This window comes from Choloepus didactylus, chromosome 1 (assembly GCF_015220235.1).
Source record: "Choloepus didactylus isolate mChoDid1 chromosome 1, mChoDid1.pri, whole genome shotgun sequence".
Classification (NCBI taxonomy): Eukaryota; Metazoa; Chordata; class Mammalia; order Pilosa; family Megalonychidae; genus Choloepus; species Choloepus didactylus.
The window spans coordinates 108,362,007-108,506,185 of NC_051307.1; the positions used below are offsets into that span (position 1 = coordinate 108,362,007).

Below are 144,179 nucleotides of genomic sequence, written 5' to 3' on the forward strand. Positions count from 1 at the left end.
GGCTACAGTAACAAGTGCAAGCTCTCTGTATTGTACAGTTGCCAAATTAGCATTTGAAGAGGAAGTACCTCTCTCAAATACCTCTTCTGTTCAGAAACCTCCCCACATTCCCCAATGCTTCCCAAATATCTTAGCATGCTATTCAAGGCCCTCCATAATCTGACCTCTACCTACCTTTACAGCCTTTGTCTCTCTATCTCAACCTTCTATCTCCTGGCCAACCTGCTTGTTAGCATCTGCACACACCTTGTGTATTTCCACTTCACATTGTTCCCTTTACTCTAATTTTCAAATTTACAGAAGTAATATGTGTACAGATAATATTAAGAAAGCTTTTAACAACAAAAACAGCAGCCCCATCCCATTATCGTCTCCACTCCAGAAATTATCACTTTTTCCTTCTACCACAATTTCTTGATTTTATGCATTCCCAACATTGCCCATTGATTTCCAATTCTGATTCATTATGACTTATCTCTCTTCCACCTTGCCCCATACTACCTTTCTTAGCATAGTGAAGTCACTTTTTGGTTGTCAGTGTAGTACTTTGTATTGACATCATTTTTATTTTAACTATGAATGTCTACTGCTAAGCCATGTGTTCAATGATGCTTCCTTTCCAACTTTTCATTCTCTTGTCATTGTTGCCTTGCTGTTTCATTTACTTTTAAAAACATACTGTATCTATCATTCATTCTTCCCACATAATCTGTTTCTCAATACATATTTTGTTCACTGAGTCAAATCTGTTAGCTAATCCATCAATTCCACTTACCCCTGGAGCCTTCCATTCTCTTGCTCTGGTCTATACTGCAATTGTTGTCTTGGGATTTTTCTGCATCACCCTCCGAATTCCCTTTACCTCATCCTGTTGGTTCTGTTTCCTGGATACTTTACTCCTTTGATTTCACAAGGCATATCTTTTGCTAGCTTTCTTTGAGAGGACTCATGGGAAATGACTTTGTTTTCAGATCTTGCCTATTTGAAAATATAGGATTTTGAGTTAAAAATAGTTTTCCTTCAGAAGTTTGAAGGTATCATTTCATTGTCTTCTGCAGTGCTATCGAGCAGTTTGATCCTTTTATTTTCCTCAAAGCCTTTGTACACGAATTGTAAGGCTTATTAACTACACAAATTATTTTTATTCTTTCTTGAAGCCATTAGGAAGTTCACTTTATTCCTGGGGTTTTGAAATTTCATGATACACTCTGGTGAGCATCTTTTCTTTCACTGTGCTACGCACTCAGTTGGCTTTGTATCTAGAGATTCAACATTCTTTGAAATGTTTAATAACGCCCTTGCTGTCATTTTTCCTGTTCTTTTTCTGCAACTTCTTATGTCAGATTTGGACCTTCTGCATTGATCCTTTAATTTTCTTGTTTTTTCTCCTTTATCATCCATTCCTTACCTTTTCTTTTCTTTTCTATTTTTTTTTTTTAAATGATTTCACCTTTCACTTTTTTGCAAGACTTCCCTAGCATTATTTACAACTTTTCACCTATCCTATACACAAATGCACAGGATAAATACAATATTCACATGACTGAAAATTCAAGAGGTACCTAGGATAGATATACAGTGAAACATCTTATTTGATTCTCTAGTCTTCCAGTTCTCAATAGAAGGAAACAATTTTACTGATTTTTAATTTCTAAGAACTTTCTTGTTCTCCAAGTCTTGCTTTTTATAGCTTTTTTCATAGACACAATATCTTCCCTCTTTGCCAATAATTGTATTCCCCTGACCACCCCCCCTGAAGTTTCCAGAGTTCCCTTTGTCATTGTTTCCTTGGTTTTCTGTTTGCATTTGTCTCTATGTTTCTTGTTGAAAGATTCCTCAAATGTTTGATGGTCCTTGGCTGTCTAGTCACATTAGAATGAGACACTAAAAAGCTGACTGGAAGCTCTGTCCATGTTTAAGGCTACTAATGGGCTTCACTGTAGGGTGGTTAAGAGGGGGAAAGTGGATTTTTTTCATCGAGGAACACTACATCAATATTTGTAGGCCATTTTTTCCTACAGCTCTTCTATATATATATATATATTTTTGCCCAGGGAATATAAATCAAAGTACAAATATTCAGAGTCCCACTACTCATATATTCTCAATTAATCCCTCATTTTCAACCTAGCACCTTACCCCATCCACTGCTGTACCTGAGTCCAGAATGGCTCTGATAGTTTAAGTTCTGAGGTTCTGAAATTTCATGGGGCTTTTTCATTCATTATACTGGGAACTCATGGGCCCTTTCAATCTAGAAACTCAGGACCTTCAAGTTTAGGAAACCCTAAGTATTTCTTTGATTATTTCCTCCTCACCATTTGTACAGACTAAATCTCTCATTTCCTGCAGGGCAGAAGCAGTGGTAATCACCTGGCTCCATGAAATGGGGATCTGGGGGTCTAACTTTTTATTATATAGACCTTTATCTATACCGTCCCCCAACTTAGTTCTTGGCCCCACTCCTTACCCCTTCTGAGGCGCTGAGCATTTTCTGGGTTCAAGGGCATGTTGGCTTTGCCTTTTGTTAATAATGACCTCTGCAGTCAGACCCCAACTTATTCTGCATTGCCAAGTCAATTTTTTACTTTTCCATCTATTTTTCATTTTCCCAAGTGTTGCTGTCTCTTGTTCATTGTTGTTACTTCCTGATTTTGAGTAACATGCCTTCATTCCTTTACTGGCATTTTAATAGGGATTTTGGAAACAGCAAAAAGCTCCTATGTTTAAAATTTGCCAAAATTAACTGGAAATCTTTTGCTTTGCTTTTAATGTTCTCCTCTACCTTTTTCCATTTTTTAGGCCATTCAAGTGTTAAAATCCTGTAAAGCCTTCCTTAACCATCCCAACTGAAAGGCATCTCTTCCTCCTAAAAAGTTGTATAGGCCACTTCTGATCTCTACCGCTCATTTGACACAGACCAGAGATGACTCATAGTTACTTATATTTAACTTCTCCTAATAGGTCCATGCCATAACCATCTTTATGTTCTTTAAATACTAGGTACTGTATGTGATAAAAGAGAAACTGAAATTTACTGAACAAGAAAAGCAAATCAAGCCAAACCCTGGCCAGCCTGTTTTTTTCCTTTAGAAATATCCAATGCCTTTATGCCCTCCACCTGGAGAGTAGTATCCTCTTCCTCACCTTACTCTTTTCCTCCAACTGGAATGAAGAAAGAAAATTTTATCTGTGATGCCCAAGATGGTCACTTGTTATCACAGTGACACCTGCCACAGCTTAAGTGTCAACAGAGTCAAGAGTTACAAAAAAAGCAACAAACAGCTCAAAAAGAGGAGACAGAAGGGGCATGGTCTCGGGGTTGAGGTTAAGGGAAACAATAAAATGAACTGACTAAAATTCCACCTTGGGAGTCCAGTACCACATCCTGGCTCTCTCAATTACCAGTTATGGGACCTCAGATTAGTTACTTAACTTCTTGGAGCTTTAGGCTCCTCATCTGAAAATGGGATAAAACCAACTTTTGTAGGGCTAATATGAGGGTTAACTAAAATAATGCATGAAAAGAACTTAACAAAATACCTTTCACATAGTAAACAAACACTCAATATTAGGGAAACTCCATTTTATAGAGCCTTCATATGTTTTTCAGCATATCCATTGCCAGCTTGGGGTTATATTTGCCTCTGAGGGCAATTTCCCCTTCAATGAGACACTGAAAATGCGGAAGCAGAAAGTATACTTGATTGAAGATCAAGCCCTTAGCTTTACCCCTCAAGAGGCATGCAACCATAAGAAAATTACCTTATTTTTAAGATGGAGAGTGACCCAGCTTCCCTGACAGGACTAGTACTGGATCAAGTGGAGAAGGCATATGAGAGACTGGCAAGCACTAATGGGCCTTATATACGCTTGGCATCATCACTCAGTACAAAATACTAAACTTAACAGAAAAGTGCTATAGATACAGGCTCAGGCACACCTCCTCAGGACCACAAATTGGTCCACGGTGGCTAGAAAAGGATCTGGGCCCTCCACTACCTATAAACCATAGAATAGTCTATTAGCCAGGCACCACAGTACCACCTAGTGGCCACAATATCCCTCTTTTTCCTCTCCCCCAGATGTTAGGGAAACGCTGCCATGTCAGAGGTTCAGAACTCTTTGGTCACATACTTCAAAGCCTGGTCAGTTGGAAAGAAACCAAATACACCTCTCTCTCTTTTAATTATTAACAAATACAAGCAGCAGAGAGGCCAGCTGCTCTCTGCTGTTCCCTGAGGAAAAGCCAGAGCACAAAGCTGTTCCTCTGGCCTTCCTCCAATTGCAGCGCCTGCCTAGTTCCTCCCTAAACAGAAGCTTTGTTCCAGCCCATTTTCTCTCATTCCAACTCCTCAGTCAGGACGGGAGGCACATGGTTGCTGGAGGTGGGAAGAATACTGTAGTTCAAGCTTCTGCTCATTTAAGTCTCAGTTGGATGGTGGTTACTCATCCTTTGGCAAGTAGCTCCTCACTTGCCCTGGCTCAGGAGCCAGGAGGGCAATCACACCCACAGAAGCACAGCAGTGCAACTTCAGTCGTCTTCAGATGACTCCTCTTCTGCCTCTTTTAGCCATTGGATGAACCTCTGCAGCTGTAAGGAAGCAGAGTGGAGAGCTGCTGGGGGAGATGCACATAACCGTCCTGTCTCCCCTAGCAGATAAAAGCCAGAGTCCCAAGGAACAAACCACCCTGGAGCCTAGGGCCAAGGGTCAGGGAACCAGACAGCCTGACTCACCCGTTGATTCTTACGCAACTGCCGGCCCTTGTCAGTTGTATCCCTTTGGTTGAACCAGCTCAGGATTGTTTCCTCAGCCAGGATCTCCAGCTGGTAGAAAGCCATTAGCACCTACAGAAGGTCAGCAAAGGGGATCTCAGAGGCCTTGCAGAGCCCAGCAAGATATAATTGAGAACAGAGGAAGAGAAGTCAAGACCTTAACACTTCTCTACCTGGCCCTCAACCTCCTTCCACATATCCGGCAGCCTCCTCCAAAATGGACAAGAGTGGGCTCTTTACTCTGGTACCGAGACGTGTATAACTTCTAGAACTACTGCTAAGTATTGCTCCACACCATTTCCAGGCCAACCCCCAAACGGCTGCCTTACTAGCCTGGATCCAAGGCTGCATTTCCAGCAATAAGCACCATACTAGAGGTGTATGGTGCTGTTTACCAAACTCCATACTGGGTTCATGTTAGCCTCTGTTTTGTGTTTCCATAGGGGTTGCCTACACCTGTTTCAAAGCAGAAACAGTACTACGGGGCTTGAGATGGCATTCACCTTGGCCATGGAAGTAATAAGAACTTCATGCTCCAAGAAGAAGTCCTCAATGGCTGCCAAGGTTTCCAAATGGTCAGCTGCACGCTTTATGTAGTTCCTAAAAACAGGGCTCCAGGCCTTGAGCAGCTATGAAAGGAAGGAGGAAAAGGAAGCTGCAATACATTTCTGAGCAAGCACCTATACCTGGACAGTACACAAAATTAATACTGATTACATGAGATTTTCATAAACATGGGAAGATAAGGGAGAGATGACACAGGCCCTGTGCAATCATGTCAGAAGGACTTGAAAGTTGTTGGCAGTCGGTGTTGGGGAAAAAGAAAGAATTCTTGGGGAAGGTAAGGTGAAAGGGGGTCAGATGCTGAGCACTGCCTCAAAATACTCATTTTCAGCCTAAAGGATGATCTTGTTCTGGGCCAAATAATTTTCCATCAGAGATTTTGAAAGTCCAGGTCTATTCCAGGTATACTAAACCCAAACTCAGCAGTGAAAGCTGCTCTAGAACCTAATCAGCTTCTAGAAATAAGGATAAAGGAACCAGAAAGGACATATATCCCATAACATGACCTTCTACTCCTGATTTCCTTTAAAGTCAAGCACAAAAAGGAAGTGTATCTGCCTCCACCCAATCCCTTGTATGCAGCCCCAGTATTTGCTCACAGGAAGAAGCAGGGCACAATAGCGGTTACAGTCAAGCGAAGAGTCCATTTGCTGCAGGGGAAACTCCAGGACCACGTGGCTCAGCACCTGCATCACCTCCTTTAGGCTTATGTTGTAGGCATACCTGTGAGGAGATTGGGGTGGCACCAGAGTCCTTACTGGCCCTTTCAGCATGCTGCAGGACTATGACTTTGGCAGGACACTGGAGGAGAGGAAGTCAGATGGAACAATGTGGCTTTGGAAGGCTGCTGCTTAGGCTAGAATCTAATGCCTCCCTTCCTCCAAATGCTACTGGCCTTATCCATCTGGGATGTGGAGGAAATAGATTCCTATCTGGGGAAGAAACACAAGAGAATCTCTCCCTGCCTGAGGCTACCCCAAGGACAAGGGAACAGGGAGGGGCTGCTCTTACTTGAGAGAGTTGATTTCCAGGACTAGATTGTCACAAGAAATGTTCTCCTCTTTACCCCGCTGTAGTGTTCCCAGGACTTCATTCTGGAATACTAAAACCAAAGCAAGAATAAGTTCAAAGACCAACATCACTCCAGAATTCTTTAAGTCACCTAGAACTGACTTCACACAAATCCCTTCCTGGGAGGAACAAAAGTCTTTGGCTAGATGATTCGGGCAAGAATAAAGTGGAAGTTTTCCTACTTTGTCCCAGGACGCTGCTCCCCTGGCCACTCACCTTTGATGTCATCCATCTGTGGAGAGCATGCCCGGCTGTCTAGCTCCTCAGAATTTATACTTCGCTCACTTTCAGTTTCACTCTCTTCTTCCATGTTGACTGTGAGTCCTGAGAAGTCATAAAGGGTAAGAAAAAAGAAAAATAAGGAAGGAGTCACTGACAGGATAATATACATGCCCTATCTACATGAATAAAGGAATGAACAAGTTATCAGATTCTGAAGTATTAATTATCCTTTAACATAAGCAGATTCAGTATAAGGAGAATAATAGGAATGAGGCCTAGCTTACCCCAAAGATTCTGCCGTAGTTCTTCTTCTTCTTCCATGTTCATACCTGCAGTTTTCCAGAGGTAGCCCTGGCCTGCAACTCCGACTTCTGCTGGATTGTAACCTGGAAAAGGCACTGATTTTTAGGGATGGCCCAGCAGAAGCACAAATCCCTCCAGGAGGAAACACTGGTTTTCTTTGACGGGGCAGAGAGATACACAGATGCCCCACACCTGTTAAGCCTCACACCTTTCAGCTTCACCTTCTCCTTTTCTTGGTTGGTCCCAGAATCGTCACTGAACTGGCCATCATCCTCATCTTCCTCTGCGTCTGGAGGGTGCAAAGAGATCACCGAGCCCTCAGGCAGTGTGACGTCTGGACCCACTACTACCTACAGGAGAATAAAGCAGTGGGTGGTATAGACCCATGAGCTTGCTGGAGAAAACTATATCTGAAAATGCGAGAGACTTTTTTTTTTTTCACTAAGCCAAGTAGAAGGTAAATGAACCCACTGGATTTAGACTCTCAAACAGGATGGATTATGGCTGGAAACAAGGCCCCCCCTTTAACTCAGCATGACCACCACTCAATTTGGGGCCTGTATGCAGTATGGAACAGATCTCACCTGGGAAGTGAGAACACAGCGTGGCTCCAGTGTGACTCGTTCTTTGACCTCAGCGTTGTCACAGAGCAGAGACTGATGGATCTGTGCTCCATCTGCCACTCGGACACCCTGCCACAGGTAAGCCTGGTCCAGCACCACGTTATCACCTAGCTCACGATGGGAAGGAATCCTGGTTATTCAGGGCTCTAGCTCTAGATTAGAGCCCTTCATAGAGGACAGCGCTGACTGACATCAGCACAGCTCCTACCTAGCTCTATTATCCACCCCCCAATTCACCATAAACACCCTCTCCCATTCAAAGCCCAGGACTGAGAACAGGTCACTGCTCAGCCTGACTATCCTCTACCACATTTACAACAACTGCAGACTCTATACAGGGCTTAAGAACCTGAGAACCTACAGGATTGTTGGGGACTCCCTGAACTGAAGAACTTTATTGAGAATCACGTCTATGTCTACAAGTAGAAACAAATTATTCCACTTCTTCCTGTACATTTCAGAATTAGAAGTTTATTGTTTAGGAGGGGTAGAAACATCACAATCCTACAGCTATAATGGGTTACTAAGAGGCTGACCAGTTATGGTGAAGTGCAAAGAACACTAGATTCACAATCATTATACTCAGATTCAAGTCCCTGCACTGACTCTTATTAGCTATGACCTTTGGCAAACAACCACTTTGAGCCTGTTTACTTATCTGTAATTTGGGGATAAATAGTAACTACCTCACAAGGTTTTTGTGATGATTAAATGAAATAATGTACATAAAAGCCCTTTGTAAACTGTAATGTACTAAATAGAGATATTATTATTGTATGGTAATTATCCACTTAGTTCTGAATGTTAATATAGGGTCCCGGGGACCAATAAAAGGTTCTCAGACCAAATCAGGGGATCACTGTTTTCAAAACTCTGTTTTCTCCTTTCTTAAGGTAGCCACTCTAGTTCCTTATTCTCTTTGTATATCAATCCTTGTTTCTGGAAACACAGGTGCCCCCAGGTTCCTGCTCCTAAGGATAGCTGGCTTGATTTCTGTACTTGTGCTCACCAATATGGCAGCCAGGGCCAATGACACTGTTGGTGATGGAGCAATTGCTGCCAACGACAGTGCCAGAGCCTAGGAGCACATTTTCCTCCAGGATGCTGCCATGGCCCAGGCTGACCTCAGGCCCTCGGTAAATGTTGTGCCGGGAATGAGTGCAGCTCTGAGTTGTATTGTCAGCGAAGTTCGCCTCAGGAGTGAGAGGGTAGACCCATCGGCGGATGACGTCAGCGCAGACAGCTGCATACATATGTAGGTTGGACACCCGGGCACCGTATTCTCTAGTTGTTATGTGCATGTGGATCTGGTTCCCTAGGATCTGTGCGAGAAGGAAAGGGAGCTTACCTAAGCAAATAAGGCAGGAGGAAAACCCCAGGTACAACAACTTTATAACCTTCTTAAGTTCCCCTATCTCTTGCTGTCACAGCTAAATGGCCTGAGAGTTTTCTTTGTGTTATGCTTTCTCCCCCTGGGTTCTTTTCCTCCTTCCTAAGGCTCAACAAAACACAAAAGGGGACCAAAAGTTACCAGCATGAGATAAAATCATAGCCCTCTCATCTCTCCTGAAGAGACTTTGGAAGCCTTTTCTTACCTCCTCATTCACTAACAGGCCTCGCACAAAGTCATCTCGAGTTTGGTAGTCAAAGTTATCCGTAAAGAGTTGAGCCACCTGTGGGAGAGAGTGGGGTAGGACCACGGTTAAATGCTATTCTCTGGAGGCAAAGAAAAGTCCCCACAGACCTATCAGACCCTATCCAGCAGTACATGGACCAGTATCTCAAAGAAGCTCTTAATGGAATACTGGAAAACAAGATGATAGCACCTATTTTAGAACAGATTAAAAAAAGAGGGAGAAGAAATATACCCTGGCCTCCTCAGGGGGCAATAAAACCCTCTCTGAGTTCCACTCTTTGGATGTGCAGTCTTGGCCCTGAAGAGCTCACCTGAGGGGAGCAGATGCTGATATGACAATCCAGCAAATCATAGCGAATTTCTACCCCATCTCCACCGCCCTGGAACAAGCTCTGTGGGGAGAAGTTTCAAGACTTTAATCAGTCTCTCCTGCTGAAGTTAGTCACTTTCTGAACTCAAAGATCCCAGATATCTACATACCAGGGGAAAAGAGAAACGCCGGAGGCCTTGGGTCTTCTGGAAATGGAGAACCCGGTTTGTGGTACTATCTATAGCTACTACCATGTTGTCCTCATGGCAACGAGTTGGGTGGCTGGGGGATGACTCCTTGAAGATCATTGTCATCACAGATACATTTTTTTCTAGCTTCCGCCTCAACCTGTAAAAGATAGGAAAGAGAGCTGCAAAGAAGCAGTCTTAGGGCTCTGCTGGTCTCTAACCCTAGTCCCTACCATTTTTCCATCCTGACCTGTGTTCCTCCAGAGCTCGGGTAATATTGATATTGGAGACGACATCTCCATACACCAGAAGGAAGTCCGAGCGCACCAAGGCCTTGGCATCAACATCACGGAGGACATCTCCCAGTGATCGATATAGCTCTGATGTAATTATTCGAACCACATTGAGAGATGTAGGGTGGCACCACTTGGATTTCCTAAGGGAAGGGGTGAGGGGAATGAGTAAATCAGGCATAAAGATCATGAGGACCTTTCCTATTTTTCTCCCCTATTCAGCAATCACATTCCTTCTCTATGGCTTTTCTGGGCTCCTGCCAGCGTCCACAATTTCAAAGAGATGTTTGAACTATAATTAAGTCTTTCAGCTTCCTGTATCACCAGTCTTGTTTTATTGGTTAGAGAGTCATGGACATTTCCTGTCTATATCCTGACACCTGTACCCAAACATGGACTTGAACTTGCAACCCTGGGAACACAATTTTCATGCCACATTTTCCCTTCCTAAGTCCATACCAAATTTAGGAACTGTGAGATCATGCTAATATCCTAGCCTTTATTTCCTAAACTTCCATAAATTCTGAGATTTACTATTTTTCAAGAAGATTTCACCAAACATTTGTTAACTGCTTATTGTGTGCTTGGCACTAAGTTAGGCACTGGGAATACAATGATGATGAATTCATCCTTGCTCTTGAGGAGCAGAAAAAATAATATTTACAAGTTCAGTGGAAAAACAAAGATGTTACTCTTGTAACTTCCATATTGGAGCCATTAAATAAAAAGCAAAACCTCTGGGACCAAAATTTATGAGATTCGGAAAAAATACAGATGCAGTTCTTTAATCTTCATCACAGGAACCCCAAGATGGAATGATACTGGGTGTCTGTTGCTCACTTCCTCATAAGTGACGAAAACGCCTTTAGACCTTCTATTGGGATCTAAATAGACACTTCCCCCCCGCCTTAAAATTTCCCCTTAATTGCATCCTTCCTAAAGAAACTGGAAAAAGATGGTGAAACACAGAAAGAAAAGTTGCAGGGCCTTACAATAAATGCTCCTTGATTTGAGCAGCCTTCCAGCAACAAAAGACAAAGGTTTCCTGTACACCTGTGGCAGTCAGGAATTCCAGAGTGTAGTCAATTAGTGCCACATTTGCCAGTGGCAAGAGGACCTGGAGGGTAGGAGGGGAAAAAAATTTGAGGTCTTCAATCTGGGAGGGCCCTTTGGATACCATTCTTCTCCCCACTGCAACCACAATTTTCATTCCTCTATCAGTGTTTCCACATTCTATAGTTTTCCTTTATCTTTTGAATTCAAAAGTAATCAGGACCCTGCCTTTGATGTCATGGCATGCTCTAAGTATTAGAGTCTGAGGAGTTACAATTTGGACATAGCAAACGTGGTAACTTGCCCAGTATCAGACACAGAGCTGCTAGTAGAATAGAAGACCACCACTGGCAAAGAACGAAACAGGAAATCAATCGTTAAGTCCAGAAACTTAAGTAAGGTGCTATGGCCTTCTCCATAAAATTTCCTTCCTTGACCCCCTTTCCAAGAGTCAGGCTTTAGACAGGTCCAATCACTCGTCAAAAATGAACAACTATGAGGCCTTCTATGTAGGGGGTGGGGGTGGGGAGGAGGGTTTAGAGAGTAATTTTCCCTAAACCCAGTGCAGTTCCCTAACTTTGACTGGACCTGAGAATACTGAGTGACCCGGCAAGCCCCAGAACTAGCTCAGACCAATTCCCCAATGTCTAGACAATAAAGGGGCTGCTGGTAAGCAGCCACTAAACCCATTCTGGACTTCTTTCAACAGATGGCACTGCCTGCCATTAAAATCTGTTAGGAAATAAAGCACACTGCACGAGATCCAAAACGGCCGTTAATATAGGATCCGACCATCCCGCTCCATTTTATGCATATAACTTCATAGAGCATTGAACTCCCGTGTGAAGGCTTCTCTCAAGCGCTGCTTCTACATTCAGCCCTCTTCATTTCTCCCAAAGCTGACTGAGGTGACTCCAAGCCTACCAGTCCCCAAATCTGCCAGCCACTCACTTGGTCAGGCAATCATCAGAATTTTAGATGATCCCTCCGCCTTCCTCCTAATCAGATAAACCGGGTTTCAGGGAAAAGGGTAGACAAAAGGTCCTTCCAGAGCACGCCTCACTAGGCGGCCGAAAGGATAAGTTGTTCCAGCCCCGCTACCTCCAGGCCCTCTGGCTGGTCTCGTGCGCGGTGCTCACCCGAGGCTGGTCCTTGGAGATAGGGAAGAAGCGGCGGTCGAAGCTATCAGCCACCAGAACTGCTTGCAGGGGCGGCGGCGGTTCCTCCTCCGCAGCCCTGGCTCCTCCACCACCACTGCCGCCGCGCTTGTTGGCCCGTCCGGCCACCGCATCAGCCGGAACCACCACAGTGGCCGCCATCTTCTTCTCTCACGGCCACCACTTACGCACGAAAACTGCCACCGCACGCAGTAGGGGACAAAAAGGACCTGAGACTTGAAACGCGAAGGACTAACTAATGAAGGGAGGATCCAATAAGAGAGGAGTGCGCATGCGTCTTCCCTTGGCCTGGTCTCTGGCGGAGATCCCAGCAGCCAGGCGTGAGGCGTGGGGCGGGTCCAGAGGACGTCAGACTTGGTCTGCAGGTACAGTAGGCCTTCACTCCCAGGCGAATAATTCGTGATTCTTGCGGTATGATGGAACTTGTGGTTGCCTCCAAGGGGCCAGATTCATCCGGGATATGTAATCTTAAACAGTCCCCCCCCCCCCGAGCATGTTAGAAATTGTAGTTCTGCGTATTTATTCTAGTCACCTAATATAGTTATTACTTATTCCGGACTCCGCTCCGTGGGGAGTTCGGAGTCGAGTCAGACATCCCCTCCCCTCAAGGAACTCGCAGTCTAGACAAATACAAAATGTGGTATAGTAAGGAGAATAGTAATTCCATTTATTGAGCGCTTATTGTGGGCTAGACACTATACAAGTATTATTTCATTTAATTTGGTACACATGTCTGCAAGACACTTTATTCATTCGTTTAACAAACATTTCTGAAGTCCTTAGAGGTGTGAAGTTCACCCAGCTAGTGAGTGGAAGAACTGGTATGGAACCCAATTTGTCTGACTTCCTAGTCTCACAGTCTTTCAGCCAAGTTATATAGGTATAACGATTACTGTGTTATTTCTTCCTTTAACTCTCATTGATAGCAACATTTATTGAACGCCTACTCTGTGTCTCATACAGAGTGGAGGATTCAAAAACTACCGTAAAGTTGAGTAGGACTGGAGTTAAGCTTTCCAGGTAGAGGAACTGCGAGCGTAAAGGTGGGAGGCTGGAGAATGCGTCCTGCCTTTGGAGTACCAGCATGCAGAAATGCCTGGCCTTGGGGAAACAATCAAGGCGGGTTGGACCTTATTTGAAAGGCAAGGAGCTTCCCAGGAAGGCACCGCATCCTGTCTCCACTGGAACTGTCCGAATTCTAGGACCCACAGGGTGTTACAATTTCTGAAAATGCTATTTCCACCCACCCTCCGTTTTCACATGGGGATTTGGAGTCCACAAGGCTGAGATTTGTTGTTTCCATATAGCGATTCCGACTTGATTCGCCATACTCCGGTGCCCTTCTTGTGGAAGAGGGTCTGTCGTTTCTTCCTTCTACTAATTAATGATAGCACTGAGTGAAAACCATTTCTTAAGGATGTTGGAAAATTTAGCCTGTAGAAGGAAAGGCAGAAGGCAACTCAGTAAAAACTTTGGATTGTAGTACTTTGTAAATGAAGATGTTTGCCCTAAAAATCCATAGGCAGGAAGAGAAAAAGGGAGAATCAAACAGGACTGGTGATTTGCTTATATGTGCTTGCACACACTCTCAGAGGTAATTGTGAGGGGTATGAAAAGTAGGTCAGATTGTAGGGATTGTTAAATGACATCTTAGACATGGAGAAGTGGTGAATCAGCTGAAGGAGACTGGTTGTGGCAAATGTAGGCCTTACCATTCTGTAGACTGGTAGCTGGATGAAAACAATTTTAATAGATGGGTCTCAGAGATAATTTCTCTCTCTCTTAACCTGTTGTTGATTTTGTTTCAGAACTTTTTGAAAGAAACAAAGTGTAACTGAGAAGTTAGGATTTAAGGACTGATTATGATTACTGAATCATTTTATAGATATTCCTTTTTACTTTCTGGTATATTAGAGTAGACAGAGGGAAATACCTGAAACCCGAACTATAATCCAGCTGCCTTGATCTCTGATAATGATTGTATAGCCTTTATCTTGTGCCCTTGTGATTGTAAAAACCTTGTTACTAACCTTCACTTCTACCCATTTTATCTGATTTTTCAACTTTAGAGTCTTATGATCACTGAAGACAGCCCGTAATGTTTATTAATGAAGGGTCTTGGGACAGCCCAGAACAAATCCACCCCCAGTCCAAAGTTATCTTGATAACAGAAACTGGATCTGACCAAAAGGGGCCCACCTGACATGTGTATTAGCTTAGGCTTTAACCTACAAGTCACCTATACTTCATTATACTAAAAATCATGCCCATCATCATATTAAGGCCACCATTTTTTAACATATGTTCTGTGACTAAGCATGTAATCAGTCTGTGCATGCTCAATAGTTGAATCACCTTTAATTACATCATCTGGGGCCATTGTGCTCATTATCCTAAAACCCGCCCGCCTTTTGATACTATAAAACTATCAGAATTATTACAGTTTAGGGAGACAGATTTTGGACCGATAGGCCATCTGTTCTTCTGCTTCACATCTAGCCATAAAACTCTCTTTGAAACCCCAGTGTCTCAGGAATTAGTCACTTGAGTGCATCTGGCAAAAGAATCCACCGCCTTGGTCCGGTAACAAAAGCACACTCACATGATCACACACACAAACTACATAAAGAAGTGAAAGCCTCCTCACCCAATTCTGTCATCCCACCCAACTCTGGGAGTACAACCTTATGAATAATTTGGTGGGTATTCTCTCTGCCCCACCTAAATATGTATATCTTAATCTTGAGATGTATAATACACACACAGGCACACACTCCATACACAGACATCCAGACATCCATATATGTATATTCAACGGAATTATGTTTAGAGACAGAATATTTTATGATTATATGTTGCTATTCTGGAGCCAGACTGCCTGGATTCAATTCCAGGTTCTAGTCATTTAAGAGTTAGGTAACTTTGGGCAGGTTATTCAACCTCTCTATGCTTTGACTTCCTCATCCTTGAAACGGGGATAACAATTGTACTTACCTCATAAGTTGTTGGGAGGATTAAATGAGATAATGTGTGAAAAGCCCTTGAACATGTGTTTGACACATTGTAAACCTTATGTACCTATTAGCTATTATTATTGCGAGGATGCATTTTGTCTGCAATTTGCTTATTTAACTTATTATGGTGTAATGCAGAGAAACAGCTATTTTCAATTATTCCATAATATTCCATGGTATGAATATACCATTATTTATCTATCCATTTGCTTGTTGACAGACATCCAGATTGCTTGCAGTTTTGTAGTTACTAATAATGTCACAACAAGTATCCTCTTACATATATCTTTTTAAATTTCCATTTATTTCTGAGAATGCTTTCTTAAAGTGGAATGATAGGGTCAAATTGGATATAGTTCTGGTTGCAGGGAGCATGCTGTGAACTCAGTGGGAAGCTTGCTGAGGCACTGGCGGTTCTCACTGCAGTGGTGCTTAATTGCCACCCATGAGCAATACGCCATTAAACCCTTTCAGCAGGAATGTGTGAGAGTGCCTATTTCAACACATCCTCACCATCAGAGGGTGTTGGCAGGAGTTTGGATTTTCTGCTATTCTATAGGGAGAAAACTGTGTAGTTTTAATTTGTCTTTCTTTTGAGAGAGGTTGAACATCTTTTCGTACATTATGGAGCTATTTGTATTTTCTTCACATACCTCATATTTTAGTTTCCTTGGCTGTTCAAGCAAATATCTTGCAATGGGTTGACTTAAACAATGGTAATTTATTAGTTCATGGTTTTGAGGCTGAAAGAAAGTCCAAATTAAGGCATCATCAGGGCGATGTTTTCTTCCTGAAGACTGGCATTCTGGGACTGGCTGCCAATGATCCTTGGTCCTTGGCTCCTCTGTCACATGGCAGTGCACATATGGCCTTTCCTTGTCTCTCCATTCTCTTTCAGGTTCTGTTGAATTCCAGCTTCTGACTTCCTGTGGCTTTTTCTGTCTGAATTTCATTCTGCTTATAAAGGACTCCAGTAATAGGATTAAGAACCATCTTGATTGAGGTGGGCCCCACCTTAACTGAAGTAACCTCATCAAAAGGTCCTATTTACTATGGGTTCACGCCCACAGGGATGGATTAAGTTTAAGTACATGTTTTTCTGGGGTACACATAGTCTCAAACCATCACACCTCATATAAGCAGAATTGTACAGTTTGTCCTTTTGTGTCTGGCTTATTTCACTCAACACGTTATCTTCAAGGTTCATCCATGCTGTACCATGTATCGGAACTTCATTCCTTTTTATGGCTAAATAATATTCCATTGTATGAAATACCACATTTTGTTTATTCATTCATCTGTTGTTTCCACTTTTTGGTAATTGTGAATAATGTTGCTGTGCACATTGGCTTATAAGTAACCGAGTACCTGCTTTGAATTCTTTTGAGTATATACTTAGGTGTGGAATTGCCAAGATGTGGTAATTCTGTTTAACTTTTTGAGGAACCCACTAAACTGTTTTCTACAGCAGATGTACTATTTTACATTCCCATTAGCAATGTATTATGGTTTCTATTTCTCCTTATCCTTGCCAACACTTATTTTCCATTTTTTAAAAAATAGGAGCCATTCTGAAAATGTCCCCCTATTTTTTCTTCTAGGAGTTTTATAGTTTTTGTTATTATATTTAGGTCTTTGATCCACTTTGAGTTAATTTTTGTATACAGTGTGAAGTAGGGGTACACTTTTGATGTTTTGTATGTAGAAATCCAGTTTTCCCAGTACCATTTGTTGAAGAGACTATTATTTCCCCATTGAGTGGAAATGGCAACCTTTTCAAAATTCAGTTGACCATAGGTGTGTGCGTTGTGCATTTGTTTCTGAATTCTCAATTCTATACCTTTGGTCTTTAGGTCAATCCTTGTACCAGTACCACACTGTTTTGATTACTGTAGCTTTGTAATAAGTTTTAAAATAAAAAAGTGTGAATCCTCCAACTTTGTTCTTTTGCAAGATGGTTTTGGCTATTCAGGGTCCCTTACATTTCCACATGAATTTGATGATTGGTTTTTCTTTTAATGCAAAGAAGGCTGTTGGAATTTTGGTCTCCTTCATTCTTTTTTTTTTTAAATTTTTATTGCAATAACTGATATAGAGCATGAAATTTCCCATTTTAACCACATTCTAATGTACAATTCAGTGGTTTTAATTATATTCACAATATCAGGTTACCATCATCAAAATCCATTACCACTCCTTTTTCATCACCTCAAACAGAAACTACTCATCATTAAGCTATAATTCCGTCTTCCTACCCCATCTCCCATATTCCTGGTTACTTATATACAGATGGTGATCTGTCTTTATGAAGTTTGCTTCTTCTAGGTATTTCATATAAGCGATCTCATACAATAATTATCTTTTTTGTATCTGGCTTATTTCACTCCACATAATGTCTTCAAGATTTATTAATGTTGTAGCATGTATCAAGACTTCATTCCTTTTAACAACTGAATAATATTCCATTTTATGTATATACCACATTTTATTTATCCATTCAGTTGTTGATGGACATTTGGGTTCCTTCTACTCTTTGGCTCTTATGAGTAATGCCGCTATGAATATTGGTGAGCAAATTTTTGTTTTTAGTTCCTCATTTCAGTTCTTTTGGGTATATAATCAGAGGTGGAATTGTTGGGTTATATGGTAATTCCATTTTCAATTTTCTGAGGAGCTGCCAAACTGAATTCCACAGTGCCGAACCATTCTACTGTGCCGCAAACAATGTATAAGTTCCTATTTCTCTGCAATTGCAATAACTTACTATTTTCTGATTTTAAAATTATACTCAACCAAGTGGGTGTTGATTTGCATTTTACTGATGACCAGTTGTGTTGAGCATGTTTTCATGAGTTCATTGGTCATCTATGTATCTTCTCTAGAGAAATGTCTATTCAAGTCCTTTGCCCATTTTAAAAATTGGATTATTTGTCTTTCTGTTGCTGAGTTGTAGCAGTTCTTTATATATTCTGGATATTAACCCCTTATCAGATTTATGGTACACAATTGTTTTCTCCCATTCTGTTGGTTGTCTTTTCACTTTTCTTGATGATTTAACAGTTGGGTCCTCCATATTTCTCAGCCAAAACAGGGCCAAGTTTACATGCAGGGCATGTAGATCAGCTCCTGTTGTCCTGAGAAAGGGTCTGAAACATCTTTTTAAGTTTTTCAATTCCCTTGTGCCTTCCAGACTGTGCAGCAGACGGCGCTGTTCAGTAATTTAATTGATCTCAAAGCTGCTTTGCCTCCAAGCACAGGATGCATCTACAAAGGTGAGCTGAAACTGTGGAATTCCCATGCCCTCACTTCGCCAGCCAAAAGCTGGCTCAATGTGGGGCTCCACCTATGGCAAAGTACTCCCTCAGCTGACCCAGTACTCCAGCCATCCCCCAGGCAAGGAAATGACTGCTGGCTGCTTCTTCCCTCAAGGGTGGGGGAAGGGCTTTCAGACACAGGTCTGGAAACACAGTGTCTGTCCATGTCTTCTCAGTCTCTTTGTCCCTCACTGACCTGGGCCTTGAAATGTCCTCCCCTGTCCCCTGGGTCTTCAAACAGTGGGGTTATGTCTCACTGCTGTGAGAGATTTTGAAGCCTGTGTCTGTGGTAGGAAGAGTCCTGTCTGCTGATTCTGTGCCTTTCCCATATGACACTGAGTGAGGGGGAAGGGAGAGGACTGGCTGGTCTGGGACAGAAGTTTCCTACCTGATATTCTTCTCTTTCTTCAATTCAGCATTTTCAGGGTCCTTCTTCAGTCTATATCCTCTTCCAGAGTTTCAAACAATTCAGAGTTGTCCTTTTTTTCCATTGAATCCCTGGAGAGAAGTTTTCAGTAGCTGTTTACATGGTCATGTTGATGACTTCACCCCTTCCCTTCATTCTTGAAGTATAGTTTTCAACAATTGGACTATTTGTCTTGGTGTGGATCTCTTTGAGTTTATCCTACTTGGAATTCATTGAGATTCTTGGATGTGTATGTCTGTGTCTTTCATCAGAGCAGGAAAGTTTTCAGCCATTATTTCTTCAAATATTTTTTATGGGCATCTCTCTTTTCTCCTTCTACTGCTCCTATAATGCGTATGTTGGTATGCTTGATAGTGTCCCATAAGTCCCTCATGCTCTATTTATTTTCATCATTCTTTTTTCTTTCTGCTCCTCAGACTGGATAATTTCATTTGTCTTATCTTCAAATTTGCTAGTCCTTTATTTTGCCTGCTCAAATCTGCTGTTGAACTCTTCTAGTGAAGTTTTCATTTTAATTCTTGTACTTTTCCTCTCCAAAATTGTTTGGTTCCTTTATAAAATTTGTATCTTTGTATTTATAAATTATCTCTAATTTATTTGTATTCTCATTTTGTTCACACATTGTTCTCCTAATTTCTTTTAGTTATTTGTGCATGGGTTCCTTTAGCTCATTGCACATATTTAAGACAGTTGATTGAACATCTTTGACTAATAGTTCCAGTGTATGAGCTTACTCATGTATGTTTTCTATCAAATTCTGTTTTTCCCCTGAATGGGCCATAATTTTCTGTTTCTTTGTATATTTTGTAATTTTTTTGTTGAGAACTGGACATTTTGGGTATTATGTTGTAGTAATTCTGGAAATGTGATTCTCCCACTCCTCAGTGATTACTGACCTTTGTTTTCTGAGGGCTGGTGTCATATATTTGTTACTTTTTCAAACTGTTTTTGCAAAGTGTATATTCCTTGTTGTGTGTGGTCACTGTAGTTTCTGTTCTGTTATCTTTATGGTAAGTCAGTGGACAGACAAAAATCCCCTTAGATGTCTGACTCCCAAACAGGGAAAGAAAAAGTTACTGTCTCTTTAAATCTCCTCCGCAATGGGGAATCTGCCTTTGCTGTGGGGTTGAACAATGGGCACCCTTCAGACCAGTCCCAGTGATCAAAAGCAGCAATCATTAATCAAAATATACAGCCTTGGTTTTCTCAGGACAAGGCCTCTATTTTCCATCCTGGCTCCAGCAAGCTGCAACAGGATCATGGGCAGCAGTCCCCACAGACGGCTGCCACAAAGTTGGGGGTGGGGATAATAGCCACTATGGGAAAGGCAAAATTCACTGAAATTTACCAAAATTTACCAACCTCTTTACCCAACTCTTCCCTGAATGCTGCAAGCTTTCTGCTAGACTGCAGATTCCAAAATAATTGATTCAGACTATGGTGCCAGTACAATAGTTGTTTGGTAGAGGGACTGATTCTTGAAGCTTCCTACTCTTTCATTTTCTCACAATCCTTTCCCTCATTACCAAAAGATTTTTTATTGCTCTAAACAGAAACTCTGTACCCATTAAGCAATAACTCCCTATTCCCGCCAACCCCTTGTAACCTCTAATTGACTTTCTATCTCTATGAATTTGCTTATTCTGATATTTCGTATATGTGGAATCATACAATATTTGTCTTTTTGTGTCTAGCTGATTTAATTTATCATGTTTTCAGGGTTCATTCATGTTTTAGCATGTATCAGAACTTCATTCCTTTTTATGGCTAAATAATATTTCATTGTATGTTGTGCTGGTTTGAATCTATTATGTCTCCCACAAAAGCCATGTTCTTCAATGCAGTCTTGTGGGGGAAGACTTATTAGTCTTTTGATTAGGGTGGAACATCTTGATTAGGTTCTTTCCATGGAGATATGTCCCATATAACAGTGGGTAAGAACTTTGATTGAATTATTTCCATGGAGATGTGAACCTACCCATTCAAGGTGAGTCTTGATTAGTTTACTGGAGTCCTTTAAGAGAGCTTATGGAGAGAAGGAGCTCAGAGAAGCTGAGAGGAATATTTTGGAGAGAAGCTAAGGTATGTAATCCAGAGTTTTCCCCTTGAGAAGCTAAGAGTTGACACATACCAAGACACTTTGAGATGCAGACTGAAAGATGTTTGGAGATGCTAAGCTAAGAGATGAAGCCCAGAGTTTTCCCTGGAGAAGCTAAGAGAGAACCCCCAGAGGATTAGAGAGAAATACCCTGGGAGAACAAGCAAGAATGCACAGGAGCTGGTAGAGAGAGGCTGAGAGACAGAAGCCCAGAGACATTTTGGAGAAAGCCGTTTTGAAACCAGAACCTGGGAACAAAAGACCAGCAGACACCAGCCACATGCCTTCCCAGCTGACAGAGGTGTTCTGGATGCCATCGGCCTTTCTTTAGTGAAGGTATCCTCTTGTTGATGCCTTAGTTTGTACACTTTTATGGCCTTAGAACTATAACTTTGTAACCTAATAAATCCCCTTTATAAAAGCCAATCCATTCCTGGTATTTTGCATAACAGCAGCTTTAGCAAGCCGGAACATTTGTATATACCACATTTTGTGTATCCATTCATCTATTGACAGACACTTTAAATGCTTCCATCTTTTGGTTATTGTGCATAATGCTGCCATGAACATTGGTGTACATGTATCTGTTTGTGTCTCTGTTTTCAGTTCTTTGTGGTGTATGTCTAGGAGGGGAATTTGTATTCTTATGTGGTTTCAGTTGCATTTCTCTAATGGCTAATGATGTTGAACATCTTTTCATGTGCTTATTTGCTATCTGTCCTCTTTGGAGAAATGTCTTTTCATGTCTTTTGCCCATTTTCTATTTGGATTGTTTGATTTTTTTAACTGTTGGATTTTGAGACTGTAAATGTTAGATACTAGTCCTTTTCAGATATGTGGTTTTCAACTATTTTATATCAGTCTGTAGCTTGTCTTTTCATCCTCTTAAGATGTTTTACAGGGCAAAGGTTTTTAATTATGATGAATTTTTTAATTTATGTATCATGCTTTTAATGTCATGTCCATGAATTCTTCATCCAAGCCATAGGTCTCAGAAGTTTTATCTCATGTTATTTTCTGGTAGTTTTATAGTTGTAGTCTTTACATTTAAGTCCATGATCAGTTTTGAGTTAATTTATGTATAATGTGTGAGAATGAGGTCAAGTTGTTTTTCCCCTCCTATGGATATCCAATTGCTCCTGTACAATTTGTTGAAAAGGCTCTCTCTTCTCCATTGAATGCTTTTGTACCTTTGTGAAAAATCATTTGGGCATAATTGTGTGGATGTATTTCTGGGTGCTCTGTTGTGTTTCATTGATCTATTTGTCTATCCCACTACCAGTAACATATGGTATTGATTACTGTAGCTGTATAAATCTTGAAATTAGGTAGACTGAATTTTCCTACCATTTTCTTCATTTTCAGAGTTGTTTTTTAGCTATCTAGTTCCTTTGCCTTTCTATATAAACTTTAGAATAATCTTGTCTATATCTACAAAAATTCCTGTTGTGGTTTTGATAGGGATTGCATTAAACCTGTGTGTCAGTTTGGGGAGAACTGATGTCTTTACTGTACTGAGTCTTTCAATCCCTGCACACCACATGTCTTTCCATTTATTTAGATTTTCTTTGATTTCGTTCATCAGCATTGTGTGGTTTTTAATATACAAGTCCAATACATTGTTACATTCACATCCAAGTATTTATTTGAGTTTGATTGTAAATGATACTGCATTTTTAATTTTGGTGTCTGCACATTCATTGCCAGTTGTGCTGGTTTGAATGTGTTGTGTCCCCCAGAAAAAGCCATGTTCTTTGATGCAGTCTTGTGGGGCAGACATAATAGTGGGGATTAAGTTGGAACGTTTGGATTGGGTTGTTTGCATGGAGATGTACCCCACCCAGCTGTGGGCGATAACTGGTGAGATGTTCCCATGGAGACGTGGTCCCGCCCATTCGGGGTGGGCCTTGGTCAGTGGAGCCATATAAATGAGCTGACTCGGAGAGAGGGAACTCAGTGAGTGCAGCTGTGAGTGATGTTTTGAGGAGGAGCAAGCTTGCTGGAGAGGAATGTCCTGGGAGAAAGCCATTTTGAGGCCAGAGCTTTGGAGCGGACGCCGGCTACCTTCCTAGCTGGCAGAGGTTTTCTGGATGCCATTGGCCGTCCTCCAGTGAAGGTAACCAATTGCTGGTGTGTTACCTTGGACGCTTTGTGGCCTTAAAACTGTAACTGTGTAGTGAAATAGACCCCCGTTTTATAAAAGCCTATCCATCTCTGGTGTTTTGCATTCTGCAGCATTAGCAAACTAGGACACCAGTATATAGAAATATGAATGATTTTTCTATGTTTATCTTTTTTTATGTTTATCCTGTGACATTCTAAGTATTTTCCCCATATTCCTTATGATTTTCTACACTGACAGTCATGTCATCTATAAAGAGGAAGTTTTATTTCTTCTTTTCCAATCTTAATGCCATTTACTTACTTTTCTTGCCTTATTGCAGGGGCTAGAACTTCCAGCACTGTGTTGAATAAGAGTAGTGAGAGTGAACATCCTTGCCTTGTTTCCGATCTTAGAGGGAAATCATTCAGTCTTTCACTGTTAAATATAATATAAGCTGTAGGTTTTTGTAGATTTTTTTAAAAACAAGTGGTAGAAGTTCTCCTCTATTCCATTTTCTCAGAGAGTTTAAAAAAAATCATAAATGGGTGTTGAATTGTCTTTTCTGCATTAATAGATATGATCATGTGATTTTTCTTCTTTAACCTTTTAAAATGTTGGATTACATTGACTGATTTTCAGTTTTTTTTTGTACCACTTGGAATAAACTCCACTTGGTCATGGTTTATATTATTAAGATATATTGCTAATATTTGCTAATATTTTGTTAAGAACTTTTGCATTTATATTCATGAGGAATATTGGGCTGTAGTTTTTTCTTATGTCTTTGTCTAGAGTTGCATAGTATTCCCTCTTTTTCTGTTTTCTGGAAGAGAATGTATAGAATTGGTATAAATTTTTCTTTATGTGTTTGGTAGAATCTTCGAGTGACACTGTGGTGGTTAGTTTCATGTGTCAACTTGGCCAGGTGATGGTGCCCAGTTGTCTGATCAAGCAGGCAGTGGCATGTTACTGCAAGGACATTTGTAGCTGATTACGTCAATGAAGGGAGTGTCTTCCACAATGAGAGAGTACAGTCAGTTGGATTTAATCCAATCAGCTGAAGACTTAAGGGGGAAGAGAGAACTTTCATTTCTGCTTCAGCTAGCCAGCTTCTCCTGGGGAGTTCATTGAAGACCTTCATCAGAGTTGCAGTCCGCTGTATGGAATTTGGACTTGTACATTCCCACAGTTGCGTGAGATGCTTTTACAGAATCTTATATTTACAGATATCTCCCATTGGTTCTGTTTCCCTAGAGAACCCTGACTGCTACAGAGACCATCTGTGAATAGAGATTTCTTTTTTTGGGGAATTTTAAACTTATGAATTAAATTTCCTTAATAGTTATAAAGCTATTCAAATTATCTATTTTACAACTGACAGTATGAGTTGTGGTAGTGTGTGTGTGTGGGGGGGAGGTTTGAGTAATTGGCCTATTTCATTTAAGGCATTAAACTTATGTGTGTAGATTTTTAACAGTATTCCCTTACTATCCTTTTGATGTCTGCAGGGTCTGTAGTGATATCCTGCTTTTTTCTTGATATTGGTAACGTGTGTCTTTTTTGTCAGTCTTGGTAGAGTTTTGCCGATTGTATTGATTTTCTAAAGAATCAGCTCTTTGCTTCCTTGATATTCTCTATTGTTTTTCTGTTTTCAATTTCACTGATTTCTCCTTTTATCTTTATTATTTCCTTCCTCCCTCATCCTGCTTGCTTTGGGTTTATTTTTTCTTATTTTTCTGGGTTCTGGAAGTGGGAGCTTAGGTTCTTGAGATTTTCTCTCTTTTCAAATGTAAGCATTTAATGCTATAAATTACCCTCTTAGCTGCATTCCACTTCTTTTGATATGTTGCATTTTCATTCAGTTCAGTGTGCTTTTAAATTTCCTTTGAGACTTCCCACTTGAATTATGTTAATTTCCACGTGTTTGGAGGTTTTTGTATTATCTTTCTGTTTTATATGTAGTTTGATTCCATTGTGAATGGAGAACACACTGTATGACTTCTATTCTTTAAAGTCTGTTGCATTTTAAAAATTGCCCAGGATATAGTCTAACTTGGTATATTTTCTATGGGTACTTGAAAATAACATATAGCTTGCTGTTGTTGAGTAGATTGTTGCTTAATGTGTTGCTGACTTTTGGATCTTTGCTGATTTTCTGTCTAGTTACTCTATTAGTTATTAAGAGAAGGTATTAAAGTCTACAAATATATTGTGGGTTTGTCTATTTCTCCTTTTAGTTCTATCAGTTTTTGCTTCATATATTTTGCAGTTCTGTTGTTTGGTATATACACATTTAGGATTGCTAGTCCTTTTGGTGGTTAGACCCTTTTAACATTATATAATGCCCCCCTGTTTCTTTTAATTTTCTTTGCCTTGTAAGTCCACTTAACTGATATTAATATAGCCATTCCTGTTTTTCTTTAATATCTGCATTATGTATTTTTCTATTCTCTTACTTTAAGTTTCCATATATCATTAATTTGAAGTGAGTTTCTTACAGGCAGCATATTTTTTATCTACCCTGTTTTTTAATCCTGTCATGGTTTTTAATCCCCCAGCTCTGTCTTTTAATTGATGTATATTGACTATTTATATGTAATTATTGACATGTTAGAATTTGTCTGCTTTTTATTTTTCTTATGTTTATTCTGTTTTTCATTCTTTGTTTTCTTTTTCCTGCCTTCCTGTTGGTAACTTGAACATTTTTTTTAGAATTCTGTTTTGATTTATCAATAGTATTTTTAGTGTATGTCTTTGTATATATATTTGTGGCTGTTCTAGGTATTACATTATATATGCATATCTTATCATGGTCTACTGGTGTCATCATTTCACCATTGAATGAAGTGGAGAAACCTTACCTTCCTTTTTTTCCCTTTATCCGTCTCAATTTATAATTATCTTAAATATTTCCTCTACTTATATTTAGACTCACATAAGACAGTGTTATAATTTTTGCTTCAACTGTCAAACATAATTTAGAAAATTCAAGAGAAGAAAGCCTACTGTTTTTACCTCTATATTTGCTTTATGAGTTCTTTCTTCCTGATGTTCCAAGAATTTTTCTTTTACCCTTTTCTTTCTGTTTAGAGAAATTCATTTAGCTATTCTTTTAGGGTAGATCTGCTGGCAATGAATTTTCTTAGTTTTCCTTCATCTGAGAATGTCTTGAATTCTTCTCTGAAGGATATTTTCTCTGGGTGTAGGATTCTGGGTTGACATTTCTTTCAGCATTTGGAAAATATTGAGCTACTTTCTTCTATACTCCATGGTTTTTTATGAGAAATTGCCTGGCATTCAGATTGTTGTTTTTCTGTAAGTAAGATGTCATTTTTCTCTGGCTGCTTTCAAGATTTTTTCTTTGCCTTTAGTTTTCAGAAGTCTAGGTCTTGGCATGGATTTCTTTGGGTTTATCTGTTTGGTGTTCATTCGGCCTCTTAAATCTGTTGGTTTATATCTCTTCCCAAAATTGGGATGTTTCTGACCATCATTTCTTCAAGTACATTTTAAGCCTCATACTCTTTCTCCTCTCCTTCTCGTACTCCAGTGACACAAATGTTAGACCTTTTGTTATAGTTGCACAAGTTCTTGAGCCTCTGTTCACTTTTTTCAGTCAATTTTTTGTCTTTTGTTCAGATTGGGTATTTTCTATTGTTCTGTCCCTCAGTTCACTGATCATTCCTCTGTTTCCTCCTTTCTGCTGTTTAGCCAATCCACTGAGTTTTATATTTTGGTTATTGTGTTTTCAGTTCTAGGTTTCCGTGTGGTTCTTCTTTATAACTCCTAGATTTTTATTCTGAGACTGTTATTTCTTTTCTGAGATGTTCTATTTTTTTCCATGTATTTTAAGCATGTTTGTAATTGCTTGTTGATCATTTTTTCATAACTGCTTAAAAATCTTTGTCAGATATTTTTTAATATCTTTGTCATCTTGGTATTGACATCTATTGATTTTCTTTTTTAAAAAAGCTTTATCAAGATACAATAAACATACCATACAATTGACCCTTGTAAAGTGCATAATTCAATGATTTTTAGTATATTCACTGATTTGTGCACCAATCATCACAATCAATTTTAGAACATTTTCATTGTCCTGAAAAGAAACCCTATAACCCTTAGCAATCACCCAACAATCCCTTATACCCCTTTCCCCCAGCCCTAGGCAATCGCCTAGGTCTACATTTGCCTGTATGGATTTACCTATTCTGGATATTTCCTATAAATGTAATCATGCAACACAGAGTCCTTTGTTGCTGACTTCTTTCACTATCCATGTTGTAGCATACATCAGTACTTTATTCCTTTTTATAGCTGAATAATATTATCCATTGTTCTAGTTTGCTAATGCTGCCGGAATGCAAAACACCAGAGATGGATTGGCTTTTATAAAAGGGGGTTTATTTGGTTACACAGTCAGAGTGTTAAGGCCATAAAGTGTCCAAGGTAACACATCAGCAATTGGGTACCTTCATTGGAGGATGGCCAATGGTGTCCAGAAAACCTCTGTTAGCTGGGAAGGCACGTGCCTGGCATCTGCTCCAAAGTTCTGGTTTCAAAATGGCTTTCTCCCAGGATGTTCCTCTCTAGGCTGCAGTTCCTCAAAAACATCACTCTTAGTTGCACTTGGGGTATTTGTCCTCTCTCAGCTTCTCTGGAGCAAGAGTCTGCTTTTGACAGCTGTCTTCAAACTGTCTCTCATCTGCAGCTCCTGTGCTTTCTTCAAAGTATCCCTCTTGGCTGTAGCTCCTCTTCAAAACATCACTCACAGCTGCAGCTGCACTGAGTTCCTTCTGTTTGTCAGCCCATTTATATGGCTCCACTGATCAAGGCCCACCCTGAATGGGTGGGGCCACGCCTCCATGGAAATATCTCATCAGTTATCACCTACAGTTGGGTGGAGCACATTTCCATGCAAACAACCTAATCCAAATGTTCCAACTTAATCCCCACTAATATGTCTGCCCCACAAGATTGCATCAAAGAATATGACTTTCTGAGGGACATAATACATTCAAACCAGCACATCCATGGTATGGAATTAGCGCATTTTATTTATCCATTCATAAGTTGATGGACATTTGGGTTGTTTCCACTTTTTGACTCTTATTAATAATGCCACTGTGAATATTTGTGTGAAAGTTTTTTGTGCAGACATGTTTGCATTTATTTGGGATGGATGGATGTCAGTCTGTATGTTTGTCTATCTATCTATCTATCTATCTTTCTAAACACTAGAGAGTAGGTTGCATACATCATGCTTTTCTAACACTTAACACTGCCATGTACATTTCCATAGAAAAAGGACACTCACTTATGAAACCACCTTAAATACACTTATAAATTTTGAGAAATTTAACATTGATATAAAGCTTATAGTCCATATTCCAGTTTTTTTCAGTTGTTCTAATAATGTCTTTTGGGGCATTTTCTCCTCCATTATTAATTCAAGTCCAGGATCATGTCTTGCATTTAATGATCATTGTGTCTTTAGTCTCTCTCTTTTTAATTGTAGCCACATATATGTAACATAAAATTTCCCATCTCAACCTTTCACAAGAATATGATTCAGTGGCATTAATCACATTCACAATATTGTGCTGTGATCACCACCGTCCATTACCAGAACTTTCAATCACCCTGAACAGAAACCCTGAACTCATTATGCATTAACTGTCTGTTCTCCCACCTCCACCCCACACACCACACTGGTAACCTGTAATCTACTTTCTGTCTCTAATTTGTATATTCTAGATATTTCATATAAGTAGAATCATTTAATATCTGTCCTTTTGTGTCTGGCTTATTTCACACAACATGATATCTTCAAGGTTCATTCATGTTGTACCATATATCAGAACTTCATTCTTTTTTTTTTTTTTACCACTGAATACTATTCCATTGTATGTGTATACCATATTTTCTTTATCCATTCATTTTTTTTTTAAATCTTCATTTTATTGAGATATTCACATACCACGCAGTCATACAAAACAAATCGTACATTCGATTGTTCACGGTACCATTACATAGTTGTACATTCATCACCTAAATCAATCCCTGACACTTTCTTTTTTTTTTTTAATGTTTTTTTTAAATTTTATTTATTTTTATTTTTTATCTTCATTTTATTGAGATATATTCACATACCACGCAGTCATACAAAACAAATCGTACATTCGATTGTTCACAGTACCATTACATAGTTGTACATTCATCACCTAAATCAATCCCTGACACCTTCATTAGCACACACACAAAAATAACAAGAATAATAATTAAAGTGAAAAAGAGCAATTGAAGTAAAAAAGAACTCTGGGTACCTTTGTCTGTTTGTTTGTTTGTTTCCTTCCCCTATTTTTCTACTCATCCATCCATAAACTAGACAAAGTGGAGTGTGGTCCTTATGACTTTCCCAATCCCATTGTCACCCTTCATAAGCTACATTTTTATACAATTGTCTTCGAGATTCATGGGTTCTGGGTTGTAGTTTGATAGTTTCAGGGATCCACCACCAGCTACCCCAATTCTTTAGAACCTAAAAAGGGTTGTCTAAATTGTGCGTAAGAGTGCCCACCAGAGTGACCTCTCGGCTCCTTTTGGAATCTCTCTGCAACTGAAGCTTATTTCATTTCTTTCACATCCCCCTTTTGGTCCAGAAGATGTTCTCCGTCCCACGATGCCAGGTCTACATTCCTCCCCGGGAGTCATATTCCACGTTGCCAGGGAGATTCACTCCCCTGGGTGTCTGATCCCACGTAGAGGGGAGGGCAGTGATTTCACCTTTCAAGTTGGCTTAGGTAGAGAGAGAGGGCCACATCTGAGCAACAAAGAGGCATTCGGGAGGAGGCTCTTAGGCACAATTATAGGGAGGCCTAGCCTCTCCTTTGCAGCAACTGTCTTCCCAAGGGTAAAACCTATGGTAGAGGGCTCAACCCATCAAACCACCAGTCCCCTATGTCTCTGGTCATGTTAGCAACCATTGAGGTGGGGTAGGCCAATACCCCTGCATTCTCCACCGGCTCCTCAAGGGGGCTCTACATATTTTTTTCCTTGTTTTTTTTTTGTTTTTAGATCAACTGTATGAAAAAAAAAATACAATAAAAGAACATTTCAAAGAGACCATAACAAGGGAGTAAGAAAAAGACAACTAACCTAAGATAACTGCTTTACTTCCAACATGTTCCTACTTTACCCCAAGAAAGTTACCTAATATAGCAACATTTCTGTGAACTTGTTCCTACTATATCCATCAGAAATTAACAGACCATAGTCATTCCTGGGCATCCCCAGAACGTTAAATAGCTTATATGTTCTTCTTGGATTATTGTTTCCCCTTCCTTATTTGCTCTCTATTGCTAGTTCCCCTACATTCTACATTATGAATCATTTGTTTTACATTTTTCAAAGTTCACGTTAGTGGTAGCGTATAATATTTCTCTTTCTGTGCCTGGCTTATTTCGCTCAGCATTATGTCTTCAAGGTTCATCCATGTTGTCATATGTTTCACGAGATCGTTCCTTCTTACTGCCGTGTAGTATTCCATCGTGTGTATATACCACATTTTCTTTATCCACTCATCTGTTGAAGGACACTTGGGTTGTTTCCATCTCTTGGCAATTGTGAATAATGCTGCTATGAACATTGGCGTGCAGATATCAGTTCGTGTCACTGCTTTCCGATCTTCCGGCTATATACCGAGAAGTGCAATCGCTGAATCGAATGGTAACTCTATTTCTAGTTTTCTAAGGAACTGCCAGACTGACTTCCAGAATGGCTGAACCCTTAAACAGTCCCACCAACAATGAATAAGAGTTCCAATTTCTCCACATCCCCTCCAGCATTTGTAGTTTCCTGTTTGTTTAATGGCAGCCATTCTAATCGGTGTGAGATGGTATCTCATTGTGGTCTTAATTTGCATCTCTCTAATAGCTAGTGAAGCTGAACATTTTTTCATGTGTTTCTTGACCATTTGTATTTCCTCTTCAGAGAACTGTCTTTTCATATCTTTTGCCCATTTTATAATTGGGCTGTCTGTGCTATTGTCATTGAGTTGTAGGATTTCTTTATATATGCAAGATGTATCTTTTGTCAGATACATGGTTTCCAAAAATTTTTTCCCATTGAGTTGGCTGCCTCTTTACCTTTTTGAGAAATTCCTTTGAGGTGCAGAAACTTATAAGCTTGAGGAGTTACCATTTATCTATTTTCTCTTTTGTTGCTTGTGCTTTGGGTGTAAAGTCTAGGAAGTGGCCACCTAATACAAGGTCTTGAAGATGTTTTCCTACATTATCTTCTAGGAGTTTTATGGTACTTTCTTTTATCTTGAGATCTTTCGTCCATTTTGAGTTAATTTTTGTGAAGGGTGTGAGGTAGGAGTCCTCTTTCATTCTTTTGGATACGGATATCCAACTCTCCCAGCCTCATTTGTTGAAAAGACCATTATGACTCAGTTCAGTGACTTTGGGGGCCTTATCAAAGATCAGTTGGCCATAGATCTGAGGGTCTATCTCTGAATTCTCAATTCGATTCCACTGATCTATATGTCTATCTTTGTGCCAGTACCATGCTGTTTTGGCAACTGTGGCTTTATAATAAGCTTCAAAGTCAGGGAGTGTAAGTCCTCCCACTTCGTTTTTCTTTTTTAGAGTGTCTTTAGCAATTCGAGGCATCTTCCCTTTCCAAATAAATTTGATAACTAGCTTTTCCAAGTCTGCAAAGTAGGTTGTTGGAATTTTGATTGGGATTGCATTGAATCTGTAGATGAGTTTGGGTAGAATTGACATCTTAATGACATTTAGCCTTCCTATCCATGAACATGGAATATTTTTCCATCTTTTAAGGTCCCCTTCTATTTCTTTTAGTAGAGTTATGTAGTTTTCTTTGTATAGATCTTTTACATCTTTGGTTAAGTTTATTCCTAGGTACTTGATTTTTTTAGTTGCTATTGGAAATGGTATCTTTTTCTTGAGTGTCTCTTCAGTTTGTTCATTTCTAGCATATAGAAACATTACTGACTTATGTGCATTAATCTTGTATCCCGCTACTTTGCTAAATTTGTTTATTAGCTCTAGTAGCTGTATTGTTGATTTCTCAGGGTTTTCCAGATATAAGATCATGTCATCTGCAAACAATGACAGTTTTACTTCTTCTTTTCCGATTTGGATGCCTTTCATTTCTTTGTCTTGCCAGATTGCCCTGGCTAGCACTTCCAGCACAATGTTGAATAACAGTGGTGACAGCGGGCATCCTTGTCTTGTTCCTGATCTTAGAGGGAAGGCTTTCAGTCTCTTACCATTGAGTACTATGCTGGCTGTGGGTTTTTCATATATGCTCTTTATCATATTGAGGAAGTTTCCTTCAATTCCTACCTTTTGAAGTGTTTTTATCAAAAAGGGATGTTGGATTTTGTCAAATGCTTTTTCAGCATCTATTGAGATGATCATTTGATTTTTCCCTTTCGAGTTTTTAATGTGTTGTAATACATTGATTGATTTTCTTATGTTGAACCATCCTTGCATGCCTGGAATGAACCCCATTTGGTCATGGTGTATGATTTTTTTAATGTGTCTTTGGATTCGATTTGCAAGTATTTTGTTGAGGATTTTTGCATCTATATTCATTAGGGAAATTGGCCGGTAGTTTTCCTTTTTTGTAGCATCTTTGCCTGGTTTTGGTATTAGATTGATGTTAGCTTCATAAAATGAGTTAGGTAGTGTTCCATTTTCTTCAATGTTTTGAAAGAGTTTGAGTAAGATTGGTGTCAGTTCTTTCTGGAAAGTTTGGTAGAATTCCCCTGTGAAGCCATCTGGCCCTGGGCATTGATTTGTGGGAAGATTTTTGATGACTGATTGGATCTCTTTGCTTGTGAAGGGTTGGTTGAGGTCTTCTATTTCTTCTCTGTCAGTCAAGGTTGTTCATATGTTTCCAGGAAATTGTCCATTTCTTCTACATTATCCAGTCTGTTGCCATACAGTTGTTCATAGTATCCTCTTATAATTTTTTTAATTTCTTCAGGATCTGCAGTTATGTCACCTTTTTCATTCATTATTTTGTTTATATGGGTCTTCTCTCTTTTTGATTTTGTCAGTCTAGCTAGGGGCTTGTCAATCTTGTTGATCTTCTCAAAGAACCACGTTTTGGTGTTATTTATCCTCTCTATTGTTTTTTTGTTCTCTATGTCATTTATTTCTGCTTTAATCCTTGTTATTTCTTTTCTTCTACTTGGTTTAGGATTGGTTTGCTGTTCATTTTCTAGCTTCTTCGGTTGATCCATTAGTTCTTTGATTTTGGCTCTTTCTTCCTTTTTAATATATGCGTTTACTGCTATAAATTTCCCCCTCAGTACAGCTTTTGCTGCGTCCCATAGGTTCTGGTATGTTGTGTTTTCATTTTCATTCATCTCTATATATTTAGCAATTTCTCTTGCTATTTCTTCTTTAACCCACTGATTGTTTAGGAGTGTGTTGTTTAACCTCCAGGTATTTGTGAATTTTCTAAGTCTCTGATGGTTATTGACTTCTAATTGTATTCCATTGTGGTCAGAGAATGTGCTTTGAATAATTTCAATCTTTTTAAATTTCTTGAGGCTTGTTTTATGTCCCAGCATATGATCTATTCTGGAGAAAGTTCCATGAGCACTAGAAAAGTATGTGTATCCTGGTGATTTGGGATGTAATGTTCTGTATATATCTGTTAAATCTAATTCATGTATCAGATTGTTTAGGTTTTCAGTTTCCTTATTGGTCTTCTGTCTGGTTGATCTATCTATAGGAGAGAGTGATGTGTTGAAGTCTCCCACAATTATTGTGGAAACATCAATTGCTTCCTTTAGTTTTGCCAGTGTTTCTCTCATGTATTTTGTGGCACTTGATTGGGTGCATAGACATTTAGGATTGTTATTTCTTCTTGTTGAATTGCCCCTTTTATTAGTACGTAGTGGCCTTCTTTGTCTCTCAAAACATCCCTGCATTTAAAGTCTATTTTATCTGAGATTAATATTGCTACACCTGCTTTCTTTTGGCTGTAGCTTGCATGAAATATTTTTTTCCATCCTTTCACTTTCAGTTTCTTTGTGTCCCTGTGTCTAAGATGAGTCTCTTGTATGCAACATATTGATGATTCATTTTTTTTGATCCATTCTGCGAATCTATATCTTTTAATTGGGGAGTTTAATCCATTTACATTCAACGTTATAACTGTGAAGGCATTTCTTGAATCAGCCATATTCCTTTGGTTTATGTTTGTCATATATATTCTTCCCTTCTCTCTATTAATATCCTTTATTGTACCCATACCGAATCTCTTTAGTACTGAACCTTTCTCCATGTCTCTCTGTCCTTTCTTTGTTTCTCTGTCTGTAGGACTCCCTTTAGTATCTCCAGTAGGGCAGGACTCTTGTTAGCAAATTCTCTCAGCATTTGTTTGTCTGTGAAAAGTTTAAGCTCTCCCTGAAATTTGAAGGAGAGCTTTGCTGGATAACGTATCCTTGGTTGGAAATTTTTCTCACTCAGGATTTTGAATATATAGTGCCACTGCCTTCTCGCCTCCATGGTGGTTGCTGAGTAGTCACTACTGAGTCTTATGCTGTTTCCTTTGTATGTGGTGAATTGCTTTTCTCTTGCTGCTTTCAGAACCTGCTGCTTCTCTTCTGTGTTTGACAGTGTGATCAGAATATGTCTCGGAGTGGGTTTATTTGGATTTATTCTATTTGGAGTTCGCTGGGCATTTATGATTTGTGTATTTTTGTTGTTTATAAGATTTGGGAAGTTTTCCCCAACAATTTCTTTGAATACTCTTCCTAGACCTTTACCCTTTTCTTCCCCTTCTGGAACACCAATGAGTCTTATATTCGGACGTTTTATATCATCTATCATATCCCTGAGGACCGTTTAGATTTTTTCAATTTTTTTCCCCATTCTTTCTTTTATTCTTTCATTTTCCATTCTGTCATCTTCCAGGTCACTGATTCATTGTTCAACTTCCTCTAGTCTTGTACTATGAGTGTCCAGAATCTTTTTAATTTGGTCAGCAGTTTCTTTAATTTCCATAAGATCATCTATTTTTTTATTTAGTCTTGCAATGTCTTCTTTATGCTCTTCTAGGGTCTTCTTGATATCCTTTGTATCCCGTACTATGGTCTCATTGTTCATCTTTAGTTCTTTGAGTAGCTGCTCTAGGTGCTGTGTCTCTTCTGGTCTTTTGATTTGGGTGCTTGGGCTTGGGTTATCCATATCGTCTGTTTTTTTATATGCTTTATAATTTTCTGTTGTTTTTGGCCTCTTGGCATTTGCTTAACTTGTTAGGGTTCTTTTAGGATTTGTAGACCAACTGAAGTCCTTATCTCTAATTTATCAGATCTACAGCTTCATGGAGTACACTTTCTCTAAGTATCCAGCAGGTGGCGTCCACAAGCCACCTGTTCTCCACAAGCCAGTTCTCCCCTGCTTAGCCTTTTTGGTGAGTGGGGGAGTGAGTCTTGTGGGGCCCAATTGGTGTACCAAGCTTGCGTGTGTAGTTGGTGTTGCATGCCCTGTATATGGGGCGTGTTTCTGGGCAGTCAGGGAGGGGGTATGGCTCTAACAATCAAATCTCCCTGGTGATACTGGAGTTTTAAAGCTGCTGCAATAGTCTAATCCTTCAGTTCAGTCCTGCCACAGTTTGTCTCTGCCACTGACCCACAAGTCCTTGGTATTGGCGTATGGCTCCTGAGACTTGCGAGTGGGTCCCTCTTCCAGGCCGTGCACCCCCTGGTCCTCTGTTGAGGGATTACTGTGCTATGTCACAGGTGAGTGCCGTCCCCCCAGGGCGGTTCTGGGCTCCTGGGCTGTGTAGGGAGGCTCCCAGTCTGCTGAAATGATGGCTGAATGGGGCTTTGTTAATTCACACTGCTCCACCTTCCCAACTCTGGGACAATCAACTGAGGTTGCAGGGAAGGCTAATGTCCATGCCCAGTTTTGTGGTGTGTGCCTGTTATTTGAAGCACTTCCATCACACTGGGTTGTCTGGGGCAGCTCTGGTCTATGGGGCTGGTGATGGGCAGGAGTGTTTCCTCTCCACCAGGATGATGGCTGTGAGTGGACACCCCCCTTTTCTTGGGGAGTTGTGGTGTTTAGTGAATTTTCTCAGCCACTGGATTATTGCCTTTTGTCTCAGAGCTCTCTTAGTTCTGCTCTTGTCTTGACCTGACCAAATTGCAAGTCTTTGAAGCTTTCTGTATTGGGCTTCTTAGGGTAATTGTTTTAGAAAAAGAAAAAAGGATTAAAAAAAAAAAAAAAAGGCCCTCTTCACAGATCTAATGGGTTATTGAAATGCTAAGAGACAAAGCAATTAGGGCCATTAAGGAAAGGTCCACAGGGCAGAGAGATCAGCTTTTCTTTGGGATTTGCATATGTGCCTCAAGGCCTGAGCTCTGCCCTTCCCCTTTCTATGTTCACCAGAACTCCAAAAATCCTCCGCTTTTAATTTTGTAGTTTTTCATGCTGTTTTTTCCTATGCCTGTCTCCTCTCTGCTGGGCTGGCTGCTCTGAGATTCTCTGGTGTCTGGTCTCAGTCTATCTATGGTTGGAGTTTGGATCAGTAGAATGAGTTTCCGATAAGGGCTGCCACTGCAGTTCTCCCTTCTCCTTCCAGGAGCTGACAGCCCCTCCTCCCACGGGACTGAGCCTGGCAGGGAGGGGTGCGGGTCCCCTGGCCACAAAAACTTACAGATTTCGCTCATCTCAGCAGTTCCACGTTTTCATGAGTGTTGTATGAAGTATGCCCAAAGTCAGATTCCTCTGTGGTGTCCAGTCCACGCATTTCCTGGCTTTCTACCTACTTTCCTGGAGGAGTAACTAAAACATATAGCCCACCAGTCCGCCATCTTGCCCCGCCTCCCTCTATTCATTTTTTGATGGACACTTGGGTTGTTAACATCTTTTGGCTATTGTGAATAATGCTGCTGTGAACACTGATGTTAAAATATCTGTTCAAGTCCTTGCTTTCAATTCTTTGGGGTATATACCTAGAAATGGGATTGCCAGGTCATATGGTAATTCTATACTCAATTTCCTGAGGGACTGCTAATTGTTTTCCATAGTGTCTGCACCATTTTACATTCCCAACAAAAATGCAGGAGGTCTTATTTCTCCATATCCATACCAATACTTGTTATTTTCCATTTTAAAAGTAGTATCTTTTTTTGTTGTTGCCCATGCTTTTAGTGTAAAGTCTAAAAATCCATTGCCTAATAAAAGATCCTGAAGATACTTCCCAACATTTTCTTCTAAGTTTTATAGTTTTGGCTCTTATATTTTGATTCTTATATTTGATCCATTTTGAATTAATTTTTGCATGTGATCTGAAGTAGGTGTCCACTTTCATTCTTTTGCATGTAGATATCCAGTTTTCCCATCACCATTTGTGGAAGAGACTACTCTTTCTCTGTTGATTAGACTTGGCACCCTTTTCCACAATCAACTGGTTATAAATGTGTGGGCTTATTTCTGAACTTTCAATTCTGTTCCGTTGGTCTATATGTCTGTCCTTGTGTCAGTACAACATAATTTTGAGTACTGTAGCTTTGTAATAACTTTTGAAATTGGGAAGTGTGAGTCCTCCAACTTTGTTCTTTTTCAAGACAATTTTGGCTGTTTAGGGCCTGTTGCCTTTCTATGATGATTGACAACTAGCTTTTCCATTTCTGTAAAGAAGACTGTTAGAATTTTGATTGGGATTGCATAGAGTATATAAATTGCTTTGGGTGGCATTGACATCTTAATTATATTAAGTCTTCCAATACATGAACATGGGTTATCTTTCCATTTATTTAGAACTTATTTACTTCCTTTCAGTAACAATTTGTAGTTCCATGTAGACATTTATATCCTTGGTTTAGTTTAATTTTAGATTTTTTTCATTGGTATTATAAAAGGATTTTCTTTTTTTTTTTCCTTTTTGGCTTGTTCAATGCTGATGTGTAGTGTGCTGGTTTGAATCTGTTATGTACACCATAAAAGACTATATTCTTTAAATCCACTCTTGTGGAGCAGACCTAGTGTGGGTAGGATTTTTTGATTAGGTTGTTTTCATGGAGATGTGACCCCACCCATTCAAGGTGGGTCTTAATTAGTTTACTGGAATCCTTAAGAGAGCTCAGAGAGAGAGATAGAGCTCAAAGCCAACACACCCAGATGCTTGGAGAAGCAGACAGAAAGACGTTTGGACATGCTAAGCTAAGAGATGAAGCCCAGAGTTTGCCCTGGAGAAGCTAAGAGAGGACCCCTAGATGCTTAGAGAGAAATGCCCTGGGAGAGACAAGCAAGGATGCACAGGAGCTGAGAGAGAGAGGCTAACACAGAAGCCCAGAGACATTTTTGAGGAAACCATTTTGAATCCAGAACCCAGGAGAAAAAGGATTAGCAGATGTCACCATATGCCTTCCCATGTGACAGAGGAACCGTGGATGCCATCGGCCTTCCCTCAGAGAAGGTATCTATCTCTTGATGCCTTAATTGGGACATTTTCATGGCCTTACAACTGTAAATTTGTGAACCAATAAACCCCCATTATAAAAGCCAATCCACTTCTTGTATATTGTATTTTTGGCAGCTTTAGCAAACTGGAACACTGATTTTTGTGGTTTATCTTGTACCCTACCACTTTGCTGAATTATAGTAGCTTTCTTGTAGATTCTTCAGGATTTTCTCTATCAGGGAACATGTTGTCTGTGACAGGGATAGTTTTATTTCTTCCTTTCCTGTTGGGATACCTTTTATTTCTTTTTCTTGCCTAATTGCTCTGACAAGAACTTCCAGTACAATGTTGAATAGTAGTGGTGACAATGGACATCTCTGTCTTATTTCTGATCTTATGGCATAAATTTTTGTCTTTCATTGTTGAGTATGATGTCAGCTGTGGGTTTTTCATACATGCCCTTTATCATGTTGAGGGAGTTCCTTTCTTTTCCTAGTTTTCTGATTTTTTTTATCAAGAAAGGATGCTGGGTTTTGTCAAATGCCTTTTTTTGTGTGACAGTTGAGATGATCATGTGCTTTTTTCCCTTCATTTTATTAATGTGGTGTATTACATTGGTTGATTTTCTTTTTTTAAAGCAGTTTTACTGAGATATATTCACATACCATACAGTCCATCCAGAGTACAATCAGTGAGTTTTAGTATAATTACAGAGTTGTACACTCATCACCACAATTTTAGAACATTTTCATTACTCCAGAAATAAAATCCCCATGTCCCTTAGCAGTCACCTCTCAATCCCTCTATCCTTCTCCAGTCTTACATAACCACTAATCTAATTCTGTCTTTATAGATTTTTTAATTTGCATTTTGTATAAATGGAATCATACACTATGTACTACCTTGTGTCTGGTTTCTTTCACCTAGCATAATGTTTTTTTTTTAAATTACTTTTTTTTTTTAAGTTCGAGAAATTGTAGGTATACAGAAAAGTCATGCAAAAAATAGTGTTTCCATATACCTCCTATTGTTGACATACTGCATTAGTGTGGAACCTTTGTTACAAATAAATGAAAGAATATTAAAATATTACTAACTATAGTCCATAGTTTACATTAGGTGTATTTTTTCTATATACTACCTTATTATTAACACCTTATAATAGTGCTGTACATTTGTTATAATTCATGAAAGAACATTCTTATATTTGTACCATTAATTACAGTCCATCATCTACAGTAGGGTTCACTGTGTTATACAGTCCCACGTTTTACCTTCTAACTTTCCTTCTAGTAACATATACGACCCAAAACTTCCCCTTTCAACCACATTCACAAACGTAATTCAGCGCTGTTAATTATACTCACAATAATGTACTACCATCACCACTATACATTTCCAAACAATTACAGTCAACCTAAATGGAAACTCTGTACAAACTAAGCATCAGTTCCTCATTCTCTATCCCCATTCTATCCCCTGATAACCAGTATTCTAGGTTCTAATTCCATGAGTTTGCTTGTTATAATTATTTTGTATCAGTGAGATCATATGATTTTTATCCTTTTGTGTCTGGCTTATTTCACTCAATATAATGTTCTCAAGGTTAATCCATATTGTGGCATGCTTCAGGACTTCATTCCTTCTTACAGCTGAATAATATTCCATCATATGTTGTGCCGGTTTGAATGTATTGTGTCCCCCAAATGCCATTATCTTTGTAGTTTTGTGGGGCAGAAGTTTTGTGCTGGTTGGAGTTGCTTGGAATGTGCCCCACCCAGCTGTGTGTAATGATTCTGATGAGATGTTCCCATGGAGGCGTGGCCCCGCCCATTCAGGGTGGGCCTTGATCGGTGGAGCTATATAAATGAGCTGACTCACAGAGAGAAAACTGAGTGCGGCTGGGAGTGATGTTTTGAAGAGGAGCAAGCTTGCTAGAGAGGAACGTCCTGGGAGAAAGCCGTTTTGAGGCCGGAGCTTTGGAGCAGACACCGGCTGCCTTCCCAGCTAACAGAGGTTTTCCGGACGCCATTGGCCATCCTCTGGTGAAGGTGCCCGGTTGCTGATGTGTTGCCTTGGACACTTTGTGGCCTTAAGACTGTAACTGTGTAGTGAAATAAACCCCTGTTTTATAAAAGCCTATCCATCTCTGGTGTTTTGCATTCTGCAGCATTAGCAAACTAGGACATATGTATATACCACATTTTGTTTATCCATTCATTGGTTGATAGACACTTGGACTGCTTCCATCTTTTGGCAATTGTGAATGATGCCACTATGAATATTGGTGTGCAAATATCCGTTTGAGTCCCGCTTTCAGTTTTTCTGTGTATATACCAAGTAGCAGGATTGCTGGATCATATGGCGATTCTATACTTAGCTTCCCGAGGAACCACTAAACTGCCTTCCACAGCAGCTGTACTATTTTACATTCCCACCAGCAGTGAGTAAGTGTTCCTATTTCTCCATATCCTCTCTGTGGTAGTTTGAAGCTGTTATGTACCCCCAGAAAAGGCAATGTTCTTTTAATCCATTCCTATGGGTGCAGACCTATTGTAGGTGGGACCTTTTGATTAGGTTATTTTAATTGAGATGTGACTCACCTCATTTAAAATGGGTCTTAATCCTCCCCCTGGAGTCCTGTGTAAGAGGATACAATACATAGAGAAGTTTAGAGAAAAGCCCTGGAGAAGCTAAGAGAGGACCCACAGAAGCTCAGAGAGGAAGCCACTGTAACCAGAAGCTGAAAGAAACAAAGTCTGGGAGCAAATGACCAGCAGTTGCTGCCCTGTGCCTTCCCATGAGACAGAGATGTCCTAGATGCCAGCAGCCTGTCTTCAGAGTCCAGGTATTGTCCTGTTGATCCCTTGAGTTGGACGTTTTCTCAGCCTGAGGATTGTAAACTTGTAAGCTAATAAATCCCCATTGTTAAAAGCCAGTCCATTTCTGGTGTATTGCATTCTGGCAGGTTTAGCAAACCAAAACACTTTCTAACACTTATAGTTTTCTGTTTTTTTTTTTTTTTTTTCTTTAAAATGCATTTTTATTGAGATATGTTTGCATAAAGTTCCAATTTTAGGATTAGTGTCAATGCCATTTCCCCACCAATCTTGGGGAAATGTGAGAAAACCAACACAGAAACATCAGCTGTCCACCAAACCCAGAAGTGCAAGTATTCCTTGACCGGGAATCAAACTTGGGCTTCAGTGTTGAAAGCGCCTAATCTTAGCCACTAGACCACCAGGGAAGACTGTTTTTTAATAGGGGCCATTCTAGTAGGTGTGAAATGATATCTTGTGGTTTTGATTTGCCTTTCCCTAATAGCTAGTGTTGTTAAGCATCTTTTCATGTGTTTTTTAGCCATTTATATTTCCTCTTTGGAAAAATGTCTATTCAAGTCTTTTGCCCATTTTAAAATTTGGTTGTTTGTCTTATTATTGTTGAGTTGTAGGATTTCTTTATATTTTCTGGATATTAAACCCTTATCAGATATGTGGTTTTCAAATATTTTCTCCTATTGAGTAGGCTGCCTTTTTACTTTCTTGACAAAGTCTGTTGAAGCACAAAAGTTTTTAATTTTGAGGAGGTCTTATTATCTATTTTTATCTGTTTTTTGCTTTTGTTGTTTGTGCTTTAGGTGTGAGGTCTAAGAAACCATGGCCTATCACAAGATCTTGAAGATGCTTCCCTACATTTTTTCCCAGGGGTTTTATGGCCTTGGCTCTTATGTTTAGGTCTTTGATCCATTTTGAGTTAATTTTTGTATAAGTAGTGAGGTAGAGGTACTCCTTCATCCATTTGGATATGGATACCCAGTTCTCGCGGCACCATTTGCTGAAGAGACTATTCTGTCCTTGTCAAAGATCAATTGGCCATAAATGTGCGGGTCCATTTCCAAACTCTCAATTGAGTTCCATTGATCAATATGTCTATCTTTATGCCAGTACCATGCTGTTTTGACCACTGTAACTTTGTAATATGCTTTAAAGTCAGGAAATGTGAATCCTCCAAATTTGTTTTTCTACGTCAAGATGTTTTTGGCTATTTGGGGCCTCTTACCCTTCCAAATAAATTTGATAATTGGCTTTTCCATATCTTCAAAGTAGGCTGTTGGAATTTTGATTGGAATTGTGTTGAATCTGTAAATCATTTTGGGTAGAATTGACATCTTAACGACTTTTAGTCTTCCAATCCATAAACACAGAATGTCCTTCCATTTATTTAGAGCTTTGATTTCTTTTAGCAATGTTTTGTAGTCTTCTGTGTGCAAGTCCTTTACATCCTTGATTAAATTTACTCCTAGATATTTGATTCTTTTAGTTGCTATCATAAATGGATTTTTTTCATTTCCTCCTCAGATTGCTTATTTTTTTTTTAATCATCATTTTATTGAGATATATTCACATACCACGCAGTCATACAAAACAAATCGTACTTTCGATTGTTTACAGTACCATTACATAGTGGTACCTTCATCACCCAAATCAATCCCTGACACCTTCATTAGCACACACACAAAAATAACAAGAATAATAATTAGAGTGAAAAAGAGCAATTGAAGTAAACAAGAACACTGGGTACCTTTGTCTGTTTGTTTTCTTCCCCTATTTTTCTACTCATCCATCCATAAACTAGACAAAGTGGAGTGTGGTCCTTATGGCTTTCCCAATCCCATTGTCACCCCTCATAAGCTACATTTTTATACAACTGTCTTCGAGATTCATGGGTTCTGGGTTGTAGTTTGATAGCTTCAGGTATCCACCACCAGCTACCCCAATTCTTTAGAACCTAAAAAGGGTTGTCTAAAGTGTGCGTAAGAGTGCCCTCCAGAGTGACGTCTCGGCTCGTTTTGGAATCTCTCTGCCACTGAAGCTTATTTCATTTCCTTTCACATCCCCCTTTTGGTCAAGAAGATGTTCTCCGTCCCACGATGCCAGGTCTACATTCCTCCCCGGGAGTCATATTCTACGTTGCCAGGGAGATTCACTCCCCTGGGTGTCTGATCCCACGTAGGGGGGAGGGCAGTGATTTCACCTTTCAAGTTGGCTTAGCCAGAGAGAGAGGGCCACATCTGAGCAACAAAGAGGCATTCAGGAGGAGACTCTTAGGCACAAATATAGGGAGGCCTAGCCTCTCCTTTGCAGCAACCGTCTTCCCAAGGGTAAAACTTATGGTAGAGGGCTCAACCCATCAAACCATCAGTCCCCTATGTCTGTGGTCATGTTAGCAACCATGGAGGTGGGTTAGGCGAATACCCCTGCACTCTCCACAGGCTCCTCAAGGGGGCACTACATCTTTTTTTTTTTCCCTTGTTTTTCTTTCTTTCTTTCTTTCTTTCTTTTTTTTTTTAACTTTCCCTTCTTTTTTAAATCAACTGTATGAAAAAAAGGTTAAAAAGAAAACAAACATACAATAAAAGAACATTTCAAAGAGACCATAACAAGGGAGTAAGAAAAAGACAACTAACCTAAGATAACTGCTTAACTTCCAACATGTTCCTACTTTACCCCAAGAAAGTTACATAATATAGCAACATTTCTGTGAACTTGTTCCTACTATATCCATCAGAATTTAGCAGACCATAGTCATTTCTGGGCATCCCCAGAACGTTAAATAGCTTATCTGTTCTTCTTGGATTATTGTTCCCCCTTCCTTAATTGCTCTCTACTGCTAGTTCCCCTACATTCTACATTATAAACCATTTGTTTTACATTTTTCAAAGTTCACATTAGTGGTAGCATATAATATTTCTCTTTTTGTACCTGGCTTATTTCGCTCAGCATTATGTCTTCAAGGTTCATCCATGTTGTCATATGTTTCACGAGATCGTTCCTTCTTACTGCCGCGTAGTATTCCATCGTGTGTATATACCACATTTTATTTATCCACTCATCTGTTGAAGGACATTTGGGTTGTTTCCATCTCTTGGCAATTGTGAATAATGCTGCTATGAACATTGGCGTGCAGATGTCTGTTCGTGTCACTGCTTTCCGATCTTCCGGGTATATACCGAGAAGTACAATCGCTGGATCGAATGGTAGCTCTATATCTAGTTTTCTAAGGAACAGCCAGACTGACTTCCAGAATGGCTGAACCATTATACAGTCCCACCAACAATGAATAAGAGTTCCAATTTCTCCACATCCCCTCCAGCATTTGTAGTTTCCTGTTTGTTTAATGGCAGCCATTCTAACTGGTGTTAGATGGTATCTCATTGTGGTTTTAATTTGCATCTCTCTAATAGCTAGTGAAGCTGAACATTTTTTCATGTGTTTCTTGGCCATTTGTATTTCCTCTTCAGAGAACTGTCTTTTCATATCTTTTGCCCATTTTATAATTGGGCTGTCTGTACTATTGTCATTGAGTTGTAGGATTTCTTTGTATATGCAAGATATCAGTCTTTTGTCAGATACATGGTTTCCAAAAATTTTTTCCCATTGAGTTGGCTGCCTCTTTACCTTTTTGAGAAATTCCTTTGAGGTGCAGAAACTTCTAAGCTTGAGGAGTTCCCATTTATCTATTTTCTCTTTTGTTGCTTGTGCTTTGGGTGTAAAGTCTAGGAAGTGGCCGCCTAATACAAGGTCTTGAAGATGTTTTCCTACATTATCTTCTAGGAGTTTTATGGTACTTTCTTTTATATTGAGATCTTTGGTCCATTTTGAGTTAATTTTTGTGTAGGGGGTGAGGTAGGGGTCCTCTTTCATTCTTTTGGATATGGATATCCAACTCTCCCAGCCCCATTTGTTGAAAAGACCATTATGGCTCAGTTCAGTGACTTTGGGGGCCTTATCAAAGATCAGTCGGCCATAGATCTGAGGGTCTATCTCTGAATTCTCAATTCAATTCCATTGATCTATATGTCTATCTTTGTGCCAGTACCATGCTGTTTTGGCAACTGTGGCTTTATAATAAGCTTCAAAGTCAGGGAGTGTAAGTCCTCCCACTTTGTTTTTCTGTTTTAGAGTGTCTTTAGCAATTCGAGGCATCTTCCCTTTCCAAATAAATTTGATAACTAGCTTTTCCAAGTCTGCAAAGTAGGTTGTTGGAATTTTGATTGGGATTGCATTGAATCTGTAGATGAGTTTGGGTAGAATTGACATCTTAATGACATTTAGCCTTCCTATCCATGAACATGGAATATTTTTCCATCTTTTAAGGTCCCCTTCTATTTCTTTTAGTAGAGTTATGTAGTTTTCTTTGTATAGGTCTTTTACATCTTTGGTTAAGTTTATTCCGAGGTACTTGATTTTTTTAGTTGCTATTGAAAATGGTATCTTTTTCTTGAGTGTCTCTTCAGTTTGTTCATTTCTAGCATATAGAAACATTACTGACTTATGTGCATTAATCTTGTATCCCGCTACTTTGCTAAATTTGTTTATTAGCTCTAGTAGCTGTATCGTCGATTTCTCAGGGTTTTCTAGATATAAGATCATATCATCTGCAAACAATGAGAGTTTTACTTCTTCTTTTCCAGTTTGGATGCCTTTTATTTCTTTGTCTTGCCGGATTGCCCTGGCTAGCATTTCCAGCACAATGTTGAATAACAGTGGTGACAGCGGGCATCCTTGTCTTGTTCCTGATCTTAGAGGGAAGGCTTTCAGTCTCTCACCATTGAGTACTATGCTGGCTGTGGGTTTTTCATATATGCTCTTCATCATGTTGAGGAAGTTTCCTTCAATTTCTACCTTTTGAAGTGTTTTTATCAAAAAGGGATGTTGGATTTTGTCAAATGCTTTTTCAGCATCTATTGAGATGATCAATTGATTTTTCCCTTTCGAGTTTTTAATGTGTTGTAATACATTGATTGTTTTTCTTATGTTGAACCATCCTTGCATGCCTGGAATGAACCCCACTTGGTCATGGTGTATGATTTTTTTAATGTGTCTTTGGATTCGATTTGCAAGTATTTTGTTGAGGATTTTTGCATCTATATTCATTAGGGAGATTGGCCGGTAGTTTTCCTTTTTTGTAGCATCTTTGCCTGGTTTTGGTATTAGATTGATGTTAGCTTCATAAAATGAGTTAGGTAGTGTTCCCTTTTCTTCAATGTTTTGAAAGAGTTTGAGTAAGATTGGTGTCAGTTCTTTCTGGAAAGTTTGGTAGAATTCCCCTGTGAAGCCATCTGGCCCTGGGCATTTATTTGTGGGAAGACTTTTGATGACTGATTGGATCTCTTTGCTTGTGATGGGTTGGTTGAGGTCTTCTATTTCTTCTCTGGTCAGTCTAGGTTGTTCATATGTTTCCAGGAAATTGTCCATTTCCTCTACATTGTCCAGTTTGTTGCCATACAGTTGTTCATAATATCCTCTTATAATTTTTTTAATTTCTTCAGGATCTGCAGTTATGTCACCTTTTTCATTCATTATTTTGTTTATATGGGTCTTCTCTCTTTTTGATTTTGTCAGTCTAGCTAGGGGCTTGTCAATCTTGTTGATCTTCTCAAAGAACCAACTTTTGGTGATATTTATCCTCTCTATTGTTTTTTTGTTCTCTATGTCATTTATTTCTGCTTTAATCCTTGTTATTTCTTTTCTTCTACTTGGTTTAGGATTGGTTTGCTGTTCATTTTCTAGCTTCTTCAGTTGATCCATTAGTTCTTTGATTTTGGCTCTTTCTTCCTTTTTAATATATGCGTTTAGTGCTATAAATTTCCCCCTTAGCACTGCTTTTGCTGCATCCCATAGATTTTGGTATGTTGTGTTCTCATTTTCATTCGTCTCTATATATTTAGCAATTTCTCTTGCTATTTCTTCTTTAACCCACTGATTGTTTAGGAGTGTGTTGTTTAACCTCCAGGTATTTGTGAATTTTCTAAGTCTCTGATGGTTATTGACTTCTAATTGTATTCCATTGTGGTCAGAGAATGTGCTTTGAATAATTTCAATCTTTTTAAATTTATTGAGGCTTGTTTTATGTCCCAGCATATGATCTATTCTGGAGAAAGTTCCGTGAGCACTAGAAAAGTATGTGTATCCTGGTGATTTGGGATGTAATGTCCTGTAGATGTCTGTTAAATCTAATTCGTTTATCAGATTGTTTAGGTTTTCAATTACCTTATTGGTCTTCTGTCTGGTTGATCTATCTATAGGAGAGAGTGATGTGTTGAAGTCTCCCACAATTATTGTGGAAACATCAATTGCTTCCTTTAGTTTTGCCAGTGTTTCTCTCATGTATTTTGTGGCACTTGATTGGGTGCATAGACATTTACGATTCTTATTTCTTCTTGCTGCATTGCCCCTTTTATTAGTATGTAGTGGCCTTCTTTGTCTCTCAAAACATCCCTGCATTTGAAGTCTATTTTATCTGAGATTAATATTGCTACACCTGCTTTCTTTTGGCTGTAGCTTGCATGAAATATTTTTTTCCATCCTTTCACTTTCAGTTTCTTTGTGTCCCTGTGTCTAAGATGAGTCTCTTGTATGCAACATATTGATGGTTCATTTTTTTTTGATCCATTCTGCGAATCTATATCTTTTAATTGGGGAGTTTAATCCATTTACATTCAACGTTATAACCGTGAAGGCATTTCTTGAATCGGCCATCTTATCCTTTGGTTTATGTTTGCCATATTTTTCCCTCTCTCTATTAATATCCTTTATTGTACCCATACCGAATCTCTTTAGTACTGAACCTTTCTCGAAGTCTCTCTGTCCTGTCTTTGTTTCTCTGTCTGTAGGGCTCCCTTTAGTATCTCCAGTAGGGCAGGTCTCTTGTTAGCAAATTCTCTCAGCATTTGTTTGTCTGTGAAAAGTTTAAGCTCTCCCTCAAATTTGAAGGAGAGCTTTGCTGGATAAAGTATTCTTGGCTGGAAATTTTTCTCACTCAGAATTTTAAATATATCGTGCCACTGCCTTCTCGCCTCCATGGTGGCTGCTGAGTAGTCACTACTTAGTCTTATGCTGTTTCCTTTGTATGTGGTGAATTGCTTTTCTCTTGCTGCTTTCAGAACTTGCTCCTTCTCTTCTGTGTTTGACAGTGTGATCAGTATATGTCTCGGAGTGGGTTTATTTGGATTTATTCTATTTGGGGTTCGCTGAGCATTTATGATTTGTGTTTTTATGTTGTTTAGAAGATTTGGGAAGTTTTCCCCAACAATTTCTTTGAATACTCTTCCTAGACCTTTACCCTTTTCTTCCCCTTCTGGGACACCAATGAGTCTTATATTTGGACGTTTCATATTATCTATCATATCCCTGAGGTCCATTTCGATTTTTTCAATTTTTTTCCCCATTCTTTCTTTTATGCTTTCATTTTCCATTCTGTCATCTTCCAGGTCACTGATTCGTTGTTCAACTTCCTCTAGTCTTGTACTATGAGTGTCCAGAGTCTTTTTAATTTGGTCAACAGTTTCTTTAATTTCCATAAGATCATCCATTTTTTTATTTAGTCTTGCAATGTCTTCTTTATGCTCTTCTAGAGTCTTCTTGATTTCCTTTATATCCCGTATTATGGTCTCATTGTTCATCTTTAGTTCTTTGAGTAGCTGCTCTAGGTGCTGTGTCTCTTCTGGTCTTTTGATTTGGGTGCTTGGGCTTGGGTTATCCATATCGTCTGGTTTTTTCATATGCTTTATAATTTTCTGTTGTTTTTGGCCTCGTGGCATTTGCTGAACTTGATAGGGTTCTTTTAGGGTTTGTAGACCTATTGAAGTCCTTATCTCTAATTTATCAGATCTACAGCTTCATGGAGTACACTTTCTCTAACTAACCAGCAGGTGGCGTCCACGAGCCACCTGTTCTCCACAAGCCAGTTCTCCCCTGCTTAGCCTTTTTGGTGAGTGGGGGAGTGAGTCTTGTGGGGCCCAATTGGTGTACCAAGCTTGCGTGTGTAGTTGGTGTTGCCTGCCCTGTATGTGGGGCGTGTTTCTGGGCAGTCGGGGAGGGGGGGTGGCCCTAACAATCAAATCTCCCTGGTGATCCTAGAGTTTTAAAGCTGCTGCAATAGTCTAATCCTTCAGTTCAGTCCTGCCACAGTTTGTCTCTGCCACTGACCCACAAGTCCTTGGTATTGGCGTATGGCTCCTGAGACTTGCAAGTGGGCCCCTCTTCCAGGTTGTGCACCCCGGGTCCTCTGTTGAGGGATGACTGTGCTATGTCACAGGTGAGTGCCGTCCCCCCAGGGCAATTCTGGGCTGCTGGGCTGTGTAGGGAGGCTCCCAGTCTGCTCAAATGATGGCTGAGTGGGGCTTTGTTAATTCACACTGCTCCACCTTCCCAAGTCTGGGACAATCAGCTGAGGTTGCAGGGAAGGCTAATGTCCACGCCCAGTTTTGTGGTGTGTGCCTGTTATTTGAAGCACTTCCGTCACACTGGGTTGTCTGGGGCAGCTCTGGGCTTTGGGGCTGGTGACGGGCAGGAGTGTTTCCTGTCCACCAGGATTGTGGCTGTGAGCGGACACCCCCCTTTTCTTGGGAAGTTGTGGTGTTTAGTGAATTTTCTCAGCCACTGGATTATTGCCTTTTGTCTCAGAGCTCTCTTAGTTCTGCTCTTGACTTGACGTGCCGAAATTGAAAGTCTTTAAAGCTTTCTGTATTGGGCTTCTTAGAGTAATTGTTTTAGAAAAAGAAAAAAGGATTAAAAAAAAAAAAAAAAAAAGGGCCCTCCTCAGAGATCTAATGGGTTATTGAAATGCTAATAGACAAAGCAACCAGGGCCATTAAGGAAAGGTCCACAGGGCAGAGAGATCAGCTTTTCTTCGGGATTTGTATATGCGCCTCAAGGCCTGAGCTCCGCCCTTCCCCTTTCTGTGTTCACCAGAACTCCAAAAATCCTCTGCTTTTATTTTGGAGTTTTTCGTGTTGTTTGTTTTTTTCTATGCCTGTCTCCTCTCTGCTGGGCTGGCTGCTCTGAGATTCTCTGGTGTCTGGTCTCAGTCTATCTATGGTTGGAGTTTGGATCAGTAGAATGAGTTTCCGATAAGGGCTGCCACTGCAGTTCTCCCTTCTCCTTCCCGGAGCTGACAGCCCCTCCTCCCACGGGACTGAGCCTGGCAGGGAGGGGCGCGTCTCCCCTGGCCGCAAAAACTTACAGATTTCGCTGATCTCAGCAGTTCGACATTTTCATGAGTGTTGTATGAAGTATGCCCAAAGACAGATTGCTCTGTGGTGTCCAGTCCACGCAGTTCCTGGCTTTCCACCTACTTTCCTGGAGGAGTAACTAAAACATACAGCTCACCAGTCTGCCATCTTGCCCCGCCTCTCCAGATTGCTTATTACTAGTATGTAGAAACACTACTGATTTTTGCATGTTGATCTTGTATTCTGCCTTTGCTGAATTTGTTTATTAGCTGTGGTAGCTTTGTTGTAGATTTTTTGGGACTTTCTATATATAGGATCATATAATCTGCAAATAGTAGAAGTTTTACTTCTTCCTTTCCAGTTTGGATGCCTTTTATTTCTTTTTCTTGCCTAGTTGCTCTAGCTAGAACTTCCAGCACAATGCTAAATAACACTAGTGACAGTGGGCATCCTTGTCTTATTCCAGATCTTAGAAGGAAAGCTATCAGTCTATCACCATTGTGTACGATGTTAGCTGTGTGTTTTTTGTATATGCCCTTTATCATGTTGAGGAAATTTCCTTGTATTCCTATCTTTCAAGTGTTTTTAACAAGAAAGGATGCTGGATTTTGTCAAATGCCTTTTCTGCATTAATTGAGATGATCGTGTGATGTTTCCCATTCGATTTGTTAATATGGTGTATTAAATTAATTGATTTTCTTGTTTTGAGCCATCCTTGTATTCCTGGGACAGATCCTCCCAGGATTTGATGTACTGCTTCTTTCTTGTGACTCTCAGGATTATCTCTTTGTCTTTGGCATTTGACAGTCTGTATATTATGTGTCTAATTGTGGGTCTATCTTAGTGTACCCTGTTTGGGTTTTGAAGAGATTCTTAGATGTGTATATTCATGTCTTTTGTTAAATTTGAGAAGTTTTCAGCCATTGTTTATTTTAATATTCCTTTTGTCTTTTCTCTCTTTCTTTTTCTGGGACTCCCATAATGCATATATTGGTATATTTGATGATGCCTCACAGGTTCCTCCGGTTCTCTTCACTTTTCTTCATTCTTTTCTCTTTTTTCTTCTCAAACTGGATGATTTCAATTGTCTTATCTTCAAGTTTACTGATTCTTTCTTCTGCCAGCTCCAATGTGTTGTTGAACCCTTCTAGGGAATTTTAAATTTCAATTACTATGGGCTTCATCTCCAGTATTTATATTTGGTTCCTTTTTATGGTTTCTCTTTACTGAAATTCTCTTTTTGTTCATATATTGTTTCCCTAATTTCCTTTAATCCTTTGAACATAATTTCCTTTAGTTTTTTGAGCATATGTAAAACAATTTTTGAAAATCTTTGTCTGGTATATCCAAAATCTGGTGGTGTTCCTCATTATGGTTTCTAATGCTTTCTCTTGTTCCTTTTCATGGGCTGTCATTTCCTCTTTCTTTGCATGCCTGGTAATCTTCTGTTGCACACTGAACATTTTAATATTTTTAATTATTTTTAATATTTTTGAACATATTCTGTCCCCCAAAACACCATTATCCTTGATGTAATCTTGTGTGGGCAGATGTAGCAGTGTTAATTAGATTGTAATTCTTTGAGTGTTTCCATGAAGATGCAACCCACCCAACTGTGGGTGATGACTCTGATTGGATAGTTTCCATGGAGGTGTGGCCCCACCCATTCAGCATGGGCCTTGATTAGTTTACTGGAGCACTATATAAGCACAGACAGAAGGAGCGAGCTTGCTACAGCCAAGAGGGACACTTTGAAGAATGCACAGTAGCTGAGAGAGGAACTGCAGATGAGAGACAGTTTGAAGATGGCCGTTGAAAGCAGACTTTTGCTCCAGAGAAGCTAAGAGAGGACAAACACCCCAAGAGCAACTAAGAGTGACATTTTTGAGGAACTGCAGCCTAGAGAGGAATGTCCTGGGAGAAAGCCATTTTGAAACCAGAACTCTGGAGCAGACGCCAGCCATGTGCCTTCCCAGCTAACAGAGGTTTTCCAGACACCATTGGCCATCCTCCAGTGAAGGTACCCGATTGTTGATGTCCTACCTTGGATACTTTATGGCCTTAAGACTGTACCTTTGTAACCAAATAAACCCCCTTTATAAAAGCTGATCCATTTCTGGTGTTTTGCATTCTGGCAGCATTAGCAAACTACAACATTGTGTTATCTCTGGAATGAAGTCACTGAGGTATCTGTTCCTTAAACTTGTCTCCAGCTATTGTTATGACAGGGGTTTCCGTGAATGCAAGGAGGTAACAAAAATAAAAATAAAAATAATACCTTTTCCAGTCTTTACAGATTAGCTTGTGGGAGTACTGTCCTTCAGAGTTTAGGCTGCCTAACAATGTGTTTTAGTTTCCTAGCTGCTAAAACAAATACCTTACATTGGGTTGGCCTAATCACATGAATTTATTGATGAACAGTTTCAGAGGCCACAAGGCTTGCTTCCTCCCAAGTTCGGTATCTTCTGGCTGGCTGGCAATCTTTGGAGTTCCTTGGCTTTTCCATTACCTGGTAATGTACATGGAGATGTCTTCTCCTTCTCCTCCAGGTTCTGTTGACTTCCAGCTCTGGCTGCTCCCTGTGGCTTCTCTCTCCATTTGACTTTCACTCATCTTATGAAGGACTCCAGTAATCTATATTAAAACCCAACCAGGTTCAGTTGGGCCACACCTTAACTGAAGTAACAGCTTGAAGACATCTTATTTACAGTGGTCCCACACTAACCAGAATGTGAACCAAGACCAAGAACATGTCCAAATTTGGGTACACAATTCAATCCATCACACAATGCATTTGAGGAACAGCCTGAGGCAAAAGTGTAAGGTTCTTCCTGGTCTTTTCTGTGTATGTGTCTTGTCCTGGGCTTGTAACATGTGGCCTTAGGAATTCCCCTGTCCACACAGATGTGAACCACCCTTTTCCTGCAGGAAATAGTCTCTCTTCCAGGTCCTGGGTGCTGCACTGCCTGTCCTAGAGCCAGTACTCATTTGCTCCAGCTCTTCCACAGCATTCCAGCTGCCCTGCCAGCTACCTTCATGCACAGTGCAAGCTCTAGGATAGCAAGCCTGTGATGAGTGGCCTGACTCCATCCTTCAGGCTGCCACAAGACAGATTGGCACAGACATGTATGTGCTCAGGAGTTACTCTGATCCCTCCAGAACTGGAACTGGGACCAGGGAGCTGCACTAGGAGCATGGGCAGGCTGTATACTGAGCCCAGGAAGGGGTTGGGGAAGGACCTGAAAAAGGGCACAAGTGACTTTTAAAAAAATGGCTCCAAGGAGTTCTTTTTTTTTTTTTTTAAATACAGTTCTATTGAGATATATTTGCATACCCTACCATTATCTACAGTGTACAATCAGTTATTCACAGTACTGTCATATAGTTGTGCATTCATCACCAGAATCAATTTTTGAACATTTTCCTTACTTCAAAAAAAAAAATAATAAAAATAAAAGTAAAAAAGAACACCTAAAACATTCCATCCCTCCCATCCTACACTATTTCTCATTTAATTTTTGTCCCCATTTCATTTGGCCATACAGTGGATAAAGGGAATGTGCGCCACAAGATTTTTACAACCATACAATCACACCATGTAAGCCACATAGTTATACAGTCATCTCCAAGAATCAAGGCCACTGGGTTGCAATTTGACAGCTTCAGGTATTTCCCTCTAGCCATTCCAATACTAAAAACTAAAAAAGGATATCTATATAGCACATAAGAATATTCTCCAGAGTGACCTCTTGACTCCATTTGAAATCTCTCAGCCACTGAAACCTTATTTTGTTTCACCCCTCTTCCCCCTTTTGGTCAAGAAGATTTTCTCGATCCCTTGATGCCAGGTCCAGGCTCATCCCTGGGAGTCATGTTAGACAGTGCCAGGGAGATTTACATCTCTGGGAATCATGTCCCACATAGTGGGGAGGGCAGTGAGTTTACCTGCTGAGTAGGCTTAGAGAGAGACAGGACACATCTGAGCAACAAGGAGGTTCTCTGGGGGAGAGTCTTAGGCACAATTATAAGTAGGCTTAGCCTCTCCCTTGCAGTAACAAGCCTCATAAGGAAAAGCCCCCAGATTGAGGTCTCAGCCTACCAAATTGGTAGTCCTCAATGTTTGTGAGAATATCAGTAATAACCCAGGTGGGGAAGTCCAACATTTCTGCATTATGCCCCAGTTCATCAGGGGATCCCGCAAATACATTTTATTCTCTGCCCAAATCACTTTGGAATGTATTGGGGTTTCACCCCAACCTGTACAAACCCACCAGATCTCACTTCCCATTCAAAGCTCCATGTACTTATGGTGTTCAAAGAAACTGACCATAAAAATTAAATTATTCAGTGTGCTACAGAAAATACAGTTCCTGTACCAAAGAAACATCTCTTCCCTTGGTCTCACACAGAAGTTGAAGTTTTAAAACAGTCAGTATCGTCCTTTACTGTTTGCCCTGATTTGCCTTAGTCCTAATCAGGTCTGCTTCATTAATATCTCTAATTGAAGTCTGAACTCTTTTTCAGCTTTTTTTTTTTTTAACCAGTTGCCATATGAGGTAATACTGACATTTATAGCTGCTGAGCTCTAGCTCTGAGTTTCAGGTGTCACACTGATACTGTTCCAGAGACTGACCAGGTTATACATGAAGAGCTCAGCATCTCAGAATTTAAGGATAACCATTAAACTCAGAAATAGATGTGACTGCCGTGAGAGCTTACAATCTGTGGACCTTTAGATTAAGCCGTCCCCTGATAACCTTTCCTCTAAGATTCAATTCTCAGAGTTTGCACATTATAGTTAGTCCATATTAGATGAGGGGTTATAATGTTTCTCTTTTCGTTTCTGGTGTACGTCACTCAAAATGCTGTCCTCAAAATCCATTCAACTAGTTTCATGACTCACAACTTCATTCCTTCTTATTTCAGTTTTCTATTGTATGCATACACCACAGTTCACCATTCTGTTCATCGATAGATATACCCTTAGGTCACCTCTATCTATTGCAAATCATGAATACTGCCGCCATAAACACCAGTGGGGCACAAGCGATTTTCCCACTGGTTTTAAGTTGCTTTTTCTTGATTTGGTGCTTTCCTAGTTACTGCAACTCTGACTCTTTTCTGGAGCTCTGAAAAAGATGGTTGTGTGAGTTTTTGTTTGCTGTTAAAAAATTCTCTGGGGGATTGGAATCCCGGAGCATCTCACTCCACCATCTTGGTGATGTTACTTGGTATTTCTTTTCATTATATATTTTAGATACGAGTCTCTTATCAGACAACCTTTTTTTTTTTTCATTCAGTTTGATATATTTCTGGTTTTTGGTATGACAAATGATTTTCTATGAAACCTGAACATTTTTGTATTATGAGACTCCAGATTTTATTTGAACTTCCCATTTAATTGATTAATTTATTTTTTAACACCACTCTAGCAGAGGAAGGAGAGGTACTGCCTTGTTGCTGCCAGGTGGAGGAAGACCGGGTTCCTTACTTGACCTGTGTTGACTACTGCAGGCAGGGGAAACTCCTGGATTAGGTGGAATTTTCTAGTCCTGCCCTACTTCCCCTCAATCTCCACTGATACTGCCCATGTTACAGCTGGTGAGGGTAAAAGTCCTGACTCTCCACCAGGCCTCCTCTGATACCACCCCAGCCAGGAGAGAGAGGGGCACCTGATTATTTCTGGGTGGAGATGGAAGTTCAGGTTTCCAATAAGGTTTCTCCTGAAGGGGCGGGGCTCCCTACTTGATCTTCTCTGATACCACCTTTGGGTATTACAGCTTCAAGAGGGTGGAAATCTAAGGACTGTACTCAGCCTTTGCTGGCATATATGGGGCTCACCACAGGTTTTTGGTGTTTGGCTGGATTAGAGTGTTTATTGTCTAAGTTTTCTGTCTTTCTAGGCTAACCCCCTTTCTAGCTCTTTGGCTAGACAGAGCATGTTTTTGTTGGAGCTCATTTTTTTTCTTGCACCTGTAGGCATTTCCAGGTTGCTGGATTCCTCAGCTACAAGTCTGTGATATATGAAGTAAGGAGAAAACCCAGGAAACTTAGCACCATGTTGTTCCTTGGGTAGGTCCCTAGCTGATTTGTTTTTCCTTGAGTAGATCTCTAGATAATTTGCCTTCTCTCCACTTTTCAGTCTGTTTCTGTTTGTTTTATATATAATGTCCAGGATTTTTAGGTATACTTAGTAGGAAGAATAGGGAAAATATGTCTACTTCATCCTCCCAGAAGAGGATGTCTCTACTGTACTTTTGTCCAACCCAGATTCCACTGATGAAAAGTCAAAATAATGGTAGGATACCATCCCTTTCAGGGAACTTTGAAACATGTTTTACAGCTGGCCTTTTCTGGGCATTGCTAACCATGAATGTACTGGTGATTGCATGCATCAAATTGATGGACCAGAGAACTTTGAGGGTAAATTTTCAAGCTTTTTATGCTTCTCAGCTGGGGTCACTTGTTGTTCAGTGACCAGAACTGATTATTACTGCCATGAGTGTTGTTTAGTTTTCTAATTAATTTTGAGTCTGGAGTCATTGTTCTGAAAGTTGAGGTTCTAAGTATTCTTTGGGATAGCTGCGGTTTTTACTATCCATGTATTAGCTTGCTAGAAAATGAAAAAAAAATAAACTTAATTCTCCTCTGTTCTATTTTTTCTTGAGTCCACAGTACCACCTCCAGAGATATAGAACTCACCAGTCTCCAGAGGTATAACAATGCTCTCTGTTTTCTAGGATGAAGCTTGAGGAAAAAAAAGTCCTTTATATACTTCCTCCATAACTCAGTTGAAATATGTTGGGATTATTCAAAAGAAACTTCACTGAAAAACCTAAGGGAAGAGAAGAAGGGAGCAAAAAAAGAAAATAAAGTCTGTAACACAAGTACTGTAATAAATAACACCCTTCAGGATGGACCCAGGATGAGATGCTGGTTGGGTGGCTTGTGGAGTTAGGCAACACTGCCCCCTAGAGGTTATCACTATGCTCTGTGCCAAGCCACCCTCCAACTCTCAGAATGTTCAGAGAACTTTTGCCATAGAGCATTCCAGGACTGTACAGTGGGAGCCCAGCCACATCCATTAACATGCGTGGATCCCAGGAACCCTGTGGGAAAGAAAATGACTTGGAAACTCCAAGATGCAGACATGTGCAGATCAGCTCTCTTGAAGATAACTAGAGCTTCCTGGAAGGAGCTAGACAGGAGAGAAACAATAGGGTTCCTGAGAGAGAATTGCCAAGAGAGAAAAGTATGGCTAAGTGAGTCTGCCTGAACGTGAGGGCCTGGAAATCCAGGAATGAGGGATCTTAGGAACAGTGTCTGTGCCTGGCCTTCTGCTTAATCAGTCTCCCCAAGAAGCACATGTGTTCCAGGAGGGGGAGGACTGTGGTATGAAGAGGGGAGGCAGGCAGGGGGACCAATCTACCACTTTGTCCAGGACTGTTCTACTTTTATCGATTAAATCCCTGAAGTCTGGGAAACTTCTCAGTTCTGAGCAAACCAAAAAGTTGTTCACCACAGAGGCAGCTCACCAGGGGCCAAGTGCTCTGCTGTGGGAACTCCCTAGTAAGGAGCTGATCAGAAGAAATAGCCAACATTTCCCTGATGCGTAGACAGGAAGGAGACCCATGAGTCTGGTGGGCCAGAGGACATGAGCAACACTGCGCTGCTTACTGGTAGGCAGAACAAAAGAACACCAGACACACAGACACCCAAACATTCAGAAGAGCCAGACAGAACAGATACATTACCTAAGCAAAAGGGGGACAAAAATTAGACCGACAGCTGACTAATCTAGAGGAAAAGTAAAAGCTGGAAGATAATGGCATAATATCTTCAAATAGTTGTAAGAAAATAATGTCAACCTAGAATTGTCTTTCCGGAGAAATTATCTTTCAAGAACAAGGGTGAAATAAATACATGTTCAGATAAATAAAACTCAGAAAATAGATCATCAAAAGACTCTAACTAAAGGAAAGCCTAAAGTTCCACTGTCCAATATGGTAGACACTAGCCACATGTGACTATTTAAATTAATTAAAATAAAATAAAATTAAAAGTTCAGTAACTCAGTCAAATCATCACATTTCAAGTGCTTAATAGCCATACATGACTAGTGGCTACCATATTGAACAGTGCAGATATAGAATATTTCCACAATTGTAGAAAGTTCTTTTGAACAACACGTTAAAAAGTATATGTCAACAGAAGGAAACTGTTCTAGAAAGAATATCTGAGATGCAAAGTGAAAGGTCAAGTAAATAAAATGGTAAATGTGAGAGTAAATCTAAGCAAACACTGATGATGTAAAATAACATTTATGTCTGCTCAGTCTAGAATTACCATATGACCTGACAATCCCACTACTAGGTATATACCCGAAAGGATTGAAAGCAGTAAGTCGAACAGATATTTGCACACCAATGTTCATAGCAACATTATTCACAATTGCCAAAAGATGGAAGTAACACAAGTGTCCATCAACCAATGAATGGATAACCAAAATGTGGCATATACATACAATAGAATATTATTCAAATAGCTTTAAAAAGGAATGAAGTTCTGATTCCAGTGAAAACATGGATGAACCTTGAAGACATCATGAAATAAGTCGGACACAAAAGGACAAGTATTGTATGATCTCAGTTATATGAAATAATTAGAATAAGCAAACTCAGACAGTCAGAATTTGGCATACAGGTTACCAGGGGCTGGGCTGGGGGAAGGGAATGGAGAGTTAATGCTTAAATTGTAGAGAATTTCTATTTGGGTTGAATGTAAAGTTTTGGTAATGGATGATGGTGATGGTAGCACAACATTGTGAATGTAATTAACAGCACTGAATTATGGATATGAATGTGGTTAAAAGGGGAAATTTTAGGTCATATATAGGGTGGTATATGGGAATTCTGTATTTTATATATTTTATGCATGATATTTCTGTAAACCTGTAACTTCTCTAACAAAAAATTAATAAAAAAATGGTATCGTTAAAGGTTTGGGTTTCAGGTAGAAACCACTGAAGTGTCCATCAACATGAATGGATAGACAAAATGTGGTATATATATACATACAGTGGAATATTATTCCATCATAAAAAGGAATGAAGTTCTTACACATGCTGTAACATATATAAGAACCCTGAAAACATTATGCTGAGTGAAATAAGCAAAGCACATAAGGACAAATGTTATATGGTTCCACTAATATGAAATACCTAGAATAAGCAAATTCATAGAGACAAAGTAGATTAGGGGTTATAAGGGGGGAAGGGGGAGTGGGGAGTTATTGTTTAATGAGACTGATTTTCTATTTGGGATGATGAAAAAGTTTTCGTAGTTGATGGAGGTGATGGTAGCACCAAATTGTGAATGTAATTAATGCCACTGAAATGTACACATAAAAATGGTTAAAAGGCAATATATATGACATAACATAACATAATATATATATATTTGACATATATATGCTACCACCATAAAAATAGATTGGGTTTTTAAAATATAAAAAGCAACTTGAGGTATTGAAAAACAAATACTATTTATGAAAAGTATTATGATCCAACAGACATAGTATTGCACTGAATATCAAGAGAAGTAGTTGTGCCAGTTTGAATGTATTGTGTCCCCCATACGCCATTATCTTTGATGCAGTCTTGTGGGGCAGACGTTTTGGTGCTGATTAGATTTGCTTGGAATGTGCCCCACCCAGCTGTGGGTGATGACTCTGATGAGATATTCCCATGGAGGCATGGTCCCACCCATTCAGGGTGGGCCTTGATCAGTACAGCCATATATAAATGAGCTGACTCAAAGAGAAGGAACTCAGTGCAGCTGTGAGTGATGTTTTGAAGAGGAGCTACAGCCAAGAGGGACACTTTGAAGAAAGCACAGGAGCTGCAGATGAGAGTTTGAAGATGGCCGTTGAAAGCAGACTCTTGCTCCAGAGAAGCTGAGAGAGGACAAATATCCCAAGTGCAACTAAGAGTGACATTTTTGAGGAACTGCAGCCTAGAGAGGAACATCCTGGGAGAAAGCCATTTTGAAACCAGAACCTTGGAGCAGACACCAGCCACGTGCCTTCCCAGCTAACAGAGGTTTTCCGGACGCCATTGGCCATCCTCCAGTGAAGGTACCCGATTGCTGATGTGTTACCTTGGACACTTTATGGCCTTAAGACTGTAACTGTGTAGCCAAACAAACCCCCTTTTTATAAAAGCCAATCCATCTCTGGTGTTTTGCATTCTACAGCATTAGCAAACTAGAACAGTAGTTTTTAAAATTTTACTTCTGAGTCACAAAATTCCATTAATTAATTTTGATTTGTTTCCATTTTCTTCTATAAACTTAAAATATTATCCTTATATAAATGTCATAAAAATTATAAAATGTCTCTACTGCTAAATATATACATGTAAATTCAAGGCATCATTTCTATGTTTTCTTAAGTAAAATAAAATAAAAATGAAGTTAAAAAATGACATTTATGTCTAAATTGGGGGATTAAAAAAGAAAGGGCTGACAGAAGAAGATGGCAGCATAGAGAGGAGTAGAAACTACTTTGTCCCCCTGGAACAACTAATAAACAACCAGGAACAACTAGTAAATAATCTGGAATAACTGTGGGGGGGGGGCAACAAATGTGACTGTCCACTCATCATACACCAACCTGAATTGGGAGGAATGCCTGAGATCACAGCATAAAATCTGTAAGTGAAAACTGCAGACCCACACAAAGAGCCCCCTCCCTCCATGGCCCGAACTGCAAAGTGTTGCGATGCTAGAGAGCAGCACTCTCCCAGCAAGTGAATATAGCTCAGCTGAGCTCCAACTGGAAGTTTTAATTAACAAGCATGGACTTCTCAACACAAGCTATGAATCCCTAACAAGTAGACAGAGGCTTTTGGTGATGACTGACCTTGGAGAGCTGGAGGACCTCTCTGGGAGGGTGGGGGAGCCCAGAGGACCAGGTGCTGCCTTTGGCCAATGGGTGAAACTGAGAGTGGCTGTGAACTGCCCCTGAAGAGGGGATTTTTGTCCCTTTTTCAGTTCAGTGGAGAAAGCCCTAGCCATTTTCAGTTCCCAGTGCTCTGACCCAGACAAGAGTGGAGATAGCAGAGAAACTATTCAAATGTAAATGACCTCTCTCTAGGGAGTGTATTTTCCCTATGAGGAAGAAGGTGGTGCCAAGCTCTACTACATTCCTTCCATTCAGAACCAGACCCTAGAGCCTGGGGGAAAACAGCCAAGGGCCACACCTCCTTATACCAGTTGGGAGCTACAGGCTGACAGGAGCCACCTGCTGGGCAGAAAAGCACAGTGACTTGAGGTTTCACAGGGTGTACGAATCTTCTAAGACACTTTCTCAGGCCTCCTTCTGAGACCTCAGCCCATTCTGTTCTGGGAAAACCTGATTGGGGTAACCAAGGAAATCAGATGCCTAGACAACAGAAAACAACAACCTACATTAAGAAAAACGAAGTTATGGCCCAGTCAAAGGAACAGACTTTACACTTCAACCGAGATATAGGAATTTAAACAACTAATGCTAAATCAATTAAAAAAGTTTAGGGAAGATATGCCAAAAGAGATGAAGCTTATAATGAAAACACTGGGCATACATAAGGTAGAAATTGAAAGTTTGAAAAAACAACTGGCGGAATCTATGGAAATGAAAGGCAACACAAGAGATGAAAGACACAATGGAAACATACAACAGCAGATCTCAAGAGGTGGAAAAAAACACTCAGGAACTGGAGAACAAGGCACCTGAAAGTCTACACACAAAAGAACAGATAGAGAAGAGAATGGAAAAATATGAGCAATGTCTCCAGGAACTTAGGGACAGAATGAAATGCAGGAATGTATGTGTCATTGGTGTCCCAGAAGGAGAAGAGAAGGGAAAAGGGGCAAAAGCAATAATGGAGGAAATAATCAATGAAAAATTCCCATCTCTGATGAAAGACATAAAATTATGGATCCAAGAAGCGCAGCGTACCCCAAACAGAATAGATCTGAATAGGCCTACGCCAAGACACTTAATAATCAGATTATCAAACGTCAAAGATAAAAAGAGAATCCTGAAAGCAGCAAGAGAAAAGCGATCCATTACATACAAAGGAAGCTTGATAAGACTATGTGTGGATTTCTCAATAGAAACCATGGAGGCAAGAAGGAAGTGGGGTGATATATTCAAGATACTGAAAGAGAAAAACCACCAACCAAGAATGCTATATCCGGCAAAACTGTCCTTCAAATATGAGGGAGAGCTTAAAATATTCTCTGACAGAAAATGACAGAGTTTGTGAACAAGATACCTGCTCTAAGGGAAACACTAAAGGGAGCACTACAGACAGAAAGGAAAAGACAGTAGTGAGAGATTTGGAACACAGTTTCGGGAGATAGTAGCACAGCAATGTAAGTACACTGAACAAAGATGACTGAGCATGGTTGAAAGACGAAGGTTAGGAGCATGTGGGACACCAGAATGAAAGATGAAAGATAAAGACTGGGACTGTATAACTCAGTGAAACCTAGGGTGCTCAATGATTGTAATAAAAGGTACAAATATGTTTTTACATGAGGTAGAACAAATGAATGTCAACACTGCAAGGTGTTAAAAATAGGATGAGATGGGGGGAAATACAGTCAGTGCAAACTAGAGAATATAATTAACAGAAACATTGTATTATGCTTCCTTTAATATAACAATGGCAATATACCAAAGCTAAATGCATATTGGGGTGGGGGACTAGGGGCAGGTATGCCATTGGTGATGTTGTCTGACTCTTGATTCTACTTTAGTTTAATGCTGTCTTTCCTTTTGTTGCTTTCTAGATGTCATGTTTTTTTCTCTCTTTCTTTCTTCTTTTCTTTTGTCTCGCTACCTTCTTTGACTCTTCCTCCTTCTATGTGGAAGAAATGGAGATGTCCTTATATAGATAGTGGCAATGGTGGTGAATATGTAAATATGTGACTATACAGGGAACCAATGACGGTTTACTTAGGATGGAATGTATGGTGTTTGAACAAAACCGACTTAAAAAAAATGGGTTGATGAAGAAAACTTGAGGGCGCTAGATCGAATGAAATAAGTCGGACACATAAGGACAAATATTGCAGGGTCTCACTGATGTGAGCTAATTATAATATGTAAACTCATAGACATGAAGTATAAGTTGTCAGGATATAGAATGAGGCTAAAGAATGGGGAGCAGTTGCTTGTTATGAGCAGAATGTACAGCTAGGGTGAACTTAAACGTTTGGAAATGGACAGAGGTGAAGGTAGCACATTGTGAGAATAACTAACAGTGCTGCATGGTGTATGAAGGTGGTGGGAAGGGTAAGCTCAGAGTCACGTATGTCACCAGAAGGAAAGTTGGAGGTTAAAAGATGGGAATGTATAAAACAGTGAATCTTGTGGTGGACAATGTCCGTGATTAACTGTACAAATATTAGAAATCCCTCTCGTGAACTAGAACAAATGTATGACCCTATAACTAGAAGTTAATAATAGAGGGGCATATAGGAAATAAAAGTATACTTATTGCAAACTATATACAACAGTTATTAGTATCTTAACATCCTTTCATCAACATTAACAAATGTACTATACCAAAACTATGAATCAGCAATGGAGGGGGGATGGTTAGGGGTATAGGACGACTGGAATTTTCTTTTTTTGTCTTTATTTATTTTCTGGACTAATGAAAATATTCTAAAAATTGAAAAAAAAGTTAATTGTGGTGATGGATGCACAGCTGTATGATGGTACCATGGGCAACTGATTGTACACCTTCGATCTGTGGATAGTTGTATGGTATGTGAACAATCTCAATAAAACATAAAATAAAAAAAAGAAAGGGCTAAATTGCTGCATTATATATTTATGTTTTTATATATGTATGTATAGTTGTATTATGTGTATATAATCATTATGTGTATAATATATGTATAATTATGTGTATATAATTAAATTATAAATAAGAATGCACAGAAAATTAAGAAAATCTTCATATTTATAAACTTAAAACATAATTCTAAAAATAGACTATATACATTTGAAACATTGTTTATTCCATCTACAGACAATGCTTGCTACACATGTGCATTTGCCTCTTGTGAACATTCATGATAAAAGTCTTTGTGTGGACATACATTTTTATTTCTCTTGGGTATATACCTAGGAGTGGAATTGCTGAGTCATATGGTAACTCTATGTTTAATATTTTGAGGAACTGTCAAACTTTTCCAAAGAAGCTATACCCATTTTACATTCCTGCCATCAATACTTGAGGGTTCCAATTTCTCCGTAGCCTTACCAGCCCTTGTTACTGTCTGTCTTTTTTATTATAGCCATCCTTGTGAGTGTGAAGTGGTATCTCAAGTAGACTAAAAATAGGCTAGGATCTAGGATACAATCAACAAGCTCTATTTAATATATATACAGATAGAGAATATGTACTTTTTAATGTCCTGAGACAGTTACAAAATCAATCATATGAATGCAAAACTGTGTGATGAAACTGTGAGCCATTGATTATATACTTTGGATGGAATATATCTCATTGAAATTGCATTTAAAAAAATCAGTCATGTTTTCAGTCAGAAAGAAAGTTTTGTAAGTTCCAAAAGCATTTATTTTATAGGCTATGTTCTCTGATCATAAACCAAGAAACTGGAAATTAACAGTGAGAAGCTACCGATAACAAAACCCCCTTCTTCATAGATATTAAATAGCCTTTGGATCAAAGAGGAAATAAAAACTGAAGTTATGGATTATCTAGGAAGTAACGAAGAGGAGAACACCTCATTGTAAAACCTATGAGATAGAGCTAAAGCTGCTCTCAGTAAAATTTACAGAAAGACTGACAATACTTTAATGGAGAATTCAACTTAGAATATAAAAAATAGGAAAAAAAAGAAACAAAATATATTAGCAGAATTTTATTAACATGAAATGAGCACAGGAAAATGAAAAAGATGAATCAAAAGAATCTACTAAGCAAAAGGTTAAAATGGGAAATATGTTGTATATATGATACCACAATAAAAATAAAAAGGTCTATTAATAAGAAAATATGCCTTTGAAAACACCTAGGAGAATTAAAACTTCTCCAACAGGACAGCTGTCACATTGGACTTGAGAGGGAGAGGATCAAAGCTTTGCCACAATATCAAGTGATATTTTGAAACTATCAGATCCTGGTTAATTAAGTTTCTACCATATGACATGACAAAGATCCAGTGATTTCTGCAAATTATTTATTGAGGCAAGACAGTGAGCGAAGGAGATGGTGTCTACTCTGCAGAAAGAATAAGTGGGACCTAGAACCACATGGGACAACTGAGGGAAGCCAATAGAATGCAGGAACAAGAGGAAAAATAGTCTGCAATTGGGTTGAGACTGATTAGTGGGGCTGGATTGAATATCTACAATGCAATAGGGATCTTAGTAATCTCAGGGGCTATGACAGTTGTTGCTCAAGAAGGAGCAAAGACTTGACTGGCCTCTGGAGGCCAAAAGAAGCTCTGGGCTGGAGCAGGTAGACATCATGCCTAGGTGTTCCAGAGGACGATGACCATAATGGTGGAGGACGCCAGGAAGAGCAGATAGCGGTGGAAGAGCAGCATGTCCATCATGTGGCTGAACTGCACCCACAGGTCAACCGAGTGCTGCTTCTGGACCTCGCTTCTGCTGGTCCCATGTTGATTGAGGACCCCCACTTACCTCTGCCTCTCTGCGACCTGGCACCTTCCCCACCAACTCCACCGGCTCCTTTGGGCCTATGGAGGGGACAGAGTCTCAGCCATGGTCTGTCACCCTGGGAAGGGAGGGTGACAGGGAAGAAGGCAGGAGCAGAGAAGTGGAGGTATAGAGGAGGGAGCGTGGGCTGTGCTGACTTCCCTTACCAGGCAGGTGGGAGGGGGTGAGACCCAGGCCTTTGCTTCCCTTCTAGGGTGCAGTGGGACAACATTTCCATGGTTGGGTGCAGTGCAGCAGCATGGAGTGGAGCCACTGAAGCATGGGTGGGGGCTGGGTGGTGGCCAGGTGCAGCAGGTAGGTGATGATCATCATCAGGGACAGGCACAGGGCAAAGTAGACACCTGGAGGGAAGGCAGGCCTGTGGGGTGCCAGAGGCACCGCTGAGGATTCCTTCCCTCTTCTAATCCCACCCTAGCAGGCATAGAGCCTCCTTTTCCCAGTTTATCTTCCTTCCCTGGGCTAGTTCAGTCTGCCCTTCCCATCCTTCTCTTTCAAAGGTTGGAGGAGCCACACTGATGAGGGGTGTGCCACTGGTGGGGAGTAAGTCATTCATGATGAGAAGGAAGACGTTATAGCCCAGCAGAAGGTTTATCCTGAATGGGGCACGATTCCCACTTTCCGCTGGCAGGTAGAAGCTGAGGGCATTGATGGCAGCCAGAAAGCTACTGGGCACCAGAAGGTTTATCACATAGAGTCTAGGCCTGTGCCTCATGGCCACCTGGTGGGGAGGAGAGAGAGGAAGATGGGTATGGGATTCTGAAGATGCCAGGAAGAGCAGGGACTGTCTCTGCCTTTCTCATGGTCTGAGTCTACCCTGGGATCTGGAACTGTGCCAGATGCAGCTTAATAATTAGGTGTAAAACCTGCTGAGAAATAGTTAGGCCATAGCTATGAGCTTCAGGAAGAAGAGTGAGGCTGGGTAGCCGGGACAGAAGGTCTGATACTAGAAAGGATTCTGACCGAGAAACCCTAGGATGTAGGAGATACCCATTTGGTGGAGATTCTAGGCAAGAGTAGAAGCAAGGAAGGAAGGAAAAAGCAAGGGCCTCCGACCTCACATAGAACACGATCTGATCATACGGGTTGGCACCCATGGACAGACATCTTTGGAGTGGCATTGTTGCTGCCCAGGAGCTCCCATTCTCCGTCGGTAATAATGATGTCCTCAGACGCGTCCGCTATTTTCCACACTTCTTTGTCCATGCCCAGCAAAATGTTATCCACTGAAAGGTAGAAGCATCCAAATTATTTTCCAAGATACAGTGTCTTGGTGGCTCAACTGCCCTCTTCTTTTCCATCTTTTATTCAACAAATATTTATTTAGTGCCTCTCATATGCCAGGACTTTGCTAGAAGCTGGAGAGATTAATGAACAAGACAGACATGGGTTCTGACTTCATGGAACATGTTTAAGCATCCATTGAGCTTTATTCTTTGCTCCACCCATGCCCCTTGTCCATCATTTACTTAGTTTCTTCATATTTTATTTATTTTCCTTTTTTGATTGCTCTCATTTACCCTATTCCTGAGATGCCACTGCAACTTACCTGTGTAGAGGAATGAGCTGAAGAGTATGCAGTTCTGGTCAAAGGGGAAGTAGATGTCCAGGTTGGTTTCTTGTACTTGATGCAACCTTCATTACTTACATATGCTGTGAGGCCTTTTGGGGTCTTATCCACATCCATGTTGTAAAAGATGAGGTGGGAGGCAGGTGCAATGGTTTTTCTTCTCATCTTTCTAGTCATTTCTCAGCCACCTCAGACCACTTATGTAGTGGCCTCAATGGTAGATTGTGAACTCTACTGATTCCAGGAGATGGGGCTTCCCTCTGGCTTTCCTCTGCTTTCCTCAGCCGTTGATACCTACAATTCAACAATGAAAATATCTGGAAGCCACAGGTTCTTGGTTTCCACACTGATCTTCATGATGCCCTCACACTCTTCTGGGTTCCAGCTGATAAATGGGTTATACCAGACCTAGAGCCCAGGTTGGGGACAGGTAATAGCCTGAAATAATTTGGAGTTTTCTCCTGCCCTTTGAGTTCTTAAAAAAAAAAAAAGGTTATGAAATATTTCAGGCATGTAGAAATGTGTATAAAACAGTATAATAAATATCTTTGTATCTACCACCCAACTTTGTGAAGTTTTAATATTTTGAAAAATTTGTTTGTTTTTTTTTAAGAAATAAGAATTACAGATAGAATTAAAGTAAGTGTGTTTATTTTTTCATAAACTTAGATCCTTCTGCTTTCCCACTTCTGTGGGAAATTACTGGTTATCAGGGAAATGCTCTCCCTTCTGCAGTAGGAATGAGATTCAGAGTTGAAAGGTTAGTAACTCATCCTCTCTGAGCTACAGCACTGGCTGATAACCCCTCCTGGAGTACTCTAGATGCGGCTCAAGATCAAGTGCATGTCTAATAAGCTCCAGGTGGGGCAATCAGCCAGTGCTGCTGGTCTGAAAACTACTCTTTGAGAGCAAGGTTGTATGTCATTACTATTCTTTCCTGTCTCCCACACTCCTCCACCTTTTCAAATTGGAAACTTAATTCATTTGCTTTTATTTTTTTCTTGTTTTCTGATCAGTGCTCTTAGGGTAAAAAATTTCCACTGACTTATGCTTTGGCTACATTCCATAGATTTTCATGTGTAGTGCTCTTCGTTTCTAATTAGCTCATAATTTCTATTTAGTTATTTTATTTCCTCTTTAGCCTGAAGTATTTGGAAGTTTAATTTAAAATACCCAAGTAATAAGGTTGGGGGAGAACTATCCTTTTGTAGTTTAGTTTCCATTTTGTTGTATTGTAATCAGAGAATGTGGACTAGATAATGTCTGCTTTCTTAATTTTGTTGAAATGTTCTTTGTAGCCAAAATTATGGATAGTTTTGGAGAATATTCCATTCCTTGGTACAGAGTTTGATATGTTTATTAGAGCAAGCTTCTTAATTGTGCTTTTAAACATCACTATGTGCCTACTCTTGTTATACCTGATTTTTGAAAGCAGTGTTTTGAAGCCTTGCACCATAGTTGTAGATTTTTCAATTTCCCCTGCGGGTCTTTCAAAGCTATTTTATTAGGTACATAAAGGGTCATAATATTGTATCTTTGTTTAAAGTCCTTCCTGACTCTAAATGAAGGGAGAGAATAAGCAGCATTCACTATACCATTTCCAGCCACAGGAATGACAAGAGCTGAAGCTGTTCATCCTGCTGAAAGAATTTCCTGTTTCCAGCATGTTGCCAGTAAGAAGTGTGTCCATCCCCTGCCCCCCATATAGCTCAAGGTATATCAGAGTGATGCCATGATCAAGGCCAATATTATAGGTAAAGGACCAAAGCTTGAGCAGAACAGATGTATCAGGCCATGGCAGGAGAGGTTGCAACAGGAATGGATTAAAGAAAAGTGTTTTCAACTTTGGCTATATATTATAATCACTGGGGAGATTTAAAAATTCCAATGCCTGGGTTCCATCTAATCAGAGCCTCTGGACATGATATGCAGACAGGATAAAGAATCATTGGGTGAGAAGAAAAGAGATTCTCTTTCATGCATGTTATTCCTCACCCTGCTGAACTGTACAGGTCTTCTTTGAGATCCCCATGCAAGGCAAATGACATTTAGTGACAGTGGAGGAAGATGCAATGTGGTTAAGTGCTTTGGGGGTTGCCTTGCCAGGGGCTGAGAAAAGTTAAGGACACCAAGGAGGGGCCAGAGGGATCAGCACTCACCACGACTAGGATGGCAGACATCGTGAAGGAGATGTTGACTCGGATGGGGACGCTGACATTGGTGACTGGGCAGAAGGCTTTCTGTCAAACACTGAATCCAAAGCAATGGAATCGACCCCATCCTGAGCAATTGATGGTGAAAGTATTGCCCCTTCCTGTAGTGTACGCGGAATATATGAGTTGAGGGAGAGAACTCACATTTTCCTTATATGAGAGGTATCTTGCAGGAGCCTGGGCAGTGTGTGAGAGTAATGATAGTTAACATATATTGAGTGTTTACTATTGCCAGGTATATTCTAAGCCCCTGAAATGGCTTACCTCATTAAATCCTCCCAAACCTTGTCAGGTAGATACTATTTTTATCCCTGTGTAATACATGTGTTAACTGAAATGCAGAAAGATGAAGTAACTTCCCAAGGTCACATAGATAATGAGGCAAAAGCTGGAATTGGTCTGCACCCAGGTTTGTCTGCTGCTGCTGTACTATACACCCTGAGTGATGGAATGAAGAATGGGAGAGGGGGGTCCCTGAAAGGGGCCCAGATGCTGGGTCCTTCCTGGCAAGGCCTGGGAGGATGGGCTGAGCTGGGAGGCAAATGACGGAAGCAAATGTTGTAAGCTGAGTTAGGGCTCTGGCCTCCTTTCTAATGTTTCTGTCTCCATGCAAAGCCTGCCCAAATCTGTATGCAAACTGAGCCCAGGGGCAGTGATACCCATTAGATAGGATTACAGTGCCAGGGCCCCAAAGAGAGCATACCTACTTTCACCTTAATTGCCCTAACCTTCCTTCTCCCTATTTTGGGGCTCAACCTTATTATCAGCTTTCTTGTTTGAGGCTTCTGAGAAATTGCCTTCTCCCCTTTTCTGACTAATAAAGATGATATTTTTCATCCAGAATTTTTTTGGAGGAGAACAACCTGGAGTGAGAGAGACGGCTGATAACTTCTGTGCCAAGAACATAGAGTCTTATCCATTCCCAATGTCACAACACTCTCCAGGCAAATCCTTGAATCAGTCTATGAACGGTGAGCGCTCATTTGTCAATCACTGTCTGTGTGTGCCCAGAAGAGCATTTATAATGCTTTCTGCTGCCTAGACTAGGTGTATAATTTGTGCCCCTTCCCTGTACTGGTCTCTAAAGCCACCTCCTCTGGTTTAGTCCTCTTTTCCAGAAGCCGTGTCACAACCTAGTAGGGATTTTTGGCCTCTACCAAATGACAGACAGTGTGTGCTACACATTTTCTCTCATTGAGTCCTTACAACCCTGCAAGGTAGGTCTTATTTTACAGATGAGGAAAATGGAGCTCAAAGAAGTCAAATCACTCTCCCAAGATTACCCAGCTGGCAAAGTGAGGGTCCAAGTTCCAACTCATGTTTATCTGGCTTCCTCTATACCTGAGAGAGAAGCACACTCTATTTTCACCCTCGATCTATTCCTTTTGGCATCTTACCTAACCTGGAGCATTTAGATCTAGTAAGTGGATAGGGAAGTTACAGCTAAAGTATGTGGGCACTTTGCTACAATGGGATGGGTTTCATACCTGTAGAGAGGAAGAATTAACACCTGTGGGTGGAAAGATGAATGGACAGAGAAAAATGGCTAAATGAAAGAGAAGACAATTGGGGATGGTTTGTGGGAAGAATAATAGAAGTGCCCTTGTGTGGCAGGTCACTGTAAAGGGATTTTCTGTCTTTCAGAGAAAAGATCTATTTGGGGATTATGGTGGCATAGATACGGAAAACTCTAACTGTGTCCATTTTAGATAATCTCCAGGAGTTAGAGATTTGAAAGAAGGTCTTAGGTGTTCCACCAGAGGGGGTTCTCCCTTCTTCCCCTGTTGTTGCCCCTTTCTTACCTTGAAGCAGAAGACTGAGAACAAGGTGGAATGGGAATTTTTCCTCATGGAACCAATTTCCTTCCATCTTCTTTGTCTGCATTCTTTCTCTGAGCAGGTGCCAGGACCTCAATAACTCCCAGTTTAAACAGGACACACCTAGAGTCTAACTTTGAATATGGGTAGCATCGGTTGACCACTGACATTTGTGACCTTCTTGGGTAGAGTGCTTTGGACGGCCAGAGAATACTCTTGCCTTGTTCTTGCTCATGCTTGAGGTTCAATTTGCTTTTAAGACTTTCTCTCAATCCCTGATATTTCACTAAAATGTGCATAGTTGTGGATTAATTTATATTTATTATGCTCAGACCTTGGTTTGATCCCTCAATCTGAAGATTCATCTCTATAATTCTGGAAAATTCTCAGCCATTTCTAAATTACTGTATTTCTTCTCTTTCTCTTATTAGACATATATTGGAACATTTCATTCTATCTTACATGCTTTAAGCCTCTTGTATTCATTTCCTATTGTTGCTGTAACAAATTACCACTTTCATTTAAAACAACATGGATTAATTATCTTACAGTTCTGGAAGTCAGAAGTACAAATGGATCTCACTGCCTAAACTCAACATGTCAGCAGGGCTGCATTCCTTCTAGAGGCTCTTGGGGAAAATAAATATCCTTGCTTGATTTCAGCTTTTAATGGTTGCCCACATTACTTGGCTTATGGTCTTTCCTCCATCCTCAAAGCCAGGATCACTGGGTTGAGTCTCTCTTATATGGCTATCTCTCTGGTTCTCACGCTCTTCTCTCTCTTTCTTACATTTATCAGAATGCTTGTTCTGAATACCAGGATAATCTCATTTTAGTCAGATGATTAGCAATCTTAATTCCATCTGCAACTTTTATTCCCTCTTTGTCATATATCCTAACATATCCACAGGTTCTGGGAATTAGGATGTGAGCATCTGTGGGTGGTGGTTATTCTGCCTGCCACACTTCTCTTTCTTATTTCCCACTTCTTTATCTGTGTCCTGAGTGATTTCCTCAAATCTAGCTTCTAGGTAACAAACTGCTCCACTGTGTTTAAACTTCCATCTAATCTGTCCATTGAGTTTTTTATCTCAATGATTATGTTTTTTCTTTCTAGAGTCTATTTGGTTCTTTTAAAAATCCATTTGTTCCTTTTCTATTTTCTTTATTTGTACTTTTCTATTCTGGTTTCTTTCTGTTTTTATCTTTTGTTATTTTGATCATATTTATTTTGTAATCTCTTTCAGGTTGTTCTATTACCTCTGGTTCTAGGTATGCTACCCGTTTTGCTAACATGTTTTCATTGTGGTTTGTTCTTGATATTTAATTCTTGATTATAAAGTCATCTTTAGTAGATTATTTCTGTGGGAGACACATGCCTTGGGTTGTAGAAAATTTTCATTTGCTTCTGCCATAGCCTTTGGGGTTTTACCAGTTATAGGTATTTATTTGTTTGTTTGAGAGTCCCACATTATGTGGCTAGTGTAAATTCAGTCTCCACTTCCATTTGTGACATAGGCTTTTTTGTTTCAATTCCTTGCATAAGACTTTTTCTTCTTCCCTCTGGCCCTGAGTCTTTTCTGCATTTTAGACTCTGAAACTGGGGGAGTAGTAGATGGCCAACTCAGAAACTGGTTACTAATAATGTCACAAGATATGTGATAAAATCTCTTTCTGAAATAAAAGGCCAAGATAATCTGTATTTTTAGGTAATTTTGAGATCACCTATTCCAGTCTTTCAACCCTTGTAGTCTGTATGTCCATGGTCAATGGTCATCTAGCATGTGGTTTAATATTAATACTCCAGTGACAGCATCCCATCACTGCTTAGATTATTCCATTCCATCATTGAACATCATTGATAATAACTTGAAAGTTATTTTGTAAGTCCAAATTTGCCTTCCTGTAACTTATACCAATTGTTCCAATTTCTGTCTAGTAGAGAACAAATGATAAGTTTATGGTATCTTCCACATCATACCTTTCAAATATTTTAAGACAATTATCATGTGTAATGGAGTATTGTATGAAAATATTAAACCTATGAAATTTTCAATCCTCACTGTTCCCTCCCAACATACATATACTCTATCTCCCTGCAGCCCCACAAATCAGTTTCCTCTGTCACCCTTCTGCCATTGTAGACCTGGGAGTGGGCAAATACTACCCCCAGAAAAATATGTGCTTATGGAAAATCTCTGCTGCAGCAGGAGGGGGGGGGAGTAAATCCTTCTTGTTCTGGCCTGATGGAATATGGGAAAAGGAAGAGAAGAGAAAGAGGGAGAGAAGGGAGTAAATGATCACACTCACATAATCTACTTTGTGCTGAAATGTGTGTGTGTGTTTGTGTTGGAGGGGGTGTTAGATAGGTTGGGAGAAAAGCCAAAAGCAAAGGGGACTTGTACCTCTTACTCGTTTGTGTCCCTGGAAGGAGACCACCATGCTTGTGACCCCATACTGTCTTGTGGAAACTGCTGCAAAGCAGAAACAGTATGGCAGAGTGGTTAGGCAGAGAAAGGGCCTGAGCTAGCACTCTTGAACCTCCTTTGGTCACCGTGAAAGGCTCAGAAATTCCTCTGTGTTCTGTGTGGAAGATGGAAGAAGGCTGCACCAAAAGCCCACGTAGCTGCTGTAGGGCTGAAGCAACTCTGCAGCGGAGGCTGGGGGTAAACTCTCAAGGCCAGAAGGAAGCTCTGAATGAGGTTTCAAGGGGTCTGCAACAACAGTGATTGCTGAGGTGGATCCAAGCCAGCAAGGGAAGATTCTGTCAGTCAAGAGTCAAACTGAGAATTCACCAGTGACTGACTTTAGCAGCAGTTGCCAGCAGGGCACCCAGTGACCAAGAGACCAAGGATTATCATGGGGATGAGAGCATACAAAGGACTCACAAAGGACTGCACGTGATGATCATCCTCTACCCTTTAGTCTCTTCTACCCCAGTCTCAACTAAGTCCATTTTGTTCATATCTCCAATTGAAGTCTGATCTTTTCAGCCTCTTTAACAGTTGCTTCATAGGGCAATGCCATCACTCTCCACTGCCACAAGGTCACAAATGTGCCCCATGCAATCTAATGAAAGTAAAGACCTTTCACTCGTCAGAAAAATGTATACGTGTGCATTAAATTTTGCAAACAATTTCAACAGTTTCATTGGCTATGGACTCCAGCTTAATAATCTTTTCTCAAAATCAGTTAAGGAGTCATATCAAAAAAGAATAAGGCAGCAGGTCCACCTGCCAAGTTGGCTTAGAGAGACAGGTCACATCTGAGCAACAAAAGAGGTTCTCTGGGGGTAACTCTTAGGCACAATTATAAGTAGGCTTAGCCTCTCCTTTGCAGTAACAAGCTTCATAAGGGCAAGCCCCAAGATTGAGGTCTTGGCCTTCTAAACTGCTAGTCCCCAATATTTATGAGAATATCAGGAAATCCCCAGGTGGGGAAGTTTAATATTTTCCCCCAGTCCCTCAAGGGGGTTTGCAAATAACTTTTTATTCTGTGTCCAGATTACTCTGGGATATATTAGGGCTTCACACTAACCTGTACAAACCAATCAGATCTTATTCCCTATTTAAGGTTCCATGTAATTATGGATTTGAGTAAACTAACCATACAAGTTAAATTATATAGGGTGCTACAGAAAATATAGATTTTGCACCAAATAAATATCTCTTCCTTTGGTCCCACATAGAAGCCAAAGCTTTAAAACACAGTCAATAGCATCCTCTACCCTATAGTCTCATCTACCACAGTCTCAACAAAGTCCATTTCGTTCATATTTCCAATCGAAGTCTGATCTCCTTTTCAACCTCTTTAACAGTTACTTCATAGGGCAATGCCAACACTCACAGCTGCCAGACTCTGGCTCTGAGTCCCAGGTACCAGACAGACACCCGAAGCTCCAGGGACTGACTAGGTCACACACAAACAGGTCAGCATCTCAGAATTTAGCAATAACCATTATGACTCAAATGTGTGACTTCTGTAAGAGCTTACAATCTAGGAAACTTTTTACAATAGCCTTCCCCTGATAACCTATGCTCTAAGATTCAATTCTCAGAGTTCACGCTATAGTTAGTCCATATTAGTGAGGCATTATAATGTTTGTCCTTTCGTTTCTGGCTTATTTCACTCAACGTACTGTTCTCAAGGTCCATTCACCTAATTGTATGCCTCACAATTTTATTCCTTCTTGTCACCACTCAGTATTCCCTTGTATGCATACAGTACAGTTCACTGTTCTGTTTACCAGTCGATGAATGCTTAGGCCACCTCCATCCATTTCAAATTGTGAAAATGGCCACAAACACCAGTGTGCAAATGTCCACTTGTGTACCCGCTCTCAGTTCCTTGAAGTATACACTCCCAATAACAGGGTTGCAGGACCATATGGCAACCACATACTTAGCTTCCTGTGGAACCACCACACTGCCCTCCAGATGGGCTGCCCTCCCCACTATGTGGGATATGACTCCCATGAGTATAGGTCTCCCTGGCTACATGTGAGTTGACTCCCAGGGATGAGCCTGGACATGGCATCGTAAGATTGAGAAAGACTTCTGGACCAAAAAGGGGAAGATAAATGGAACAAAAGGAAGTTTCAGTGGCTGAGAGATTTCAAATGGAGTTGAGAGGTCATTCTGGAGGTTATTCTTATGCATTATATAGATACCCCTTTTTAGTTTTTAGTTTATTAGAATAGCTAGAAGGAAATACCTGAAGCTGTTGAACTGCAATCCAGTATCCTTGATTCTTGGAGATGAGTATATAACTACATAACTTATACAATGTGACCGTGTGATTGTGAAAACCTTATGACTTACACTTCCTTTATCCAATGTATGGACAGATGAATATTGAGGTCTTTAATCCACTTTGAGTTAATTTATGTATAGGGTGTGAGGTAGGGTTCCTCTTTCATTCTTTTGGATATGGATATCCAGTTCTCCCAGCCCCATTTGTTCAAGAGACTGTTGGGAGCCTTATCAAAAATCAGTCGACTAGATCTGGAGTTCTATTTCTGAATTCTCAATTTGATTCCATTGATCAATATGTCTATTTTGTGCCAATACCATGCTGTTTTTGACCACTATAGCTTTATAGTAGGCTTCAGAGTCAGGAAGTGTAAGTCCTCTCACTTTGCTTTTCTTTTATAGAATGTTTTTAGCAAGTCAAGGCCCCTTTCCCTTTCAAATAGATTTGATAACTAGCTTTTCCACATTTGCAAAATAGGTTGCTTGGATTTTGATTGGAATTGCATTGAATCTGTAGATCAGTTTGGGTAGGATTGACATCTTGATGTTTAGCTTTCCAATCCATGAACACAGAATATATCTTTCCATCTCTTCAGGTCCCCTTTTGTTTCTTTTAGTAAAGTTATGTAATTTTCTGTGTAGAGGTCTTTTACATCCTTGGTTAAGTTTATTCCTAGGTATTTGATTGTTTTAGTTGCTATTGTGAATTCAATCTTTTTCTTGAGTGTCTCTTCAGTTAGGTCATTTCTAGTATATGGGAACATTACTGACTTAGTGCATTACTCTTGTATCCTGCCACTTTGCTGAATTTGTTTATTAGCTCAAGTAGCTGTGTCATTGATTTCTCAGCATTTTCCAAATATAAGATCATATTGTCTGCAAATAATGAAAGTTTTACTTCTTCCTTTCCAATGTGGAATCCTTTTATTTCTTTGTCTTAGCAGATTGCTCTGGCTAGAACTTCTAGCACAATGTTGAATAATAGTGGTGACAGCGGGCATCCTTGTGTTGTTCCTGATCTTAGAGGGAAAGTTTTTGGTCTTTCACCATTGGGTACTATGCTGGCTGTGGGTTTTGCATATATGCCCTTTGTCATATTGAGGAAGTTTCCTTCAATTCCTACCTTTTGAAGTGTTTTTATTAAAAAAAGGATGCTGAATTTGGCCAAATGCTTTTTCAGCATCTATTGAGACAATCATTTGATTTTTCCCTTTTGATTTGTTAGTGTATTATATTACATTGATTGATTTTCTTATGTTGAACCATCCTTGTATGACTGGGATACACCCAAACTGGTCATGGTGCGTGATTTTTTAAATGTGTCTTGGGATTTGATTTGCAAGTATTTTGTTGAGCATTTTTTCATCTATATTCATTAGGGAGATTGGCCTGTAGTTTTCCTTTCTTATAGCATCTTTATCTGGTTTTGGTATTAGAGTGACACTGGCTTCATAAAATGAGATAGGTAGTGTTCCATTTTCCTCAATTTTTTGAAAGAGTTTGAGTAGGAATTGTGTCAGTTCTTTTTAGAAAGTTTGGTAAAATTCCCCTTTGAAGCCATCTGGCCCTGGGCATTTATTTGTGGGAAGCTTTTTGATGACTGACTGGATCTCTTTACTTGTGATTAGTTTGTTGAGGTCTTCTATTTCTTCTCTGGTCAGTCTAGGTTGTTCATATGTTTCCAGGAAATTGTCCATTTCCTCTAAATTGTCTAGTTTGTTGGCGTACAGTTGTTCATAGTATCCTCTTACGATTTTTCAAATTTCTTCAGGATCCACAGTAATGTCCCCCCACCATTTAGTATTTTGTTTATTTGGGTCTTCTCTCTTTTTGACTTTGTCAGTTTAGCTAAGGGTTTGTCAGTCTAGCTAAGGGTTTGTTGATCTTCTCAAAGAACCAACTTTTGGTTTTATTTATTCTCTCTATTTTTTTTTTGTTCTCCTTATCATTTATTTCTGCTCTAATCCTTGTTATTTCTTTTCTTCTACTTGCTTTAGGATTAGTTTGCTGATCATTTTCTATCTTCTTCAGTTGTTTATTAGTTCTTTAATAATAATGATTTTAGCTCTTTTTTCCTTTTTAATGTATGTATTTAGAGCTATAAATTACCCCCCATACTACCTTCACTGCCTCCCGTAAGTTTTGATATATTGTGTTCTTATTTTCATACATCTCTAGATATTTAGCAATTTCTCTTGCAATTTCTTCTCTGACCCACTGACTCTTTCAGAGTGTGTTTAACCTCCAGATATTTGTGAATGTTCTAGATCTGTGATGTTTATTGACTTCTAGTTACATTCCATTGTGGTCAGAGCATGTGCTTTGAATAATTTCAATCTTTTTAAATGTATTGAGGCTTGTTTTATGTGCCAACATGTGATCTATCATGGAGAAAGTTCCTTGAGAATTAGAGAAGAATGTATAGCCTGGTAATTTGGGATGTAATGCTCTATATATGTTTGTTAAGTCTAATTTGTTTGTCACATTGTTTAGGTTCTCAGTTTCCTTATTGGTCTTCTGTCTGGTTGCTCTATCTATAGGAAAGTGTGGTGTATTGAAGTTTTCCATGATTATTGTGGGTACTTTTATTGCTTCCTTCAGTTTTGCCAATGTTTTTTGTCTCATGTACTTTGGAGCACCTTGATTGGGCACATAAACATTTACGGTTGTTATTCTTGGTGAATTGTCCTTTTTATTAGTATATAGTGTCCTTCTTGTTTCTTAGGACATCCTTGTATTTAAAGTCTGTCTTATCTGAAATTAATATAGTTATCCCTGCTTTCTTTTGGCTGTAGCTTGCATGGAATATTTATTTCCCTCCTTTCACTTTCAATCTCTGTGTCATGGGGTCTAAGATGAGTCTCTTGTAAACAATATATTGATGGTTCATATTTTAAAATTCATTCTGCCAATCTGATCTTTTAATTGAGAAGTTTAATCCATTCACATTCAATGTTATTACTACGAAGGCTGTTCTTGAATCAGCCATCTTATCCTTTGTTTTTTATTTATAAGATCTATTTTTCCCCCTTCTCTCTTTATTTTCTTTAAGTTACCCTTACTAATACTCTTCAGTTCTGTGCCCTTCTCCAGGCCTCAATCTCCTGTCTTTTTTTCTTAGCCAGTAGACCTCCCTTTAGTATCTCTTATAGGGCAGGTCTCTTACTAACAAATTCTGTCAGCATTTGTTTGTCTGTAAAAATTTTAAGCTCTCCCTCAATTTTGAAGGAAAGCTTTGCTGGATAAAGAATTCTTGGATGGCAATTTTTATCTTTCAGAATTTTAAATATGTCATACCACTGCCTTCTTGCCTCCATGGTGTCCGCTGAGTAGTATAATCTTAGGCGATTTGCCTTGTATGTTGTGAATCACTTTTCCCTTGCTACTTTCAGAACTTTCTCCTTCTCTTTAAGCATTTGACAGTCTGATCAGAATATGTCTCAGAATGGGTTTATTTGAATTTATTCTATTTGGAGTTTGTTAGGCATCTTTGATTTGCATATTTATATCAGTTTAGAAGGTGTGCCGGTTTGGATGTATTATGTCCCCCAAAAATGCCATATTCTTTAATGAAATCTTGTGGGGGCAGAGGTATTAGTGTTGATTAGGTTGGAATATTTGGATTAAATTGCTTCCATGGAGATGACCCACCCAACTGTAGGTGATAACTCTGATTAGATTATTTTCATGGAGGTGCAGCCCTGCCCATTCAGCATGGGTCTTAATTAAATCTCTGGAGCCATATAAAAGAACTGAAAAACATGAAGGAACTCAGAGCAGTTGCATCTTAGAGAGACATTTTGGAGAATGCCATTTTGAAATGCAACCTAGGAGCAAGCAGATGCCAGCCACTTGCCTTCCCAGCTAACGGAAGTTTTCCAAATGCCATCAGTGTTCTTCAGTGAAGGTACCCTACTGTTGATGCCTTTGTTTGGACATTTGCCTGGCCATAAGACTGTAACGTAGTAATTAAATAAACCCCCTTTGTAAAAGTCAATCCATTTCTGGTATTTTGCATAATGACAGCATTAGCAAACCAGAACAGAAGGGTTGAGAAGTTTTCCCCAACAATGTCTTCAAGGACTCTTCCTAGCCCTTTAGCTTTCTCTTTGTCTTCTGGAACACCAGTCATTCTTATATTTATGTGCTTCATGTTGTCCATCATTTCCCTGAGACCCCTTTCAAATTTTTTCACCATTTATTCTTCTATGTTTTCGCAATCCATCACTGTGTCCTCAAGTTTGCTAATTCGTTCCTCTACCTCTTCAAATCTGTTGTTTTGTGTCCCAAGAATATTTTTAATTTGATAAACAGTAACTTTTATTTCCATAGATCTGCTATTTTTTTTATCTGCTCTTTCAAATTCTTCTTTATGCTCTTCTAGGGTCTTCTTTGTGTCCTTTATATCCTGAACCATGACACTGATGTTTGTGTGTACTTCTTTGAGTAATCGCTCCAAATTCTGTATCTCCTCTTGACTTTTTAATTTGGACATTTGGGTTATCCATATTTTCTGGTTTCTTCATATGCTTTATAATTTTCTTTTGTTTTTGGCTCCTTGGCATTTGTTTATCTTGATAGGGTTCTTTTAGGATATGCAGGATTATTTGAATATCTATAATTTAGCAGAGCTACAGCTTAAACTACCAGTAGATGGCACTCCTAAGCCACCTCTTATCCTCAAGCCAGTTCTCCCCCAACTTTGTCTATGCACTGAGTGGGGGTCCAAACTATGTGTAAGTCCAATCAGTAAACCAGCTTTCCATGTGCGCTGGAAACTTCTAGCCTTTTGGGTGGGGAGCATGCCCTGTGCAGTTTGGCAGGAAGTCTGCTCCAGGACACAGTGGTCCCAGCCATTCCTGGGGCTGCAGGTGGAGTACTCTGGGACTGCAGAGCTGTGCTTCTCACCTTCCCACTCGAGTGCCCCACAGTCCTTCTCTGCCATGCACCTGCAAGTCCCTGGCATTGGGGGAGGTTCTGTGCAGTGCCCTTGCCTCTAGGCTGTGCACACTGTGGGCTTCCATGGAGAAAGGGTGGACATCATCACAAGTCCACCGTATCCTGAATTCCCTCAAGGAAGCTCTCAGCCATGGGGCTGTGAAGGGTCATCTCCCCAGCCAACTGCAAAGATGGCTTCATAGGGTGTGGAAAGCTGCTCCCTTCCATGCTCATCTGCCTGCTCCACCCGCCAGTCCCTGGTATGGGGGCTCTTGGCCACAGGTCTGCAAAGAGTTATCACCCAAGCCAAGTGCTGAGGAGGGTGCCCTGGGGCGTGGGAGCCTGCTCTCCTCTGCACTTGTCAGCTGACTCCAACTGCCTGTTCCCCGGTGGCATTCCAGGCTGAACACTCACTGGTCTTAAACACAATCTCTCTACTTCTCCAAGTACACATTTACTATGGGGGCAGAAGCCCTTGCCCAGCCAGTGGAACCCTGGAACTGCTGTTCTGGAGTGCTTTCTGTTCTTTAGCTAGTGTTTTTCATGGAGGAGAATTTTGCTCTGTCTCTCCTAATCCTCCATCTTCCCAGTATTCTGTAACTTTAATTTTTATTCTTATTTTTACTTTTATATTTTTGGAGTAATTAGAAAATGTTCAAAAATTGATTGTCATGATGAATGCACAACTATATGATGATACTGTGAACATTTGTACACTTTGGATGATTTGTGGTACGTGAATGCATTTCAATAAAATTGCATTTAAAAATAAGAATAAGGGTTTATTTTAGCATACTTATTGGGTCCAGAGAACCAATGCTTTATAAAAAAGTCAAACTTCTTTTTTTTTTTTACAAATTTTAGAAATCAGGAAAATATTTGCATGAACAGTCATCACAGCACTTCTTTTCTCCATGATTTTGAAACTATTATTGGGGTTCTGAAATTATACTTGCAATGTCTTATCTTAGCCATTGATGGAACTCATTAGGCTTGGAGTTGTGGAATCTTTTAAATTAGTTGGGTGCCTTCTTACTCTGTCCTTATATATCTTGGGATTCAATTCCTTCAGTCATTTTTGCTTGTTATTTTCCAATATGCTTAGTGGGAAAGAAAAAACCTCTTCCCCAAAGTTGGCTCTTTCTCTTTGTATGTATTCTATTCTGAATATATCAAGACAATATGGTGGAAAGGGTGAGAAACTCAATATATAAACAGACAATGGCCAGACCATATATAAAACTGCAGAAACCAGTCCAGGAAGCCAAACCACAATCTCTGCAGCAACTGGCCCAAAATGGTCAGTACTTGCTCAATAACTGCCAGCTTCCTTAGTTTTTTGCCCCAACTTGCAACTTGGGACTAAGCAGAGAAAACCAAATATGGTCTTTTAGCCATTCCCTTAGGATTCCACTCTTCTAGTTATCCCACCTCCACTTTCTCCATTTCAACAACTTCCACTCAGGGCTTACTTAAAGCATTCCCTTTTTTCCACTATAAAGTGTTTACACTCCCCTGCCTGGTTTTGAGTTTCTGGCAAACAAAAGTGATGGTGGCTGACTCCTTTGCTATGGCAAACTTTGAATAAACAGACTTTGCTTGTTCTCATTTGGATAGTCTTCATTTATTTCCATAAGAGTATTAAACTTGTCAGAAGCCATAGATTCGAATCCTGGCTCCATCATAAACCAGCTATTTGCTTTTTGGGAATTTTCTTAAACTCTCTAAGCATTTGATTTTACCTGTAAAATTGGGATAATAATTCCCACTTCACATGTTTTTGATGGTGATTAAATGAGATAGCATTTGAAAAAAGTTAACACATGAAATGCTGGACATTTCATAGGTACTCAATAAATGTTCTCCTTCCTCATTTCAGCATTATTTTCAAGCATCATCTTATTCTGGCTGTTGCCTTCCTGCAGTATTCTCATTACTCTTTGTTTTTGTCCTTGTTTGTGAGTCTTTTTTTCCCTCTTTTGCATAAATCCACAAAACTATTTTATCTATAAGGCACTAGAGGTGTCGTGCATAGAGCCTAAAAGATTTTTGACAGCCTAAATTGTTTGAGATTTTTGAAAAAATTATTAGCTCAAAGATACATAAAGAGAAATGCAAGATAAAAAATTAATAAATATTCAATTAAATGTCAAAAAAGCTGGAACATTATCAACTAGCCAACTCAACTCTTAAATTCTGATATATAGGCCCACAGCTCTTTATCTACAATTCTGACATCCAGAAAGTTCTGAAAATGGGATTTTTTTTTTCTAGTTTCAGATGAATTTATTTGGCAGCATAACCTAACCTGAGCTAGAAGAAGTGATTTATGATCTGTGTTTATCCTCCTTAGTGTGAATACTTATACATGTTTCTGCAGAAATAGAAGAGTGTTTCATTATAGGTGTTGCCCCAGGCCGCTGTGAAGGTGTTATGTTGTATTTTGTATATGCAGCCTAATACTGTTCTAAAATCTGAAAAAGTCTGAAGTCCAACAGCTTATCTGACCAAGAGGATCAGATAAAGGATTGTAAACCTGTGTAAATCACATTGTATGTGAGATAGAAGTACCTTTCCACGTATTTACTATATGCAGAGATCCAGGAGTAAGTGTGCCTGTAGTCCACAAAGGCCTAGAACAGTGCTGAGAGTATGAGAAGTGTGTTTAAGGGAATTACAGCTTTCTTTTTTTCCCTTTCCAAAAGGACTTGTGACCAATAAATACATGAAAAGATGTCCCAACATCGTTAGTCATTAAGGAAATGTAAACAAAAACCACAGGGAGATACCATTTTATACCCACTAGAATGGCTATATTAAATAAGACAGATAACAATATTGGTGAGGATGTGGAGAAAGAGAACTCTCATACATTGCTGGTGGTAATGTAAAATGGTGCAGCTGTTTTAGAAAATAGTTTGGCAGTTTTTCAAAAAGTTAAACATAAAACTACCATAAGACCCAGCATTTCCATTCATAGGTATCTATCCAAGAGAGTTGAAAACAAATGTCCATGCCAAAACTTGCACTTGAATGTTCACAGCAGCATTTTTATAATAGCAAAAAACTGGAAACAACCTAAATGTCCATCAGCTGGGAAATGGATGGACAAAATGTGATGTATCCATTTAATGGAAGTAATTCAGCAATGAAAACAAAATTTATTGCTGATTCATGGTGCATCATGGATAAACCTCAAAAACAATATGTTAAGTGAAAGAAGTCAGACAAAAAAGACCACATATGGCATGATTCAATTTATATAAAACATCCAGAAAAGACAAATCCATAGATACAAAACATAGTTTAATGGTTGCCTATGTCTGGGCATGGGAACAGGTATTTACTGCAAATGGGCATGAGGGATCTTATTGTGGGGGATGAAATGTAAAACCAATTTATGGTGATGGTTGCACCACTCGGTAAAGTTACTAAAAATCGTTGAATTGTACAATTGAAATAAGTGAGTTTTGTGATATGTAAAATATCTCGTTTTTTTCTTTTAAATATTGCTTCTTAGTCTAAGAGATAAAGCAATTAAATGTTACAAGGAAGGGATGGATAAGTCTTCCTGATATGTTTTTCCTTAAACCCTCTAAGCCTCAGTTTCCTAATCTGCAAAACGGCTTAATAATAATACTTAACAACTCTATTGTGATGATTTAGATTGGTTGTTGTGATGATCGAACAAGACAAGCTTGTGAAGGATTGAGCACAATGCCTGGCACAAAGTAAACAATCAATAAGTATTAGCTGTAGAAAAATATTTTGTGTTTCAGTAGAAAACCATGCATCATCTATAGTACACCCTTCTGAACTTAGCCCTGTTATTGTCTTTGAGCTGTTTTGCAATTCTTTGAAGGTTATAGGTAACAAAAAAGATATGTGAATTTTTTCTTGCATGGTAGAGATTTAATTGACTTCTTCCTTCCCTGTAGAAGTCAATTTAGTCTCCATTTGCAATTCCTCTCAATATTCCTTTATTCCTTATAAATTGTTCTCTTTGAGTTTTCTTTGAACTGGTCATAACATGTTTGGTTCCCTGATATCATTTGAGTAAAATAAAATCTTTAACACCTGTTCATTTTTATGTCTATGAGAGACATGATTATGCCCTTTTTCTTTGTATTATCTTTTAACACTTCAGAAGATCCCACTGAGATGCCCAATGGATTCACCTGACATACCCAGGTAAATTTTGTTCTTAGAAGTGTACCTCATGGGCAACTTAAACCTGGGTGAATCTTCTCTTTGCCCAGAGGTGAATCCAAAGCAGTAATAGAACTTTGATGACTTTTTTTCCCCCTAAATTTAATTTTGCTCTCTACTAATTTGGTTTTGGTTTATTTATGGCTAAGTTATACCCCATTGAGAATTTGTTTTTATGATCTGACTGTTTGATGGTCTCTGTAAATGGATTTATAGTTTATAGAAATCCTTGTCTCTGTTGAATGAGAAGTGACAGAGACTCTGACTTGTTAGTCTTTTCTATTTGTTTGTCTATTTGTCTATTTTGAGTTCACATCAATTAAGAATTTCTGCCTACTGTGAAAGGAACAGTTCTTTGACATGGACCAGTGACTTCACTCTTGAACCATGGCTGAAATTTTAGAATTTAAACTATAAGTTTTCTCTATCTGTATTTGTACATCTGTCTTTATGTCTGTAATTCAGAAATGTCTTTACCTCTCATTGGGTGAGAGCAGAATATTTTTCTACCTCTAACTGGCACCAGTAAATTAGATTATAATGTCTCTTTAAGGAGCTCTGTTCTCCTTGGCTTATAGAAATAAATAAGTGCTTATATATACTGAATAATCCTCAAAATTCTAGAAAATAAGGAAATTGAACTTCTAATACTTCAATGTGCTAGATTTAAAAGGTATTCCTATAGAAACTAACGCAGAATTTCTTAACAATTCAAGTACATGTAATTTAGGTAAATCTTTGGCTAATGACAATAGTTTAATAATTTTGGTTTTCTAAAAAGAGCTGTATTTTCTCTGATCTATCAGTGTTAATGTAATACAAACTTACATTTTTATTCTACTTGGGTGTGTTCTTCCTAAACTTATACAGATTTACTGATCAAGTAAGCTAGCATTACTTCTACTTAATTTTTAAGGTTATGAAAAATATAAATTTGTGTTTAACCATATTGGTTCATTATTCTGACAGCAATAATTTTTTATTCTATTTTTGGAAAATGGTATTTAAACAGCAATTGTATTTTATAGCATGTCAGTTTGAAGATAATTTCTAAGACATTTAGGGTAACTTAAAACCTTGACTGACTAAATTGAGTTAATGGATATTCACTGGATGTTTGGAACATTTCTAAGTAAAATTAGAATTTTTAATTTTATAATTAAATACTGAAACATTCATCACTAAGCATAATTTAAATTTTACATACTTTCACTGTTTATTTTTAAATGTTCTAGAAAGCCTGTATCTTTATCAATGTGTTCATTTTTGCCACTTGGATAAGTTGTAGTATAAGGGATGAATATGGCTATAGAAAGCTGTATTATGAGCTCTGCTAATCTGCTAAAATGCTGGAGTGGACAGTGCACAATTAACCACTCTTGAGTTTTCTCTATGAAATCAAAATCACTTTGGTTAAAAGTTGTAATTTATATATGTGAATGAGACTCTACCAGAAGCAATCGTGGCAAAGAAGTACAACTATGTATGTGAGGTAATGAGATATATGTTTGTTTATTAAGGGATAAAGAGCGTAGTTATGTCCTAAAGTAAAAGTGACTGGTTGGTCCAGAATAAGAAAGAGAATGGTGATGGACAAAACCTGAATGGATATACAAAGTCATAGAAAATTTTCTGAAGGGGAATTTTGTTTGCCTTGAATTACAGTATGTGTAAATAAATCAGAAATGCTGTTGAATGTGTTAAAATCTTAGCAAAGTTTGCTCAACTTTGATGGGTTTGGTTCCTTGGTTTGCTGTTTATCACCTTCACCTACAATATGAAGGGTTATTCTTGTTTTCTGTGCAAGCTGTCTAGATAGCAAAAGTTTTGTTCTTCCCAGAAAAATCTTCTTTGGTTTATGTCAACTTAATTATATCCTTGATAACTTAAGACAAACACAGATTTCTCACTTATAAAAGAACTAAGGTTCTTCATAATCATGTTACTTTTTATGTTTATTTTTCAAATGTTTTATTATTATTTTGAAACTAGTAGCCAAATATTGTTTCTCGAACACTCATGATCCGATTCCTGCCGTAAGTGCTCAAATCTCCTGACAACTTTTGATTTTTACCTTCCCCAATCAAATTCTAAATGTAAAATAAAATAAAACAAAACTTTCAGGGTATCTTTTGCACCTGAAAATCTCTTTGAGATTTGCCAGAGGGCCCTTGGAAAATCACAAAGAGAGGCACTAGAAATAATTAGGTTTATTGATTTACTATTGATGGATTTTGTGAGAACAATTGTTAAATAAGAAGAGGTGCTTAGCCTTCCCTAGATTAAATTTGTAAGGGTAAAGTGTTTTGGCTATTCAGGTCCTTTGCATTTTATACGGATTTTAGGATCAGCTTGTCAATTTCTGCCAAAATAAAAAGGGCAGCTGGAAGTTGGATAGGGATTTTGTTGAATTTACTGATTACTTTGGGTAGTATTGGCATCATAACAATATAAAGTCTCCCAACCTATGAACACAGGATGTCTATCCATATATGTATGGCTTTTACAATTTTTTTTCAACAGTTTTGTAGTTTTTAATGTACAAGCATTGCATTTCTTTGTTAAACATATTCCTAAGTATTTTATTCTTTTTGATGCTATTATAAATGGAAATGTAAACTTAATTTCTTTTTTGATTTGTTCACTGCTAGCAAATAGAAATACAAATGATTTTTTTGTATCCTGTATCTTTCAACCTTGTTGAATTTGTTTATTAGTTCTAATAGCTTTTCTGTGGGTTCTTCAGAATTTTCTACAGACAATATCCTGTCTTCTGTGAATACAGATAGTTTTAATTCTTCCTTTCCAATCTAGATGCCTTTTATTTCTTTTTCTTACCTAACTGCTCTGGCTAGAACCGCCTTCCAGGAAAATGTTGAATAGAAGTGGTGAGAGTGTACGTCCTTGTCTTGTTCCTGATTTTAGGGAGGGGACTTTCATTCCTTCACCATTTAAGTTTGATGTTAGCTGTGAGTTTCTCATCAATGTCTTTTTTTTTTTTTTTCAGACATCTTATTATTTTATTTGCCAATATTTCTGCACATATCTCTAAAAGTCAAGGAATCTTTAAAAGTGTGTACAATCACAAAATCACTGTCATAACAACAAAAATTAACCACAATTTGCTAATATCATCACATATCTAATGTTTAAATGTCCCAACTTGTCTTACAAGTTTGTTTGTTTGTTTGTTTGTTTTTACAGTTGGTTTGTTTGACTTGGGATCCAAACATTGCATTTGGTTGATATATTAGGTATCTTTTAAGCTGCAGATTATGTTTTTTCTCTCTCTCTCTCACTCTTTTTCTTTATAATATATTTGATGGAGAAACTGGCTGTTAGTCCTAGAGAATTTCCCACATTCTTGGTTTTGTTCACTGTATTCTTGTGGTGGTGTGTGACATGTTCCTGTCCCCAGTGCTTGGTTTGGACTGGTGGTGAGCTCTGCCTGCTTGATTAGATCCTGGTTCCATATTTTGGCAAGAATGCTTCAGAGGCGGGGGTGGGTATTTCTACTGGGAGGCAGATATTGGTAGCTATTGATGATCATTCCTTAGGTCCATTATTTCATTGTGGGTTGTAAAATGGAATATTCTCACTCTCTCATTCCTTTTTCATTCGTCATCAGAATGCTTCTAAAGGAGAAATTCTCCATCATCAACAGTTTACCTTGTTACAGTCATTCAGAAAATGCAGGATACGTGCCTACTGTTTTCCCTTTGTTTACCAGTTTTGGGAATAAAGAGTTTGTCCCCTAAAGCCCTCCAAAAGTAACCTATGAGGTTTTTTTTTCCTTATGATCATTATGAAATAATGGGTTTTAACGTATTTGATGTATTTCAATCCACAGATTGAAAGTTATTCTTACCGGTGGTCAGATTGTCCTATGTTTGACCAGTATGGGCCTCTTCAAATTATTTCTTGAGAGTGTTTACTACCTCAGTAGATTTTTGCAGTTTTCTCATTTTCAGATATGACAAAATATTCCAGGCTCATCCATTTGCTTTCCCAAGGCTAGAATGAGCCACTTCTCACAGGAGCATTTCTTTTCCTTTCAGAGGGAAATAGTATGTGAAGACCAAAATCTGATTGCTGATGAGTTTAAATAATCCCAATCATCAATGTCTTTTATCATGTTAAGAAAGTTGCTAGTTTGTGGCGTGTTTTTACCACGAAAGAGATTTTGTTAAATGCTTTTTTTATGGGTGTATTGAAATGATCATGTAGTTTTTATGCTTTAGTCTATTAATATGTTACCTTACATTAATTGATTTTTGGATGTTAAACCAAACTTGCATTCCTGGGGTAATCCCACTAGGTAATTGTGTATAATTCTTTTTATATGTTGCTGAATTCAATTTGCTGATGTTTTGTTGGGGATTTTTGCATATATGTTCGTAAAGGACATTGATCTGTCTTTTTCTGTGACATTGGTCTGTCTTAGTTTGGTTTAGTACAGAATGAGTTGGGAGGTGTTTCCCTCCTCTTCTGTTTTTCAGAGGCATTTGTAAAGGATTGATGTTAATTCTTTAAATGTTTGGTAGAATTCACCAGTGAAGCCATCTAGGCCTTTTCCTTGTTTTGTATGCCATAGAAGCAACCAAATTTCCTTGACAGCTGCTTTTTCTTGTAATGAACTCTCACTAGAGCTTCCACTTTTGAAAATTATCTATAATAAGTTACTATTCTAACTATAGCCATTTGAAGTCTTTATCATCTACAGATAGATGCTTCCCTTAAAGCCCTATAATCATCCACAAGTCAGAGTGATTCCTCTTCAACAAAGGATTGTCTGAGTCCCATGGAAAAGGACCATGCCTTATATTTTGGTGTACAGACTTCTGATGGAATTGCTTAAACAACTTTGAGACCATACTAGTAGACTGAGTCAGGATTTCCAGAACTCTAGTTGAGACTGCTAACCTAAAATCCAGTGGAACAAGAATTAACTAACTAATTGGTACAGATTTTTTGGTTAGGGTGATGGAAAAGTTTTAGTAATGGATGGTGGTGAGGGGAGCACGACATTGTGAATGTAATTATTGTCACTGAATTGTCTACTTGAAAGGTTAAAATGGGAAATGTTATGTTGTATATTTGTTACCACAATAAAAACATTAATTAATTAATTAATTACATAGAATTGAATGAACTGATGAGGGATGATTGCAGTTTTTGTTTGGAATCTTGTTAGTGTTGTTGCAATGTTCTATTTTCTGGAATATATATATATATATAGATAGATAGATAGATCCTCTTCCTTTTACATCTTAAGCTCTCCATAACTCATAACAATTTAGTTGATTCTGCTTTTGTAAACTGTAATGAGACATTTGTAAATGATATTTTATTCTCCGTGGCTAACCACTTCAGAATTCATAAACTCTTGTTGAATATTTTTATTTTCATGACAATATAGCTATTGGTAGAGGCTCTATAAGAATCTGTCCTTTTTTTTTAACTAGGACATAATTGGAAACATTGGTTATGCAACCAGGGCGTGTCTGAAATATCATATTTGAGAATTATGATTCTCAGATATAACCAGATGCTTTTAAGGAACTAAGATTGACTTTATAGAACCAAAGCTCATAAAGTTTTTACAGGAAAACTAGTCTGGTACCTGGCTTGCAGGTTCCCAGCCTTACAGGTGAGTAAGAAAAGTCACTTCCTGGCAGGTTCAGAAACCTTAGGATATTTCACTCAAATTAAAAAGTACTAAAGGCAAAATCTGATAGTGAGTTCTTGGCTTCCTAGCTACAAGAGACTTTTTTTTTTTTTATCATCATTTTATTGAGATATATTCACATACCACGCAGTCATACAAAACAAATTGTACTTTCGATTGTTTACACTACCATTACATAGTTGTACAGTCATCACCTAAATCAATCCCTGACACCTTCATTAGCACACACACAAAAATAACAAGAATAATAATTAGAGTGAAAAAGAGCAATTGAAGTAAAAAAGAACACTGGGTACCTTTGTCTGTTTGTTTCCTTCCCCTACTTTTCTACACATCCATCCATAAACTAGACAGAGTGGAGTTTGGTCCTTATGGCATTCCCAATCCCACTGTCACCCCTCATAAGCTACATTTTTATACAACTGTCTTCGAGATTCATGGGTTCTGGGTTGTAGTTTAATAGTTTCAGGTATCCACCACCAGCTACCCCAATTCTTTAGAACCTAAAAAAGGTTGTCTAAAGTGTGCGTAAGAGTGCCCACCAGAGTGATTTCTCGGCTCGTTTTGGAATCTCTCTGCCACTGAAGCTTATTTCATTTCCTTTCACATCCCCCTTTTGGTCAAGAAGATGTTCTCCATCCCACGATGCCGGGTCTACATTCCTCCCCGGGAGTCATATTCCACGTTGCCAGGGAGATTCACTTCCCTGGGTGTCTGATCCCACGTAGGGGGGAGGGCAGTGATTTCACCTTTCAAGTTGGCTTAGCCAGAGAGAGAGGGCCACATCTGAGCAACAAAGAGGCATTCAGGAGGAGACTCTTAGGCACAAATACAGGGAGGCCTAGCCTCTCCTTTGCAGCAACCGTCTTCCCAAGGGTAAAACTTATGGTAGAGGGCTCAACCCATCAAACCACCAGTCCCCTATGTCTGTGGTCATGTTAGCAACCATGGAGGTGGGGTAGGCGAATACCCTTGCATTCTCCACAGGCTCCTCAAGGGGGCACTACATCTTTTTTTTTTTTCCTTGTTTGTCTTTTTTCTTTTTCTTTTTCTTTTTTTTTTTAACTTTCCCTTCTTTTTTAAATCAACTGTATGAAAAAAAAAGTTAAAAAGAAAACAAACATACAATAAAAGAACGTTTCAAAGAGACCATAACAAGGGAGTAAGAAAAAGACAACTAACATAAGATAACTGCTTAACTTCCAGCATGTTCCTACTTTACCCCAAGAAAGTTACATAATATAGCAACATTTCAGTGAACTTGTTCCTACTACATCCATCAGAAATTAACAGACCATAGTCATTTCTGGGCATCCCCAGAACGTTAAATAGCTTATCTGTTCTTCTTGGATTATTGTTCCCCCTTCCTTAATTGCTCTCTACTGCTAGTTCCCCTACATTCTACATTATAAACCATTTGTTTTACATTTTTCAAAGTTCACATTAGTGGTAGCATATAATATTTCTCTTTTTGTGCCTGGCTTATTTCGCTCAGCATTATGTCTTCAAGGTTCATCCATGTTGTCATATGTTTCACGAGATCGTTCCTTCTTACTGCCGCGTAGTATTCCATCGTGTGTATATACCACATTTTATTTATCCACTCATCTGTTGAAGGACATTTGGGTTGTTTCCATCTCTTGGCAATTGTGAATAATGCTGCTATGAACATTGGTGTGCAGATATCTGTTCGTGTCACTGCTTTCCGATCTTCCGGGTATATACCGAGAAGTGCAATCGCTGAATCGAATGGTAGCTCTATATCTAGTTTTCTAAGGAACTGCCAGACTGACTTCCAGAGTGGCTGAACCATTATACAGTCCCACCAACAATGAATAAGAGTTCCAATTTCTCCACATCCCCTCCAGCATTTGTGGTTTCCTGTTTGTTTAATGGCAGCCATTCTAACCGGTGTTAGATGGTATCTCATTGTGGTCTTAATTTGCATCTCTCTAATAGCTAGTGAAGCTGAACATTTTTTCATGTGTTTCTTGGCCATTTGTATTTCCTCTTCAGAGAACTGTCTTTTCATATCTTTTGCCCATTTTATAATTGGGCTGTCTGTACTATTGTCATTGAGTTGTAGGATTTCTTTGTATATGCAAGATATCAGTCTTTTGTCAGATACATGGTTTCCAAAAATTTTTTCCCATTGAGTTGGCTGCCTCTTTACCTTTTTGAGAAATTCCTTTGAGGTGCAGAAACTTCTAAGCTTGAGGAGTTCCCATTTATCTATTTTCTCTTTTGTTGCTTGTGCTTTGGGTGTAAAGTCTAGGAAGTGGCCTCCTAATACAAGGTCTTGAAGATGTTTTCCTACATTATCTTCTAGGAGTTTTATGGTACTTTCTTTTATATTGAGATCTTTGGTCCATTTTGAGTTAATTTTTGTGTAGGGGGTGAGGTAGGGGTCCTCTTTCATTCTTTTGGATATGGATATCCAACTCTCCCAGCCCCATTTGTTGAAAAGACCATTATGGCTCAGTTCGTTGACTTTGGGGGCCTTATCAAAGATCAGTCGGCCATAGATCTGAGGGTCTATCTCTGAATTCTCAATTCGATTCCATTGATCTATATGTCTATCTTTGTGCCAGTACCATGCTGTTTTGGCAACTGTGGCTTTATAATAAGCTTCAAAGTCAGGGAGTGTAAGTCCTCCCACTTCGTTTTTCTTTTTTAGAGTGTCTTTAGCAATTCGAGGCATCTTCCCTTTCCAAATACATTTGATAACTAGCTTTTCCAAGTCTGCAAAGTAGGTTGTTGGAATTTTGATTGGGATTGCATTGAATCTGTAGATGAGTTTGGGTAGAATTGACATCTTAATGACATTTAGCCTTCCTATCCATGAACATGGAATTTTTTTCCATCTTTTAAGGTCCCCTTCTATTTCTTTTAGTAGAGTTATGTAGTTTTTTTTGTATAGGTCTTTTACATCTTTGGTTAAGTTTATTCCTAGGTACTTGATTTTTTTAGTTGCTATTGAAAATGGTATCTTTTTCTTGAGTGTCTCTTCAGTTTGTTCATTTCTAGCATATAGAAACATTACTGACTTATGTGCATTAATCTTGTATCCCGCTACTTTGCTAAATTTGTTTATTAGCTCTAGTAGGTGTATCGTTGATTTCTCAGGGTTTTCTAGATATAAGATCATATCATCTGCAAACAATGAGAGTTTTACTTCTTCTTTTCCAATTTGGATGCCTTTTATTTCTTTGTCTTGCCGGATTGCCCTGGCTAGCACTTCCAGCACAATGTTGAATAACAGTGGTGACAGCGGGCATCCTTGTCTTGTTCCTGATCTTAGAGGGAAGGCTTTCAGTCTCTCACCATTGAGTACTATGCTGGCTGTGGGTTTTTCATATATGCTCTTTATCATGTTGAAGAAGTTTCCTTCAATTCCTACCTTTTGAAGTGTTTTTATCAAAAAGGGATGTTGGATTTTGTCAAATGCTTTTTCAGCATCTATTGACATGATCAATTGATTTTTCCCTTTCGAGTTTTTAATGTGTTGTAATACATTGACTGTTTTTCTTATGTTGAACCATCCTTGCATGCCTGGAATGAACCCCACTTGGTCATGGTGTATGATTTTTTTAATGTGTCTTTGGATTCGATTTGCAAGTATTTTGTTGAGGATTTTTGCATCTATATTCATTAGGGAGATTGGCCGGTAGTTTTCCTTTTTTGTAGCATCTTTGCCTGGTTTTGGTATTAGATTGATGTTAGCTTCATAAAATGAGTTAGGTAGTGTTCCATTTTTTTCAATGTTTTGAAACAGTTTGAGTAAGATTGGTGTCAGTTCTTTCTGGAAAGTTTGGTAGAATTCCCCTGTGAAGCCATCTGGCCCTGGGCATTTATTTGTGGGAAGATTTTTGATGACCGATTGGATCTCTTTGCTTGTGATGGGTTGGTTGAGGTCTTCTATTTCTTCTCTGGTCAGTCTAGGTTGTTCATATGTTTCCAGGAAATTGTCCATTTCTTCTACATTATCCAGTTTGTTGCCATACAGTTGTTCATAATATCCTCTTATAATTTTTTTAATTTCTTCAGGATCTGCAGTTATGTCACCTTTTTCATTCATTATTTTGTTTATATGGGTCTTCTCTCTTTTTGATTTTGTCAGTCTAGCTAGGGGCTTGTCAATCTTCTTGATCTTCTCAAAGAACCAACTTTTGGTGATATTTATCCTCTCTATTGTTTTTTTGTTCTCTATGTCATTTATTTCTGCTTTAATCCTTGTTATTTCTTTTCTTGTACTTGGTTTAGGATTGGTTTGCTGTTCATTTTCTAGCTTCTTTAGTTGATCCATTAGTTCTTTGATTTGGCTCTTTCTTCCTTTTTAATATATGCATTTAGTGCTATAAATTTCCCCCTTAGCACTGCTTTTGCTGCATCCCATAGGTTTTGGTATGTTGTGTTCTCATTTTCATTCGTCTCTATATATTTAGCAATTTCTCTTGCTATTTCTTCTTTAACCCACTGATTGTTTAGGAGTGTGTTGTTTAACCTCCAGGTATTTGTGAATTTTCTAAGTCTCTGATGGTTATTGATTTCTAATTGTATTCCATTGTGGTCAGAGAATGTGCTTTGAATAATTTCAATCTTTTTAAATTTATTGAGGCTTGTTTTATGTCCCAGCATATGATCTATTCTGGAGAAAGTTCCGTGAGCACTAGAAAAGTATGTGTATCCTGGTGATTTGGGATGTAATGTCCTGTAGATGTCTGTTAAATCTAATTCATTTATAAGATTGTTTAGGTTTTCAATTTCCTTATTGGTCTTCTGTCTGGTTGATCTATCTATAGGAGAGAGTGATGTGTTGAAGTCTCCCACAATTATTGTGGAAACATCAATTGCTTCCTTTAGTTTTGCCAGTGTTTCTCTCATGTATTTTGTGGCACCTTGATTGGGTGCATAGACATTTACGATTGTTATTTCTTCTTGCTGCATTGCCCCTTTTATTAGTATGTAGTGGCCTTCTTTGTCTCTCAAAACATCCCTGCATTTGAAGTCTATTTTATCTGAGATTAATATTGCTACACCTGCTTTCTTTTGGCTGTAGCTTGCATGAAATATTTTTTTCCATCCTTTCACTTTCAGTTTCTTTGTGTCCCTGTGTCTAAGATGAGTCTCTTGTATGCAACATATTGATGGTTCATTTTTTTTGATCCATTCTGCAAATCTATATCTTTTAATTGGGGAGTTTAATCCATTTACATTCAACGTTAAAACCGTGAAGGCATTTCTTGAATCGGCCATCTTATCCTTTGGTTTATGTTTGCCATATTTTTCCCTCTCTCTATTAATATCCTTTATTGTACCCATACCGAATCTCTTTAGTACTGAACCTTTCTCCAAGTCTCTCTGTCCTGTCTTTGTTTCTCTGTCTGTAGGGCTCCCTTTAATATCTCCAGTAGGGCAGGTCTCTTGTTAGCAAATTCTCTCAGCATTTGTTTGTCTGTGAAAAATTTAAGCTCTCCCTCAAATTTGAAGGAGAGCTTTGCTGGATAAAGTATTCTTGGCTGGAAATTCCTCTCCCTCAGAATTTTAAATATATCGTGCCACTGCCTTCTTGCCTCCATGGTGGCTGCTGAGTAGTCACTACTTAGTCTTATGCTGTTTCCTTTGTATGTGGTGAATTGCTTTTCTCTTGCTGCTTTCAGAACTTGCTCCTTCTCTTCTATGTTTGACAGTGTGATCAGTATATGTCTCGGAGTGGGTTTTTTTGGATTTATTCTATTTGGAGTTCGCTGAGCATTTATGATTTGTGTATTTATGTTGTTTATAAGATTTGGGAAGTTTTCCCCAACAATTTCTTTGAATACTCTTCCTAGACCTTTACCCTTTTCTTCCCCTTCTGGGACACCAATGAGTCTTATATTTGAACGTTTCATATGATCTATCATATCCCTGAGGTCCATTTCGATTTTTTCAATTTTTTTCCCCATTCTTTCTTTTATGCTTTCATTTTCCATTCTGTCATCTTCCAGGTCACTGATTCGTTGTTCAACTTCCTCTAGTCTTGTACTATGAGTGTCCAGAATCTTTTTAATTTGGTCAACAGTTTCTTTAATTTCCATAAGATCATCCATTTTTTTATTTAGTCTTGCAATGTCTTCTTTATGCTCTTCTAGGGTCTTCTTGATTTCCTTCATATCCCGTACTATGGTCTCATTGTTCATCTTTAGTTCTTTGAGTAGCTGCTCTAGGTGCTGTGTCTCTTCTGGTCTTTTGATTTGGGTGCTTGGGCTTGGGTTATCCATATCGTCTGGTTTTTTCATATGCTTTATAATTTTCTGTTGTTTTTGGCCTCGTGGCATTTGCTGAACTTGATAGGGTTCTTTTAGGGTTTGTAGACCTATTGAAGTCCTTATCTCTAATTTATCAGATCTACAGCTTCGTGGAGTACACTTTCTCTAACTAACCAGCAGGTGGCGTCCACGAGCCACCTGTTCTCCACAAGCCAGTTCTCCCCTGCTTAGCCTTTTTGGTGAGTGGGGGAGTGAGTCTTGTGGGGCCCAATTGGTGTACCAAGCTTGCGTGTGTAGTTGGTGTTGCCTGCCCTGTATGTGGGGCGTGTTTCTGGGCAGTCGGGGAGGGGGGGTGGCCTTAACAATCAAATCTCCCTGATGATCCTAGAGTTTTAAAGCTGCTGCAATAGTCTAATCCTTCAGTTCAGTCCTGCCACAGTTTGTCTCTGCCACTGACCCACAAGTCTTTGGTATTGGCGTATGGCTCCTGAGACTTGCAAGTAGGCCCCTGTTCCAGGCTGTGCACCCCGGGTCCTCTGTTGAGGGATGACTGTGCTATGTCACAGGTGAGTGCCGTCCCCCCAGGGCAGTTCTGGGCTGCTGGGCTGTGTAGGGAGGCTCCCAGTCTGCTCAAATGATGGCTGAATGGGGCTTTGTTAATTCACACTGCTCCCCCTTCCCAGCTCTGGGACATTCAGCTGAGGTTGCAGGGAAGGCTAATGTCCACGCCCAGTTTTGTGGTGTGTGCCTGTTATTTGAAGCACTTCCGTCACACTGGGTTGTCTGGGGCAGCTCTGGGCTATGGGGCTGGCGATGGGCAGGAGTGTTTCCTGTCCACAAGGATGGTGGCTGTGAGCAGACACCCCCCTTTTCTTGGGAAGTTGTGTTGTTTATAGTGAATTTTCTCAGCCACTGGATTATTGCCTTTTGTCTCAGAGCTCTCTTAGTTCTGCTCTTGACTTGACGTGCCCAAATTGCAATTTTTTGAAGCTTTCTGTATTGGGCTTCTTAGAGTAATTGTTTTAGAAAAAGAAAAAAGGATTTAAAAAAAAAAAAAAAAAAAACAAAAAGGGCCCTCCTCAGAGATCTAATGGGTTATTGAAATGCTAGTAGACAAAGCAACCATGGCCATTAAGGAAAGGTCCACAGGGCAGAGAGATCAGCTTTGCTTCGGGATTTGCATATGCGCCTCAAGGCCTGAGCTCCGCCCTTCCCCTTTCTGTGTTCACCAGAACTCCAAAAATCCTCTGCGTTTATTTTGGAGTTTTTCGTGTTGTTTTTTTTCTATGCCTGTCTCCTCTTTGCTGGGCTGGCTGCTCTTAGAGTCTCTGGTGTCTGGTCTCAGTCTATCTATGGTTGGAGTTTGAATCAGTTGAATGAGTTTCCGATAAGAGCAGCCACTGCAGTTCTCCCTTCTCCTTCCCGGAGCTGACAGCCCCTCCTCCCCCGGGACTGAGCCTGGCAGGGAGGGGCGCGGGTCCCCTGGCCGCAAAAACTTACAGATTTCGCTGATCTCAGCAGTTCCACGTTTTCATGAGTGTTGTATGAAGTATGCCCAAAGACAGATTGCTCTGTGGTGTCCAGTCCACGCAGTTCCTGGCTTTTTACCTACTTTCCTGGAGGAGTAACTAAAACTTACAGCTCACCAGTCTGCCATCTTGCCCCGCCTCCCTACAAGAGACTTTTAAAAGCCCAATCTATATTCTTTATGAAAACTTCCAACAAAGCAAACTAAAAACTGGCGTGAATCAATTATTCTGTGATCTTTTAAAAAATGGTGATTTTCTAATTCCATCATTTCTTCTACACTTTTTCATTTGCATACTAATGTAAGGTAGACCTTTCCCTTCCCTTTATTTGTTCACTCATTCATTTATTCATTCATATCAGTATGGATTAATGGATTCCTATTTCACTATTTTATGGTTATACTCCATTATTATCAATATTTATTTGGATGCTTTAAGTTGTTTGGGCTTACTGTAGAACAACAAAGAAGAAAGCAGTAGTTGGTGATGGGTAGTGATAGGAACATGGGGGAAGGTAACCATTTCACTTGTTAATGTCCTTCAGCCAAAGACCACCCATTGGCTTTATTACTCATTGCAGCAAAGAAGAACACACACCATGAGTAACCATAGGTGACAATAAGAACCTATTACAGGATTTGACCTTTGGTTGGGTGATTTGAAGAGGGTCTCAGCAAGCCAGGATTTGTTCTAGATTGAATGCTGTCAGAAAATGGGGGCACTCCTATGACTGGATAAAGAAGTAGCAGTCATTCACTTAGCAAAAGAAGATGATTTTTGGTATTTTGTGGGTTTGCACAATGACCTGGTGTTTGTCTGTACTTAGATAAAATTAAGAGGTAGTCTTCTTTTGTCTTATTTTATCCTGATCTCAAAGTAATTATGTCTGATATTGGTATTAAATAAGATTGTTCATATCCTTGGTGTTGTATAAGATTGTTTATATCCAACAGGAGAAAAAAATTATATGGCTGTGAGTGTTAGATCGGTTCTGGACACCAGGGGATGTTTTTTCCTTTCTCACAATATAGCTTTTGATGCTTCAAAATAAATATAAAACTGGTTAGAATCAAACATGGGCAATATACATTAGGAAAGTAGATTTCAAAAACATTCAGAATAAAGATATTTGGTTTCATAACTGGAGACTCCAAAAATATAGGAAACTGTAAAAAATGGATAATTTATTGCAATTGGGATTAAAAGGGAAATCTGTTAAAGACACTAGTGTGTCCATAGTGAGTTTGAACGTTTAAAGGCCACAATGACTCATGAATTCAAAGTCCCTAGTTGACCTCTGTGGAGGAAATACCCTTCACCATTCCTGGGGAGGGAGGAGCTGGAAGATAGGTATCTTGGTGTCTGTTGCTCTGTTGGTGAGACCCAAACAGATGTGAGCATTTCATTCTCCACCCAGTATGGAATTCAGTGAGGGAGGGGGCCAGTGGAGGTGAGAGAGGTGGCTTACTTACATGATATGAGAGAATGAGAAAATGTTATAACTGGTTCAGAGGAAAAGCCAAAAGAGCTCACATTTATATGGAGTACAGAAATGTTGACATGCATTCCAAACGGAGATAAAACTGGATTTTCTGGGGGTATGAGAAAGAAGGAAACAATCAACCTGCAGGAGTTTTCTGAGGAACTAAACACACCCTGTCTACAGAACTGCAGATAAGCAATACCTGGTGATAAACCAGTTTGGGTCCAGGAGAGAAAGCTTATCAGATTAGACTTACCTACTAACAAATGTATATCTGCTGCTCACTCTGTAAGACACCCCCCCCATTTAAAATATAAATAATATCAACATTTTCTCACTGTTCACTCCCTGGGAGAAGTAACCTTCTACTTTCTGAGTGGGATACTGCCTGATTTAAGAATCACTCAATAATGCTGTAGATCCTAAAGTGCATTAAAAAGTTTTCTTTTAACACAATATTACCATCTAATCTACAGATACCAATCAAATTTTGCCAATTTTCCCAATAATGTCTTTTATAAGTCCAGGAATATGCCCTACTTTCTCCTTTTGAAGAGTACAGGCCAGTTGTTTTATAGACTGTCCTCAATTTGGATTTGTCTAAATTCAGTGTATGATGTATGCATTTTTGGCAGGAATGCTCCAGAAGGGATGCTAGGCTCTTCTCCATGCATCACAGGAAGTATACCATGTCCATTTGACTTTTCACTGATAATGTTAATTGTTATCACTTAGTTAAAATGATGCCTGCCAGATTTCTCTATTATAAAGGTAACTAGTAAGTATGGCATATATTTTAATTAACAAGTAATTAATAAGTATTTTGTGGATAGATACTTTGAGACTATGTAATTATCCCATTCCTCATCAAACTTGCACCCACCAGCTTATAAGGAATATCTTATTAGAAACTCTGATATATGCTCTTAATTTAGGCTTATAGCATCAAACTGAAGCACAATTTAGTGCAACAAGTTCTAAATGGGGGGAAAGGAGTGTCCTGTGAATACAGGATGGCTGGTTTGACTGATGAGCATATTTTAGACCTATGCTGTCCAATTTGGCAGCCACTAGCCACCTGTAGCTGTTGAAATTCAAATTGAAGTTAATTAATATTAAATACAATTAAAAATTCAGTTCCTCAGTCACATAAGCCGTATTTCAAGTGCTCGGTACCCACATGTGGCTCCTGAATTAGGTCAGAGCAGAACATTTCCATCATCGCAGAAAATTCTACTGGACAGTAGTGCTTTCGACAAGCTGGAAGAGTGAATAGACTGCATGTGTCCTTCACACAGTCTTTTATAAATATTATTTCTGTCAGTTATATCTGCCTTCTTTGGCAATGGCCTGGACATGTTAAAACACAGGGTTAAGAGTTCTACAAAATTGGGTTCAAATCCAGCTCCACCACTTACTAGCTGTGTGATCCTGGGGAAGTTTCTTATTCTTTTTTCTACCTCAGTGTCCTTATCTGTAAACTGGGAATAATATTAACATCTACCTTTTAGAATTTTTGTGAGGATCAAATGAGATAATGAATGTAATGGACTTAGCAGATAGAAAGTGCTCAGTAAATGTTGGCTATTATTATTAGAATAACTTTTCTATGGCCAAGTCAGGGGAGACCTAAACTAACATCCATCCATAGAAACTGCAGAAGCCACTTTGCCTCTGCATCACTCCAGGCATATTAATAATGTGGCAAGCATAGCTTGTGCTCAACAAGGGAAAATGGAAGCATATTTCATCAGCTTGTCTACTTCAGCAGAAGGTGAATGATGAAACTCATAGGTATACATTAAATAAACATATTCCATGTTTTCTTTACAATTTTTATATTTTTTTTCATGGAACTTTACTTTTTAATGAAAGCAGTTCACTCAATCTATTGATGTAATTTTATTTATAGATTTTTTATAAGGTTGTCATATAAATATTTTGAAAATCAGAAGGAAAAATCTGATAATATGCCCAAATTTCTGTCAGGAGAATGTGTTTTCTATAGGTAGCCCATGCATACTGTGTCCTTTGCACATATCCTGAGGTCACTACTGATCTCAGAGGGGTCCGAGTAGGGTCCGGACTAGAGAGTTGACAAAACCGTGTCCTTTCTTTGGGTCTTCCTTTCCATTTTACATATCATTTAGGACCATCTCCTGATAACTTGCTAATTAAGGATTACTAAAATTACGCATTTGTAAACTAAAATTTGCACATTACTCGAGTGTCCTCACAATTCAGATTTGGTATTCTTTGAAGATCCTGCAGCCTCTGGGAAAGTTACAAAGCTCCCACCCCGCATGCAGAGAAGAGAACTGTTGGAATTCTCCCCATTTCCAGAAGGACTTTTTGTTATCAGTGCCTCAGCCGCATTGTCCTGAGGTGACAAATAATAAACTTCTAGCTTTGTTTCATCATCATCCATTTAGCATCATGTGGACTGTTTGATTTGCCCCTCAAGGTGCAGTGAGGCATCAAAAGGAGTTTTGCTTTGTGGTTCAGGTGTCCATGTCTTATCGCTGAAGCTGATGTCTATGAATTTCCCCCAAATCTGCTCATAGTGCCATTCATGCTTCAACTGGCACAAATGTTAGTTGCTCAGAGAGTTCTTTCTGGAGCACTTGTGTAATTCTCTGTCCTAGTATTCTGTTTTATTTTCTTCAGAACAATTATCACTATATGAATAATATTATTTTGCTTGTTACTTTAAAAAATCAGTCTCCTTTTGTCTTATTTGCCATAACCCTAGCACTTAGAAAAAATGTCTACTACATAAGTAAGCCCTCAGGACATACTGGATACATGAATGAATGAATGCTTCATATTCCATATTGCTGTTCTGGGGGCTACATACCTGATGGTCCATGGAGGCAGAAGCTGTCACTGAAGTGGGATGGCATGTGGCATGTATAGGAGTGTCATCTGCCAGCTGGGTTGTCAGCTAGCCCAGTTCTGTGTTTTCTTCTTGCAGAGGGTGAAGCAGGGCCATTGTTATCCACTGCACTCTCTCAATCTCTCCCACCACCATGGGTGATAGTCCTAGGCTCTGGGAAATACTAATCTCAGATATAATGTCTGAATCCCCATTTCCCATCAGGGAGTCCTGAGTTAGTCTGGCTGGTGAGGGTTTCAAGTAGCTAGAGGTGGTAGAAAGAAGCTGGGTCTTGACCTGAAGCTGGGTAATGTCAAAATCAAGGAAGCATGCAGAACTGACAGGTGAGTGGGGAGCTGAGGTCAGTGAGCCCCAGGTGAGTCATCAGATGGTGGAAGAGGACCAGGGGCAGACATTGGGTAAAGTTGAATAAATGGAACAAGGGATCAGAGAATTGGGGAGATGTCAGTGGGGAGAAGTAGAATGAGAGAAAAAGCAGGAGCAAAGTGGTGGGCAGAGAAAATTTTGTGGTGTGCATATTTCTTTTTTTTCCCTTGTTCTTTAATAGCTTTATTGAGATATAATTTTACTTGTATAAAATTCACCCATTCAAAGTATATGATTCAATGGTTTTTAGTACATTTGCTGAGCTGTGCAACCATCACCACAGTTTAAGTTTTGGACATTTTCATCACCCCAAAAAGGAAATCCTGAATCATTATCAGTCATTCCTCACTCACCTTCCCCTCTCCCATCCTAGTTCTAGGCAACCACTAATCTATTTCCAGATACTATAGATTTGCCCATTCTGGACATTTCATATAAATAGAATTTTAGAATATGTGGTCTTTTGACATTGGCATCTTTCACTTGCCATAATATTGCATGTATCAGTTCTTCAGTCCTTTTATTGCCAAATAATATTTCATTATTGTGTGGATAGACCACATTGTATTTCTCCATTCATCAGTTGATGGACATTTGGGTTGTTTCCACTTTATTGCTTTTAGAACAATGCTGCTACAAAGATTTGTGTACAGGTTTTTGTTTAGACATGTTTTTATTTATCTTGGGTGTATACTTAGGAGGGAAATTGCTGGGTCATATGGTAACTCTATGTTTAACATTTTGAGGAACTGCCGAATTGTTTTCCAAAGTGGTTGCACCAGTTTACATTCTGTGGTGAGGTTATTTCTGGCCAGTGATTTCTGAGTTTGTTCTGGACACTGCCACGAGAGCACCAAGACTGTCTTGACACTGCTATCTTAACTACTGTTGTACAAACTCCTGGACCCCAGGAGGCCAAATCTGCTATGATTCTGCCTAAACATAATCTTAGAGATCTATTGTGACCAGTCAATCTCAGCAAGCCTCATGTCCTTCTGTTTGTTCAAATGTTAGTCATCCTTCAAAGCCCAAGTCAAACATCACCTCCTCCACATGAAACTCTCCTAGCATCTAGCTCAGTGGGTTCAATTATGCTGCACATTAGGACCTTGTGGAGGAACTTTCAGACCTACTAAAGTTGGGGACCATGCCAAAGATTCTGATTTAATTGGTCTGGGTGAGGCCTGTACATTGGTATTATTTTAAAAACTCCTCAGATGATCCTAGAGTGCAGCTGGGTTTGAAAACCCCTGCTCCAGCTAGAAGCAGACTTTCTCCCCTGAACTTCGTAGCAAGTTCTCTTTTATGACACTCAAAATGTGTTCAATTTTGTGAAAATTTAAAAATGTGTTCAACATTTAACTGAAGTGATTTAATATACCTATTTTATTTCTCCAGTTGGGCTACAAGGCTTGAGGACAGAGCTTGTGTTTGGGGCATCCTCAGGTCTCCCATAGTGCTGACCAGTGTCTGTGCTCAATAAACATTTGTTAAACTGCATCCTTGAAACTTACCACTGGAAAAAAAAATTAAAAATTGCAAGACCTGTTTGACCTTCAGCAGGTTGCATGACCTCTAAGCCTCCTACGGAAGACTGGGTTACAACAGTCTCCACCTCACAGGGATGTTGTGAAATAATGCACTAGAGCCAGTCAGGCAGGAAGTTATTTTGAGCCCTTCTCTGGGCACCCCATCTAAGCTTGCAAACCCATTCACCATTTCCTATTCCTTCTTCCCCACTTTGCTTTTCGGCTGTTAGCACAAACTATACGTTTTACTTATTTATCCTTTGTTGTCCGTCTCCCTTCCCACTCCCCCACTACAATATAAGCTCCAGGAGAGTAGAGATTTTTGTCATTTTGGTTCATTTGCTGTATCCTCAGCCCCCAGAACAAATATTTAACAAATATTTCTTGAGCATTTAGCTATTAAAAGAATAAATTAATATGTTTGTCTATTTAAAAAGAAGAGGTTTATTCCCATTCCTTTATGCTAGTAACAGGCAGAGTAACTTTTTTTGGTAAATATTTGTATTCATTTATTATAAAGCCTTTTCCATTAAAAATTATGTATTTAACAAACACATGTATATTCTGAATTAATTATATTTTGGAAATATAGTCTCTTTTCTGGGGTAGTTGGCAGTGGTTTTATTTAAGCCTAGGGAGGGCTAGAGCTGGGACCAGGGTGAAGTCGGGTCTGTGTATGCAGGTAGGAGCAGAGGACCAGGGTCTGTGATGGTCAGTCGAGGTGAAGGGAAACTGAACACTATTGCACAAATAGAACCTAGGTGTTCCAGAGGACGATGACCGTCACGACAGAGGAGACCAGGAAGAGCAGGTAGAGACAGAAGAGCAGCGTGTCCATCAGGTTAACTAGCTGGGACCTTGTCAATCCTGAGCCCCCATTTACCTCTGCCACTCTGGGTCCTGGCTCCTTCCCCACCAACTCTCCTGGTTCCTTCAGGCCTGTGAAGAAGACAGAGACTCAGCTGTGGGGTGGAAAGAGGGCAGGATCAGAGAAGTGGGGGATTGGGGAAGTTTGGTCTGGTGCGGAGAGAGAGAGTATGGTCTGTACTGACTTCCCTTACCAGGCAGGTGGGTGGGGGCGAGGCCCCAGGCCCTGTTCTCCCGGCATGCAGTGGGGCAGCCTCTCCTTGGGTGGCTGCGCACAGCAGCAGGGAGTGGAGCCACTGAGGCATGGGTGGTGGCTGGGTGGTGGCCAGGTGCAGCAGGTAGGTGATGAAGATGGTCTCCAGCAGGCTGACCACCATCAGGGAAAGGCACAGGGCAAAGTAGACACCTGTGGTGGAGGTAAGACGCGTACCTGGGTGAGGTAGATCTAGATAAATGGGGCACCACCAAGCCTTGTTTGTCTCTGTCTCACACAGAGTTCCTTTTCTAAGGATGTCTTCCCTCTCCCTGTTGCCTCAGCAGGTCTAGCCATTTCAAGAGCCCCACCTGCCCCACCCCACCTCCCTTTTTTTCCTCCTTTTCCCAACAGTGGCAGGGGGCATAGTGGTAAGTGGGGTGCCACTAGCCAGGAGTAGTTTATTCATCATGAGCAGAAAGACATTGTAGCCCAGAAAAAGGGTTATCTTGAAGGGTGCTCGGTTCCCACTTTCCGCTGGCAGGTAGAAGCTGAGGGCATCGATGGCAACCAGAAAGCCACTGGGCACCAGAAGGTTTATGACATAGAGGCTGGGCCTGCATCTGATGGCCACCTGGTGTGAGGGAGAGAGCAGAGAATTGGGTGAAGCTAGGCCTGCAGGAGACTGAGGGATGGTTTCAGCCCCATCCTTTCTTGGTGCCCTCACACAACCAAGGGCTCTTTCTGGAGCTGGTGAGGAGCCACTTTTATATGGCTAGAAAGACCCCCATACACACACCAAAGAAAATCTAGGCCAGAGCAGGCAGGTCCAGAAAGGAGGGATGGTGTGGGGATCTCAGGAGACAGGAAGGCTCTGAGGACTATTAGATCCAGGGGCTTTCTGATCTTCGGACAATAAGTGAGAGAAGTCTCTGGCTCTGGGAGGGTCTGGTGATGGAGGTTTGAGAGGCAGATGGGCATGCCAGAATCTCTGGGCTCACATAGAACATGATCTGGTCAAAAAGACTGGAGCCCATGACATCTTCAGGGTGGCCTTGTTGATGCCCAGGAGCTCCCACTCCTCTTGTGTGTGAACAATGTCACATGAAGTGTCTGCTATTTCCCACACTTGCTTGTTCATGCCCAGCAATATGTTTTCCACTGCAGGGGAGACAAACATCCATTCAACACAGATCTGTTCAGAGCCTGCCCTGGGCAGGGGTCAGAGTGATGGATTAGAAAGCTATCTTAGCTACATTTTTCAAATTGCCCAACAAAATGAATGACTTCCATGCTGCACAATAGCCTCTCCTCCTGCACCCCACTCTTTCTCAGGAGGTCTTGCCCTCTCCTCAGTTCAGCTCACCTCACCCCGCCATCCACATATCCCGAATCAGCAAACACCTCCCTATCCCTTTTTATGTATAAAAAAATGACTTTCTCTGTGTATGCTTTTTTGCTGCCCTGTTGGTTGATCTCATTTACCCTGTCCCAGAACCCCCATTGCAACTCACCTGTGTATAGGAAAGAGCTAAAGGTTAAGTGTGCAGTTCTGCTGGTCAAAAGGGAAGTAGAAGATGTCCAGGCTACAGATGCTGGTCACCTGCATTGGTTTGCTATACTTGATGTGACCATGATTAGTCACATAGGCAGAGAGGCCTCCCGGGGTCTGCTCCACATCCCTGCTAAGTGGCACAAGGGTTAGGAGGCAAGTGGTTACATGAGTTTGGGTTTCTCTTTTAAGTCAAGACTTCCCAATTCTTCTCATTCTAGCCCCTGTGACATCTTTTCTGCCCCTCACTTTCCCATTCCTTGGGGAAATGTTGATAAACTGTGATCTTTGTTCTCTCTGAGATAAGTTTTTAGTGGCCTTACTGGATGGGACCACTGTATACTACTTGTGACCTTTTCCTTGCAGATGGGGCTTCCCTTTAGCTTTCCTCGGCTCTGATACCCACGATTCCACAATGAAGATGCCTGGGAGCCACAAGTTCTCAGTTGATATCAGTTTCTTGATATCACCACATTCTTCCGGGTCCCAACTGATGAATGGGTTATCCCAGATCTAGAGCACAGGGCACAGAGGCATGAGTTATGGCTGAAAACAGGAGCTAGTTTGGGTCAGTATCTCCTGTCTTTCTGTTCCCTTAAAAATGGATGCGTGTATAGGTACTTTTACTAAATGTATTGTACTATGGGCTAAAACTTCAGCCATTCCAGAAAGGTATAATATAAAAAGTAAGGTTCTCCTCTTCAGTCCCCCAACTCAGTCCCTATTCCCACCTCAGTCCCACTATTAACTTTCTTGTGTGTCATTCCAGTAAAAAAAAATAGTGCATAATCCAGCATTCATTTTTATTTACACAGATAGAATCATACTATGCACATTGTTATGCATATGGCTTTTTTGACCTCATTTCATTTTAAACTCTGATTCTTCTTCTCTTCCTGGTGATAACTATCTCCCCTTCTATAGCTAACAAAGTCCTACTGGTTTTTCACTTCTCACTCAAGGGAAATCTTAAGCTTGTCCCTGTTACATTTGGGCCCTGAAGCTTACCTAGAGACTTCTGCTTGTGTTGCCCTCTTTCTCCCTGTATTTTCCATCTATGCCTTTCAAAGTTAATTGGTAGCCCAGAAAGCTATTTGTCACCAGAACTGGCTCCATTCTGGTTGCATTTGTGTCTTCCCTCAGGCGCTGTCAATTTCAACAAATGTAATTTTTGCAAGCAAAGCCACACACAAAAATGGGGGCAGGGGAAGGGGGAGGAGATAGAAAGAAGAAGCCAGATCTTCTCACATACCATATTTAGCCACAGAAATGTTGTCAGCAGCTGAAGTTGTGTATCCTAATGACACACACACAAAAAAAATCCCATCCAGAATCATTAACTCAATGATATCAGGTCCTAGTCTACCTCCTGCCTTTATTTGTTTCCTAAGTGGTCCCATGTTACAGTGCACCTTTTCAATCACAAGTCACACAAGAAAAAGTAGGTAGGAAAAATCCAGATTGCGTGGAAAATGTAAATTAAAAAACAGTATAGGGGCCCATTGGAAATACATATATTTTTGTATAATATTCCCATAAAAGCAGGACTCAAGGACAAATGTTCTGGGCAGAAATGTCACCACAGAATTCTACTTCATGTCTGCCCATCCTATTGGATGAACATCTCACTTGCTTATTGCTCACCACTGGGCCAGTGCAATCTTGGGTTGCGGCAGGGGACCATTGTCCTCTATTAGAAGCCTATGGAAAGAATGGAGGAGTCAGCACTCACCACTTCCAGGATGGCAGATAGGGTGAACGAGATGTTGACATGAGTGGGGATGCTGTAGTTGACAACTGGATGGAAGTCCTTCTGGTTAAGCACAGCCTGGAAGGCAGCAGGGTCCACCCCATACTGGTCAAACCCTGAGCAATTGATGGTAAAAGTATTTGCCCTTCCTGTAGAAAGCAGAAAGCCTGTGAGATGGAATCAGGGTCATTGTGTTTCCTAAGTGAGAGGAGTGCCAGGGCTGAGGCCTGCAGAGGATAAAAAACTGTGGACATTGGGAGAAGCATGTGAGCCCTTCCTTCCTGGTCAAGACTCCCCAAGGCCAAAGCCTTCCTGCCAGGGCCAGGGAGGATGGGCTGGGCTGGTAGGCAAATGGTAGAAGTCGATGTGGTGAGGCTAGTCAGGGCTCAGACCTCTCTTCCTGTGTTTTTGTTCCCATATAAAGCCTATCCAAATTTGTATGCAAACAGCTACTCTGGGAGTTCTACTCCTTCCGGACTCACAACGCTGAAGTTTTGACCTTCATCTGACCATGCTTTTCTCTCTCTAGCTCCATTATTCTTCCTCCTAGTCACCAAAGAAAATTTCCTTCAGAATTTTTTTCTCCTCAATTTTCTCTTCTCACTTTCAGGTTTTCCCATTTCCTGAAAGGAAAAACTTGGAGAAGTAATAACCATGAGTGTGATATAAAATATGTGGGAACTTATGGAATCCTGTATTCAATGGGAATTTATTGACCACCTACTATGTCCTGTGCTTTGTACCCTTCTCAAATTCAGCATCTTCCTCTGAGACATGTCAGAGCCATTTTTACCGTCACCATTTTGAGGAGCTCTGACTGATCATCCACCTCGTGGTTGGTGGAGCTATATGAAGGCATAAAATAAAATGCAAAAGCCCTCTGGCAACCTCACCCACACCCCAACCCTGGATAACCATGTGGTTATTTCTGTAACTATAGCTCAGAAAGTCCTTTCCTAGGCCTCTTTTACTATCTTCCCATACCAGTTAATTCATAAAGTACATCCCCAAATCAGAGAGAAACATATCCCAGGAGAAGCAAACGTTATCCTTTTTCCTTCACATCACCTCCTCTACAGGAACTTCACAAGTGAGGTGGGAAAAGAGTTATGTTATTGTCAACAGGACCCAAGCTCCCCTGTTCACAGATACCATGTCTTGGTAGAAAGTGAAAGGTGGAATTGGAGAGGCAGTAAAATGGAAGGATGACAATTTGGTAGATGCCTATGTGAGCCAAAGGGAGAGGGACTGTGTGTACTGACCTGTGAAAAGGGTACTTCATCTGTTCCCAGAAGGATGCCAAGCCAGATACTACATAGAAAGAAACTACTTAACTCATCTATTTCGGATGCCTTCCAGTTCTGGAGAATGAGAGGGTTTCTGGATATCATCCAGAACAGCATTCACATGTTCCCCCTGTTCTTGCCCCCTCTTACCTTGAAGCAAAAGACCGACAGTGAGGCAGAGGGGGAACCCCCATATGAGGCCACCCCCTTTCCATCCTCCTCTTCCAGACTCTGTCTGGGCACTCACCAGGAGCCCCCAAAACCTTGAGCATAAAGGAGCAGGGACCACACTTTGGCTCCTGGTTTTGAATATTGCTTGTGTCATGTGACCACTTCCTGGTGGGAGGCTGTGGCCAGAGAGGTTACAGGAAAGTGTCTGCTTTGCCCCTGCCTGGGGATTCCTCGCTGGAAGGAAGCTAGGTCAAGACTCTGGGAGAAGCACCTGTTGAGCGGCACTCTCTAGATGAGAGGTTTTAAATGTCTTCCAGGTCCCTTTCAGGGGATATGCAGGATGTGTGGGATTGGTGGGCAAGACCTCATCACATGCTGTGGAACTGTGCCTCGGGGAGAGCCCTCAGACCACCAAGAAAGGGACCATTATGCTCCCTTGGGGCACAGCACATGCTGATTTCAGAAAGCAAGAGCATGTGGTCATTTTGTTGATCATTTTACAGAGCCAGAAATGTATCCTTTACCCAACTGTGGATATTAGACATCATTGTTGATACTTGGTTCAGAAGCTTGAATAAGGAGTTAAGTTCCTTTTTCATTGCTTATACTTGACTAACAGCGCTTTCCCCACAACACCATTGTGCTGACCTGAGTCATCTTTTGTCTATTCTGTTGCAATAGCCTCTTGACCAGTTCCTCTACCTAGTTCCTCACCAGTCTAATCCTTTCTCCATTTTGCCATTGTCCTAAAAAGAACTCTCCTGCTTATTCTCCCTTATCTAATGTCTCTAAAAACCTACAGCCCCAGGACCATCATGAGTGTGTGTTAGCAAAGTCACTTGAGTAGCTTTTCAAAAACACCTGCACGTGCATCCCCCCCATCCCCACCAAGGTGTAAGTGTCGGTGTGTGTGTGTTTAGAAGTTCCCAGATGGTTCTGATTCACACACACTGCATTGAAAACCTCTGGGACTGGTGTAGAGTACAGTATCACAACCAGAATATTGACATAGATACAATTAACATAGAGAAGCTTTCTATCACCTCCAAATCCTTAATGTCAACTTTTTATAGCCACACTCACCTCCTTCCCCCACCCCACCCGCAACTCTTGGCAACCACTAATCTGATTTCCATCTATAATTTTGTCATTTCAAGAATGTTTTATATATATATAATGTAATATAAATAAAATCATGCCATATGTAACTCTTTGGGATTGGCTTTTTTGTTTTTCTCACTCAGAATAATTCTCTGGAGATCCATCCAGATTGTTGCATGTATCAATAGTTCATTCCTTTTTATTGATGGATAGTATTCTGCATTATGAGTGCGCCATAGTTTATTTAACCATTCACTGGTTGAAGGACATGTGGGTTGTTTTCAATTTGGGGCTATTGTGAATAAAACTGTTATAAACATTCGTGTACAGTTTTTGTGTGTGTGTGACCATAAGCCTTCATTTCTCTGGGGTAAATGCCCAGAAGTACAATTATTGGATCATATGGTAGTTGCATGTTTAGTTTTTAAAGAAACTGTCAAATTGTTTCCCAGAGTGGCTGTATCATTTTACATTCCCACCAGCTGTATATGAGTGATCTAGTTTCTCTGCATTTTTTAGAAGTTTTGAACTTTGGATAAACAAGGATTTCTTAAAACAAGACCCAAAAGTTATAACCATAAAAAAAGATTGATAAATTCAGCAACATTAAATTTTTTAAAATTTTGTTCATCAAAGAACACTAAATGTGAAAAGTTAAGCCACAGACTTGGAGAAGAGCTTTGCAACATATGTAACTGACAAAAAATAATAGGGAATATGCAAAACATTCTTATAAATCAATGTCAAAAAAACCAATCTATTAGAAAAATTTCCTAAAGCCATAAACTGGCATTTTACAGAGGAGGAAACACAAATGTCACACTTAACATACAGCAAAAATTAAAAAGTCTGGTGATAGAAGTGTGGGTGAGGTTCTAGGGTCATGGTAACTTTAATGCACTGTGGATGGGAATTAAAACACTTTGGAAAACAACTTGCTATGATCTCCTGAAGCGAAGGATGTGCATATTAAATGTTCTACTAGCAGTTCTACTCCTAGGTACGTACCCTAGTATTGAACTGCCCAATATGGTAGCTACTAGTTACATGTGGCTATTTAAATTCAAATTTGAAAATTTTTAAAAATTCAGTCCCTTAGTCATAATAGCCACATTCCAAGCACTCAATAACCACATGTGGCTGGCGGCTACAGTATTAGTACAGATAATTGTGTAAATGGATATTATATAGCAGCAAAACTAATTAACTTCACTTGACCTATCAATATGATTAAATCTCAAAAGCCTAATGCTGAGTGATAAGTTGCAAATAGATGCAGTATGATGCTATGTTTATGTGCACCGGCATATGTATTTTCTAAAAGTATATACATTTTAACAAAATATTGTTTAAAAACACATGCATTTGCAATACAACTAAAACAAAAAGAAAGGGAATAAGAAATACAAAATTCAGAACAGTTTTTACCTCCTTGGAGGAGAGGGAGATGAATATGCCTGCGAAGGCCCAGGCAAAAGACGTCAAAGACGTTGTTGGCAGGTGTAGGTGGGGGATGCAGAAGGACTTTTACTTTTCACTTTATGCCCTTGAATAATGTTTAAGTTTTTAACCATGTGTACATTAAAAAAAAAAAACAGCTTTATTGATTATAATTGACATAAACTACTTAAAGAGTACAATTTGACATAGGTGTGAACCTGTGAAACCATCACCATAGTCAAGATAATGAATATATCTATCACCCCCCAAATTTTCTTTATTTCCCTTTGTAATCCCGCCTTGCTCCTTCTCACCTCATTCCAACTCACTGATCTTCTTTCTGTTACTATATATTACTTTGTATTTCATAGAATTTTATTAATTCTTTCTTCCTTCCTTATCTAATTATTCAAAGCTATATATATATTTCCTTTGTAATATTTATCTCCCACAAGTTTTGAAATGTACTAGTTTCAGTTCTGGCAATTTTTTAGTTCACTTTTAAAAATTTTTTTCGTTGATCTATGAGTTATATTGAAATATGCTTTTTAGTCTATGTTGTTATTGGTTTCTAATTTAATTGCACAGTGGTCAGAGAGGCAGCATTACCAAAGTAGTTAAGACCATGAGTTTTAAAGCTAGACTCCCTTGGTTTGAATCCTAGAACCACTGTTACTGATTTTATGACCTTGAACAAGCTACTTGTCTCTCAGTTTCTTTTCTTTTCTCTTTTTTTATCTTTTTATTTTGAAATAATTTCAAACTTACAGGAAAGTTGCAAAAATAATACAATACAGAAAACTCCAATATACTCCTTACCCAGATAACAAGATTTACCAACATTTAACATTTTGTCACATTTGCTATATCATTCTCTCTCTCTCCCTTCCCTCCCTCCCCCCTTTTCAATCAAGTATCCTATTTATCTCAATATCTATCTATCTACCTACCTACCTACCTATCTCTCATCGTGTTTTCTAAACATTTGAAAGGAGAGTGCATATATCGTGCTTCTTAACACTTAATATTTCCATGTATTTTTTCCTAAAAGCAAGGATATTTACTTATGTAACCACATTAAGTACATTTATCAAGTTCAAGAAATTTAACATTGATATAAAGCATACAGTCTGTATTCCAGTGTTTTCAATTGTCCCAATAATGTCCTTTGGTCATTTTCTCCTCCATTATTAGATCCAGTCCAGGATCATAATCATGTATTGCATTTAGTTGGCATTGTCTCTTTAATCTCTCTTTCTTTAAAAAAATTATAGTAACATGTATGTAACATAAAAATTCCCATGTAAACCACTTTCAAGCATACAACTTAGTGGCATTAATTATATTCACAATGTTGTGCTCACCACCATCCATTGCCAAAATCTTTTCATCACCCCAAACAGAAACTATGCATCCTTTAAGCTTTGTCTCCCCTTTCCCTTTGCCCCGTGCCCCTGGTATCCATCCCTATGAATTTGCATATCCTAGTTATTTTATAAAAGTTGAATCACACACTATCTGACTGGCTTATTTCACTCAATGTGATGTCTTCAAGGTTCATCCATGTTTTAACATGTATAAGAACTTCATTCTTTTTAATGGCTGAAATAATATACCATTCTGTGTGTATAACACATTTTTTAAATCCATTCATCGGTTGAGGGACATTTGGGTTGCTTCTGTCTTTAAGCTATGTGAATAATGCTGCTATGAACATTGATGTACAAATATCTGTTTGAGTCCCTGCTTTCAATTCTTTGGTTATACACTACAAGCGGGATTGATGGGTCATATGGTAGTTCTATGTTTAATTTTCTGAGGAACTGCCAAACTTTTCCACAACAGCTGCACCATTTTCCATCTCTACCAATGATATGTGAGGGTTCCTATTTTTCTGCATCCTTGTCAATAGTTGTACTTTCTTGTTTTTTTTTGTTGTTGTTATTGTTGTTTTAATAATAGTCATTCTAGTGGGTGTGAGGTGGTATCTCGGAGTTTGGATTTGCATTTCCCTGATGACTCATGAATGTTGAGCATTGTTTCATGTGCTCATTGGCCATTTGTATATCTTTTTGGGGGAAATGTCTATTCAAGTCTTTACCCATTTTGTAAATGGGTTGTTCATCTTCTGTTTTTGTTCTTTATATATTATGGATATTAAACCCGTATCTGATATGTGGTTTCCACGTATTTTCTCCAATTCTGTATGTTGTCTTTTCACTTCTTTTATAATGACCTTTGTTACAAAAAAGAAGTTTTTAATTTTGATGAAGTCCAATTTATCTATTTTTTTTTCTTTTGTTTTTGGAGTAAAGTCTAAGAATCTATTACCTAACACAAGGTCCTGAGGATATTTCCCTATGTTTTCTTCTAAGTTTTGTAGTTTTAGCTCTTTTATTTAGTTCATTGATCCATTTTGTGTTAACTTTTGTATATGGTGTGAGATAGTGGTTCATTTTCATTCTTTCGCACATGAAACTCCAGTTTTGTCAGCAATGTTTGAAGAGACAATCTTTCCCCATTGAATGGACTTGGCACCCTTGTCAAAATTCAGTTGGCCATTGTGGGTTTATTTCTGAATTCTCAATTTTATTCCATTGGTCTATATGTCTGTCCTCGTGCCAGTACCATACTGTTTTGATTACTGTAGCTTTGTAATAAGTTTTGAAATTGGGAAGTATGAGTCCTCCAACTTTGTTCTTCTTTCTAAGATGGTTTTGGCTACTCGGGATCCCTCCCTCTTCCTCTGAATTTATGATTAGCTTTTCTGTTTCTGCAAAGAAGGCTGTTAGAATTTTGATTGGAATTCCATTGAATCTGTAAATCACTTTGGGTAGTATCAACATCTTAATGATATTAAATCTTCCAGTCCATGAGCATGGGATATCTTTCCATTTATTTATGTCTTTAACTTCTTTTGGTAATGATTTGTAGTTTTCTGTGTACAAATCTTTACATCCTTGGTTGAATTTATTCGTAGATGTTTTATTCTTTTAGATGCTATTGTAAATGAATCTTTTTTGGATTAATCATTGCTGGCATGTTGTCTTAGTTTCTTCATCTGTAGAATAATAATGGTTCCTATTCATTGTATTGTTATGAAGACTAATTAAGCTAATATTTATAAAAGTATTACAAATATCTTACATATTTGTAAATTTGTGTCTAGTACATAATAGGAATTATATAAATGTTTGTTAATAGCAACAATAAAATATTCAGAGAACTCAGTCTGATTGCTATGAAATTTAAGAATTGCTTTATAGCATAAACATAGTTAATTTTTATAGATGTTTCATGTGTGCTTGCAAAGAATGTGCCTCCTCCAGTTGTTCAGTGTTGTCTTCTATGTAGCCTCATTAAATCTAATTTAACTGTATGGTTAAAGTTTATTATATTCTTACTAATGTTTTCTCATTCACTGAGATGTGTTGAACTCTTCCATTATAATGGTGGATCTTTCACTTCCTCTGTGTAATTCTTTCAATTTTTAAAAATATATTTTAGGCTATTTTATTAGATACATTCAAGTTCAGACTGTTTATATGCTCCAAGTAATTAAACATTCCATCACTACGTAGAGAGCCTTTTTATCCTGAATAATTTTTATTGTCTTAATGACAATTTTGCCTCATATTAAGAGAGCAATTTCAGCTTACTTTTGGTTAGTATTCGCCTTGCATATGTTTTCCCATAATTTTATCTTTAGCTTTTCCGTGTCTTTATGTTTTAGGTTTGTCTTTTTAAAATCCAATTTTGCAAACAGTGACTTAATTTGATTGAAATCCATTTACATATATAATGATTACTAATATATTTGGATTTATTCTACCATCTTCCCACTTTCTTTTTTCTCCTTTTTGGCCTTCTTTTGGAATCATTTAGGGTTTTCTTTTCCCCTGTTATTGATTTGAAAATCATATACCCTGTTTCTGTTATTTCAGTGGATACCCTTGGAATTTTATCATGCATACTGAGACAGATTGTGACCCAGATGAACAAGTGGCCAAGATGCCCCAGGCCCGTGCTCCTGCTACATTGCTTCTACTTCTCTCTCAATAGCATCAATGTCCTCATGGGAAGTTCTCTAGGAAAGAACAAAGGATGAAAAAAATTGGTGTATGGTTTACAGATGATTCTACACAATATGCGAACACTATCCAAAAGTGTACAGCTGTAGCAGTACACTGTTAATATAATTAATGCCACTAATTAATTGTATTCTTGAAAATGGTTAGCATGGAAAATTTTATGTTGCATATTTGTTACTACACACAGAAAAAAGCCTATACTAATATCAGTACTTTACCTTCCTAATTGACAAGATTCCAAAATTTTGACAAGTCATTCTGTTGGAGAGGGTGTGGGGTAACAGGCACTTTCACACACTACCCTTTGGTTGGTCATTTGGCAATATCCGTGAATATTACATATGCGTATCCTCTTTGACCCAGCATCCCACTGCTGGGAAGTTTTCTACCTGCATAATGATGAAAACATGGTTTCTACAAGATTACTCATTACAGCATTGCTTGTAATAACAAAATTAAAAAACAAACAAACAAACAAAAAACTACTGTAAAGTCCACCATTTGGGCACTGGTTAAATAGACCATAGACTGTGGCTGTGAGGCACCTGTTATGGGTGGTCAGGATCTCTTGACCTAGTCCAGGGCATGAGGCCTCAGCCCACAGCCAAGTCGCTGCCTGCCAGGGCCACGGCTGCGTGCTGGTGGCCAGGAGGCTGGACTCAGGGAAGAGAGGCCTGTGCTGAGTGAGGAAGCGCCTGGGGAGCCTGGCCGGGCCATTTCTTAGTGAACATGGCAGAGCCTGCCTGGCACAGGCACTGACTTCTGCGTCTGGGTGGCCCTGCCCAGGTGCTCATTGCCATTTCCGGCACAATCTGCCAGGGGAGCACATCCTTAAGAAGCTGTCCTGGGAGCAGAGAGCTCAAAGAAAATGGAAAATACGTTGCCCAGTAGTATCTCTTGACACAAAGGCATTTCATCAGCCACTCAGCTTTTGAATTAGTAACAGAACGTAAGCTGAAAGGCAGGTGAGAGCCAGTTGAAAGGAATGTTTGAAACTTGGAAAAGAGGAATGAACACTAGGTTAGTTGCAGGAAAGAGTCATTAAATTTATTTTGGGGGTGGGGGAGTAGAGGAGAATTTCCTATTTTAAATTCTAGTAATGAAAACCTGAGAAATTCCAAGCTAGTGACAATACATAAACACAAAAAAACCGTCTTCAGAAGATAAGGTGTCAATTATAAATAATTATATTCTGTGTAGACAGCCTGATTTCCAAAACAAGAAACTCCTGTTTCTTGGAATCTAAGCACCTGAATATCTCAGCAAACTAAATCTTTTCCCTGCATTTTTTTTTTATTAATTTTCTGTATTGATATTTTTACAACATTCTTCCCTTTAAAAAATACTATGTTTGTTATTGAATACTTAGAAAATATGAATGAGGAAATAAATCCATCTATATTTTAAATTTTGAGCCTAAAGGATTAAGTGAGCCAAAGTGTCAGTAATTTATTTTAGAAATCTATTTCTAGATAAGTGCTGTCCAATAGAATTTTCTGGAATGGTGGAAATGGTCAATATCTGTGCTGTTCATTATGGAAGCCACTAGCCACATGTAACTACTGGACACTTGAAATGTGGCTAGTACAACTGAGGAAGAATATTTTTAATTTTTTTAAATGTTATTTACTTTTAATTATTTTAAATTTAGTCTGGATAGACTCAACCAAGCATCTCTATGGTACCACACATTGAGAAGTGGTGATCTGAGAGAACTTGCAAGATGCTTAGGTGTCTTCAGGCCCACCAAAGACAGAATAAATAATCCAACATCTTGTTTTAGTGCCCAGAATGTATTACATCTTTTGAAAATTAGTGATCTGGAATGTTTAATGTTATATTTTCTTTTCTGTGAACAGTCTGTTCATGGCCTTTGTTCATTTTTCTATTGTTTTATTGTCATTTTTCTTTTTGAGTCATAGGCCACGTGCACGCTTGCACGCGCGCGCACACACACACGAGTTGCATATATACTTTCCAGTTGTAGTTTGTCTTTTGACTTTGTTGGTGGGTTTGTCTGTTTTTATAGCCAAATTTATCAATCTTTATTTTGCAGCTTCTGAGTTTTGTTTAGTAATTGGAAAGGTGTTTACTATGTTAGGATTGTGTTTTAAAAGTCCCTCATACTTTTTTCAATCATGTTTATGATTTCATTTTTAAAGTTTGACCCAACTAGATTTTATGGCTCCCCCCACCAAGTCTTTTCCATTCTTATTTTGCAATGTGACTGTTTTGCTTACAGTTTGGTTCTAGGATTGTCTGGTCTTGCTTTAGCTACTTTTTTCATCATTGGGTTTACTGCCACAATATTTTCAGAACCTTTGATTTGGGCTGAGGGAGGGGATAGAGGTGCAGAAATTCAACTACTAACTTGATTCATCTCTCCCAATTTAGGGCTGGCCTATTTTTTATTTTTAACTGGAGAAGTTGTGGTTTTACAGAACAATCATGCATAAAATACAGGATTCCTATACACCACCCTATTATTGACATCTTGCATTGGTATAGTACATTTATTACAATTGATGAAAGCACATTTGTATAATTGTACAACTTTAAGGCTGGTGTTTGTCTAGGCTATAGTTTTAGGTAGATGCTTAGGCACCTTAGAATGGATGTGTAGGGTAGAGGGGGATTGTTTTTTGGATCATTGATTTGAGCTCTAGTTTGATTTGGTTGCCCTTGCCTGGTAGATGCCTTGGGTCATCTCACTGGACTCAACACCCTGTTTTGTTGGCTCCGTTTGTGAGAAAGGGAGAACCATCAACTCCTCAATCTCCTGTAAAAAAAAATAAAAAATAAAAATAAAAATACATATATATATATATATATAAAATGATTCACAATATAAATATAATGATTCCTTAAATATAAGGATTCACAATAATTTTTATTCCATTTTATTGATTTTATTTTTTTCAATTCCAGTTTTGCATTTTAACTTGTTTAACATATTTAATTCACTGCACATGTAGAATATTTCAGCTGCCTGGTTAACCAGTCTTAAAAAATATTCTAACTTGGTTACTTGGGCACTTCTTAGGATATGTTCCTATAGAAAGTGCATTCTGAATTCTAAACTATTGATTTTATAATTGAACATTTGGAATATAGTTCATCTGTATGTTGGTTATTACCTGTATGTGGTAATTAAGATTGTGAAAATATTTTTTAGAAGATTGGCATTTTTTTCAGCTTTATATTAGAAATATATATTGGTTTATTTCCCAGATTTTGAAAACATTCTCTAGTTATTGTTGAATGCTTTGTAGGTACATTTGATAATTCTGATCGTAATGTAAGCTTTTCTATTAATTTGATTTTCAGCAGTTATTTTAACATGTGTACAATCTCCAAAATTGATAGAGGTTAACTTATATTACAGACTTATATAAATATCCATAGTTTAAATTTGCATTCTTGTTTTATACTATTAATATCAATTTTTCTACTTCACAGTGTTTGGTGTGAAAACTTCAGAAATTTGTCGTCTTTTAAAATTTAAAGATTTTTTATAATATAAAGGTTTTTATACATACATACATGTGAAGATGTATTCACTTTGAATATAAATTACTGAGATTAATTTTTATGGCAGGGCTTTTAGACTGTATTATTACTTTGTAATCACATCTCATACTGAGAGTTATTTTTTATATTCAGTGAGAAATAACTTAGATTTCTAATTTGCATATTATTTATATTTTTAAAACTCATGAACAGAATTATTTTTCAAATTATGTAAGTGGCTATGTGAGTAAGCATAAATTTGAGAAATTAGAGAGTTTTAATAACTCAGAATTAATAATAATAGCATACGTATGCATTATCTCATTTAATCTTTATAGCAGCCTTCTTAGAGAGATACTATTATTATATCCATTTTATATGACTGAATATTAACAAATTAGTGCTTATACATATAGTAAATAGTGAAGTTGGAATTCATTTTTGGGTTTGTCTGTTTGAATCAAGACCCAAGAGTCACAGTCCCACCAGGATGAGAGCGTATACTGCAAGTTGGCAATAAGTTTGCATCCATAGACATCCTTCCAAAGGAGTAGCTTTGTTAACTTGCATTTTTAAAAAAAGCAAGCATCTTGATTGAGATATATTTGATGTAGCATAAAATTCACCCATTTCAAGTGCACAATTCATTGATTTCTGGTAACTTTACCAAGTGGTGCGACTGTCACCATAAATCAGTTTTTGAACTTTCTGTCCTCCCAATAAGATCCTTCATGCCCATTTAAAATTAATCCCCCACTCCAGTCCCAGTTAACCACTAATCTACTTTCTGTCTCAATACATTGCCTTTCTGGCATATAAATGGAATCATACAATATGTGGTCTCCTGTATCTGGCTTCTTTCACTTAGCATAATGTTTTTAAAAATAATTAATTTTTTTTAATCTTCATTTTATTGAGATATATTCACATACCACACAGTCATACAAAACAAATCGTACATTCAATTGTTCACAGTGCCATTACGTAGTTGTACATTCATCACCTAAATCAATCCCTGACACCTTCATTAGCACACACACAAAAATAATAAGAATAATAATTAAAGTGAAAAAGAGCAATTGAAGTAAAAAAGAACACTGGGTACCTTTGTCTGTTTGTTTGTTTGTTTCCTTCCCCTATTTTTCTACTTATCCATCCATAAACTAGACAAAGTGCAGTGTGGTCCTTATGGTTTTCCCAATCCCATTGTCACCCCTCATAAGCTACATTTTTATACAATTGTCTTCGAGATTCATGGGTTCTGGGTTGTAGTTTGATAGTTTCAGGTATCCACCACCAGCTACCCCAATTCTTTAGAACCTAAAAAGGGTTGTCTAAATTGTGCGTAAGAGTGCCCACCGGAGTGACCTCTCGGCTCCTTTTGGAATCTCTCTGCCACTGAAGCTTATTTCATTTCCTTTCACATCCCCCTTTTGGTCAAGAAGATGTTCTCCGTCCCACGATGCCAGGTCTACATTCCTCCCCGGGAGTCATATTCCATGTTACCAGGGAGATTCACTCCCCTGGGTGTCTGATCCCACGTAGGGGGGAGGGCAGTGATTTCACCTTTCAAGTTGGCTTAGCCAGAGAGAGAGGGCCACATCTGAGCAACAAAGAGGCATTCGGGAGGAGGCTCTTAGGCACAACCATAGGGAGGCCTAGCCTCTCCTTTGCAGCAACCGTCTTCCCAAGGGTAAAACCTACGGTAGAGGGCTCAACCCATCAAACCACCAGTTCCCTATGTCTGTGGTCATGTCTGTGGTCTCCTGTATCTGGCTTCTTTCAGTTAGCATAATGTTTTTTAAAATAATTAATTTATTTTTAATTGTGGTAAAGTATATGTAACATAAAAATAATTTTAACCATTTTAAGTGGACAATTCTTTGACAATAAGTACATTGGCAATACTGTGTAACTTTCACTATGATCTTTTTCCAGACTATTTCCATCATTCCAAATCAACACATACTCATTTAGCAATAAGTTCCTGTTACCTAACCCTGCCGCCAGTAACCACTATTCTGCTTTCAGTCTCTATGAATTGCTTATTCTAAGCATTTCATGTAAGATAAATTGTTCAATATTTGTCCTTTTGTGTCTGACTTATTTCACTTAACATGATGTCCTTCACAAGGTTCATCCATCTTTAAATGTCTTAAGTTCTCGTTCATTTTTGAAAGATAATTTTGCCAGATATAGAATTCCTGGTTGACAGTTTTTTTTTCTTTAAGGACTTTAAATATATCATCCTCCTGTCTTCTGGCCTCCATGGTTTCTATGAGAAATCCACTGTTAATCTTATTAGGAATCACTTGTATGTGATAAGTTGCTTCTCTCTTGCTGTTTTCAAAATTCTCTTTGGATTTTGACAATTTCAGTATAATGTGTCTTGTGGTAGCTCTCTTATAATCTGTCTTGCATGAAGTGTGTTGCACTTCCTGGAAGTTTATATTCATGCTTTTTGTCAGATTTGGGAAGTTTTCAGTAATTATTTCTTCAAATACTTTTTCTGCCCTTTTCTCTCTCTCTGTCCTTCTGGGACTTTGGTGATGTGTATGTGTATGTTAGTATACTTGATAGTGTCCCATAGGTCCTTCAGGCTCAGAAAAGGGTGGAGCAGGAACCTAGGGAGTAAAAGAGACCTCGGCTTGGAGAATGTTGGCTTTGGGTAACTAGGCAGAATTACCAAATTAGCCTACAGGGAAGACTCTCAAAGAATGACTTGTTTCCTGATTACATTTCTCTTCTCTCTGCTAAATTGTGGCTTTATAAGTTCTCATGCTTGTCTAGTAAGAAGCACCATAGCTCTCTGGTACTTTCCTAAGACTGATAGCCACCATCTTGTGGAACATCCTCATGATGTAATTTAAAAAGTGCTACTTATTTTGTATAGATTTCCACAACTATGCTATAGATGTGGAATAATCAATATCAGGAGTACAACTCTGAATTATTAAGGATAATAACGTAGACTTATTTTCTAAATACCAGATAGAGATGGAAGTTGTGATGGTTAAGTTCATGTGTCAGCTAGGCCAGGTTATGGTGTGCCATTGTTGGGTCAAGCAAGCATGGGCCTGATTGTTACTGTGAGGATATTTCATGAACTTAAATATTGAGTAAGTTGATTGCATCCATGGCTGATTACATCTACCGTCAACTGAGGAGATTGCCATCATCAATCAGAGAAGTCTCAACTAATCAGTTGAAGGCTTTAAAAGGAGATGTGATGATTTCAGCAGTCAGAAGAGAGAATTTCTATCCCTACTCCAACCAGCCAGCTTCTCCTGGGGAATTCATTGAATCAAACCTTCATTGGTGTTCTCAGCTTGCAGCCTACCCTATGGGATTTGGCCTTTTCCATCTCCACAGTTGTGAGACAATTCTTATAAAAAATCTCTTTTCTCTCTCTCTCTCTGTCTCTCTCTCTCTCTATATATATATATATGTATATATACACACACACACACATATGCATATATACATACATGTATATACACACACATGTAGATATACATATATACATACATATATATACATATATATACACACACACACTATTGGTTCTGTTTCTCTAGAGAATGTTGACTAATACAGCTTTGGTACTGGGATTGGTTCTTGAGAAACAGAATATTAAGGATGAGATTTCTCAATTGGTTCTGGGGTTTTTGGAATTGGTTCTCTAATCTGATTGGATTCAAAGACATTCTAATGACTCTATGTCCAACAATCAAGATGGCACTGGTAATCCAAGGCATGAGTTGGCAATAGAGATATACAAAACATCACCACTGGATATGGCTACTTAAATGCTTATTAGAGGCAAGGCTCTGGGTGAGACTATTGTTGACACCTTAACAGAGTTTTATGGAGTTAAAAGGTATAATTATGCAGGCTAGTTATTCCTAAATATGCTGGATATAGTTGAAAAGAAAGGGATGAGCTCAAGGCCTCAAATTCCCAACTTAAGACCATATGAAGGACATGAAAATTTCTATGTATTCCCCGAATGAAAATCTTACTTCGTTTAGCTGCAGACTTGAGATTTCTGAAAACCAGACCCAGAGTCTAATTGTGTGAGTGACTGAATTATAATGTAAATTAAATTGCCAACCTTGCAGGGTTTCTGCAACATGAGGGCATTGATTGGAAAGGAATGGGATCCTGAAAATTGGAATGGAGACATATGAGTTGATAATTATGACCCTGGGGACACTGAAACCCTAAATTCTGATGAGTCTTTGCCAGATAAACCTATAATTGTCTGCCCTGAGGACTCTGCCACCCAACCTCCACCTGAAGAAATTAACCCTGCTGTGCCTGATAAAACTGTATCCACCTCCCCTTAGGAAAGAGCCCTCACTCCTCTCTTTAAAGAGATTAATCCTGTTCATCAGATGAAACTGCAATAGAATGCCCTGAGGTGGTTGGTTTGTAGGACACTTCTAACTCTTCTAATGACCTACCCCTCTTTTTCCAGACCTATAACTAGACTGAAGTCCCAACAGATCCCAAAAGGTGAGGTACGAAGTGTGACCCATGAGGAGGTGGTTACACTCCAAAAGAAGTGCATGATTTTTTCAATTTATATAGACAGAAATCAGGGGAATATGTGTAGGAATGGATATTAAGGATGTGGGTTAATGGTGTAAAGAATATAAAGTTGCATCAGGCTGAATTTATTGGTATGGGCCCACTAAGCAGAGATTCTTGATTGAATGTTGTAGCTTAAGTGGTTAGAAAGGGCTCTAACAGTTTGGGTGGTTGGCTGAAACATGTATCAAAAGGTGGCCGACATTACCTTTGGTCAAAATACCAGAACTGCCCTGCTATAATGTGGATGAGGGATTCCAAAGGCTTAGAGTGATTGAAATGTTAGAGTGGATTTATCATGTGAGATTGGTTTGCCTACCTCAGGAATGTCCAGAGGACACACCTTTCATCATGACTGTGAGGAATATATTTGTGAGACTAACTCCATCTTCCCTGTAAAGCTCTGTGGTTGTTATTCTCTGTACATCAGATATTACTGTCATTGAACTTGGATCCTTAAACACAATGGGAATGATTGGGTCCTGGGTTAGAAGAAGCCAAGTGGCAGCATACAGCAAAGGAAGCTTAATAAGACTATGTGCGCATCTCTCAGCAGAAATCATGGAGGCAAGAAGGAAGTGGTGTGATATTTAAGATACTGAAAGAGAAAAACCACCAGCCAACAACCCTATATCCAGCAAAGCTGTCCTTCAAATATGAGGGAGAGCTCAAAATATTTTCCAACAAACAGACATGAGATACTTTGTGAACAAGACACCCACCCTACAGGAAATACTAAAGGGAGCACTACAGCATGATAGGAGAAGACTGGAGTGCGTGGTTTGGAACACAATTTTGGGAAATGGTAGCACAGCAATGTAAGTACACTGAGCAAAGATAACTATGAATACGGTTGAGAGAGGGAGGTTGGGAGCATGTGAGACACCAGAAGAAAGGAGGAAAGATAAAGACTGGGACTGTGTAACTTGGTGAAATCTAGAGTATTCAACAATTGTGATAAAATGTACAAAGTGTTCTTTTACGAGGGAAAACAAGTGCCAACTTTGCAAGGTGTTAAAAATGAGGAGACATTGGGGGAGGGATGCAATCAACGTAAACTAGAGACTGTAACTAACAGAATCATTGTACTATGCTTCCTTTAATGTAACAAAGACGATATACCAAGGTAAATGCAGATAAGAGGAGGGGATGGGGAGGCATGTTAGACACTTGACATTGGTGGTGTTGTATGACTCTTTACTCTACTTTGATTTAAGGTTATCTTTCCTTTTGCTGCTTCCTAGCTGTCATTTTTTTTCCCCTTTCTTTTGCCTCTCTACCTTCTTTGACTCTCCCTCCTGCCTTGTGGAAGAAATGTAGATGCCCTTATATAGATAGTGGTGAAGGTGGTGAACGCATAAATATGTGACCATACAGAGAACCATCGATTGTTTACTTAGGATGGAATGTATGGTGTGTGAACAAAACCATCTTAAAAAAAAATGGGTTGGTGACAAAACCTTGAGGGCAATATACTGAGTGAAACGAGCCAGACACACAAGGACAAATATTGCAGGGTCTCACTGATAGGAACTAATTATAATATGTAAACTCATAGACATGAAATGTAAGGTACCAAGATATAGGACAAGGCTTAAGAATGGGGAGCGGTTGCTTAGTATGAGCAGAATGTTCAATTAGGATGAACTTAAATATTGGGAGATGAACAGAGGCGTCTTTAGCAAGATGTGAGAATAACTAACAGTGCCAAATGGTGCATGAATGAGGTAGAAAGGGGAAGCTCAGAGTCATATATGTCACCAGAAGGAAAGTTGGAAGTCAAAAGATGGTAATGTATAAAACTGAATCCTATGGTGGGCAATGTCCATGATTAACTGTACAAATATTAGAAATCTCTTCCATGAAACAGAACAAATGTATGACAATACAATTAGAAGTTAATAATAGAGGGGCATATAGGGAAGAAATATATACCTATTGCAAACTACATACTACAGTTAGTAGTATTTCAATGTTCTTTCATAAACAGTAAGAAATGTACTATACCAACACTATGAGTCAACAACTGAGGGGGGTTGGTTAGGGATATGGGAGGATTCGAGTTTCCTTTTCTTTTTTTTTTACCCCTTTTTTTTCTTTTTTTTTTCATCTTTCACTTTATTTCTTATCTGGAGTAATGAAAAGTTCTAAAAATTGAACAAAAATTAAGTGTGGAGATGGACGCACAATTGTATGAGGGTACCAGGGGCAACTGATTGTACACGTTGGATCTTTGGATAATTGTATGGTATCTGAACAATCCCAATAAAAATTAAAAAGGAAAAAAATTATAAGAGCATGCTATGAACAACTCTATGCCAATAAACTGGATAATGTAGAGGAAATGGACAATTTCCTGGAAACATATGAACAACCTAGACTGACCAGAGAAGAAATTGAAGACCTCAACCAACCAGTCACAAGCAAAGAGATCTAATCAGTCATCAGAAAACTTCCCACAAATCAATGCCCAGGGCCAGATGGCTTCACAGGGGAATTCTACCAAACTTTCCAAAAACAACTGACACCAATTTCACTTAAACTCTTTCCAGGCATTGAAGAAAATGGAACACTACCTAACACATTTTATGAAGCGAACATGAATCTAATACCAAAACCAGGCAAAGATGCTACAAAAAAGGAAAACTACAGGCCAATCTCCCTAATGAATACAGATGCAAAAATTCTCAACAAAATACTTACAAATCGAATCCAAAGACACATTAAAAAAATCATACACCATGACCAAGTGGGGTTCATTCCAGGCTTGCAAGGATGGTTCAACATAAGAAAATCAATCAATGTATTACAGCACATTAACAAATCAAAAGAGAAAAATCAAATGATCATCTCATAGATGTTGAAAAAGCATTCGACAAAGTCCAACATCCCTTTTTGATAAAAACACTTCAAAGGTAGGAATTGAAGGAAACTTCCTCAATATGATAAAGAGCATATATGAAAAACCCACAGCCAGCATAGTACTCAATGGCAAGGGACTGAAAGCCTTCCCTCTAAGATCAGGAGCAAGACAAGGATGCCCACTGTCACCACTATTATTCAACATCTTGCTAGATGGGCTAGCCAGGGCAATCCAGCAAGACAAAGAAATAAAGGCATCCAAATTGGAAAGGAAGAAGTAAAACTATCATTATTTGTGGATGATATGATCTTATATCTGGCAAACCCTGAGAAACCAATGATACAGCTATTAGAACTAATAAACAAATTTAGCAAAGTAGCACATAAGTCAGTAATGTTTCTATATGCTGGAAATGAATGAAGTGAAGACATTCAAGAAAAAGATGCCATTTTCAATAGCAACTAAAAAATCAAGTACCTAGGAATAAACTTAACCAAAGATGTAAAAGACCTATACAAAGAAAACTAGATAGCTCTACTAAAAGAAATAGAAAGGGACCTTAAAAGATGGAAAAATATTCCATGTTCATGGAAAAGAAGGCTAAATGTCATTAAATATCAGTTCTACCCAAACTCATCTACAAATTCAATGCAATCCCAATCAAAATTCCAACAACCTACTTTGCAAACTTGGAAAAGATGGTTATCAAATTTATTTGGAAATGGAAGATGCCTCAAATTGCTAAAAACACGCTAAAAAAGAAAAACGAAGCAGGAGGACTTACACTCCCTGACTTTCAAGCTTATTATAAAGCCAAGTAGTCAAAACAGCATGATACTGGCACAAAGATAGAAATATTGATCAATGGAATTGAATTGAGAATTTGGAGATAGACCCCCAGATCTATGGCTGACTGATCTTTGATAAGGGCCTCAAAGCCACTGAACTGGGACATAACAGTCTTTTCAACAAATGGGGCTGGGAGAGTTGGATATCCATATCCAAAAGAATGAAAGAGGACCCCTACCTCACACCCTTCACAAAAATTAACTCAAAGTGGATCAAAGACCTTAATATAAAACAGTACCATAAAACTCCTAGAAGATAATGTAGGGAAACATCTTCAAGACCTTGTATTAGGCTGTCACTTTCTAGACTTTATACCCCAAGCACAAGCAACAAAAGAAAAAATAGATAAATGGGAACTTCTTACACTTAGAAGTTTCAGTACCTCAAAGGAATTTGTCAAAAAGGTGAAGAGGCAGCCAACTCAATGGGAAAAAATTTTTGGAAGCCATGTATCTGACAAAAGACTGATATCTTGCATATATAAAGAAATCCTACAACTCAATGACAATAGTACGGACAGCCTAATTATAAAATGGGCAAAAGATATGAAAAGACAGTTCTCTGAAGAGGAAATACAAATGGCCAAGAAACACATGAAAAAATGTTCAGCTTCACTAGCTATTAGAGAAATGCAAATTAAGACCACAATGAGATACCATCTCACACCAATTAGAATGGCTGCCATTAAACAAACAGGAAACTACAAATGCTGGAGGGGATGTGGAGAAATTGGAACTCTTATTCATTGTTGGTGGGACTGTATAATGGTTCAGCCACTCTGGAAGTCAGTCTGGCAGTTTCCTAGAAAACTAGATATAGAGCTACCCTTCGATCCAGCAATTGCACTTCTCGGTATATACTCAGAAGCAGTGACACGGACAGATATCTGCACGCCAGTGTTCATAGCAGCATTATTCACAATTGCCAAGAGATGGAAACAACCCAAATGTCCTTCAGCAGATGAACGGATAAAGAAAATGTGGTATATACACATGATGGAATACTACGCGGCAGTAAGAAAGAACAATGTTGTGAAACATATGACAACATGGATGAACCTTGAAGACATAATGCTGAGTGAAACAAGCAAGGCACAAAAAGAGAAATATTGTATGCTACCACTAATGTGAACATTGAAAAACGTAAAAGAAATGATTTATAATGTAGAATGTAGGGGACGTAGCAATAGAGAGCAATTAGTGAAGGGGGAACGATAACCTAATAAGAACAGATAAGTTATCATGGGTAAATTTAACATACTGGGAATGCCCAGGAATGACTATGGTTTGTTAATTTCTGGTGGGTATGAAGGAACAAGTTCACAGAAATGTTGCTATCTTAGGTTACCTGTCTTTCTTATTCCTTTGCTGGGTTATAATCTGTAGATTTTCTTGGGTTAGAGTAGGAACATGTTGGAAGTAAAGTAGTTATTTTAGGTTAGTTGTCTTTTTCTTATTCCCTTGTTTTGGTTTGTTTGAAATGTTTTTTTTATTGTATTTTTAAATTTTTTTGATATAGTTAATAGTTAATTAAAAGAAAACAATTAAAAAAATATTTAGAGCCCCCCTGAGGAGCTGAGGGGAGAATGCAGGGACGTTGGGCTTCCCCACCTCAATGGTTGCTGATGTGCTCACAGACATTGGGGACTGGCGGTTTGATGTGTCGAACCCTCTATCATGGGACTTGCCCTTGGGAAGACTGTTATTGCAAAGGAGAGGCTAGGCCTGCTTATAATTGTGCCTAAGAGTCTCCTCCTGAATGCTTCTTTGTTGCTCAGATGTGGCCCTCTCTCTCTAGCTAAGCCAGCTTGGCAGGTGAAATCACTGCCCTCCCCCCTACATGGGATCTGACACCCAGGGGTGTAAATCTCCCTGGCAACATGGAATATGACTCCCGGGGAGGAATCTAGACCCGGCATCATGGGATGGAGAACATCTTCTTGACCTAAAGGGGGATGTGAAAAGAAATGAAATAAGTTTCAGTGACTGAGAGATTCCAAAAGGAGCCAAGAGGTCACTCTGGTGGGCACTCTTGCACACAATATAGATAACCCTTTTTAGGTTCTAATGAATTGGAATAACTAGCAGTAAATACCTGAAACTATCAAACTCAACCCAGAACCCTTGAATCTTGAAGATGATTGTATAACAATGTAGCTTATGAAGGGTGACAATGTGATTGGGGAAGCCATGTGGATCACACACCCCTTTTTCCAGTGTATGGATGGATGAGTAGAAAAACGGGGGCAAAAAACCAAAAAACAAAAAACAAAAAAAAAAAACTAAAGTTAGAATGGGTGGGCAGAATCTGGGTGTTCTGTTTTTACTCTTGTTTTTTTTTATTCTTGCTTTCACTTTTTCTGGTACAAGGAAAGTGTTAAAAAAAATAGATCGGGGTGATGAATGAATATATTATGGTAATGTGATCAATGGAGTATATAATTTGGACGATTGTATAGTATGTGAATAAATCTTGATAAAAAAAAAAGACAAAGTGTGCCTGGCTACTATAATGGACAGCAGACTCAAAGCAGTAAACAAAATAGTCAGACTCACAGAGACCTGTGGCATTGGCTAATCAGTCATAGGGTACCTAGAAATAAAAGATATGGGCAGTCTACTGTGCTGGTTTGAATGTATTGTGTCCCCCAGAAAAAGCCATATTCTTTGATGCAATCTTGTGGGACAGACGTATTAGTGGGGATTAAGCTGGAACGTTTGGATTAGGTTGTTTGCATGGAAATGTGCCCCACCCAGCTGTAGGTGATAACTGTGATGAGATATTTCCATGGAGGCATGGCCCCACCCATTCAGGGTGGCCTTGATCAGTGGAGCCATATAAATGAGGCTGACAAACAGAAGGAACTCAGTGCAGCTGAGAGTGACATTTTGAAGAGGAGCTACAGCCAAGAGGGACACTCTGAAGAACGCCCAGAAGCTGAGAGAGGAGCTGCAGTTTGAAGACGGCTGTTGAAAGCAGACTCTTGCTCCAGAGAAGCTGAGAGAGGACAAATACCCCAAGTGCAACTAAGTGACATTTTTGAGGAACTGCAGCCTAGAGAGGAACATCCTGGGAGAAAGCCATTTTGAAACCAGAACTTTGGAGCAGGCAGCAGCCATGTGCCTTCCCGCTAACAGAGGTTTTCTGGACACCATTGGCCATCCTCCAGTGAAGGTACCCGATTGCTGATGTGTTACCTTGGACACTTTATGGCCTTAAGACTGTAACTGTGTAACCAAATAAACCCCCTTTTTTAAAAGGCAATCCATCTCTGGTGTTTTGCATTCCGGCAACTTTAGCAAACTAGAACATCTACTAAATCCTTACTTGATCTGTATAAGCAGAAGAGTTTTAGATCAAGTGAATGATTCTAACTTGAATTACAAAAATAGAGAGTCACAGCTCCCTAATCAATTCCTAGACTTGAGGCAGTTTACAGACCCAGAACCCCTGGAATGAAGGGAAGACCAGGTCCCCTGGGGAAGGACCCTGCTACACTGCCCAAAATTTATGCTGTTGATCTTCCTCCCACCCTTACCCAAAGAGACCTGTGGCCTTTTACCAGGGTAACTGTGCTTCAGGGAAAATGAAATGATCAGACATTTCAAGGATTGTTAGACACTGGCTCAGAAGTCATGTTAATTCCAAGAGACCCAAAATGTCACTGTGGTCCACCAGTCAGAGTAGGGGCTTACGAAGGTCAGGTGATCAATGGAATTTTAGCTCAGGTTCATTTCACAGTGGATCCAGTGGGTCCCTGGACCCATTCTGTGGTTATTTCCCCTGTTCCAGAATGCACAATTGGAAAAGACATACTCATCAACTGGCAGAATCCCCACATTGGTTCTGACTTGTGGAGTGAGGGCTATTACAGTAGGAAAGGCCAAGTGTAAGCTACTAGAACTGCCCCTACCTAGCAAAATAGCAAATCAAAAGCAATCCTGAATTCCTGGGAGGATTGCAGAGACTAGTGCCACCATCAAGAACTTGAAAGGATGCAGGGGTGGTGAATCCCACTACATCCCCTTTCACCTCTCCAATTTGGCCTGTTTGGAAACAGATGGATCTTGGAGGTTGACAATGGATTGTCATAATTTAACCAAGTGGTGACTCCAACTGCAGCTGCTGTTCCAGATGTGGTTTCATTGCTTGAGCAATTCAGCACATCCCCTGGTACCTGGTATGCAGTTATTGATCTGGCAAATGCTTTTTTCTCAAATGCTATTAGTAAAGATCACCAGAAACACTTTGCTTTCAGCTGGCAAGGCCAAGCACCTTCACTATCCTACCTCAGGGATGTATCAACTCTCAAGCTCTATGTCATAATCTAGTCTGCAGGGACCTTGATCATCTCTCCTTCCCACAAGACATCACACTGGTCCATTATATTGATGATATCATGTTCATTGGAACTAGTGAGCAAGAAGTAACAACTACTCTAGACTTATTGGTAAGGCATTTGCATGTCAGAGGGTGGGATAAAAATCCAACAAAAATTCAGGGTCTTTCCACCTCAGTGAAATTTCTAGGTGTCCAGTGGTGTGGGACATGACAAGATATCCCTTCTAAGGTGAAAGGTAAAATGCTGCATCTGGCCCCTCCCAGAGTCAAAAAAGAGGGACAATGCCTAGTTGGCCTCTTTGGATTTTGGTGACAACATATTCCTCATTTGGGTGTTTTACTACAGCCCATTTACTGAATCACCCAAAACTGTTGGTTTTGAGTGGGGAATAAAAGAAGGCTCTGCAACAGGTCCAAGCTGCTGTGCAAGATGCTCTGCCACTTAAGCCATATGATCCAGCAAATCAAATGGTGCTGAAAGTGTCAGTGGCAGATAGAGATGCTGTCTTGCACCTTTGGCAGGCCCCCATAGCACAGATCCTTAGGATTTTGGAGCAAAGCCTTTCCATCTTCTGCAGATAACTACTTTCCTTTTGAGAAACAGCTTTTAGCCGGCCACTGGGCTTAACCATGGGCCACCAAGTTACCGTGAGACCTGAGTTGCCTGTCATGAGCTGGGTGTTGTCTGACCTGCCAAGCAAAAAAGTTGGGCATGCACTCTGTCATAAAATGGAAATAGTATATACAAGGTAGGGCTCAAGCACGTCTTCAAGACAGAAGTAAATTATATGAGGAAGGGGCCCAAATGCTCATGGCCCTGACACCTGCCACATTATCTTCTCCTTCCCAGCCCACAGCTATGGCATCCTCGGGAGTTCCTTAGGATCATTTGAATGAGGAAGAGAAAACTCAGGCCTGGTTTACAGATGGTTCTGCACAATATACAGGTATTACTCAAAAGTGGACAGCTGCAGCACTACAGCCCTATGAAGGACATCCATGAAGGAGAGTGGTGAAGGGAAATCCTCCCAGTGGGCAAAACTTTGAGCAGTGCACCTGGTTGTTCATTTTGCTTGTAAGGAGAAATGTTTGGAGGTGTGTTTGTATACTGATTTATGGGCTGTTGCTAATGGTTTGGCTGGATGGTCAGGGACTTGGAAGGAATATGATTGGAAAATTGATGACAAAGAGGTTGAGGGAAGAGGTATGTGGATAGACGTCTCTGAGTGGGCAAAAAATATGAAGATATTTGTGTCTGCTGGGAATGCTCACCAGAGGGTGACTTCAGCAGAGGCAGATTTTAATAATCAGGTGAATAAGATGACCCATTCTATGGAAACCAATCAGCCTCTTTTCCCAGTTACTCCTGTCTTTGCCCAATGGGCTCATGAACAAAATGGTCATGGTGGTAGGTATGGAGTTTAAGCATGGGCTCAGCAACATGGACTTCCACTCACCAAGGCTGAGCTGACTACAGCCACTGCTGAGTGCCCAACCTGCCAGCAGCAGAGACCCACACTCAGTCTCCGATATGGCACCATTTCCTGAGGTGATCAGCCTGCTACCTGGTGGCAGGTTGATTACACTGGACCACTTTCATTATGGAAGAAACAGTGATTTGTTCCAACTGGAATAGTCACATACTCCAGATATGACTTTGTCTTCCCTGTACACAGTTCTTCTGCCCAAACTACTTACCACCCAGTTACTTACAGAATGCCTTAACTGCTATCATGGTATTCCACACAGCATTGCTTCTCATCAAGGAACCCACTTCATAGCAAATGAAGTATAGGAATGGGCACATGCTCATGGAATTCTCTGTTCTTACCATGTTCCCCATCATCCTGAGGCAGCTGGATTGATAGAGTGGTGGAATGGCCTTTTGAAGACTCACTTATGAGATCAACTAAGTGGCAATACCTTGCAGGGTTGGGGCAGTGTTCTTTAGGAGGCTGTAATGCTCTAAATCAGTGTCCACTCTATGGTGTTGTTTCTCCCATAGCCAGGATTCATGGGTCTAGGAATCAAGGGATGGAAATGGGAGTGGCACTGCCTACTATCACCATTACTGGTAGTGATCCACTAGAAGAAATTTGTTTCCTGTCCCTGCAACCTTAGGCTCTGCTGGTTTACAGGTCTTAATTCCAAAAGGAGGAATGCTTCCATCAGGAGATACAACAAGGATTCCATTGAACTGGAAGTAAAGATATCCACCTGGCCACTTTGGGTTCCTCATGCCTCTGAATCAATAGGCAATTACAGTAATTCAAGAAGGGCATTACTTTACAGGCTGGGGTGATTGATCCCGATTATCAAGGGGAAATAGGACTGCTACTACACAATGGTAGTAGCCTGGAATATAGGAGATTCTCTAGGGTGTCACTTGCCATTTACTGTGATTAAAGTCGATGTAAAACTGCCACAACTCAATCCGGGCAGGACTACTAATGGCCCAGAAACTTCAGGAATGAAGGTTTGGGTCACCCCACTAGGCAAAGAAACACAACCAGCTGAGGAACTTCCTGAGGGTAAAGGGAATATGGAATGAGTAGTGGAAGAAGGTAGTGATAAATACAAGTTATGACCATGTGGCCAGTTATAGAAATGAGAACTCTAATGCTTATGAATATTTCTTCCTTGTTTTGTTTATGAGTATGTTTGTGTATATACATAAAGCAAATATCTTTGTTTTCTTCTCTATCTTATCCTCTTATCATATGTCATAAGTTGTATTAACTTCATGTTGTAGTATTTAAGTTATAGGATATCAAGGATAATATTACCCAAGGACTTGCACCCTATTCTTGGGAGAGTTAGTGTATTTCCAGTTATACACAAGACAGTTGAATACTGTTAAGGCGAAAATATGACTATTATTGTTTTTCTTTAGATATTAAGTATGGTTTAAGGAGATGTGTATGGTTGCTAAGTTGACAAAAGGTAGACTGTGAAGGTTAAGTCCATGTGTCAACTTGGCCAGGTTATGGTGTACAGTTGTTTGGTGAACAAAATATCTGTGAAGGTATTTTGTGGACTTAAATCATCAGGAAGTTGATTGCATCTATGGCCAATTACATCTACAATCAACTGAGGAGATTTCCTTCAACAGTGAGAGAAGTCTCATCCAATTAGTTGAAGGCTTTAAAAGAAATGTTGATTTCAGCAGTCAGAAGAGAGAATTTCCATCTCTACCTCAGCCAGCCAGCTTCTTCTGTGAATTCAGCAAAAACCTTCATTGGAATTCTCAGCTTGCAGTCTGCCCTATGGAGTTTGGACTTGCCCATCCTCACAGTCATGTGAGACAATTCTTATAAAAATTTCATAATATTCACATTATGATACATCATATATATATCCCATTGGTTCTGATGTCCTAGAGAACCCTAATACAGAAGTTTTTCAAAAGAGCTATTAAAAAGATAAAGGAGAAATAATAGTGAAAGATGATGGTATAAGGAAAGGTATAAAGGAAAACACAAGAGGAATAACAGAGGAAGGTGAGAAAGAATGGCAGTGAAAGAGAAGACAGATGAGCTTGGTTTTCAGGGAGAGAAGAAGAAAGATGAAAGAAGAGAAGGTGTAAATATGAATAACAATACATCTATAGATAGTCTGGATTTTTCAAAAGGAAGACATCAGACAATTACCAGACTAGAATATGCAATCAAAATGGGCAGGCATATAAAGTATCAAAAGAAAAAGTAGGGAGATATTCTTCTTGTAGAAATTCTTCTCAGAATTGTTTAAAGAATATGAAAATAAACAGTGAGGTGTTAGAAGGTTGTGGGAAAATCCCTAGATCTCTCCGTTAATGAATGGAGAGGGTGCGAAGTTAGTAGAAATTACAACCAACAACATTAGAAATGTAATCAAGAATTTTATGAGAGTAGTATATCCAGGGCCAGTGGTCTGGTTTTTACAAAGAGTTCATAACTTCCCAATGCACAGCCTTAACTGAGGTTTGCAATATAAAATGGAGGAAAAGGATATAAAATTATTATCACAAGACACTTCCCAAATGTGTGTGTGTGTATAAATATATATTTTTTAAGTGGGAGAAGGACATCTGAAACCAGAACTACCCTCTCCCAAATTGTGACATACCTGTAACATTCATGCTGAAAGTTGTAGTCCCGTACTATTTTAAAATATTTTGTTTCATTGTCAGGTCAAGTTTTATACCACAGGGATCACCACAACCCTAACATATCAACAGCATGTTCTTTTGCAAAGGGCAATGTCAGATGACAGTCTTGGCACAGAAAAACCCTAAGTCACATATAAATGAGGTAGAAAAAATTGTAAGATGAAACCCTAGGAAATATAAATGGGGAGAAGGGGAAGGAAAAAGAAATAATGCAAAGATTTCACTTAGAAATGTGAAGTTCCTTAAAGACTTGGTAAAACACTCTTCATTTTCAGTTATAGACAAAAGCCAAGGATGAGTTTCTGAGTGACAGGACATGCTCCCAGCACTGTGTGTAAAGGAGAAGGAAGCCTAATAGAATCCGATATGAGCAATTGCCTTTTGCCAGTGTATAAGTAACATCTCTAAGAACTCAAAGATACTTCAGCTGACATATAAAGATGGCTTGCTCGTTTTCTAGATATAGAAAAATAAAATAAAATATACTGGGAAGGGATAAAAGGATTACAGCAAGATCTAGAAAAATACTATTCCTGGTTAACTGGCATGCATTCGTACATTTACTCATTCAACAAATCTGTACGAAGCACCTGTGATGTGTCAGGTATGGACTATGTGCTCAGCTATAGAAACGGATGAGACATTGTTCTTGGACTTCAGGGATGCACATACACTAAGGGGAGGCAGAAATGTAAATAAATCCCTGAAATGTATTCAGGTACTTGAAATATAATTTAGAAATTGGTCTTTGGTATTCTTCCACTTTCCCTTTGGATTTCTGTCTTTCCTCAGGGCTGGGTGTTAGTATCCCCCCCCCACAGTGCTCTTTGCTGATGGAGTGTGCAGTACAATTATTAATAGGGACCTCTTTAAGAAAATAGTTTTACTGCTTTTTCTGATAATAAAACTAATGCATGCTCATTGAAAACAATTCAGAAAATACAGAAAAGGTTACAAAAGAATTTAGCAACACTCACAATCCCATTATCCAGGATAAAGTTTGCTAATGTTTTGGTATCTAGCCATCCATACCTTTTCCTCCCCATATCTTTTTCTTTTTTACAGAAATTAGGTATGCATACTGTTTTGTAACTTGTTTTCCCTATTTAATATATCATGGACCTGTTTCCATGGCGTTATCACAGATCTACATACTCACTTTTAATGGCTGCAGAGCATTCCATTGTGTGGCTCTATGACAATTTATTAAACTAGAACCCTTCAACTGGGGTATTTGAATAGACTTCCTGGCCCTCCTCCAAGTTACACATTCAGAAGGTCCACCCTGTTTGATGTTGTGAAATAAGAGGAACCTGTCAGAAATTTTTTTTAAATGACACACTATATTATTTAGTTTAAAGAGAAATTTCAGAGATGAGAATACTGAAGTAAATTGAAAGAGAAATGGTTGATGAAAGGAAACTTTTGCATTTGTAATTGTTTTCTAATAATTTCTTAAAAATGAAATTTGACTTTTTTATTCTTTTAAACTCTGAATGTGTCTGAAAGACTTAAAATCAAATTGGATTACATCTGTTTAGGATGGAGTATCAACACATCTGCAAGAGGACTCTCCAACCCAGGGCTTATGGATCTAAAATAGAGTGTTCTGAGGAGCCAGTGCTTTCTGGAAAGTCTTTTATTGGGGAGATCATTCAAAGGGAGACTCCACAGACCTGGATCTCCATTGATAAGGGAGTCAGAACTTGGGTGTAGGCTAAGAGACACTGAAAGTGTGCAGGAATGGGAATTCTGGCTATGGGAAGTCAGGAAATTGTCCAGGAATATTCAGAACCTGCTCTATAGGGCTTTGTTGGAGTTTTCAGAATATAGGAGGGCATGTGGTAGTCACTGGCAATAAATCACTAAGAGCAGGAGAAACTCCAGGCTGTGGGTGCAGGAAGAGGTGGACTCCACCTAGGTGTTCCAGAGGATGATGACTGTCACAATGGAGGACGCCAGGAAGAGCAGGTAGAGGCGGAAGAGCAGCGTGTCCATCATGTGGCTGAACTGCACCCACAGGTCAACTGAGTGCTGCTTCTGGAACTCATGCTCCAGCTGGGCCCATGTTGACTCAGGGTGCCCGCTTACCTCTGCCTCTCTGGGACCTGGCACCTTCCCCACCAACTCCGCGGGCTCCTTCGGGCCTGTGGAGGGGACAGAGACTCAGCCATGGTTTGTCACCCTGGGAAGGGAGGGTGACAGGGAAGAAGGCAGGAGCAGAGAAGTGGAGGTATAGAGGAGGGAGCGTGGGCTGTGCTGACTTCCCTTACCAGGCAGGTGGGAGGGGGCGAGACCCAGGCCTTTGTTTCCCTTCTGAGGTGCAGTGGGACAACATTTCCAGGGTCGGGTGCAGTGTAGCAGCAGGGAGTGGAGCCACTGAAGCATGGGTGGGGGCTGGGTGGTGGCCAGGTGCAGCAGGTAGGTGATGAAGATGGTCTCTAGCAGGCTGACCACCATCAGGGACAGGCACAGGGCAAAGTAGATACCTGGGAACAAAGCAAATTATAAATAAACCAGGGCAAATTTATCTCTGAACACATATTGGGCCTCTTTCCCCAAATCCGGTGTTTCCTCAGAACTCCTTCCCTCTTTAAGTAGAGCAGCAGCCAGTTCTCTTGGTCCCTCTCCCTGTCCCCTGCTACCTTTGTTTCTCCAGAAAGTGGGAGGGCCATAATGATGAGGGGGGTGCCATTGGCAGGGAGTAAGTCATTCATCATGAGCAGGAAGACATTGTAGCCCAGGAGAAGGGTTATCTTGAATGGGGCACGATTCTCGCTTTCCGCTGGCAGGTAGAAGCTGAGGGTGTCAATGGCAACCAGAAAGCCACTGGGTACCAGAAGGTTTATCACGTAGCGGCTGGGCCTGCGCCTGATGGCCACCTGGTGGGGAGGAGAGAGAGTGGATAAGTGGCAAATAAACTGATGCTAGAGGGCTTATCTTGTATATTTGAATATCTAATCCTTGCTAATAAGCTCTTGGGCTGGCTATGGGACCATCTCTTTAGGCAGCACATGCATTTAATTGTATCCTTCTATAGAAGGGCCCCTATTTGTCATATATTATTTATTGCCAACCTGCTGGAATACAACGTGACTGAAGTCTTCTTTTTTTTAAATAGTTTTATTCACACATCATATAATCCATCCTAAGTGTTTAATCAGTTATATAATCACATAGTTATGCATTCACTACCATAATCTATAAGAGAACATTCCCATTTCTTCAGAAAAGAAATAAAAAAATCCCTTACCCCTCCTTTATATCCCCCTAATATTGACATTTAGCCTTGGTATAGTGCCTTTGTTACAATTAATGAAAGAATATTACAATATTACTGTTAACTATAGACCTTAGTTTGCATTAATTGCATTTTCCCATATATGACCCCATTATTATTAACACTTTGTAATAGTGACATACATTTGTTCTAGTTCATGTAAAATTTTTCTCATATTTGAACAATTAACTACCATCATCATCCACTTTAGGTTTTGCTAAGTTATACAGTCCCAGTTTTTATCCTCTAGTTTTCCTTCTGGTGACATATGCTACCCTAATCTTCCTCTTTTCAACTATACTCACATTCAGCTTAAAATACTGTGTTACCATCATGACCATAGTCTTTTGAGGGCAACTTGGGCCCTAGGGGCCATCAAATAGGTGGCTGCTCTCCTCTGAGCAGTAGAGGGCTTGTAAAGCCCAGCCCCTTCTCCTTCTCCCTGGGATAGGTGGGTGGATTCCTGGGGATCTTGCTTTAGTGCATTTGGGGTAGAGGGTAGAGTGAGGAGCAGGTGCTTAACCCTCTGGAGCTTCTTTTTATTGTCCAAAGACCCTTAGATGGAGAGGAATATCACAAAGCTACTGGGACCAGAAGTCAAACAGGGGCCACCGGACTTACATAGAATGTGATCTGGTCATAGAGGTTGCTGCCCATCGACATCTTTGGGGTGGCCTTGTTGATGCCAAGGAGCTCCCACTCTCTGTGGGTCTGAATGAGGTTACAAGATGTGTCTGTTATCTCCCATACTTCCTTGTTCATGCCCAGTAGCATGTTATCCACTGTGAGGGAGACCCAGTCAGCTCAGCCCAGATGTACTCCCAAACCTCCCACTCACAAAATGCTATGCCTTCCCCACTGAGCTGCTCCAACACATTTTCCTCTCTGTCCTTTTAAAACAGGGCATCCAGGCTTTTCAGAAGTGGGTTACAGGACCAGCAATTCCTATGTGTGTGGGCTGCAGCAATGATTTTTCATTGTGGCTTTGGAAAACAAGAGCAAGTCAAGGTTGTTATGGGAATATTGAATATGACTCAAACACGAGCCAAGAACATTTGGAGTCATTCCGATTTTCCTTCTTAATTTCCCAGTTGTATTATGTTGTTTTAGTGGAATTAAACTCTAACAGCTCAACATTTTTTTAATTACTTACATGTCCATTATAATGATTACTTTATCGAAATTCACCACATGATACCTGGTGGCATTCTGTTACATTAATTTACTAGTTTAAATTTGTTACCTTTTAAAGTAAAAAGGTTTGAGCTAAAAATTATGTGTGTACAGCAGCTTGGGTCAGATGGGTGTCATTTGGCAGAAAGGCCTCTCCAAAATCTAAAGCAATAGGGCTGCATGTTAGCATCACCTTGGAAGATATAAAAAATGACAATGCCTGGAAAAATTGAATTGGACTTTCTGGAGATGATATGCAGTTGGTATTTTAAAAAAGCTTTAGTGGCAGCCAGATTGAGAAACACTGATCCAAAGAATACCTTAACAATAGCTACCCCATTTAAATATCTTCCCCTGAATCTTAAACAGCTACCAAAACATGTCATACTCACCTGTGTACAGAAAAGAACTGAAAGTGAAAGTACAGTTCTGTTGGTTGAAAGGGAAGTAGAAGATGTCCAGGTTACAGATGCTGGTCACCCGCATTGGCTTTTTATACGTTATTCGACCTTCACTGCTGACGTAAGCCATGAGACCTGGAGGTGTCTGATGCTTTTCCATGCTGCTTGTGAAAAGGTGGGAAATGGGGTTGCTGTGGGTGCTTTAATCAGGTTTTGTCTCCTTGCCTTCCCAGGTCTTTCCCTGCCGTGCTCTCCTTTTTGGCTGTTACTCTCATGTCACTCTATCTCGTCTTTTCTACTCCTCATAGTGTTTTGCAGTAGTCAGTTAACTGAGACTGTGCCCCTGTCTGAATCTTCTCGCAGCCACGTGCCCTGCACTGACACTGAGCTGTTCTTTGCAGATGGCTTTCCCCAGTCCAGATACACACGATTCCACAATGAAGATGTCTGGGATCCACAGGTTTTCTGCTGATAGTGTGAGTTTATTGAGGCCAATACACTCTTCTGGGTTCCAGTGGATGAGTGGATGATCCCATACCTGGAAATCATGGCAGTGGGAAAGAGAGGGGAGTGATGGTGGAGCTTGTCCAGTTGGCCTCTCCTGCTCTTTCTGTTCTTCTTAAAACCTGACCCTCCCACTGCTACTTGTGTCCTTATTGGCCACAGCTATCTCTGCCTCTTTATCTAACAAAGTGTCATAAATAAAGTGCCTATTAATGGCTTTTTTTTTTTTTCCCAGGCAGATCTTAAATATGGCCTAAAACTGCTTGGAGCCCAGGCATACACCAATATATTGGTCTATGATCACTTGGCCTGGGCCATTTTCTTGGGTCACCATTTATGATTTCCTAAACTGCCCAGGGAGATTTGTGTCCCCAGGGCCCGTCCAGTTCTGGATGGAATTATTTTGTCCCAGAA

At 39.4% G+C, this 144,179-nt stretch overlaps 2 protein-coding genes, 1 long non-coding RNA gene and 2 pseudogenes across 3 annotated transcripts in view; 1 reads left to right on the forward strand and 4 right to left on the reverse strand.

Annotated features, from left to right (window-relative positions):
• Positions 1-2,927: 2,927 nt before the first annotated feature.
• On the reverse strand, positions 2,928-12,413 carry EIF2B5 (eukaryotic translation initiation factor 2B subunit epsilon). Its single transcript, XM_037839505.1, has 16 exons — positions 12,180-12,413; positions 10,980-11,104; positions 9,945-10,130; positions 9,677-9,854; positions 9,508-9,588; positions 9,156-9,233; positions 8,570-8,882; positions 7,522-7,667; positions 7,146-7,287; positions 6,919-7,020; positions 6,629-6,736; positions 6,353-6,443; positions 5,941-6,064; positions 5,281-5,406; positions 4,739-4,849; positions 2,928-4,594 (listed from the first exon to the last, which is right to left on the reverse strand). Exons 1-16 carry the CDS (start codon positions 12,357-12,359, stop codon positions 4,535-4,537), a joined length of 2,151 nt encoding a protein of 716 aa, XP_037695433.1. The 5' UTR covers positions 12,360-12,413; the 3' UTR covers positions 2,928-4,534.
• Positions 12,414-12,549: 136 nt separating this feature from the next.
• LOC119536734 lies at positions 12,550-59,076 on the forward strand. Its single transcript, XR_005217406.1, has 3 exons — positions 12,550-12,629; positions 56,627-56,719; positions 57,388-59,076. It is a non-coding gene; the product is annotated as an uncharacterized LOC119536734 (long non-coding RNA).
• Positions 59,077-66,207: 7,131 nt separating this feature from the next.
• On the reverse strand, positions 66,208-72,064 carry LOC119536712 (annotated as a pseudogene).
• A 34,111-nt stretch (positions 72,065-106,175) lies between these two features.
• LOC119520518 lies at positions 106,176-112,203 on the reverse strand (annotated as a pseudogene).
• A 28,121-nt stretch (positions 112,204-140,324) lies between these two features.
• LOC119536700 (5-hydroxytryptamine receptor 3C-like) overlaps positions 140,325-144,179 on the reverse strand; it is a 6,179-nt gene continuing 2,324 nt past the window's right edge. Inside the window, exons 4-9 of the mRNA XM_037839508.1 lie at positions 143,690-143,799; positions 143,253-143,422; positions 142,309-142,469; positions 141,085-141,289; positions 140,681-140,896; positions 140,325-140,554 (exon numbers count right to left, since the gene is read on the reverse strand). Of these exons, the coding sequence (XP_037695436.1) occupies positions 140,325-140,554; positions 140,681-140,896; positions 141,085-141,289; positions 142,309-142,469; positions 143,253-143,422; positions 143,690-143,799 (1,092 nt within the window). The remainder of the gene's footprint in view (positions 140,555-140,680; positions 140,897-141,084; positions 141,290-142,308; positions 142,470-143,252; positions 143,423-143,689; positions 143,800-144,179) is intronic.

Excerpts from the sequence above, each read along its gene's own strand:
- EIF2B5 (XM_037839505.1), bottom strand. The coding sequence starts at position 12,359 with ATGGCGGCCACTGTGGTGGTTCCGGCTGATGCGGTGGCCGGACGGGCC. Across the intron at positions 9,589-9,676 it reads GGCGTTTCTCTTTTCCCCTG|AGCTTGTTCCAGGGCGGTGG; the intron begins GTATGTAGATAT and ends TTCTCCCCACAG. Across the intron at positions 5,407-5,940 it reads ATTGTGCCCTGCTTCTTCCT|CTGCTCAAGGCCTGGAGCCC; the intron begins GTGAGCAAATAC and ends TTCCTTTCATAG.